Source organism: Prionailurus bengalensis, chromosome D1 (genome assembly GCF_016509475.1).
Source record: "Prionailurus bengalensis isolate Pbe53 chromosome D1, Fcat_Pben_1.1_paternal_pri, whole genome shotgun sequence".
Classification (NCBI taxonomy): domain Eukaryota; kingdom Metazoa; phylum Chordata; class Mammalia; order Carnivora; family Felidae; genus Prionailurus; species Prionailurus bengalensis.
The window spans coordinates 114509641-114645461 of record NC_057346.1 but is presented as its reverse complement, the minus strand read 5'-3'; the positions used below and the strand labels follow the sequence as shown (position 1 = coordinate 114645461).

Below are 135821 nucleotides of genomic sequence, written 5' to 3'. Positions count from 1 at the left end.
TGAATGGTTACGTCGTGTTTCCGTTTTCATTCTGTTTGAAATGCTTTCTGGTTTTCCTTCTTTGACGCATGTGTTATACTCGAGTGTGTTGCTTGCTTTCTATATTGTATCAGTTTCCTGCCGCTGAATGACCGGTTACGCAAATAGAGGCTTCAAACAACACCCCCTTATTTTCACCCGGTCCCGGAGGCCAGGATGTGGCGGGACAGCGTGGGTCCTCTCCTGCACGGACACCCCCCTGGCAGAACTCAGGCCCTTGCCGTCGGAGGACTGAAGTCTGGGCCTCCTGGTGGCCACCTGACTGCTGTTCGCAGCTCCCAGAGGCCCCTCTCAGGTCCTCCTCATGCCCCTCCACCTACCGAAATGACAATGAACCTCTTCTCCCTCAAGCTTCAGATCTCGGACTTAGAACTCTCTGACTAGGTTGGGCCCATCCAGACAATCTCCCCGTCTTAAAGTCAACTGAATAGTGCCTTAATTACATATGCAAAAATCCCTTTGTTTAACAGAAAATTCACAGGAGTAACACCAACACCAGAGGGCACAGGTCACAAGTCCACCTTAGAATTCTGCCCACCCCACTCACGCCACCCCCCCCCCCGGGATTTGGGGGTTTCCCACATACTGCCCTCTTTTACATTTAGAATTCGATTCTACGGAGCCGCACTTGGTCTGATTTGAATCCTTTTAAGTTTATTTAAGAATTGTTTTACGGCCTGAGGTATGGTTTACCTTGGTAAATGTTTCATGGGTACCTGAAGAGAATGTGAATTCTGCTGTTTTCAGGGTGGAGTGTTTTATGAATGTCAATGATGTCCATTGGGTTGGCAGCGGGGACCGAGTTCACTTCCTTCCTGACTTTCTGCTTACTTGTTGCCGCAATTATTGACAGAGTTGTTGAACTCTCCTACTGTTGTTGTGGGTTTGCCTACTTCTCCTTTCAATGCCATTAATTTTTGTCTTATGTATTTTAAAGCACTGTTATCAGGTGCGTTAACATGTAGGATTGTTACACCTCTCGATGAATTGACCCACTTACCACTATGAAATGACTTTTTATGCCTGGTAATATTCTTTGCACAAAACGTGCTTTGTCTTGTTGGGAAAATAAGTAAAGTTCTGTACCGTAAGATGGCTGATGGGACTAACATAACTCTAGTCCCTAGCTTAGAAACTCCTTCCAGGTTCTTCCTCCTGCCCTGCTTGCCGTGTGAGCCAGATTAGTACCAGCGCGGGACGCAGAAGTAACGCATTATGATAAATTGTCCCCCTTGCTTGTGCGCAAGACTCAGACATCTGGAGAAGGATCTCCTCTGAGCCCGCCAGTGTAAAACAAAACTCCGATCCACCAAGATCTCCGAGTGCTGCTTGGTTTTTCCGCCAGTGATCCGGCCTGGTTCCGTAAGAGTCTGAAGTTAATATATGCCATGCTCTTCTCTGTTGGCGAGGGTTACCGTGGTGTATCTGTTTCTGTCCATTTACTTTAACCTATTGGTGTTTTGTGTCTTCACGTTTATTTTTATTTTTATCATATGTCTTTTAAAGATATTTATTTATTTTTGAGAGAGAAGAGAGTGTGAGCATGGCAGGGGCAGAGAGGGTGACAGAGGATCTGAGGCAGGCTCTGTGATAACAGCAGTGAGCCCGATGTGGGGCTCAGACTCATGAGCCGTGAGATCATGACCTGAGCTGATGTGGGACGCTCAACCGACTGAGCAGACCTAACCTCGTCACAGTGACCCTCCTGTCTCTGGAACGTCATTCTGTATGGACATTAGGCTTACAGACAAAATGGAACAAGGGCACCAACGTGACCTGCCACGAGCTGGTGACCCCAATGTCTACCTAGACCCCGCTGAGCGGTCTGGAGGGAAATAACAGAACGCACAGCTCCCAATAGCTGTTTCGATGTATTTTGTGTGTTTTGAGCGAGAACTTGGCCGATGGATGTGGAGTGGGGTATGAGGGAAGGAGGCTGCACGGCCTCCTTGTGGATGTGGAGTGGGGTATGAGGGAAGAGAGCCTCCCTTTGCAGAGCTGGGGACATGAGAGGAAGGAGAAGGCTTGGAGGGGACATGCTTGCGGTGCAGCCATGGGTCGGATTCGGGAGTCGAGTTCAGGCAAGAGGTCTGGGCTGAGGGTCAGTGGATACGTGGAGCTGAAGGCCGCAGGCATCACTGACCGAGCTCCCTGGGGACGGGGCACACCCAAAGCAGCGACAGGGCGGAGGCTGAGGTCATGAGGCGTTTCAAACGGGAGGAAGATGGAGGGTTGGAAAAGGTGGCGATGCGATCATTATTTCACGGCCGGGAGGACATGCCTGCCCCTCCGTGGAAACCAGTCCCAGGTGTACAGATGATCTAACAGTAAAAGGTGGAACTGTCGAAGGAACGCGGCAAGCAATGGGCAGCGGAGGAGCGGACATGACAAGACTCTGGAGGTGGCGGGTCCGGGTTCCAATCCCGGCGGGGTCAGGCGTGACCTCAGTGAGCTTGTGAAGGTCACCAGCCCCCGGGCCTCTCATTCCTCATCTGTACCATGTGATAATGGCGGAGTTCCCTCTTGGAACAGACGGCCTGGCCCAGATGACCCGCTAGACGTGGGTTAGCCCTCATCATCATCGTTGGTGGTTTTTCTTCTGGTTTTTACTTGCGTCGCTTTAGTGCCTCAGAGCCGGGATGGCCTTTCCAAGTGTGACACCGAACCCAGAGGCCAAACACCTGAAAGACGGATGAATTTGGTTACGTACACTTTTTTCTTTTACGTTGAATTAAGTTGAAAATTTTTTAAGCGTTTAATTAGGTAAAACCCTAAGTAGGCCAGGTCAAAAGGCCACGGACCAACTCGGAATGGACGGCAATCACAGAAGGGGTTGCGTTTCCCTAATATATGGGGAGCTCCTGTAAATAATCTTCTTAACAAGGACCAGTGGAAACACTGACAACCGAGATAAGCAAGCATTCAGAGGAAAGGAAATATAATCGGCCTAACTGTACGAAGACGTGTTCAAACCCCCTCGTAATAAAAGAAATGTGGATGAGAACAGAGATACCATCGGTTTCTCATCAGATGAGAAAAACAGAACAAAACAAAGCCTTTAACATGCACACAGGTTTGTGAAACAAGAGAATGGGGCAACAAGTCTCGCGTGCCTTGCTGGAGGAAATATAAATCAGACCGACTTCTGGGAAAGGGAATTTGATAAAATGCATTGAGTTTCAAGTGTACGTAACCTTTGACCCACCGGTTCTCATTCCGGGATTTGTCGTGCAGACACCCTCGTGCGTGTGCAGACGGAACGTGTGTGGTGCCGTCACCACAGCCCCGCGCACGCTAGCGGGGGTCTGCCAGACCTAGACGTCTGCCCCGAGAGGGCTGGCCAGGTACATGTGGAACACTAGGTACAATGGAGCACTGGAGGGCTACACTAGAAATGAGAATAAGGAGGGTCCCTGTATACACTCCGGGGAATGATCTCGGAGACGTTTGTTAAGCCAAAACAAAAACAACAGAAAAAAACATGGCCCAGAATAATTAGTATGATATAATAGGAAAGAGGAATTCAAATAATGTATTTTAATCTCCCTTTTTTCTACGGGATATGTCAAGATGGACACAAATGAACCTGGGGACCCAGGAGTCTTCTGGGAGGAAGGGGGGTGGGGAATGGAGAGGGAAAACCGTCCATCGAGAGCTTTGACTGCACACCCCTTTTCGTTTAGAGCCATGTGAACATATTAGTCAAAAACAATAGATCGAATTCTAAGTTGTTTTGGATGTTTATTTTTGAGACAGAGAGAGACAGAGAGCAAGCGAGGTAGGGCCAGAGAGAGGGAGGGAGACACAGAATCCGAAGCAGGTTCCAGGCTCTGAGCAGTCGGCACAGAGCCTGATGCGGGGCTCCAACTCACCAACTGAGAGATCGTGACCTGAGCCGAAGTTGGACACTCAACCGACTGAGCCACCCAGGCACCCCAACAATAAATTGAATTCTAAACATGTTTCAAGAAAATCTATTAAGACAAAAAAGAAGAAAAACCGTATGTTCGTCTTATAAGCTGTGGAAATTTTCCTCATGAAATTCAACGTCTATTCATTATTTTTTTATAATGAGTATCATAACCAATTAGAAACCGAAGGGAAGTTCTTTAGCTTGATAACAGTTAGCTACCAGAAATCTATGGCAAAGACTATATTGGATGGTAAAACATTAAAAGCATCCCTCCCGGATCAAGAATATAACAAGAATGCCTACTGTCACCATTTTTTCTTAGACATTGGCAGGAAGCCTCGCCAGTCTACAGACCAACCAGATCGATAGGGGAGGGAGAAAAAGGACCAGGATACGAAAGGAAGAAAGTTCTTAGCATTCTCAGGCGATGTCACTGCGAAAACCTAGAGAATCTCCAGAAAAAACTTGCTACGAGAATGTAGCAAGGCTCCTGGATAAAAGATTAATATACAACAACCACAAAAATGAAATGCCTTTCTCCAAACTAGGAGCAACAGACAATATGCTTCAGAATTACATGTATCAATTACAACAGTAACAAAAAAGGTAACTAACGAACATGTTTATGACCAACAGTAACAAAAAAGGTAACTAACAAACATGTTTATGGTTTGTGGAGTTCAGAATTACATGTATCAATTACAACAGTAACAAAAAAGGTAACTAACGAACATGTTTATGACCAACAGTAACAAAAAAGGTAACTAACAAACATGTTTATGACCTTTGTGGAGTTCAGAATTACATGTATCAAATACAACAGTAACAAAAAAGGTAACTAACTAACATATTTATGACCAACAGTAACAAAAAAGGTAACTAACAAACATGTTTATGACCAACAGTAACAAAAAAGGTAACTAACAAACATGTTTATGACCTTTGTGGAGACAGAGAATTACAAAAAAGTGTCAAAGGATTTAAAGGAAACTAAATTAATAGAGAGACAGACAGGACAGAGTTTCCCAGGGGACTAGGCAAGCTGATTCTACTTAATATAAAAGAGCAGTGTTGTCAAGAATGTCCTTGTATTTATTAACTGGAAAGAGAGGAAGAGAGACACAGAGAGACAGAGACGGAGAGAGAACAGGCTTCCGTCCCGTCACTAGCAAGCATCACTCTGAAACAGTGGCTGTTAAGACGCAAGGGCCCTGGCAAAGGTAGGGGCCGTGTAACAAGTGTAGTGGGTTTTACTTGTACTCAAAGCAGGTGTCTTTGTCCTTGCTCATTCCATTCCTGTTGTCCCCCCCCCCCCGCCCCCACCCTGCCCCGGAACGGAAGCTCCCTGGCTTTGCTCGCTGCTGATTCCAGGGGCCTCTGACCGGCCGGCCAAAAGATGCTCCCGTCACCCCGAATGAGGCATCATCCTGAACTCCCCCTCAGACGTGGCCTTACATGAATGCAGTTTTCAACGTTAAGCCATTTTACGCTCCTGGAACAAACCCACATTGGTTTGGGAGGGTTTGTTACACGCTTCGGGACGTGACCTGCTGACATTTCGTTTAGGATTTTTGCATTTAAAATAGGCTCACTTTGGACCTCTTCTTTCTTGACTGTTCTTGTCTGCTTCTGGTATTGAAGTCATACCAGCCTCGTAAAAGGGATAGTAAAACCCACTTATGTTTATATTCAGCAGACGACCTGTGTGAGATCGGAACTCCTGTTCTTTGATTTTCTTTCCTCCTTGTGGAGTGTTCTACCTCTGATTTCGTGTCTTCCAAGGGGCAGATACATTTGGGTTTTACTGTTCTTGAGTCGGTTCAATGTTATCTTTTTCTGTGAGGTCGTTTATCCCAAAAACAATTCAAATTGCTTTGCATAAAGCTGTTTATAGCATTCTCTTGTTATTGTGTAAAGTTTCGGATGCATCTGCATTTGTCTCCTTTTCGTTGTTGGTGTTGTGGGTGGTTTCCCCCCACACCCCCTTGGGTCTTGTGAACACTTCTGATACATCTTTGTTTTCAATGTCATCAATTCCTATTGCATTTAAAAACCTGTTTCCCTCAAGTTCTGGAGGGCGGTTATTTGCCCTGTCTTCTTCGTACGCAAGGTGACCGCCCCGCTGACCTCAGCCCGGCTTCCTTTCCAGCGGAGAGCTTCCGGTTTTCCCAAGCACGGCGTCAGCCGCATTCCCGAGACTCTGCTCCACAGTATTTCCTGTTTTCATCATCGCCTTGTGCCAAGCTCTATCTGACCCCCATTATGAGTTATTCTTTGCCCTCCGGCTCGTTTAGAACGTCTTTTTTTTTTTTTTTCAGGCTCAGGATGCATTTTACAGGTTCTTGTTATTTTGTTTTCCTAACTCTCTTGTATGATCAGAGATGGGGGGTCTGTATGGCGCACATTCACGAAAGTACACGAGACTCAGGCGGCAGGCTTAGGTCATCGGTTAGCGCAAATGTGAGCCTGAGGAGAACGGTGACTCTGTCGGGGACAGAGAACTGCATGGGTCCTGCTAGATGGGGCTTGTGAACCGTGCGGTTAAATCCTCCGTGCAGGCTGCGTTCCAGAAATTGCAGGCAGCTTGTGTCAGACTAGCCCTCCGAAGACAAAATATACACATTCTCGACTCCTTAAAAGGACTTGGCAGAAGCTTGATGAGCTTCAATGTGAGGGCGAGCCCCGGGGGCTCTGGTCCCGAGGGTCTCCGGTCCGCGCAGCAGGGAGGCCCCAGCGCGAGCAGCAATCTCAACCTTGGTGAACTCGGAGGGCAGAGGGCAGGGCCTGGGGTGAGAGAAGGCATCCCAGGTAGGAGGGAGCCACAGAGAGGGGACCCTCCATTTGCACGGAAGTCCCTCCAAATCCAGGGCCCCCGACCCCTGAGCCAAGCACGTGCAGGGGGAGATCCAGGGGCCTGGCTGAAAGCGACAGCGAGGGCACTGAAAGACCTCAGAGTTTCCGAGTGCTCAGCAAGGCGACAGCAGCAAAGCGGGGAACCTGGGACACACCTAGGGGGTCCGTCCAAACCCCAGGAGGGCCACGGCCTCGGAGCGCACCGTGCCCCAACAGTAAGCCTGGGGACAAGACAACTGTTCTCACCAGGGGCGAGACGAGGTCTTTGCAAGGTCCCCATGCTTGGGGAGGAGGTAAGCGGTCTGCAGCGACAAAAAAAAACAACAAAAAAACGCTGGAACACTAGAGCGGCTCTGCGCTGGGCCAGTCTGACAGATTGGCAGAAGCGAAGTCCCTAAAAACTCACAGACTACTTGTATTCAACTGAGACAAAACAGATCATCTGAATGGCCCTCAACCGCCTAGAGAAATTGAACGTGCCGTTTAAAGGCTCCTGAGAGGGGCGCCTGGTGGCTCAGTCGGTTGAGCGTCCGACTCAGGCTCAGGTCATGATCTCACTGCTCATGAGTCCGAGCCCCGAGTCGGGCGGGCTCTGTGCTGGCAGCTCGGAGCCTGGAGCCTGCTTCCGATTCTGTGTCTCCCTCTCTCTGTCCCTTCCCCGCTCATGCTCTGTCTCTGTCTCTCAAAAATGAATAAATGTTTTTTTTAAAAAGTTAAAAAAAAAATAAAGATGCCTAGAAAAGTCCCGAAATATTTGATATTCTCCTCCCCACCCTCCCCCCCCAAAAAAAGGAATTCCAAGGGAAATTCGAGCATTTGAGCCAAATAAAAATGAAAAGAAAGACACAGCATCGTGGGACACAGTTATTGCTTAGAAGGAAGTGAAGAGTTTAACATGGTCATCTTAGTAAAGAACAGAGGTTTAAAATGAGTGATCTAAATTTCCGTCCAGCCAACGTTAGTAGAACCAGTAAAACTGAGAGCAGGTGTGGGAACAACGTGGGTAATGTCTCCCTCCGGGTGCAAGGCGGTGGGTTTGCTAGGGGCCCTTATACAATATGGGGGTTCCCTAAACTGGGGGTGCACCATGGGGGGGCGCAGACCCACCGCACTTCTGAGGCTGTGTCAGCCAGAGAGGAGGGCAAAATTCAACGAAAATAAACACTCACAGAAGCGGGGAGGACGGAGCCGCGTTGGGGGTCCCTTTCCTGCACCCCGAGCGCTGGGAGGACACGGGTGTGGCGTGTGGGGCACTCACAGGACCGTGCATCGAGACGGGAAGTTTGCCGTACGTCCGATTAAATGCGCATTAGAGGTTAAACAGGCATTATTCACTGTGTTTCCTGTTAATCTCTGCGTCGCCCTCACCCCCAGTCTTTCTCCCCTGTACCTGCTACCGGCTAATATTTCGTTTCTACCGCTTTTTATCCCTAAAATTCACTCACTTTATTGTTTTCGGTTCATTTTTGCTTGGTTTTACCTGAGCGTTTGCTCCCCAGGCCGACATTGCTAAGCACGAAGTCGGCAGACAGTCCCGTGCTGGGCCCTTTCCAGGCGTGATGTTTCTCGAGCCTTCTGTTTCTGCCAAGAGACCTGCTTTCTGTGGAGTCTCCCGGTCCGACACCCGACACCCCCTACGTTTCGAGCAAAGAGCTCTCTTGCCTTCCCTTATCGTGACCCCTTAGGACGGGTTCCTAAACGTAGCGCAACCCCCCCCCCCCCCCGGTTTCTCAGGGCTGCACGAACGGGGCCACGCTGCATGCACACCCTTTTCTTACCTTCCTCAGCCGCGCAAATGGTCCGCGTGCTTCAGGGCGAGCGCAGCCTCCTGGAAATTAGCCATTGTGAGTTCACGTGGCTTCGCCGTCCCTCTCGGGCGGGCATCTGCTCCACGGCGAATCTGGGGCCGCTGTGACCGTTCGCGGACGTGTGTGTCGTGACATTTACGTGCCTTCACCTTTCCCGGGTAATGCCCAGCTGCTTCTCAAAGCGCCGCACCTGTTCCCGTTCTGGTGGCAGACCTCCTGATCGCCGGCATCGTCCGCAGAGCTCGGCTCCGTCGGGCACTTAACCGTTAGCCCGTCTGGATGCTGTAATGGTAATCGGTGTGATTTTTTTACCCAGCCGTGTTGAGATACCATCCGCACGCGACGCACAATTCGGGGCTGGTACATCCACAGGGCTGTGCAGCCGCGAACATTTCTGGACCCCCGTAGAGACCCCGTTCCTCTTAGCTGCTACCCCCAAGATGCCCGCAGCCCCTGCAACCGCTCAGCTCCTTTCAGCGTCGACATACTGGCCTATTCGGGGCGCTTCGTACAACAGGGAGGGAGCGGAATCCCACCACGATGGGAATCCCATCCCAGTCTTCTGTGACTGGCTTCTCTCACGGAGCACGTGTTCAAGATTCCTCCACGTTGTGGGGCGCGTCAGGGCTTTGTCTCCTTTGGCGGCCACGTGACAGGCCGTCACGGGGATCCCAGACATCTCGTTTCCCTTCCACCAGTTGGCGGGCACGCGGTGGTCTCCTCTCCGTGGTTTTGACGCAGCTGTGAACGCTCGCGTGCACGTTTTTCGCGTGGAGGTACGTTTTCATTTCGGTTGGGCGGATACCCAGGACTGGAATTGCCGGGTCACACGGTAACTCGACGTTTGGCTTTTTGCAGAACCGCGAGACCGTTTCCCAGGGCGCCGCGGTGCCCGCACACTCTCGCCAGCACTGTTCGCTGCTGCCTTCCTTCCGGAACGTACCGTCCCAGCGGGTGCGATGTGTTTCTGTTGACCGTCTTTCCACGTGCTTGTTGGCCACGTGTGTGTCTTCTGTGGAGAAAAGTCTACCGATCGGTGCCGGTTGATTCTGCGCTCCCTGATTACACGTCAGGGAGATGATCTGCTTTGAGCGTTTACCGCCATTTCCATCTCACGATTGCAGAATGGCTGTTTAAGTAGTTTGCCCACTTTCTATTGTTGCCTGTTCTGTTTTTCTTAATTTTTTAAAAATGTTTTTTATTTATTTTTGCGACAGAGAGAGAGACAGAGCAGAGGAGGGGCAGAGAGAGAGGGAGACACAGAATCCGAAGCGGGCTCCAGGCTCTGAGCCGTCAGCCCAGAGCCCGACGCGGGGCTCGAACTCACGAACCAAGAGATCATGACTGACCTGAGCCGAAGTCGGAGGCTCAGCTGACGGAGCCACCCAGGCGCCCCGATTGTTACCTGTTCCATCCTCTTACTGACTTGCGGGACTTGGCCGTTTCTTCTGTGCACTTACAGCTTTGCTGTTTACGCACGTTCCAAACACATCCTCCAATTTGTGACTTTTCCTTGAACCTTTTTTATGGTGTCTTTTGATGAACGGAACTTAGTTAACTAGACCTAAATGCAGTAAAATACATCGATTCTATTTTCCGTTCAACTATCGTTTAAGAAATCTTCTCCTGCCTTAGGTCATGAGGAGACTTAGGTGTCCTGTAGTGTCTTTTAAATGTGTTAGGACATTGATCCAAAGCTGGGACATGTCCTGCGGCCCCTGTCTCCACGAGTCACGTGGTCACGCTCCACGCCCTCGCCTGGGCGCGGTCTGGTCAGCGGGCTGGGGCAAAGATGAGGGATTCTGCAGAGGGAGTTAAGGCCCCTGACCAGTGCCTTTGAGGTAATCAGGGAGGTCTTCCTGCTGGACTTGAGCCCATTGGGGGAGCCCTTGAACACAGGTTCCAGAGGCGGGGGGCCTCTCTGGGGGAGACTCTCTCTCTCTCTGCTGCGGGCTCACTTGGAGGACGCAGGTCTGCCCTGAGTTCTACAGCATGGCCAGGAGCTCCGCCCGCAGCCACACGGGGTCCTTGCCCTGTGGGGCCTTCAGATGAGAACACAGCCCCGGCCGGCTGCCCGCCTGCGGAGAAGCCAGCGAGGTGTGCCCAGACTGCCCACCCACACAGGCCATGGGAGGGTGCCGTCTCCAGTCACCGGGTCTGCGGTAAAGCCTCACACCGCACAGGAAGTGCCAGTAAAGCCAAGGTCGAGGAACCCTGATCTCCGGCATGTTTGCTCTATAAAGGGCCAGAGAGTAAATATTTTGGGATCCGCAGGCCCTGGCCGCCCAGTGCCAGCACTGTATTCATTTCCTGTGCCTGCGTAGTGAATACCAGCCCCATTCGGACGGACGGACGTCTGGGTGGTTCTGCAGGGATCTCTGCTTCGGGGCCTCACGGGTTGGAAACAAGGTGGGCCGCTCCCTGCAGAATCCGGTGAGAACCCCCGCTGGGCCCCGCCAGGCTGTTGGTGGCATTCAGCCCCTTGTAGGTGCAGGACCGAGGGTGCCGCCTGCCGGCTGGCTGTGAGTGAGGGCCTCGCTCGGCCCCAGAAAAGCCCCCCCACCCACGTGAAGTCTCTCACCGTGAACTGCTCTGATGTCCTCTTCTGACACCAGCCGCTTTGGAAGACCTTGTGTGATTAGGTTGAGCCCACCCGGGGAATCTATTTTAAAGTCAAACCGACGGGTGGCCTGAATTAGGTCTACAAAATCCTCTTGCCGAGAAACAGAACACAGACACAGGAGCGATATCGTTGGGTATTTACGCACCGTTCTGGGAATTAGGGCAGGAAAACTGGGCAGTGGGGCGGCAGGGGGCGGGGGGAGATCTGAGAACTCAGCCCACCGCTGCCACTGTACCACGAAAGAAGCCACAGATGGTGTGGGAAGGAATGCAGGGGGCCGTGTTCTAATAAAACTTTATTTGCAAAAACAGCGGTGAGCAGGATTTGGCCCGTGGCTGCTATGGTTTGCTGACCCCCATTCCAGGAAGTGTCACCAGCAGCTGCAAAAACCATGACGACTGAAGATGGGGAGCCTGACGGCAGGTGGCTCTAGCTGGCCGCGCCCCACCTGCTACCCGCCGGCCAGTCTCATAGGAGGGGACCCATCAGCGCTCAGGTGCCTTCACCTCTGAAGCTGTCTTGCCGACAAACTTGACCTCAAACCAATCAGGTCCAACGAGGGATAGAGTGTAGAAGACAGGATGCGGCATGATCCATAAAATCCGGAATGTGGGAACCTTGTTCTCGCAACTGACTGATTCCAGGGGGGTGCTTCCTGATGAACGGGGAGCTTCGGGGATGTAGCCCGCAGGGCCGTGTGAGTTCTGTGGGGGTCTGGATGTGAAGAAACCACCCCAAACCCGTCCGTGAGGCGGTCGGGAAAATGTGACGATACACGAGCATTGCCGGTGCGCTTTCCGGATGGGGTGATGGTAGGAGGTCGACGGAGAGTCACCTGTCTGCGGGGGTGCGTGTCCGGGGCTTGCCCGAGAGTCGTCTGGACAGTGAGTGGAGGGGCACGGCTGGGACCAGACTGGCCACTTGGTGATGGCGGCTGGATGTGGGTGAGAATCCTGGCGTTCTCCGTGCTGTGGTCCGTGTGCGAGATCCCCCCAGCACAGGGATAGCGAATACCCACGTTCCGACTGCAGCATAAGGTCCCCAACGGGCCGGCGGGGGACTGGTGGAGGCTCTGGGAGTATGTGGGGAGTCTGGCCCATCCGTTAGAGGACCCAGGGAAACAGGGGCTCGCGAGGGGGGCCGCGCCTGGACAGGACGGCCGCGAGCTCCCTCGGACCACCAAGTGTTTGTGAGTGGGAGCCAGTGTGTGCCTCAGGGGCCCTTCTCTCCACATGGCCCCAGGGGACGCTGCTCCCATCCCCAGGGATGCCCACGGGGGGTCCTGGAGCTCACCGCAGACACCCTGGACACGGGGCCCCAGGGCAAGAGGTGGGAGCGGGTCCCACAACGGCAGCAGCAGACCCACCAGCAGGGGCGTGTCAGTGACCATCACTGGGGGCCCGTGTGGTTGGCCCCCCAGGCTCCTGGGGCAGGCGCTGCTCCGTCCGGCGCTGGGGGCAGAAGCAGGCTCAGCCCCGGGGCTCTGGCCTCCGGCGTCCTCTGCTCTTCCAGGGACTGGCCTGGACCCTTGTGGGGTCTTGTCACATCCCACCAGGGTCACCAGGTGTGGACGTTAGAGCCTGGCCTGTGGGTGGAGCTGCTGTGGCCCCTGGGCACCAGCTTCCACGGCCCCATCCCCGCGCGTCCCCCAGGCTTCATACTTCTTCTGCTTTGTCTCTCGCCGGGCGGCCCGGAGTCTCTGGCTGGTCAGTGGTGCTCCCGGGTCACCTGCCTGGCCCTCGGGCCCACACCCCATTCTGCCCTGCAGCCGGGCTGGCCTGAGGGGGCCCCGGTGTCCGGTCCCTTCAGCACACAAGGTCCCGCCACCCAGTAAGGCCGTGGGGGAGCGGGGGCTTCAGGGACCCCCGCTCCCCGTGGCCAAAGTCTCCCGGGAGAACTGCTGGGCCGTGGACCACGGAGCTCCCGGACCGGCACCCACACGCCACCCCCGAGCTGGCCTCGGGCATGTCCACCCTGGCTGGTCCTCCGGGCCTCATGTCTCCAAGACTTCTCCGACCTCAGGAGTCGGGCCCTCCTGCACCGGGTCAGGGCCGCAGGGAGTCAGACACGGGGCTGAGGGCGGAGGGGGGGCCAGACTGGGGAAGCAAGTGGAGGGGGCCGCAGCAGGTGGGGTCTGAGGTCAGCCCCTCGAGGCCGGTGCCCGTTCTCTGAGGTCCCCGTCCTGGGACACACGGCCTCCGCAGGAACCGGCCCCCGGCGGGGAAAGGGCTGTGCGGGTGGAACCCTGCCCCCGCCCCCAGCACCACCCCCACAACAGACGCAGCCCCCCTGGGTGTGCACGGGTGCCCTGAGCCCCTGATCTGCCGTCGTGTGGGCCTGGTTCGGTGCCCCTGAGTCCCAGCTCTGGGAGTTGACAAGCTGCAGTGTGGAGTGGGCCTGCTTGGACCTGGGGAGTCCCTTTCCCCAAGGTCAGGAAGAGGGCCGGCGTGGCGGTCTCTTGCTCCTGGCTGGGTCCAGTTCAGGGGAGGGCAGAGACGAAAGAGAGGCCGAGGGGCTGCTAGAGGCCGGGGGTGGGGCCGGGAGGCCAGCTTAGGAGCTAGAAGTGCCCCCCACCCCGGACCAGCGAAGGCTCCGGGCCTGTAGACATGGCCTGGACATGTGGAGTTGGCCGCTGGCCACATGAGACCCCACGTGCTGTGGAGGCAGCCCGGCCCGTGCCCGATCGCACCCCGGCGGGAGAGCCATCTGCTCCCGGGCCAGGGCAGCACCTGCAGAGGTCCGTGTGTGACCGTCCAGCGGGCAGGAGCTGGTGGGCTTTGTGGGACCGGGACTCCATCCCCCCACCCCCAGAGCAGGCTCATGTGCCGGGACGGCGCGAGGGCAGGGAGACGAGCCTTCTGTGGGGATGCCGGGGCACTGGCACGGCCTCCTGCGGGTCAGCTCCTGCCGAGAGCAAGCGTGCCTGAGGGCATGTGCACCCCTGCGCACAGGTGAGGGGAGTCACCTGTGTGTCCTGGGAGGGGTCCGCGGGCTCCGAGGCCCCTGTCTGGGCACATCCTGCGTGTGGGCTGGAGCTCCTTCCCTCTGTCCCCGCGGCTGAGACCACCACCCTCCCCAGGCGGCCCGCCCCTGCCCTGTCCCCTCTGGCCACCTCACCACTGTCCTCTGCCATCTTCGGGCCCCACCTGCACCCCCCCCGCACCCCCGCCCAGGAGCTGCTCCTCTGTCTGTGAGCTGATGGCCTGGCCTGGCCTGCCCCAGGGCCTGGGTGCCGGGCGAGGTCCCTGTGTCTCCCTGTTTCCTTGCTCTTTCTCTGCCAACCACACAGCGACTCTATCCGTGGCCTTTGACGCCTCCATAGCCAGGACTTCAGGTGGCCCTCTGGCTGGGGCGGGAAGTGGGGGTGCTGGGCAGAAGGCCTGAGGTCAGGAAATCAAACCCCATTTCGAGATGACCCAGCTTTCCCGTGTCCTGCCTCGAGCTCGTCTGGGGGCAGGAGGGGTCGCAGGGTGAAGGCCGGTTGGGCAGGCCTCTGGTCAGACCGGACCCCAGGACGGGGCTGCGATCCAGGAAGAGGGTCCCCGAACGGTGATTCCGTGGGGAGGGGCCCTGGGACGGGCCTCTGGGAGGGTCAGGCAGCGGCCTGTGCTGCAGGGGCCAGCGAGAGGCGTGTGCACGGAAGGGGGCGCCCAAACGCCTGCCAGGGCGGCTGGGCCCGGGCCGGGCGGCAGGCGGAGCCAGGCTGGGCGGGCAGGGAGGGTCGGGCGGGAGCCGGAGGTCAGGCCGCCTCCAGGAGCGGCCAGCGGACAGCAGGGGGAGCTTGGAACCTGACTGATCCGGCCCTGCCCCGGCCACCCCGCCACCTCGGCCCTGGCCCGACCTCCCAGGCAGGGCACGCTGAGGGGGCCTGCGTTATCCAGGGGCCCCCCGGCTGCCCTGGGGGTGACAGCTGGGAGGCTGGCAAAGGCCCAGGAGAGGGTACCTGCGGGGAGGGTCCTGGGCCGGCCAGCACTTCTGGCGGCCACCTGCAGACCGCCAGCTGCACGCCGCGAGGGAGGCCAGGGAGCCCCGGACACGCCTCACGGACGCCCCAACCTGAGCGTCGGCCGGGGCTGCACAGGGACCACGGCGGGGGTGGGGACCTGCGGGCGGCCCCGCCCGCTCCTGAGTGTGTTATGAGGCATCACAACCCTCGCCCGGGGTCTACACCTGGTGGACTTTCTGCGGGGTGTGTGGTCGTTGTCCCCACCCGACACGTGTCCGGACCCCGAGAGGCGGCCAGGACCTGGCCACATACCCTCCCGGGCCCCCCCCCCTCGCTCAGGGCAGCATGGCCCAAAGTTCCCCACCCCCGCCACCTCCCACGCCTGTTTGCGAGTGGTCTCCTGTGCATCTTGCCAGAAACCTGGGTCGGCCTGCCACACACCTGGGGGAGGCTAGGGGGCCGCAGTGGCGGTGGGAGCAGGGCCGGTGGTCAGGCCTCGTGCTCCAAGGCAGCGGGAAGGGGCAGGCCCAGGGTCCAGGCGATTCCAGGGCCCCAGAGACTGAACGAGGCAGGCGAGGACAGCAAGGCGGGGACACTCCAACCTGGGTGGGGGGAGCACTGGGCCTGTGGGGTGCTAAGAGAGGGGACCCCACTGGGCAGGCCCACCCAGAGATACCCCGGAGAATACAAGCCACCCCGGGAACCCAGACCAGAACGTCTGGACAGACCCCCTCGCACCCCTCGCTGACACCCAGGGAGCCTGCGTGCCCCGGAAAAGGGGCACGTCTGGGTCCCGGCTCACCGGGGAACCGCTGGGAAGCCGGACAGCTTTGTGACACCCAGGACCCCCCCGGGCAAGACGGGTCACATGCACAACCCCCTCATTCTCCTGACACAGGCAGGGAGACAATGGGGGCAGAGCGAGGCCAGCCCCAAAAGGGGCCGATGGGGAGGGGGCGTGAGCAAAGGGCCCATCCTCCCGTGGGCCCCCCGGCACCCAGGGGACAGGGGTCTGCGGTGCCCCCCGAGCAGCCTCCGCCCCTCCCCCTGGCCTGCGACCCCGGACGCTGCCCCAAGCCGAGGCGAACAAATCCCTGCAGACGGGCTGCCCCCCGCCCCCTTCCCGGCGGGAAACGGCAGACGCGGTGGAGGGGTCTAGAACGTGTGCCCAGCCACTCCTGCTGGCAGCCTGTCCAGGACATGCGCCGTGTACGGAAGGCTTTGATCGCGTGCTCCCCAACCGTGGGGTCCCCGCTCTCCCCTCCGCACGGTCACTCCCCACCCCTGCCCCCGCTCGCCGCCCGGCCAGCGATGCCAGGGTTTGCATTGGCATCCAGCCAAAGCCCGGAATGTGCCTGCTGGCTGCAGGACAGCTGTTCCTGGAACAGAGGCGACAAAGCACAGCCTGTCTTTGAGACGTGGGCGGACGGGGTGCAGTCTGCCCAGAGCCACGCATGAATAGAGCACACAGGCGCTGGGACAAGATGAATGGGCTCACACAGGCCGGACAGCCGTGAATGGGCCCCAGGCGTCCAAAGACGCGGTGGAACTTGGAACCGGCTGGCAGGGCCTCTGGGAGGTGTGGGGTGCCGCCGCTGAGAGCACACGCTGCGAAAAGCCCTGGCGAAAGGGGACCGGGGCAAGAGCGCGTGGGGTGCGGGCCCTCGGGAGGGGGGTGCGAACCTGCAGTCAGCACACCCCGGTGAGCAAGCAGGCGCTCACCATCAGGGCGTCTCCAGGCTCCTGGATGTGTCTGTGCACCGTCACGGGGTGCAGGTCCCAGACCCTCCGTGATGCGGGGTCACATCCCTCAGACGTTCCGGGCAGTGTGGGGGCTTCAGACCCCCAAGGGAGGGGCACTGGCGTTTAGATGGCAGGGAGCAGCCCGTGTGGACCGAGCACCAGCCCGGCACAGAGACGCCGGGACAGGCCTGGACGGGCTCCCCCGGGCCAGACGCCCCTGACCGGGCATCAGACGTCCAGAGACACCTCAGGCCTACGTGAGCGGCGGGTGCTGGGGGCTAGGCCGCCCGAGATCCTGACGACTTCAGTCGTGCCGGGCGGGAGCCGGCTCGCCGATGCCCAGGGCTGGGGGTGGGCGGCCCAGGGGCCCTGGAAACTGGGGGCACAGTACTTTCAGGTCACTGACAGGTCACTGAGATGTTTGGGGGAGTGGGGCACAGGCTGTGCGGACACTCAGAGACTCAGAGCCGTGGGTCCCCGGGGCCCAAGCCTTCACGTGAACGGTGTGGCCACACTAGGAAGAAGGGGGAATAGAGGGCCGGACCCTAATTCAGAGGAGGGTGGTGGAATCCGGAGATTCGGGGCGGTAGGACCCCGGCCCCCATCCGTTCAGGTGAACGAGGGAGGATCTCTCAGCCCTCAGGTGAGCTGACGGCAGGACAAACCAGTCGCTCAGAGCCACGCAGAAGCGGGGCGGGGAGGCGCCAGCTGCGGGAACCCAGAGGGGGCCGTCAGACTCGCAGGCAGGGGCAGGGGGCCGCCACCTCCCGGGACCCGGCTCTCAAGAGCAGGTGTTACGGGCCTGGGGCCCGAGGCGCCCAGGTGAGGCACGAGTGGGGCTCCGGGTCCTTAGTTTTCCGGGCTGAGGGGTGTACCCCCTCGGGCTACAGAGAGGCCCAGAGGGCGGGCAGGTATAGGAGTCACCCCGAGGCCCCAGGGAACGGGCTACGGCCCACAGAGCCTCCAGAGCAGAATCCACGAGTTTTCCGTGACCGGCCACCAGGCTGTAGACGTGGGGTGGGCAGTTCGGCTCTTGGGCAGAGGAGGGTACGGGAGCCCAGGCGCCCCGACCAACAGGGTTCCGGACCCACTCAGGCTCATGGGGCACAGGACCCGTACACTGCAGTGAACGGGGTTCAGAACCCAGACACTCAGAATGATGGGGTTCAGCTTCCACATGCTCTGTAATGGGGTTCAAGACCCCAGGCATGACCCCAGCATTCTGAGCTCGCGGGAGGCCTAGGACAGGTGTCCCAGACACCTGGACGGGCCCAGCACACAGATGAATGGCGCACACGACCACAGACGAGGGTGATATGCGCAGGTAGGGGTGGACCGAGCACAGGGCGTCCGAGCCACAGGAACGAGGCCACCGGGGGGGCCTGGCCCAGCACTCAGGCCCACGGGAGACATGTCAGTGCAGGACTCAGGTGCCCACGGGGCCAACCGGTGAGCAGGAGAAGGGGGCCCACCGGACCTTGGCCGCCAGGGTCCCAGGAGGGGCCCCCAGGGCCCGGGTCACGGAGAATCCCGGTTTTTGGACCTGGGAGCTGGATTACAAGCCGTGCTCGCAGTCAGCCGCGGAAGTGGGTGTCCCCTGAGCGTCCAGGCGAACGGGGAATATCCACCCAGACCGTCCAGAGTGGGAGTCACACCCCCAGAAATCCAGGCAGCCCACAGACTCCCAGAGGAAGGGGGCAGAGGCGGCGTGGGTCACAGGGCTGGGGCAAGGTGAGCGCGCGGGGCCCGCGGGAACGGGGGGCGGCGGCCGGGGTCAGCGCGGGCAGGGTGCACGCGTGCTGTCCTGGCACGTCTCACGCTTCTGTGCCAGCAGCTCCCGGCCACCCCGAGCCAGCGTTCGCCCTGAGTTCCAACCTCAAACATTCCCCAGGCAACCTCAAAGGAAGCACCCCCGTCCAGGAGCCCCGCCAGGGTCTCCGTGCGGCTGTCGGCTGCCAAGCCGCCGTCTCGGGGGCCGCAGGGCCGGCCGGGGGCTGCCAGCTCTGTTTGGTTTTCCCCTTCCTGCCCTGGACGCTCAGACGCCCGTCTCGCCGTGGAGGCGCCCGTGTCCTGGGACAGGCACAAAGGCCCTACAGTGGGGCTGGGGGGGGAGCCGCGCACGGGGCACATGTGCGCACTCCACACCGGGGCCCCACGGCACGTGCGGCCGGCCTTGCTTTTTCCCCCGGAGCACGGGCGCCTGCCTGCCCCCCAACGGCCTGCTCCCGTGGCCCCGAGGTGTCAGCCGCTTCTCCCAAATCCCCATCGCTGGGTAGGACCAGGAGAAAGCGCCGAGCCCCTGGACGGGGGGGGGGGGGGAGACGCGTTCCCAGAGCCGCGCGTGACCGGCAGGTCCACACACACACACGCGAGCCCGCCCCCCACCTGCAGTGTCTCCCGAGCGACCTCGGAGCCGGGGGCCGAGCCTCCCGGAAGTCCGGCCTGACCAGTCCTGCCGGCGGCCCCCGTGCCACCGGCTCTCCTGTTAAGCATTAACCAGCTCTATGTCTGGCCGTGGGCAGGAGTGGGTTCAGAGAGTCACCCTGGCCTGGAAGGGCCACTCAGGGCCGGGCCCGGGGAGGGACCTGAGCTGGCCAGAGCAGAGAGGGCGCTGAGGTCACAGGCCCCGCTGGCCCTGTCAAAGCAGGAGCTGGGGGTGGCGGCGGGGGCGGGGGGCTGGTCCAACAGAAACCCAGAGCTCTGGGGACAGGCCAGCCTCGCCAGGGGCACAGGCATGGATGGAGTGACGTCCAGAAGCCCAGGCGTCAGCACGGCAAGGCAGACCCAGATAGTCGCCTGGTGACGGCTTGCCCACCTGACAGTGCATCCGGGCCAGCCCTGCCCAGCACGAGCCGCGCGGTTCTGGCCGGGTTGTGGCCTTGTGCCTTTTCCGGCACCACCAGAAAGCTGTGCTCCTCCAGACCCAGACGTTCCTGGGGCTCAGGACACCCTCCTCGGGGTGCAGAACCTTCTCAGACCGGGTCCGGCCGTCCCTCCCTCCCGCTGCCCGGTGTTCAGCCCAGGTGGGCGGTCAACCCCTTATTGCCAGGCCTCCAGAGGACCAGAAATGCCCCCGCGTCCCCTGGAGGGACCCCTGGAGGTGGCCCGGAGCCTGGACGCCTGGTACCTGGGTCTCAGGGGGGACCCTCCTCCCAAGGGAGTTCCCTGATTCCTAAGGGCCAGCAGTTCCGGCCTTGAGGTGGGGCTCCCCGGAGCCCTGCCTCTCCCATCCCTCCCCCACCCGGCAGACTCTCTCATTCACTGGAGGCCTGGCCACGGCTCCGAGCTCACAGTCCTTGCGTGTGCTAGGTAGAGAGGAGGCCTGGAGGCCGGGCCGGCCGCAGGAAGTTCAGGCAGCAGGTGAGAATTTTCTACACCGGGGCGGAGGGGGCGGGTGGTGACTGTCACCCCAACAACATCTGGGGGAGCCCTGCTCTTCCCGAGGGGGAGACTTGCTCCCTCCCACAGTACAAACAATGCCAGCTGGGCTGTTGGTGGGGGGCAGCGGTTGGCCTGACTTCCATGGGTGCCCAGCCCCAGGCTGACGTGGGTCCCTCCGCCCGGCAGAGTCGGGGCTCCCGAGCGGGAGAGGCAACGTGGACCCAGCACAAACGGCCTGGCGGGTCAGGTGGTCGGAGGGTGGGGAGTCACGGGGAGGGCTTCCTGGAGGAGGTGGGGCTCACACAGGCCTGGAAGGGCGAGTAGGGTGGGGTGGCATGGAAGGAACGTCGAGCGTCAGCACAGAGCAGTGGGAGCCAAGCTGGGTCCGCACACGCAGGTGGCCACGAGGCTGGATCTGCGCAGCGGCGGGAGGGCGTGTCCCACAGCGGGTGGCCGGGACAGGGACTCCACTTAGGAAGGATGCCCAGCCCCCTTCCTGGGGAAAAAGAGCCTTAGCACTAGAGAGGCTTTTCCCCGCCGGGTCCCAGAAGAGAGAGCAGGGCCGGAACCCGGGAGGGACCTTGGGCCTCCTGGGCTGTAGGCGGGAAGGCCCCTCCCGGAGGTGGCTCCGGGCCTGGAGGGCGGCGGAGGGCGCTGGGGTAGGAGAGCCGGACAGCCCTCCCATGGCCCCCAAGAGTCGCCCTCGGGTATCTGCCCCCCCTGGGGTTCCCGGGCACTTTCCCAGAAGCCAGACCTGCCGGCTGGGTCCAGCGGAGCGGCCGGCGCCACCTGGTGGCAGCGCGCCTGCCTGAACCTGCACCACCACGGGGGCCTGGCGGTCCTGAGGGACCCTGTGCGGTCCTGAGGGACCCTGTGCCTCTCCCAGGCCTTGGGGTCCTGCAGCCCTTGTGGCCAGCCTGCCCAGGGTCCTGGGACCCTCTAGGACCCTGGGCATCTCCTGCGGTCCTGGGGTCAACCTTCCCCAGGCCGGCCCAGGAATCCTGCCAGGCGAGCAGTACTTGTGCGTCGGTGCCCACCCCCGCCCCCGTGCAGGGGTGGGGGGAGGGGCACACGCACACACCTACACCCGCAGGTGTGCGCACACACGGGCACGCACGCGCCGGGATTCTCCACCATAAACACCTCCAGTGGAGCTGTTCCAATCCCAGAACACCCACAGGCCCTGGCGTTTCCGGAAGGTTGGCTCCCGGGGAGCTGGGGGCTCCGACCCCCCGGAAGCCCTCAGGCCATCGAGCAGACCTGGGAGTGTCCTTCAGGGGACATGGGGCCCGGACACCTGTGAGCTTCCACGGCAGGGGCTCACCCGAGGGGCCCCCGGCCACACCCGTCTCCATGCTCGGTGGGGCCCGTGCAGAAAACTTGCAGCCCCTTGTTCAAAACGGTTACAATTTCCAGAGCGCGACGGCGGGCGTTGGACCAGGCCCGGGGCCCTTCCCTGTGCGTGCGGGACCTGCCTCCACGTCCCTTCTTGGTGCCGTGGCTCCACGGGCCTGGGCCCCTGCTCCTCTCCCTTCGCCTACGGGTCTGTGAGAGGCCTCGCGGGGACAGCATGCACACAGCCCCTGCAGGGGTGACAGAGCCGGGCCTGGGGGCCGGGCCACCTGGGGTCTGGGTGCTTCCCCGCCTCTTCGAGCAGAGGCTCTGTCCACAGCACACGGAAGGGTGGTTCTGGGAGTGAGGCCTGGGTGCCGTGCAGGAGCGAGGAGATCCAGGCCGGGTGCCTGGTGATTCCTGGAGGGGGTGGCCCCGCCTGGCTCTTGTGCACAAACAGGAGGAGGTCCCTGGTGGCCAGAACCGTGACTTTGGCCACCAGCGCTCCCCGGGGGGGTGGGGGGGGGGAGGAGCTGAGCCAGAGAGAGACTTCCGTGGGTCTGGGGTCCCAGGACACCCCGTCGTGGCACCGGCCCCCAGCTCAGAGCCCCACGTCCCTGACGTGGGCGTGCTCCCACCCCAGGCCCCTGGCAGGGAGGCTACACCAGGCCCACCCCCCTCCCACCAGCAAGAAGGGTGGCAGGTCGGCAGGTGGGCAGGTCCGGGCAGCGGCTGCTGAGTCAGTTTGCAAGGAATGTTCTGGCCTCTCCCAGCTTCACCCTGTCCCTGCCTGCCCCCACCTCACCCTTCTCCCCAGGCGTGGCTGGCGTGGCGCCCAGGCCAGGAACGCATCTCCAGCCCGGGCTTGCTCGGACCAGCTCCCCCCAGCAGTCGACCCCCACCGCTCCCCCTGCTTGCCCCCATGACCTCAACAGAGCCCCGGTCCCTCAGAGCCCCCACCCCCACGCTCCCAGGTCACTTCCCGGGCCGGAGGCCCCCCCCCACCCCGCCGCCCCGCATGTGTGAACAGGCTCCACCTGTGTGCCACGGAGAACCGTGGCAGGCCTGAGGTCAGGGCGGGGGTGAACCGGGACCCCAGCGACAGCCCCCAGGCAGATCCCAGGGCCCAGGGGAGAGAGGCCTGGAGGGAGGGGGCTTCCTGGAGGAAGAGGCTCTGCAATGAGGAAGGCCTGGCCTGCTGGGCTGGGGGCTGGGGGCTGGGGAGGCGGCCAGGAGGCTGGGCCTGTGTCTGCTGAGCCGGCCGTCTGGCCGGGGCCTCCCTCCCTTGGCTCCACTCAGAGCCCTTGCCCCCGGCCACCCCAGGCTGCCTCCTTGCCCAGGCAAACCCTGGGCTGATGCTGCTGGGCAGATGGGGCAGTGGGGCTGGGGGCCGCAGGGCCGTCCCCGGGCGTGACCCGGCCACCCGGGCGCTCTGCTCCAGGCCAGCAGGAAGGGGAGATGGGGCGCCCCCCAGACGCCCACAGCACCCTGGCCCCGGCGGGCACCACAACTGTACCCGGGCTCATTCCGGACCTCGTCGCCAGGCTCCCCTGTGAGCTGCGGGATGCCCAGCAGGGGAGTGGGGATGGCGGGCCCGGTGGGGGCAGCTGCTGTCCACGGATGCACCTCAGGCCCCTTTCTGCGCCCTCCCCCAGGGCCCAGCTGGGCGCTCACGGCCGTCGCGGTGGCTGCCGGCGTCCTCGCCGTGTCCTGCCTCCTCTGTGTCGCCTGTTGCTGCTGCTGCCAGGGCTGCAGGAAGAAGCCCAGGGGCCAGGAGGCTGTGGGCCTGGGCGGCCCTCAGGGCACCACCAGCATCCACCTGGTGAGGAGCACCAGCTGCGGGCTGCTCAGTCCCAGAGGGCGGCTCAAGGCCCAGGCAGGGAGGACCCTCCCGGCCGGGGGAAGTGATGAGCAGAGGCGAGAGGAAGGCAGTGTAGGAGGGAGGCCCCGAGCGCCGGCCCCAGGGGTCGGGCCATGGGGAGCCACGGAAGGTCCTTGAGGAGGGCAGTGCTGCAAGAACGGATGTGGGGGAGGCACATCAGTTAAGGCCTGTGCCACAGAACCGAGGATATGAGCCCTTCTGTGGCCTGGTCTGGAGGTAGGTGCGTGGACCGCAGCCCTGGGGCTGGGGCCCGGGAGGCCCGGTCCCAGCAGCCCCCGCCTCCTATCCCCACCCGCCCCAGGTGCAGCCGGACGTGGAGAGCTCGGAGTCTGCCCCCGGGGGCCCCCGGCACTGGGGACGCCTGCTGCTCTCCCTGGGGTATGACTTTGGAAGCCAGGAGGTGAGGGGCCCCCTTTGCAGACCCAGAGGGTCCGCGGGGTGTGTGGAGGGGAGAAGGGTGCCAGGTGGGCGCTGGGCGCGGGGCCGCCCGGGGACGGCCCCCGGCTGAGCAGCCCCTGGCTCCCAGATCCAGGTGGGCCTCAAGCAGGCCGCAGACCTGAGGGCCGGGGGCCCGGGCGGCACGGCAGACCCCTACGCCCGCGTCAGCCTCTCCACGGGGGCGGGACACACGCACGAGACCAGGGTGCACCGTGGCACGCTGTGCCCCACGTTCCACGAGACCTGCTGCTTCCACGTGCGTCTGGGCCGGGGTGGAGGAGGCGCGGGGGGCCGGGGCCGGGGCGAGGGGGCCCGCTCACACGCTCTCCTGCAGGTGCCGCAGCGCGAGCTGGCTCGGACCGCCCTGCGGGTGCAGGTGCTAAGCTTCAGGCGGTTCTCTGCCCACGAGCCGCTGGCTGAGCTCAGCCTGCCGCTGGGCACCGTGGACCCGCAGCACGTCCTAGAGCAGTGGTACCAGCTGGGCCCGCCGGGCACCACCGAGGTGAGCCCAGGGACTGCCGGACTCTGGCCTGGCCCTGCCCGGGGTGCCCCGGGGGTCGGGGGGCGGTGGAGACCGAGGCCCCCTATCTCGCTGCCCGCAGCCCGAGCGTTCGGGTGAGCTGTGCCTCTCGCTCCGGTACGTGCCCGGCTCGGGCCGGCTGACCGTCGTCGTGCTGGAGGCCCGAGGCCTGAGCCCGGGACTGGCAGGTGAGAGCCCTCCCTGCCCCTTCCACATGGAGAGAGAGGGAGCCCTGTGCTTGGCCCTGGGACCCCGGAGGGCTTCTGACCCCTTCTGCCTGCCCAGACCCCTACGTGAAGGTCCAGCTCATGCTGAACCAGAGGAAGTGGAAGAAGAGAAAGACCTCGGCTCGGAAGGGCACGGCCGCCCCCTCCTTCAACGAGGCCTTCACCTTCCTCGTGCCTTTCAGCCAGGTCCAGGTGGGCTGCCTGGAGAAAGGGGCGGGCGGGGCGGGCGGGGGCGGGCCCACCCTTGGGGCCAAGCTGACCCCTGTCTTTCTCTCCCTCCCTGCCCTTCTGCCCGCCTCGCCCAGAGCGTGGATCTGGTGCTGGCCGTCTGGGCCCGGGGCCCACACTTCCGGGCCGAGCCCGTGGGCAAGGTGCTGCTGGGCGCGCGGGCCTCGGGTCAGGCCCTGCAGCACTGGGCCGACATGCTGGCCCACGCCCGGCGGCCTGTTGCCCAGTGGCACCGCCTGCGGCCCGCCGGGGAGGTGGACGGAGCCCTGGCCCTGAAGCCCCGCCTGCACCTGCCCTTGCCTGGCTCCTGAAAGCGCCCTCGGGCCTCGGCCTCCCAGGCTGCGGTGTGGGCGCCTGTCCAGGCCGCCCCGCGGGACCACTAATAAACGCCTCCTCCCGTTGCCCTGCTGTGTCTTTCCTGAGCCCTCGGGGACACGGTCGGGGCAGGGGTTCCGCCGTCACCGCTGTGGGGAAAGGACCCGAGGCCTCGGGGGGTGAAGGGGTCCCCTCCAGGCCCCACGGGGACGGTGTGGAAAGGTAGGGAGCCCTCTCTGTCAGTGGGGCTGCAGGGACAGCGTGGTGGGAGGTAGGCTGGAGCCGGCCCCGTGGGGACAGTGTGGGTGATGAGGAGGCATGTGGGGGGTGGTGATGGTGGAGGGAAAGGACTCCAACCTGGGGGGGGCCTGCTTCGCGCCCCCCCCCCCCCCCCCCGCCACCGCACAGGGCCCCAAACCTTCCAAAGGCCGCTGTAGGGCCGCCTCTTCCAGACGGCAGGGGGCAGTAGATACCTTCGGAAGCCTCCTCCGGCCTTCGGGGGCTCAGCCCCGGCCAGGAGTGCAGCACTAACCCCCACGCATCTGGATGGCTTTAGCTCCCTGACCCTCCCTGTGGCCCGTGAGGCCGGCAGGCCTGGGGCCACGCACCCCCAGCGCAGAGGATGCCAAGTCATGCTCCTCCGGATGTCTCTGCTGGGTGGGGGGCCCGGGCAGTGTGGGGCGGGGGGAGGGGGCTCAGTCCCGGGCAGCCGGCGGGGGGCCCCAGGCCCCCTCGGGTCAGGGAGAGGTTCCCAGGCGGTGGTGTCACCATCCACGGGTTGAAGGACGCGTTCGAATGAGCCAGGAACCACCCCAGGGCAGGGTGTTCCGGCCGGCCGGCTGCACGTCCAGGCGCCCTCCCTTCTTCTCCCAGGAGGGAGGGTGGGATCCCACCTAGGGGAGGGCAGCCCCCACCCAGAGGGCCCTGGCCACTGCCGCAAGGCCGTGTTTGGGGGTCTGGGCCTTGGGGAAAGGGAGGGATGTGGCCAGCTCGGGCCTGAGATGCCCGGCCCGGCCGGGAGGCAGCAGTGAGATGCAGGGCACTGCTCCCTCCAGGAAACCTGCCGCCCGGGGGAAACCGTGGGGAAACCGCAGTGTGGACCCTGACTTAGGACCAGAGTGACCCCTCAGCTGACCTCGAGCCGTGTGCCCCGAGGTGGCCCGGCGAGGCCAAGTACAGCTGACCACAGGCTCCTTGCAAGAACAAGGGAGGCTTCTCGAACTCGTCACTGAGCTCTAAATAGAGCAACCCAACCTCGGTGCACAACCCCCCCGCCCCCCCCACCACCGCCAAGACTTCTTGGACTGGATGACAGCACGCGGCTGGGCCGGGCCAGGCGGCCTGGGCAGGTGGGGAGGCCCCTGTGCCCCCATTGGTCTGAGGAGGGCTCCATGCCCTTTCTGAGCAGGGGCCCAGCCTGGGGGAGGCCATTTATACCCCTCCCCCTGGGCCCACCAGCCCAACTTGCCGCTGCGGCCTGACCTCGCTCCTCACGCTGCTGCTCAGACACTAGGTGAGGCCAGCCCGGCCGGCAGAGGCCAGGACAGTCACTTCTGGAGCTTGTTTGCAGGATGAGGTCCCTGCGTGGGGGCCTGGGGGCTGGGGGCCGCCTCCAGCAGCCCTCTCTCTCGGGGGCTTGCATGGTGTGGGGCGTGAGCCGGAGATGCGTCGGGGGACGGCCTGGGGGCGGCAGGGGTCGCAGACGCCCGCCCCCCCCCCCCCCCCATCAGCAGGCCTCACTCTTGGGTGGGGCACCAGGAGATCTGACGGGTCGAGGGACCCCAGGCCAAAGCGGGGAGTGGTTTCTCGCATGCACTTGGGCCCAAAGCCGAAGGAGCAGAGCTAAAATTAGCTGTATGGCTCTGGTGGCCACCTGCGCTGGCCCGTCCCACCCCTCCCTCAGGGACAGCTGCGGCCACTCCGGGCCCTGCCTGCCTGGGACATTCTGGGAACACTTTCTCCTCTTCTCACCCTGGCAATTCCAAGACAGAGCCTCAAGGAGGTCGGAGTGGGGGCAGGGCAACGGGCAGGCTTGGTGTGAGGCCTGCCCCCACCCCCACCCCCCCACCCCCAACCTGGGCAGCCGGTGTCCACGGCAGGACAGGAGCCACCGCCCTCACACCTCGGCCTTTTCTCTCCCACAGGCTCTAAGCCCAGGACTTCAGGATGGGGGAGTAAGTGCCATCCAAGCCCAGGGCCCCTGCCACCCCTGCCCTCCCCCACCACGGGGTGGGGGGGTCTCCACAGAGCCCCAGCCCCCATCCTGGCCCCCTCCCATCCCACCTGCCCCCACGCTGCCTCATCCACGCCCTGACCTCTGTCTTCTCTCTCCCCATCCCACCTGCACTCTCGGGACAGTGAGGAGGTGAGTACCTACTTGGGGGGGGGCATGAGACACAGAGGGGATGGGACCCCCTACTTGGGATAGGTCAAAGGTCAGAGCTCGAGGGAAGCTGCCCAGCCCTCCCCCCACGAACGAGCCCCACCCAGCCACCAGGACAGGGGCGAAAACAGGAAGTGGCTGCCAGTGCCTCGTGGGGCAGGGGAAGTGAGGCTGTGGCCAGGTCACCAGAATCGCTTCTTATTCCCGATTGCCACCCCCCCCGCCCCACCCCCCCCACCACAGCCTTGGCCCTGTAGGGATGCCCCGCACCTCCCACTTCTCCCCTCCCCTTAACCTTTGAACCCGGCCTGCCACCTGGGTACAGGTGTCCTGGGCCCGGCCCCCCCCACCGGGAGCCCCGGTGTCCAGCTGCCTCCTAGACAGGGCCCACCGGCCTGGGGCGGGCTGAGCGGGAGGGGATATGGCGGTGCTGGGGCCTGGGCTGGCCCTGACTCTGCCCCCTCCCCCTTGCCCCACAGAAACGCAACAGGGCCATCACGGCCCGGAGACAGCACCTGAAGGTAGGCGCTGGCCCAGAGAGGGCCGTCCCGGGGTCTGCGCGGGGCGAGGCCCCCACAGCCCCTCACTGGCCTGCCCCCCACCCCGCCCCCTGCAGAGTGTGATGCTCCAGATCGCGGCCACCGAGCTGGAGAAGGAGGAGAGTCGCCGTGAGACTGAGAAGCAGAACTACCTGTCTGAGCACTGCCCCCCACTGCACGTCCCCGGCTCCATGTCTGAAGTGCAGGTACCCTGCCCTGGCGGCGCCCCTGCCTGCTGCCTCGGTCTCCCCACCGGTCAAGAGAGGGGGCAGGGCAGGCGGAGGTCGGGGGTGGGGGGGCAGCGGCCCGCCCACCCGCTGCCCCCGCCCCCAGGAGCTCTGCAAGCAGCTGCACGCCAAGATCGACGCGGCCGAGGAGGAGAAGTATGACATGGAAATAAGGGTCCAGAAGAGCAGCAAGGAGGTGAGCGGCCGGTGCGGGGGGGGGGGGGGGGGGGGGGGGGACGCGGCGAGGGGCACCCTGGCCGGGAGGGGGCGGGGGGCCTGGCCAGCACGGGCGCCCACCCAGCCCTTCCCCGCCGCCGCCGGCAGCTGGAGGACATGAACCAGAAGCTGTTCGACCTGAGAGGCAAGTTCAAGAGGCCCCCGCTGAGACGGGTGCGCATGTCGGCTGACGCCATGCTCAAGGCGCTGCTGGGCTCCAAGCACAAGGTGTGCATGGACCTTCGGGCCAACCTGAAGCAGGTCAAGAAGGAGGACACCGAGAAGGTACGTGGCAGCCCGGCCCCAGGCCCCCGGGGTGTCTGCGGGGGGGCTCGACCGGTGGGGGGGGGGGCGACAGGGAGGCTAAGGGGTGACGCACAGCCTCCTCCTGAGCCCTGTCCTGGCCCGTCCCCAGGAGCGGGACCTGCGCGACGTGGGCGACTGGCGGAAGAACATCGAGGAGAAGTCTGGCATGGAGGGCAGGAAGAAGATGTTCGAGTCCGAGTCCTAGGCCGCTGGTGCCCCACCAGGGCCCGGAGCTCCCGGCGCAGTGAGGGAGGATGGGGCTCGTCTAAGTGCTCAATAAAGGATTCCAATCCCCATGGCTGGTCTGGTCTGGTCCTGCGCAGCCTCACTGCCCACCGACCGCCTCGGGCGCCCAGCAGACTGTTGTGTGCGGGGGGTGCTGGCCCAGGGTGGGTTGGTGTGGTCAGTGGTGAGCGGTCCGTCCCCGCTGTTCCCCAAGAGCTGCCCTGGACTCGCCCGCCCCGGGAGGGCTTGGGGGCAGATGGCCTGGGCCACGTCGGAGCCACGGTGGCGGAGGAGAGATCATGTGTCCGTTTGCATGGCATCATCAGGGGGCCTGCCAGGCCCAGGGACCCTCTGTGTGGCATGATTCCACGCGACGTGGGCGGCCCCCCATCCCTCCCACGGGGGGCTCGTGGGCACAGTCCCGGCTCAGACAGCCCTCCCGGGGTGGCTCGTGCCCGTCCAGCAGGGACGCACTGGGGCTGGGGTCCATGCTCCCACCTGGGGGCTGATGGCAGGCCCACCTGGCTCCACGGCAGGCCCGGCGACAGGACTCACTCTGCATCTGCCCCCCCCCCAACAAAGGCCTTAGCCCACCTCACAACGTCAAAGGAGGCCGTCCCTGACAGGCCCTGAATAGGACGGTCACGGCAAGGCCACCGCTGTCCCACCTCCTCTGTGGGGAGTGACACGGTGACCCGCCAAGGTCTGAACACCCGAATATTTGGAGGGGTACCCAGGAGAGATGCCCGGGGAGGCCAGGCCACCCACTCTGCCCTTGGGGGAGCTCCCTGAAGGCCCTCCCAGCTCGGACACCCGTGCACGGCCCCCAGCTCCAGCTCCGGCAGGATGTTGGGGGCCAAGGCACTCCCCACGCAGAGCTGAGAGTGGGCAAGGCAGGCAGTGAATTCAAAGAACAGTTTCGGTGGCCGGATAGAGCGATAGGGGCAGCGCCCCACCGCACACCTGACAGAGTGACCTGGGCAGCTGTCCGGGGGCCCTGCCTACCAGGAGGCCTGTCGGGAGGCAGGGACACCCGGCTCCCCCGAGACTCAACATCCTGGTTTGGGAAGACTCACCATGTGGAGAAATGATGGGTTTTTTTAGGTTTTTTTTAGTCAAGGAAATGTCAAACACACAGTCCCAGGTAGTGATCCCCTGGGTGGGAGGGTGATGGGAGGGGCCACGCAGGGACAGATGCCGTGACTCGGGCTCAGAAGAAGATTCGTGGGTGTTCGTTACAACAGGCAAACGGGACAAGGAGCAAACATCACAGCTAGCCCCACGCGCCCTCTCCGCACGCGGCCGGGCTGTCCTGGTGTCCCCCAAAAGACACACAGCCTCGGACGGGGATGTCCGTGAAGCCTGTGGCCGGCCCAGCACCCGGCACACAGAGGGGGCTCTGCATTCTAGAAAGAGCTCCACGGGTGGAGAACAGGCAGTCCAGGAGTGAGGCTGGAGTGGGGGAGGGCACAGGAACCACTGCCATCCCCCCGGGAGGGAGGGAGGGGAGAGGGGTGGGAGATACTTAAGAGACAGAGTCCCCGAGGGGGATGGGAACAGGCGGGGTGGGGGGGCTGCTCCCCAGGGAGGAGGCTCTGAGCAAATGAGGGGCCGGCTCTCAGCTGTGGGTTTGCTGGACGCAGGGGTCTGGGCTGGGGATGGGGGTCCGGGCATCCTCAGAAATGAGTGTTGGGGGATCCCCAACAATGGGCAGGCAGGGGAGGGGAAGAGAACGCTGCTCCTGGAGGCCCGGGCCGGATGCTGCCCGGGAAGGACCCCGGAAGCGAGGAGCAGGGCGCCAAAGGTACGGCGGCCGTGGCCTGCCATGTCGGTGATGCTGGAGGTCGGGGTGTGGATGAAGCCCCAGGAAGCCCCAGAGGACCTCAGCCGGGAGAGGTGAGGAGGGGGAGCATGGCAGGCAGCCCAGGAGGTCAAGGGCAGGAGGGCGTGGGGCGGGGGCAAGGCTGGTGCGCGTGCAGGTGGGCTTGTGTGCGCCTGTGTGAGGCAGGTTCGTGCCCACAGCTCTCTCCCCATCCTCGACACCATCCTCCACAGAGGGCTTCCTGGAGGAGGCGCTGAGCCAGGGATGGGAGAGCAGCCCCACAGATGAGCCGGGAAGCAAAGAGGTGGGCCAGACAAATCCACATACAGCAAAATAACTCAGGGAGCAGGTCGCAAGGATGCAGACCGGCAGGTGTGCGGTGGGGGGGGGGGGTCTCCAGGAAGCAGGCCCCCTTGGTCTTTCGGGGCCGAGGAGCTGAGGGGGGGCGGATGTGCCCGTGTTCTGTGTATCGTCACCCTTGAAACCTTTCTGTAAGTTTGAAATAATTTCTCCAAAGTTAAACTTTTCCTTGACCATCAAAACAATAAAATTCCGAGCAACCATGAAAACAGATGAGGTGGAATCCACCAAGATGCGTGGACCAGGTGTTGGATGTGGAGACATGGGCGTGGACAGGTGGGGTGAGCACTGGGGGCACAGGGCGGGCCTGGGGGACCCCGCACCCCTCCCGGGGCCGGCCAGGGACTGCTGGGCGGGCCCGGGGGACCCCCACACCCCTCCCGGGGCTGGGCAGGGACCACAGGGCGGGCCTGGGGGACCCCGCACCCCTCCCGGGGCTGGGCAGGGACCGCAGGGTGGGCCTGGGGGGACACTGCCCCCCCACCCCAGGATGAGGTGGTGGGAGGGTGCGTGAGGGCGAGCCGCCTTGGCCCGAGGAGGCAGGGAAGAGTGGGCGGTGCCACGTTGGGGAACCTGGAAGTGGGTGGAGCCGGAAGGGCTGGGACGGGTGTGGTCCAGGGGCTTCCCAGTTGATGCGACTGGCCCAGACTCAGAGGGACCTCCCCTCCACCCCTGCCCTGCTGGCCAAGGGGAAGCCCGAGTGGGGCCCTGGGCCCAGAGTTCCTCTGTGAGCAAGCATCCCCTGCTGAGGCCCACCCCTCTCCCCGGCCAGCCTTGCCCCTGTGACCTGTCTCCTCTTTGGTCCCTGAGCACCAGCTCTCTGGGTCCAGACCTGCCTTTGTCCTTTGTGAGGCCTCCGGGTCCTCTGCTGTTCTGTTTCTGCCTCCCTGACACCTCCTGGCCGGCTGCTGGGACTCAGTTTCCCCGACTATAATGGGAGAAGAGAATGCCCACCTCACTGGATGGCTGGATGGGGAGAGACCAGCACGTGTCCCCCAGCCTCACATATGTCACACCTGCCTCAGTACTGGGCTGGAAGCATGTCTGGGCTGTCCCTCGGCTGCCCGCGCCCCCCACCCCCCGACCTTCAGTTTCCCTCAAGTCACTTCCTCCAGGAAGACCTCCATGATCCGTCAGGCCCCAGGGCCCGGCACGTCTGGGCCTAGACGGCCATCACTAGAGGGGAGGGAGGCCGTCGGGTGGGGACGGGACTTTGGGCACCCCCTGCCCCCCCATCTCCTAGCCACGCCCATCACCAACGTCCTTGCTGGGAGGGGGCCCGGCCCACGGGAGACCCTCCATCCAGATAGCTTCTCCCCGCAGTGCCCACCTCGGTCCCCCGGGACCCTCCACCTCTGAGCCCCTCCAGACCGGCCTCGGGGAGGGGGCCCTCCTGCCCCGCACCACCCCCCCTCGCTCTGGAGGGGGTTGCTGGCAACTCCAGGTGCAGACCGGTACCGGCCCACCTCCCAGCCGCCCCACCAGGCCCTTCCAGGACCCCCAGTGACCTGGGCCCACGTCACCCAAACCAGAGGCCCCAGCACCAGGCTCTCACCTTCCTCCCCGGGGCCTTTCCCGACTATGAAATGGAATAAGGGAACCCCCCGGATGGCCAGTGGCCCCTCCTCACCCGCCTGTCTACCCATCTTCCCCTGGGGTCCCTCCAGCCTGTCCGCCCCCGGCTGCCTTTCAGACTCCCTGTCCCCTCCTGCCCCCAGGCCGCACCTGCGCCTACCTCTTCCTCACGATCCTCATGCCGGGACTCCAGGACCCAGCTCCTTGCGATGGGGGGAGGCGGACAGAGCTGCCCCCGCACCCCCCACGGCACACCCCCCAAACGTCTGTGGACGCCCCCGGGACGCTGGGGCGGAGGGACATCGACCCGCCCCCACCCGTGGGCGCTCAGCGCGTCTACACCACCACCCCCGGACACCTTTGCTTGGCTTTCCCGCCCGGCCTCCAGCCCGGGGACTCCACATCCGGAATCCTCTCCCGTTCCGACCCTCCCTGCTCCCTGCCTGAGCGTGTTGACCACACCATCTGGACCCCCAGCGCATCCTGGGCACCCCAGCTTCTCACTGTCTCACCCCAGGGCTCATAGGGGGCTGACGCAAGACCTGCCGGCTGCCAGGACACTGCTGCCTCTCCCTCCCGGGCGTGCAGCTTGAGGACCGGTGACGCCCTGACGCTGAGCTCTCGGTGGCGCGTGTGCATCCAGCCGGGCCCCTGGCCCCCCAGCCCTCCTCACGGTCTCCCGGCCCCTCCCCTGCCGCTGGGCATGGAGCGCCAGCCGGGGACTCTGAGGCCCTCAGGGAGGAGAAGCCTGGCGTCCTGGGACAGCTGCGGAGACCCCTCCCCAACACCGCGGCCCCAGAGTTGGGCGGAGCGAGGGCGGAGCCCCCGGGGCTGTTTGTTACAGCAGCTGCCCCGCTTTCCTGAGCAACAGGTCCCTGCGTCAGTGTCCTGGGGCCGCACGAGGGAGGCCCACACCCGGGGCTCACACCGCAGACGGTCACCGTCCCCCATCCTGGCGGCCGGAGCCCGAGGTCCAGGCGTGGGCGGGGCCGGGTCCCCCCGAGGCCCCTCTCCTGTGTGTGGCCGGCCGTCCTCCCCCTGTGTCCTCGCGGGGTCGTCCCTCTGTGCGTGTCTGCGTCCCGATCCCCTCTTCTTGCAAGGACCCCGGTCACACGGGACCAGGGCCCACCCCCGTGGCCCCGTGTTACCTTGATCACCTACAAGGCCCCGTCTCCTGTGCGGCCCTGCTCCCAGGCCCGAGCTCATAGGGATACGGCTGAGCCCACGACCCTCTCCAGCCCACCCTGTCCTCTCATGCTCAGTGTCCCCTCCTGAACTCTCAGAGCACCCTTCCCACTGCCCCACACGGCTCGCCCCCAATCCTCTGCCCACACTGCTCCGGCCCTGGGCGCTGGCACGTGCTGGCACTCCCTCCCCCTGAGCTCAGGCCTCCGCGGGCCTCCTCACACACCCCTGCGCTCCGCCAGCTCCCCGATTCTGACCAACCAGCTGTCCTTTCTGGCCTGCCCTGCCCTGCGTGTAGACGGCTTCTCCATTCCTGACCTCTCCTGCTCACTCACTCCGTCCGTCCTCCCAGCCCCTCTCCAGCATCCTGTCACTCCATGTCACTTGAGCGTGTGGTCCTGACACTGTCTTCCCTGGGGAACCCGTCCCACCTGGGCCTTTGAGGTCACTTTGCCCGCGGCCCCAGCTGCCCCTGGACGGTTCGCCTGGGTGGCCCGCAGACCCCGCGGAGTCAGTGCACCTCCCCCCCACCGTGTCCCTCTGCACTGCCCGCCCTGCACAGACCTCCCCCTGGCCCCGGCCTCAGGGCTCTGTGTGCCGCTCGGCTCAGTGCCCGAGCCAGGAGCCCGCCTGGAGCCCACCGCCCGCCAGCAGCACTCACTCAGGCCCAGCCTCGGGTCGGCTTATGGCCTCACTCGACCACCCGCTGTGCCACTGGCCCGCGCACATGTGTGCAGGCGCCAGGATGGACGAGGCAAGGTGTCCACCTCTCAAGTTCCGTTGCCGAATGACACCAAGGGACCCGAAGAGGGAGCGTCCGTTTCTCAGCAGACCCCTCTCGTCAGAGCAGGGCGCGGGCGGCACTGCGGGTCCCCGGGAGGCCTCGCCCCATCCTCGCCCCCCTGTCCCTGCCGAGCGGCGAGGAGGGCCCCTCGAGGAGCTGCCGGTGAAGGGAGGTGTGGGAGCCCCGGCGGCCAGGGCTGGACGGTCCAGGGCATTTTCAGCTTTATCTGTTTAAAGCCTGGAGAGGTTTGGGTGCAAGCACGTAGAGGGTGCTGGCCCGGGAGGGAGTCTGACCCGAGGTCCTGGGAGAGGAGCTAAGGGGCAGGGTTGGGGCAGAGCAGGGGGGCTGAGCGGGGGGCAGAAGAAGGGACTGAGCAGGGGAGCAGAGAAGGGGGCAGAGCAGGGAGGCAGAGCAGGGGGACAGACTGGGAGGCAAAGGAGGGGGCAGAGGAGGGGTGCAGAGCAGGGAGCAGAGGAGGGGGCTGAGCAGGGGGCAGACAGGGGGCAGAGGAGGGGGCTGAGCAGGGGGCAGAGCAGGGGGCAGAGGAGGGGGCAGAGGAGGGGGCAGAACAGGGGGAAGAGGAGGGGTGCAGAGCAGGGAGCAGAGGAGGGGGCTGAGCAGGGGGCAGACAGGGGGCAGAGGAGGGGGCTGAGCAGGGGGCAGAGCAGGGGGCAGAGGAGGGGGCAGAACAGGGGGAAGAGGAGGGGTGCAGAGCAGGGAGCAGAGGAGGGGGCTGAGCAGGGGGCAGACAGGGGGCAGAGGAGGGGGCTGAGCAGGGGGCAGAGCAGGGGGCAGAGGAGGGGGCAGAACAGGGGGAAGAGGAGGGGTGCAGAGCAGGGAGCAGAGGAGGGGGCTGAGCAGGGGGCAGACAGGGGGCAGAGGAGGGGGCTGAGCAGGGGGCAGAGCAGGGGGCAGAGGAGGGGGCAGAGGAGGGGGCAGAACAGGGGGCAGAGGAGGGGGCAGAGCAGGGAGCAGAGGAGGGGGCTGAGCAGGGGGCAGACAGGGGGCAGAGGAGGGGGCTGAGCAGGGGGCAGAGCAGGGGGCAGAGGAGGGGGCTGAGCAGGGGGCAGAGCAGGGGGCAGAGGAGGGGGCTGAGCAGGGGGCAGAGAGGGGGCTGAGCAGGGGGGCTGAGCAAGGGGCAGAGCAGGGGGCAGAGGAGGGCAGCAGAGAAGGGGGCAGAGGAGGGGGCAGAGCAGGGGGCTGAGCAGGGGGGGTGAGCAGGGGGACAGAGCTCAGGACTGCAGGTGGTTCCAGACGAGAGTCCCGCCTGTGCTGGCTTCTGTGTCTTCCTTGGAGTGTGGGGCGATGAGGAGGGAGGCCTGGGGTGACCCTGGGAGGGGCGACCGCATCTGGGCTCCTTCAGCACCCTGTGGCCTGCAGCCCCCCCCCCCCCGCCCCTGGAGGATGCGCCTGCCTCCCAGCCCCCGGGCCCATCGGGGCTCGACGGCAGGGGGCGGACGGCTGGCACAGAGACCCGCAGCCAGGGCGGCTTAAACAGCAGGAACTGGTGTCCCCCAGTCCCCACTCCAGGCGTGGGCAGGTGGGTTCCCTCCGAGGCGGTGAGGGAGAGTCTGTTCCGGGTCCGTCTCCCCCCCCCCCCATCCTGCGGTTTCCTGCCTTGTTTGAAGCTCCCCGGCTGGTAGACGCACCCCCACCTCTGCCTCCGCGTCCTCACGTGGCCTCGCCCTGCGTGCGAGTCTCACTCAAATTTCCTCTTTTTATAAGAACACAGTCTCATGGGACGAGGGGCCCACCCTGACGACCTCATCCTCACTCATTACATCTGCAAGGACCCTTTCTCCACATCAGGTCCCACTGTGAGGTCCGGGGTGTGGGGGGCACAGTTTCCCCCCCCGCAGGAGGGAGCGGTTGCCTCTGGGCCTTTGAGGACGGGCATGGGCAGGGGAGGCCAGCAGCCCGCGAGGGCCCTGGGGTCCGGCGAGCGTCCAGAGGGTCACAAGGGCCAGGGCCTGAGAGGGGGTGAATGCGCGGGTGCGGCAGGTCAGGGCGGCGCCCCCCTCGGCCCTGCTTTCAAGCCCCACGCTCTCCCTTTTGACATTCTTAATAGCGTTTGACCCAGAGGCCCCGCCTTTTCACGCCGCACCAGGCCCTTGAATCAGGGGACAGCGGTGGCGGCCGGAAGCCATGTCTTGGGAGGGGCGCCCGGCCTCTATCTGCCCTCACCATTCCTGGCAAGGCCCCTAAATTTCCCAGCTGTGATGTTGGGGCCGACCTCACCACAGGGGCAGAGGAAGGACCAAATGGCGGGCCGATCCGGGGTGGCCCGTGGCCCTGGGGATGCTGGCCGCGATGCTGAGGCCCAGCCCCCACTCGGACGGACGTCCAGCCACTGCATCCTGGTCCGTGGCAGGGCAGCGAGAGTGACCCTGGGAACCACAGGGGGGACGGGGGAGGCAGCAGGCTGAGAGCTCCCGGTGGCCCTGCGCAGTCCTGGTGCGGGACCCCCTTCACAGTGTTGAATGGGGAGGCTCCTCGGTGCGTGTGGGTGGGGACGAGGGCGCCTCACCGCCTCCCAGTCGGCTTGTCCCTTGGCCAGGCCCCACCCCGAAGCATGAACACTCTGGGGGCGCCACTGCCCTCCCCGCCTCCCTGGGGAGCCCCTACGCCCCCACCTCCAGGGCCTGGTGACGCTGCTGGTGCCAAGTCAGCTCCAAGCTCCCTGAGTATGGGGGCGAGGAGACCCGGGAGGGGCAGCAGGAGACCGGGGAACCCAGCAGCTCAGGGAAGTAAAGGAAGCAGGGGTGTGCGGCGCGGGGCATTTCTGCAGGGCCCCAGCGGTCAGTGGCCTGAAGAGCTCAGACCAGTCGGGGGGCCCGAGGTGTGGCCTCGAGAGGCTCGGAGAACAGGTGCATCTGTGCTTTGCTCCCGGGAGGCTTCCGTCCAGAGAGATGATGCTTATCGTGGAGGCTTGGGGGCCGGACCCGTGTCCTGGTGCTTATGCACGGCCTGCCGCACCCAGACTTCCATCCAGGACTGTGGGGGATTCAGGAGCCCACGGGGGCTCCCCGACAGGCGTCCCGACACTGTCTGGCCCGTGCACGCACTGCTGCCTTCCCGGGGCCCCTCTCTGTCACCGCTGGCCCTTGCAACTTGCTTAACACTTCCTGATGACTGGTTGGTTTTTTTTTTTCCCTCTTCTCTTGCATCAACAGATTAAAAAACAACACCCCAACCCCAGCCCCAGTGCCCTTCAAACCTCAACCTGCAGCCGGAAGGGGGAAGTGAAACCCAGCTGGGGGAGGGGGACTCTGGGACCAGCCGTCTGAGGGAGCAGCCGGAGTCACAGGCACACGCACAGCCCCAAGCGGCCCGGACCCCGACCCGATGGCAGAGGCTCCGAGCCACCCTGGCTCCGAGGAGCAGGAGGCGCTACTGGTGGACAAAGACGCCGGGTAAGAGTCCGTTCTGAGCGCACGGGAGAGTTCGCATTCACACTGGGGGATGCTTAATCTGGGGGTGGATGGGGCCACCGGGACTTGGGGCAGCAGGCGGCTGCAGGGTACTTCCCGGGGTCCCCGTCTCACCCCGCAGTGGATGCGTGTCTCTCCAGTCAGCCTCTGTAGCCAGGCCTCGGCGGGAGAGGCCGGCTTCGCGCCCCAGCCGCTGGGATGCTGACCCAGGACACGGAGGCCCGGACCCCCGAGGCAGGGACTCAGGGCCTCACCCTGGCAGGAGGTGGGTGTGGGAGGGCCTGGCCGGGAAGGGCTGCTTGGCCCCAGGACCCTCGAAGCCCTTGCTGGAGGCCGGGCCGGGTCCCCCGCCCGCCCCCCGCCCAGGTGATGGAGGTGACGATGCTGGCCGCTGCCTGCTCCCAGTGCTGCAGCCGCTGTTGCTTAGAGATGGCGCGGGAGGCGGACGCGGGCAGAAGGGGAGTGCCAGCACACCCAGAGCTGGGCAGGGAGCCCCGCGGAGCCACTGGGTGCCAGCCTGTGCAGGGACAGGACACCCAGAGCCACCAGCATGGAGAGGAGGGCGCTGCTGGTCAGCTCCGTCTGCTCCCCCCCCCCCCGCCCCCCGCAGCACCTGCTGGGCAGGGCGGAGCCGCCGGCCAGGTCCCCACAGCCTCAGGGCTGACTTGTTCAGTGGATTCTAACCACTGAGGTTGTTGTCGCCTCCCTGATCCTGTGGCGACGTATTCGTAACGAGGGAACCGATCTGGAAGTCTCTGCCATGAGTGTGCATGTGTGCGTGAGGCAGGTGGAAGGGTGCCTTCCCCTCGCCCAGGCCCACAGGGCGCCCTGCTTCGGGGGTTCAGGGGCCCGAGCGCTGGGGGGAGGGGGCGACCGGCAGACAGCTGTGCCCCACTCAGGAATGTCTCCTCCCATCAGCCTGTCTCGTGTTCCTCCGGCCACCGTGTGCCCATAGAAGGGCACGGCTTGAGCAGCCTGGCCGGGGCATCCCCGCCTCCCTCCTTGACCCCCCCACCCCAGCTGTCCCGTGGGCGGAGGACACAGAGGACGGCGTGGACCGCGGCCGAGGCCCAGGCAGGCGGGGAGGCACCTGTGCCTGCTCGGTCAGGAGCTCGGCCTGAGAGCTGGCTGAATGCCCCTGGCCCCTTAGGGCCTGGGACCCCCCCCCCCCAAGCACCCCTCCCCCCCAATGTGGTGTCAGAACGAAACTGAGACCCAGGGTGAGGCACGGTTGTCATTTCACAAGGTGACTAAGGGAACTGGGATTTTCCTGTCCAGCGTGGGTGAGAAGTCGTTGCCCAGGATGGGGATGTGTGACCTGGGAAGCCCCCATGGGAGACCCCAGGAGAGCCAAGGCTGGACAGGTTGGGGCTGGAGCATTCCAGATAAGACCTGCCCCCAGACCCCCTCTATTGCCTGCATCCAAGACATCGCCCCTCCTATCCAGCCAGGTCAGGCCTCCTCCCTGCAACTGGGCAATGGGCTGTCCCCTCAGACTGTCCCCTCAGACTGTTCCAAGATGGGGCCACCCCCCTCAGACTAACCCCTGCCAGACTGCCCTAAGATGGGGCCACCTCCCTCAGACTGCCCAGGATGGGGTCACCCCCCTCAGACTGCCCTGGGATGGGGCCACCCTGCTCAGACTGCCCCAGGATGGGGCCATCCCCCTCAGACTGCTCCCAGGATGAGGTCTCCCCTCTCAGACTACCTCGGGATGGGGCCACCTCCCTCAGACTGCTACAGGATGGGACCACCCCCCTCAGACTGCCCCAGGATTAGGCCTCCCTTTCTTGACTGCCTCAGGATGGGGCCACCCCCCTCAGACTACTCTAAGATGGTTTCAGCTCCCTCAGACTGCCCCAAGATGGGGCCTCCCCTCTTAGACTACCCTAGCATGGGTCCACCTCCCTCAGACTGCCCTAGGATGGGGCCACCCCCCCTCAGACTGCCCCAGGATGGGGCCATCCCCCTCAGACTGCTACAGGATGAGGCCTTCCCTCTCAGACTGCCCTAGCATGGGCCCACCTCCCTCAGACTGCCCTAGGATGGGGCCATCCCCCTCAGACTGCCCCAGGATGGGGCCACTTCCTCAGACTACCCCAGGAGAGGGCTTTCCCTCTCAGACTGCCCCAGGATGGGCCATCCTCTTCAGACTGCCCCAGGATTGGGCCACCTCCCTCAGACTGCCCCAGGATGAGGCTTCCCCTCTCAGACTGCCCCAGGATGGGACCACCTCCCTCAGACAGCCCCAGGATGGGGCCTCTCCTCTCAGAACCTCACATTAGGGCCTAGGACTGGGGCGTACCCCAACAACGTGCCCTGGGCAGGGTGCTTGCCCCTCCTCTGTCCCACTTGTGGGCCAGGTCAAGACACCCTCTCCTTGCTCTGGCTGCCCAGCTGTGGGGTCCCACAGGGCTGGCCAGGACCACGGGTCTCTGTGGGGTCCCCCGGTGGAGCTGAGGTGTGGCCCTGCACCCCTCCCTGTGGGGAGCCATGGACCTGAGACCCTGAGGAGAGCGGGGACAGGGCCTCCACACAGTGCATGGAAGGGAGTCTCAGGATGTTCCAGGGTCCTGGGCTTGGCAAGTCTGGATCCCGGAATCCTAACCCCTTGGAGGCCCCATGTGCACCCCCAGTGTGCACTCCGAACTTCACCAGGGCCAGACCAGGCTGTGCTGGGCCCTCCCCATGTCCACGTGACAGGAGAGCTGCCCCACACTGCAGATGGGCCTCCCCCCTGCCCCAGCCCGGCCTGCTCCCCAGCTTGGCAAGGATGCCCTCTCCCAGGGGTCTCCGTACCCCTGTCCCCAGCATGCTCTTTCTCCACGAGGCCACTGGACCCCACATGCGGAACCATTCACCACGGGGCAGCAAAAGCCATACCCCCGGAGGCCCCTGCAGGCCGGTCCTGGGTCCTCAGCCCTCACTTCCCCTCCAGGATTTGCTAAAAGCACCTCCCAGTTCTGACAGGTGCCAGAGTCACTGCAGACTTTCCTTCCAAGCCCTGCCTGGCTGTCCTGCCCCATTGCCAGGTTTCCAAAGGCCCACCAGGCCCACCTGCAGTGACCACTGCCCTCGGCTTCCTTTGCATCTGCCACTGCCTGTTGTTAGACCCCAGCCTGGGAGCCCTAGTCCTGTCCTGGGATCCCTGGTCCTGTCCTGGAGTCCTGGTCAGTCCTGGAGTCCTGGTCCTATCCTGGAGGCCTGTTTCTGTCCTGGGAGCCCTGATCCTACCTTGGGAACCCTGGTCCTGTCCTGGGGCCCTGGTCCTGTCCTGGGGCCCTGGCCCTGTCCTGGGAGCCTTGGTCCTGTCCTGGAGCCCTGGTCCTGTCCTGGGACCCTTGGTCCTGTCCTGGAGCCCTGATCCTGTCCTGGAGCCCTGGTCCTGTCCTGGGGCCCTGGCCCTGTCCTGGAGCCCTGGTCCTGTCCTGGGACCCTTGGTCCTGTCCTGGAGCCCTGGTTCTGTCCTGGGAGACTTGGTCCTGTCCTGGAACCCTGGTCAGTCCTGGAGTCCTGGTCCTATCCTGGAGGCCTGTTTCTGTCCTGGGAGCCCTGATCCTACCTTGGGAACCCCGGTCCTGTCCTGGAGCCCTGTTTCTGTCCTGGGAGCCCTGATCCTACCTTGGGAACCCCGGTCCTGTCCTGGAGCCCTGTTTCTGTCCTGGGAGACTTGGTCCTGTCCTGGAGCCCTGGTCAGTCCTGGAGTCGTGGTCCTATCCTGGAGCCCTGGTCCTGTCCTGGGGCCCTGGTCCTGTCCTGGGGCCCTGGCCCTGTCCAGGAGTCCTGGTCCTGTCCTGGAGCCCTGGTCCTGTCCTGGAGCCCTGGTCTTGTCCTGGAGCCCTGGTCCTGTCCTGGGAACCATGATTCTATCCTGGAAAGCCTGGTTCTATCCTGGAGCCCTGGTCCTATTCTGGGACCCTGGTCCTATCCTGGGGCCTTAGTCCTGACTGGGAACCCTGGTCCTAAGCACCAACCCCCCCCCCCCCAACTGCCTCAGGGCAGCTCTGGCCCTGAGGACACTGATCGGGGCCAGGTTTGGGTAAGCTGCTGTTTCCCTGCCCCCTGGGCTCCTGACCCCCACTGCCCCTCAGGCAGGGCATGGCTCCTGGTCCCACGTGATTCAGGAATGCTGGCCCAGCACTTCTCCATGTGTGGAGCTAAGAAGCAGGGCAGAGACCTAAGAGAGGGCAGGGACCACCTTCGGGGCCACCCTGGGCAGAGTCCCCTTCTGGGCTATCTGTCCCTGCAGAACCCCTTGGCCTTGCTCTTTGGACCCCAGGGTCTTCAGGAAAGAGGTCACAAGTCCCCTCGGGCTATGGGTGTCTGGCGGCTGAAGGAGGGAGCTCAGCTAGCCTGGGGGCTGTGGACACCCTGGACTTCATCCTCCTGACTCCCTCAGGGAGCCAGGGTGGGAGGGGTCTGTGGCCTTGGAGGGGCAGCACCCCACGGGTCGGGACCCCCACACACCGCCAGACCCCCTGGTGGTCCTTCACCCCTTGCCCTCCCAGTGAGGCTGGACACCACCTGGCAGAGCCGGGGTGCACGGCTCTGGGGCAGCAGGCAGCGCCCCAGGCCATGAAGGAGGGAGAGTGGAAGCAGGTGCTGGCCTTGGCGGTGGGCTGCGGGTGGGTGCACTGGGCGTGGCTCCCCAGGGCTCCTTCCCAGCCCTGCCCAGGCTCCAGACCTGAGGACTGCAGTCAGAGCTGGGTCAGGCCTTAGACTCCCAGGTGGGCCCCCTCTCCTCCTCCCTCCGGGTCAGGGGTCTCTGGCGCCCGGAAATTTCCCAGGGAGGGGGAGGCTGAGCTCAGCCCAGATGATGGATGCCTTCTCCCGTGCCTGGGCTGGCGGAGGTCACTGGCTTCCTCTTGCCTTCCCTCTGGGCCCTGTCACATTCTTGCCCTAGGTGGGGGACAGGGAGAGGACACCACACCATACTTGGGGACATTGCAGCCCCCCCCCCCCCCCGCTGCTGATTCAGGAAGCCGGAAATTCTCTCCTGCATCCTGGCCCCCTCCCTGGTCCCCATCTGCCTCCTCATACAAACAATGCTGGAGGCACACAGGGGCAGCACCAGGAGGGTCTCAGGGACCAGAATAAGGCAGGCCCCAGACAGGGTGACACTGTAGATCCGTGCGGTGGCTGGCCTGCACGACCCCACTAGCCCACCTCTGCCTCAGTCTCCCTCAGAGGTTGTCAGAGTGGTGGGCGGGCCCTCAGTTGGGAAGATGAGGGTCCCAGCAGTGAGGCTGAGGGCTTGAGCTTTGCTCTCCCGGGATCTGAGCCCCCAGTGCAGGGGGAGGAGCAGGAGGAGGGGCACAGGGTCCCAGAGGCATGGCTCTTTCTGGAACAAGTAAGCCCCACCCCTGAGGCCTCAGTTTCCCCCATGTGCCAGCCTTCACCAAGCTCTTCAAACAGAGGTTCCCGTTAGCCAGTGAGGCACTTGACGGGGAGAAACCAAGGCTTTAAGGGCCGAATGAACTGCCAAGAGACACTGTCCCAAACCTGGAGGGACACTGGCTGACCCCAGCTTGGAGGTGTGTGTCCTAACAACCCGCTCTGGGACTCGCTCTGGCTCAAGGTTGGGGTGTAGGCCCAGGGCATCCGGGCTGCCTCTCAGAGGTGCTCAATAACCCCACACAGGGCTGCCTGATGGCTCTGCTCCCAGCGGGTTCCCGTAGGGGTGAGGCCGGTGCTCCCTGAGGCCCATCCAGAATAAGGCATAGCTGAGAAGTCACCTCCAGAGACCTCCCCAAAGGCAGAAATGGGACGTGGCCCTATCAGAACAAGCTGATTTTTTCGAGAGGCGTCGCTCCCAGGGCTCACAGCCAGTTCATCTCAGGGAAGCCTCTTTCCAGGGGCTCCTAACATCTTCTCGGATATTGGGGATCCAGGGCAACCAGCGAAGGGAGTTCTCAAACCTTCCTAGGGGTAGGAGTACATAGTCACAGGCCAGCCCCGCCCCACCCCTGCCCCCACCCCATGAGCCTGGACAGGGGGGCTGGGGGTCTATGTGGGGTGTGAGGCGGATAGGAGCTGAGGGAATATTGGAAATCAGGCCTCCTAACCCTGTTGGCCAGCAGAGCCTTGTGGTGCCGGACACAGGCCATTAAGAAGTGGGGGGCAGGAGGTGGGGAAGAAAGCCCCTCACCCTTTCCTGGGGGGGGGCGGGCAGCCCTGTCCAAACTCCATCAGCTAACTGCCTCCAAGCTGCCAAGTTGGGAGCTGGTGGGGTGGTGGAGGGACCACTGTCTAGTCCTACTGGCTGGCAGGGAGGGACTGTCTGGGAACCCAGAGCCTGCCTGTGGCCCCCTCCGAGGCACCCACCTCCCCCCGGCAAGAGTGGGAGGGACTCGGACCCTGGAGCCTGCCACAGGGGCAGCTGTATGGTTGTGCAGAAGGCAGCAGGGACAGCCAGCAGAGGTGGGGTGTGACAGTAGCAGTGTGTGTGTGGGGGGGAGGGGGTGGCAGGTTCTGCACCAGTTCCCCCACCCCCCAGAGCCTCGGCTTCCTCAGCTGCCACATGGACTGTGTGGGAGGAGAGGGGGACAGTCACTGCCCTGCTTTGTGCTTGGCAGATGGGACCTCAGATGCTGCTCCTTCCTGCTCCCAGGGAGGAGCACAGCCCCACACTCCATAGGCGTCTGTCCCCCTTCCTGGGCATAACTCGTTATTTTTATAGTTTTGCTGCCAAGGTCACCCAAGGCTGCCTTCTCGTCCTCCCCCAGGTACCACCTCTCAGGAGAGAAGTGGGGCTCAGGACAGATGGATCTAGCCAGTTGTTTCCGGAGGAACCTAGAAAGAAACCTTCAGTCTTTCCCTTGGTCTCGCTCCCAACCCAGTCCCAGCTTTCTCACTACACCCACCACCCTGGCTCTTCTCTCTCTGCTGGGCTGAGGCCCCCATAAGACATATGAGGGCTCAGGGCATTTGGAGGCTGCCTCCAGTGTAAACCAGAGACATTTCTCTATCCAGGGTCACTAGGAGCCATGAGGTCACCCTCTTACCCCTTCTCCCCACCCCCACCTGGGTGCCTTTTGCATCTTTCATTGGGATACCACTCTGTGAGCGTGTGTGTGTTGAGGATGTTTGAACAAGAGGACAGATTCCTACTTCTCTGGTCCTTATTTAAGCTCTATTTTGGCACTCAGCCTACTGGGCCATGAGAGTCTTCTCTTTTATCTTCTTGGGCTACAAGCCTATGAGCCGTGTCTTAGTCACAGAAAAAAGAAAAAAAGAAACTAAAAGACTTAATGATGGAGAAAAGTCTGAATGAAAGGAAAAGTGGGTGAAGAAAGGTAGGAATTAGGAACAGTTGAATGGATGGATGGATGATGGATAATGGAGGAATGGATGGATGAAGGGGTAGATGGATGGGTGGATGGATAGATGGTGGGAGGATGAATGGATAGATGAATGATGGATAGATGGATAAGGGACGGATGGATGGAGGGTGGATAGGTGGATGGGTGGGTGAGTGGATGGGTGGATAATGAATAGATGGATGACGAATGGATGGATGGACAGATAGATGTTTGTGTAGACAGATTATGGATGGGTGGATAGATGGACAGGTGGATGGATGTGTAGGTAGATGATGGGTGGGTGGATGGATGATGAATAATGAGTGGGTGGGTGGGTGGGTGATGAATGATGGATGAATGGACAGAGGGATAGCTGTGTGAATGGATGATGGATGAGTGGATAGATGATGGATGGGTAGATGGATGTGTGGATAGATGTATGTAGGTATGGAAGATGGATGGATGGATAGGTGGGTGGGTGGGTGGGTAAATGGATGGATGGATGGATGGATGGATTGGTGAATGGACACATGGAATGGAAGTATGGATAAGCTCATGGGTAATTGGATGGCATGTTGACAGATAGCTTATTGGTAGACTAATAGAAGGTTATGAAGACATATGGATGAAAGGGAAACCAACCACAAAAGGCTTTTAATGATAGAGAACAAACTGAGGACTGATGGAGGCAGGTGGGTGGGAGGTAGGTTAGAGGGATAATGTGTATTAAGAAGGAACTTGTGGGGCACCTGGGGGGCTCAGTCGGTTGAGTGTCCAACTTGGGCTCAGGTTATGATCTCACAGTTCATGAGTTCGAGCCCCGCCTAAGGCTCTGTGCTGACGGCTCAGAGTCTGGAGCCTGCTTCAGATTCTGTGTCTCCCTCTCTCTCTGCTCCTCCCCCCCTCACATGCTGTCTCTCTCTCTCAAAAATAAAGATTTTAAAAAATTAAAAAAAAAGAAGGAACTTGTTGCGATGAGCACTCGGAATTGTATATAAATGATGAATCACTGAATTCTACTTCTAAAATCAATATTGCATTGTATATTAACTAAAAATAAATAATAAAATAATAATGATAAAAAAATAATAAAAGACATATGGATGGATAATGGATAGAGTTTTAGATGGGCAGATCTAAAATCAATGGACAAAATTGATCCATTGATCTAAAATCAATCTAATGGAGGGGCGCCTGGGTGGCTCAGTTGGTTGAGCATCCGACTTTGGCTTAGGTCATGATCTCATGGTTTTTTGGGTTCAAGCCCTGCGTTGGGCTCTGTGCTGACAGCTCAGAGCCTGGAGCCTCCTTCAGATCCTGTATCTCCCTCTCTCTCTGTCCCTCTTCCACTCGTGCCCTGTCTTTCTCTCTCTCTCAAAAACAAAGAAACATTCAAAAACATTCTAATTAAAAAAATAAGTAGAATCAATCCAATGGACAGATTGGCAAAAATAGGAAATAGTAGATGAATGGAAAGACAGACAGTGAGTAAATAGACGTATGGTTGGGTGGATAAGCTAGATAAACTATTGAAGAGGTAGACTGATGAACAGATGCACCTGAATCAGGAGTTTTTCACTCACTGTTCTCTCTTTCTAGGCCACTTTCTCCCACCAATGCATATATCTGTCGCTAATATTTCTCAAGTCTCTTTTCAAATAAGGAAAAGCTTATTCCTTCCTAAGGGGTTTTCTTTGACTATCATATATCCTCCAGATCTCCATATCCTCCCACCCTGGAGAGGATATTTTCTATAGCATTTACCATCATTTGATATATTTCAATATATACTTACTTGTTTGTTTTTGTTGTTGTTGTTCTAGCTAAAATGTCACCCTGTGAGAACAGGGACTTTGTTAATGCTAAATCCCCAGTACCTAAAAAGTGAATACAGTAAGTGTTGAAAATGATATGAATAGATTGAACAAATCTTTGAGGATAATTGGAGGTATGAATACACGGATGCTTGCTTAGATGAACTATGGATGAGTGATAGTATGGCTGAAAGTAACTTTTTTTGGAGGTTTACCAGGTTGCAGCAACTATTTTAAGTATTAACTCATTTGGATGGCTCAATGGTCAAAGTAATTGGCAAACACATATATGGAAAGATAAACAGATATGTGTTTATGCACATATACATGACTTGCTATATGGGAAGATGGATGGACATATATATGAGTGAGTGTATGAATGAGATTGATTAATAGTAAATACTTTGGAGATATGAATGAAAGTGAGGACGGAAACATATTTGGAGCGATAGAGGATATATTAAAGAATGAACAGATAGTTCACTGGTTGGGTAGCTAAGCAAATAGATATAGAATTGACAGTTGAACACATAGGTAACTATATGAGTGGTTATCATGCTCCAAGTGGATGGATGCTTCTAAGTGTTTTATATGTATTATGACATTTAGATAAATAGATGGATGGATGTGTGTGTGTAGAGGGAGTGGATGGATGAATGGAGGGGTGGATGAGTGGGTGGATGGTTAGATGGATAGATACTTGCTCAGTGGAGAAAATTAAAGAAAGATGAATAGACACAGATATATATGTATTGATAAATGATTGAATGGATTGATGGAAGGATATCTTGTTCTTATGTGGGTAAATGAATATATAGATACCCTGAGAAGTTGATGTGCTAATAATGATCTATGGGGAAAAAATCACTCTATAGAGAGGATGGGTGGATGATGGATGGATGAATAGTGGATGGATGGAGGGTAAATGTATGGATGAATGGATGAGTGGATGGATGGATGAGTGGTGGGTAGATGAGTGGATGGGTGGATGGACAGATGGAGGGTGGACAGATGGATGGATAATGGTTGGAGGATGGATGGTGGGATGGATGGGTAGGGTGGGTGAATGGATGGAGGATGGATGGGTGGATGGATAGATGGATGGATAATGGATGGATAATGGATGATGGATGGATGGGTGAATGAGTGAATGGATGATGGATGGATGGCGGGATGGACGGATGGGTAGGCGGGTGGATGGATGATAGATGGATGATTGGTAAATGGGTAAATGAATGGAAGGAGGATGGGTAGATGATGAATGGGCGAATGGATGAATGGAGGGTGGATGGGTGGGTGGGTGGATGACAGATGAGTGGTGGATGACTGGATGGTTAGATGCATGGGGAAACCACAGGAAGGTTGACGTCAAATACTCTGCCCTGTTGTTCCTATTAGGACATGCTCCAGTTATAAAGCTACGAATGCCGGCTGCTGCATTTAAAGAGCTATTTTTGCCACCTCCCACCCACCGGCATTTCTGATAGATAATCAAGTAATTCTATTTTAAGTTCTTAGTGACAGAGAACTCCTGACATCCGAGGCAGCCTTCTCCCCATGGGAATATTTTTCCTTCTTTTGAACCAAACTATACCTTGGCACATTCCCTTCCTGGCTGTCTGTGACTGGGATTCCAGAAGCGAGAACAGGAGGCGGGGGTGGGAGGTGGGGGAATGCGCAGGTTGAGATGGAAAAGAGGCTCGGGCTCACTCTCCCTGGGTGATCTGGCTCAGCCTGAGGACCGACCCTGCGGCCCTGCTCCCCATCCCTTTTCCGTGCTCTGCTAGAAGCTTGAGGAGTGGACAGCTCTGGCAGGATGCTGGGGATGGGTCGTGGGCACGACACCCGCGTTCTCTGGCTTCCCCGGGGTTGCGGGAGGGGAGAGCTGCGGGTGCCCCTCCAGGACTGGCCACAGGACTGGCCTGTGGAGGGCGGAAGGAGCCAGACTTCATGACCCCCACGAAGTCTGCGCCGGCCAGCCGCCCCCTGAGTCACTGCGGACCTGAGCTGTGGGCCCACGGGGCTGCCCCTCCAACACTCACTGCCTTCACAGTGACTCGCTCACGTGCGTGCCGCTCGCCCATCTGATCGTAGCCTCGCCTCTGTCCGGTCACACATCCCCCGGGTGGTCTCAGTCCTGGCCACCCGCGCCAGCACGAGGTCAGGCTAGCTGGGCACCCGGGCCGGCACGAGGTCAGGCTAGCTGGGGAGGTGAGAGCGGCCATGCCACTGTGCTGCGGGGACGGAGGGCGGCAGGGACAGGCGGTCAGCAGACCGGGTCGTGGTTCTGGCTCTCCGGTCCCAGTTCGGAGACCTCGAACACCGGTCTGTGCCTCGGTTTCCCCACGCGGGACCTGGGTGCGTTGGCGTCTGCCTCTCAGAGCGGCCGTGAGGGCTGGCGAGCCGGGCGAGCCGCTGGATGTAAGACCGCTGGGCACTGAGCTGGGCTCAGCGACGCCCCGCCGACATGAGTCCAGTTCCCGCCTTGTCCGGTCACTCGCCCGCGAGCATTCTCTAGTGAGTCACGGCGACTAAGCCCAACCAGAGGAACAGTGGGCTGGGCTGCACCTCCCGGGCCTTGGCCAGCGCACGGGGGCAGGGGGCCCGCTGGCCAGGGCACCGCACTGACCTTGTGCCCACCGGCCACCCTGGGAGCGTGCTCTCTGGTACCGCACGGGGCTGGCCGTGTTTGTCTCTGCCTCTGGGGTCTCCCTGCTCTGAGCTCCCAGGGTAGTCGGGCAGGGGCCGGGGCGGGCAGGGGCTCCCCATTCGGGGAGCCGAGAGGATTCCCCCCTCGAGGTGATCAGTGGAGCAGAGAGCTGGGCATAAACAAGGGGAAAACTGGAGAACCAGGAGGGAGGGGAGGGAGGGAGGGGGAGGGAGGGAGGGGAGAGAGGGAGAAGAGGAAGGGAGGGGAGAGGAAGGGAGGGGGAGGGAGGGAGGGGGAGGGAGGGAAACAGAGATAGGGGCAGAGAGAGCCACAGAGGGAGAGGAGAGGAGACAGGGGCTGAGTGTGGGAGCAGGGAGGGATGGGGGGGGGGCTGGCGAGGAAGGAGCCGAGAGCCCAGGCCAGCTGGGGCAGGGCAGGGGGGCTTGATCCAAGACGTCCATAAAGGAGAGGACCAGTGGGCTGGCCAGGCCAGGCCCAGGACGAGGAGAGAGGCAGGGAGGGATGGAGAGGCAGATGTGGGGGTGGGGGAGGGGGGAGGGGGGAGATACCCTGCTAGTAGCAGGGATGAGCTGCAGGGGGCTGGAGAGTGAGTGAGGCCAGCGGCCGCCAAGGTGGCTGAGGGGACAGGATGCCCATCACAGGCCGCTGAGGTCCCGCTAAGCCCCAGAGCTGCTGGGCTGGAGGGTTTTCTCTGACATTTTTACTAGTCTCGGAAGGAGGGGGAGGGGGAGGGGGAGGAGGCCGAGGGGGGAGAAGGGGGCTGGGGGGAACAAAAGGGAAACGGCTGCTAGGCGTCCTGAAGGGGAGACCCACAGAGCGCGTGAGGCCGCACAGACGGGGGGGGGGGGCGGGGGGGGGACAGGGGCACCCGGCCCCCCGGGGGCAGCCAGCAGGGAGCCAGCCCCGGAGACCCCCCCCCCCCCGGTGGAGAGACACAGGTCACAGACAGGCAGAGGGGGAGAGCAGACGTGGGAGGGGGCGTCAGAGGCAGAGAGACCAGACAGCCAGACAGAAGGAGCGACAGCTCGGATCCAGGGACAGGGACAGGGGACGAGGGAGCAAAGGAGGGGACGGGAGAGAGAAAGAAGAGAGGAAGGGGGGAGAGGGGTCCCAGTGGAGGAGGAGGAGCAGGGGGAGGGCAGCAGACAGAGGCCGGCAGCCTTTGAAGAAGGAGCAGCCGCGTCCCCAGGGCTGGGGTCAGGCCAGGTCGCCGGGCCGGCGGCGTGAGTGGCTCTGCCCTCCTGAGGAGAAGTTCCAGCAAACGGGGCCTGGAGAACCTCGTGAGGTAGGTGCCCCCCGGCCCGGGCTGGGGCAGGGCGGGCAGGACCGGGGCGCCGTGGGCAGGGTGTGGGCCGTGCGCACGTGCGCCGGCCGCTGTTAGTTCGGCTCCGCCGGCCGCGCGCCCTCTGCTCTCCCACCTGCACACCCGCCTGGCCTCGGCCGGGCCGTGGTCTCCCCGGAGACCTTCTCCTGGCCCTGGGGCCTCCGCCCCGGCCCGCCGCTCCCAGGGCAAGAAGTGGGCCTCCAGCACCGCTTCCGAGGCCTTGATGTGCTCCCGCCGGCCCCTGGGGACCACCCTGTGACCCCCTTGCTTTACAGACGAGGGAGCCGGACCCTGCGGCCACACTCGCCACCCCCCGTAGCGCACCGGCCCTGCGTGGGAGGTGCCACAGGGCCGTGGTGAGCGCTTGGGCCTCAGAGGCAGATTTTCCCCAGCTGAAATCCTGCCTCCTGCATCGTAGGGCTTTGGTCCGGGACCCTGTCCTCCCTGGACCTCAGTTTCCCCCTTTGTAAAGTAGTGGTCTGCTGGTACCTACCCCGAAGAGGACGAGAGGGGGAGCAGAGGCAAAGGGCCAGAGGTGGGCTCAGAGCCCCTGCTCCATGCCACGGGCCTCTCGTGGCCTCACTCTGAGCCACCTGCAATGCCCTTCCTCCTCCTCTACCCTTCCAGGCGTCTAAGGCCTAGCTGAAATGCCGCCTCCTCCATGCAGCCTGCCTTGGCTTCTCCTTTGACGGCATGGAGCGCGCTGGGCAGACTGCAAGCTCCTGGAGGGAGAGACAGGCATCTCAGCACTCCCGCTCCACCCAAGCCCTGACTCCGGGAAGGAGGAGGGACAAGGTGTGCGGGTCGGCCGAGAGCAGCCGGGACCCCTCCCGCTCGGGACAGTCGGGTCCCTCAGACCCCGAGTGATGGCTCTCTCCCGGCCCCACGCAGGCATGGCTCCAGGGCCCCCTGCTCCAGGGTCAGGACACGCTCCCTTACAGCCACCCGCCCCCCACCCCCCCACTCATTAGGTGGACCCCCACGAGTCAGCTGCCGGGCTTCACGTGTGTTCTTTTCTGGCTCTGCCAGGCCCGCCCCTGAGCGGCTGACCAGGGGACCCTCATGCAGGACCGTGCGTCTCAGGTGGGCCTCTTCCTCCCTGCCCGGCTGGGATGTGGCCGCCCAGGGGTCACTGCCGCTGTCCCCATCCAGAAACTTCTGTGGCCAGAGGACCAAGGGGCACCGGGGGTCAAGCCCCGGGGCTCGCCAGCGCTGCTTAACAAGTGGGGAAACTGAGGCCCAAGAGGGCAGTTGTACCGTACATCAGGGATGACAGAAGGAGCCCCGACGCGGGCTGGGCACACGTCCCTCGTCGCAGGAGGACGTGGGCCACAAACACCTGTCCGGGGGTAACCACGGCTCCGTTCCGAAACCCAGCGTCAAGCTGCTGTCCTGGGTGAGCAGGGGACGCCCTGGAGGCACCGATGGGGCACGGCAGGTGTGGCACCAGCTCAGCCGAGAGTGGGGGCCAGGCCGGTGCGCGGGCCCGGAGCCCCCAGAGGACCTGGACCGGGGAAGGTGGGCCTGCAGAGGCCAGTGGGGCAGAGACAGAAGGAAGCGGCCCTTTGGGCCCCCTCGTGGGGGGCGGGGGGGCGGGGTGGAGGGCAGGCGAGAGCGTCTCCCAAAGAATAACGTGGGGGCGTCTGTCGCACCCCGGCGAGCCAGTCGCACACCGCACACGGGGACGCTCACGGACGCACACGGACCGCACGGCTTCCAGGCCCAGCCACGGCCGGGCTTACACCCCCACGCGTGGACCCGAGAGGCCGGGCGGCTGGCGGCATCCCCGCTGCCCTCACTGAGATTAGTGTCTCCCGTGTCTCGGCCGTGACTCCCCGAAGCCTGGGCAGACGACCGTTGTCCTCGTTTGACCGACAGAAAACCAGGCGCAGAGAGGCTAGTGACTCCCCCCAGGCCACCCCGGGCGTGGGGGAGCCTGCCCCCCCCCCCCGGGCCCCGTGCTTCACCGAAATCCTTCGCCACGGACCTCCTGGGTGCAGGGTGGGAAGGGGGGCGTCGGAGGCGGTGCCCCTCGCGGTGACAAGCTCCAGAGGCACATGCGGGGAGCCGGCTGGGGTGGGTGTAAATTGAATCCAGTTTAAGCAGGCTAAAAACGGGCCCAGGCAGGGGGCCTCGTCCCCGTGCCCCTCCCGTACCCTTGGCACGGCTTGGCACAGTCCTTGCGGCCGTGGGGGTCCTCCTCAGCTGTCCAAGATTCAGGGGGGCAGGGCCAGCCGGGGACCACTCCCTCCTCCTGCAGCCCCCAGCCCAGCTCTACCCCCCTTACAGGTGGCTCCCTCCTGTTGCCCCCGGGGTGACGGGGGATCTAAAGCTCTGCCCGGGCCCACCTTGGGCCAGGCCCTCATTAGCCATGACCGGGGGGCAGCAAGGGGACCCTGGGCGCCCTCACTTCCACAGGCCGCCTGAATTCTGGGCTGCCTTCCCGGGTTAACAGTCTTTGGGAGCCTGGCTTTCTGAGGCGGCGGCCTGGCTGGCACAGCCCAACGGGGCTGGCTGGGTCACCCTGCTGGCGTCCTTATCGGCGTTTGGGCTCCCAGTCTCCCAGGGGAGGCTCTCCGGGCTGGAGGAACCTGGCACAAGTCCCTGTGCCCACGCCTGCCCCCCACCCCTGACAGCCTTCAGGCCTGGCCCCCGCCCTGGGGACGCCAGGCCCGGGAGGCCTCTGGGGACCCCTGTGTGGCCAGCAGGGCAAGGGATGGGGCTGGCCCCAGGAGGCGATGGGTGGGGGGAGGCCAGGCCTCCAAACCAGGTTCCAAAGAGGCGTGGCTGCCTCAGGCCCACCCAGGGCCCCAGATGGGAGGGGGCTGCCCTTGGCCTGGCAGAGCCCCGGTGTCTGGTGGGTGGTGCTGCCCTGGGACCAAGCGGTCTGTCAGCCAGAGCCGCCCCAGGAACCCCAGCGAGCTGGCATCGCGGGGGTGTGGGGACTGAGCGGCCCAGCCCCCTGGGCAGGACGTCAGGGCCAGAACCCAGAGCACTGAGGTTCGGGCCAGGCTCCAGTCCCGTCCTTCGAACCAGAGCGGGACAGGGCGGCGAGCAAGCAGCAGCCTGGGCGCCTCGGGCACCTGTGGGCTCGCCACCCACCCCCCCACGCCCCTGCTGCAGCATCGAGAAGGCACCCGTGGCTCATGGGCCCCGAGGGGTGGCTGGAGAGGCCACGGCTCCCAGGAGCGCCTCGTCTAGCTCGGACTGGCTCTGCACAGGTTGGTGGCCAGGGGCCGACCCACACAGGTGTCCAGGGGCAAGTGGGAGCTGGTGGGGGGGTAGCCCTGGGCGGCCCCCGGGGGCAGGGAGAGTGCGGGATCTGGCGGTGGCCCGCCCTGGAAGGTGAGAGTGTGGCTGTGAGGGGCGTTGCCCACCCAGGAAGGGAGAGGTCCAGACGCGGGTTTGACATGAGGCTGGGGCCGGGGCGTCGTGTGCCCGTGGGCTGTGAGGCTCTTCTAGAGAGTGTCCCTGCAGGCGTGGGGACAAGGCCATGGAAAGAGAAAGGAGGTGAGAGACAGGGAAGGGGATAAGGAGGAGGGGGCGAGGGGCAGGAGGTCTCCACGAAGGCATAAAGAGGGCGTGCAGGGATGGAGACGTGATGGGGACAGGGACAGGATGGGGACAGGAGGGGACAGGATAGGGAAGCAAAGAGGACAGGGACAGGAGGGGACAGGACAGGCATAGGAGAGGGACAGAGGGGGACAAGACAAGAGAGGACAGAGACAGGACAGAGTAAGGACAGGACAGGATGGGACAGGGGACGGGATGGGGACAGGAGGGCGGGCAAGAGGAGGGAGAGGTCGAATGAAAGCAAAAAAGAGGCAAAAAAGAGGATGAACGAGGCAGGGGACGGGGTGAAGGCGTCGTGGAGGCTCATCAGCCCCTCCCATGTGTCCCCTCCCAAGTGTCTCCTCCTATGTGTCTCCTCCCACTTTGTCTCTCCTACGTGTCCCTTCCCACGTGTCCCCTCCTGCGCTGCCCCTCCCATGTGTCCCCTCCCATGCTGTGCACCCCCGCTATCTGCCCCACATTGTCCCATGCTGTCCGTTCCACACTGTCCACACCGTCCCCTCCAACACTATCCACCCACACTGTCCCACCCTGTCTCCTCCCACGCTGTCTCTCCTCTATTGTCCCTTTCCATGCTGTCTGCCCCATGCTGTCCCCTCCACACTGTCCCCGCTCACATTGTCTCTCCCATGCTATCTCCTCCCATGCTCTCTGCCCCATGCTGTTCCCTCCCATATGTCCCCTCCCACACTGTCCACCTCCTGCTATCCCTTACCAGGCTGTCCCCCACCTGCTGTCCCCTCCCACACTGTCCGCCCCACACTGTCCGCCCCACGCCGTCCCCTCCCATGCCGGCCTCGTGAAGCGGCAGAGGGCAGGAGGCCCCAAGAGCCAGAAGGTCTGGGAGGAGGTCTGGGGCGGCCAGTCTAGCACCTGCGGCTGTTCACCGGGGAGATGGGAGGGGCCGGAACGGGCAAGAAGGAAGGAGGGAAGGCCAGTGAGGCCAAGAGAGGGGGACAGGAGAGGAGAGGGGCTGCGGGCGGGGCTGCGTCTCCCCTGAGCGGGGCAGACTCCCTCTCGACCCTCCGGGTGCCCTGCACCAGCCGGCAGCACCTGTGCGCTTGGAGCCCCAGGTCAGACGCCACGCTGATCAGCCTCAGTTTCCCCTCCTGCAACAGCCCCCGGATCCCGCCCGTGTCCTCAGGGACAGACACCAGGACAGGTCTCGCCCAACTCAGCCAGCGGGCCACCCCAAGCCCGGCCCCGCGTGCCCCTCCGTGTGGATAAGGAAGCTGAGGCTCGGGGAGGGTTCGAGGCCCGGTGGGCGGGCAGCGAGGGTCTGCAGGATTGAGGGGCACACGGCCAGGAGATGTCACAGCAAGACTGAATGGGAGCCAGTCCAGGGGCACAGCCCCGGCTCCTGTTCTGCCATGCCCCCCTGGGCCCCCAGGATACTCAGTCCCAGGGGCTGGAGCACCTCAGAGGAGGAGCTGGGGGCGGGGGCAGGTGGCAGAAATGGCCCTGGCAGTGTCCAGCACAGGGTCAGGCCGCTCCGTGCACTTGGGGGCTCTCCGGGGAGGCAGGGCCGGGAGCCGACGGCAGGCGGCTGAGCCAGGCTGCGTCCGGGGACGGGGGCGGGCAGCCGGGCTTTGAGACCCCGGGATGACAGCCATTTGGGCACTGACTGGGCCCTCGGGGTGTGCGGAAGACCGCGGTACGACCCGGCAGGGGGATGGGGACAGGGCGGCAGAGGCCCCAGCCGGTGCCAGCCACCAGTCGCGTGTCATGGAACGTGCCAAAGCCCAGCCTCGTGAGCGCTCTGAGCCCTGTGCCAGGCGGTCCCAGCCCGGCTCGGGAGCGCCTGGCTTCCCTGGAGGGCCGTCCAGCGCCAGGAGGAGCCAGGGCCGGGACTGGAGGTGAGGCCGGGGCCACCAGGCAGCCGGGGGGGGGTGTGTGTGTGGGGACCGTGGGGTCGGTCCCACACACGGCCCGGAGGCGTGGGCAGGGGCAACTCGCTGACGCAAAGGATGCGGAGGGGCGGGGAGGGGGGGTGCCTGGGTGTCTCCGGGACACTTGGCCCGGACCTGGCAGCACTGTGGTCAGAGACTCGGAGAAGAGTCACAGCAAGTGCAGGGTGCTGGGCAGAGGGAGGGACGGTGAGCCCAGGGCCAGTGCCCGTCTTGGCCACGCCAGCATCCCACAGGCAGGGCGAGCCGGGGGGAGGGGGCGGCCTCGCTCTCTGACCCCAGGCCCGGAGGGGCAGGCCAGCCAGAGCGGACGGGGGCAGAGATGCGGAAGAGCCGCGGTGCCGGGGCAAGGAGGCTGACGGTGGAGCACATCACAGGAGGTAGGGCGCCCAGCAAGAGGGAGGTGACGGCCAGCCAGAGGGACATCAAGCTTGGTTCTGGACCTCACTGTGGGGCAGAAGGGGACAGTCCCCGATCCAGACTCTGGGAACCAAGGGAAACCTGGGATAGAAGGACTTGGAGGCAAAGCCCCCACGAGGAAGGTTTCCGGGACACAGACTCTGTCTCCGTCGAGCCGGAACCCTCTGCCAGCGAGCAGACGCCTGGGCGACAGAGACTCCCCAGCACAGCCGCTTTCCGGTCGGGCCATTTGGGCACATGATGAGGGTCCACCCAGCTGGCCCGGATGCCCTGGGGACTGCTGGTGGGACTGCCCTGCCCTGGGCTGGGTCGCCCTGACTGGCATTGAGGGTCTGGGGCGAAGCCGGGCCCTGCACGGGGCTGTCGGGGGAGAGGCCCGTCCGCCCCAGGGAGCCTGGGCGGCTCACGTGCTGGAGGGCGGCAGTGGGCAAGGCAGGGACCAGGAGAGCAGCTTAGTGGGGGGGCGTGTGAGCAGGGAGGGAGGAAGGGAACCCCAAGGAACGGGTGCTCTCCCCACACCGCTTTCTCCCGGAGGGGCGCCCGAGCGGGATGTGCTGGGACTGGGGGTCACCCAGGAGGGGCGTGGCTCTCCATCTGGACTGGGGGGATGGGAGCAGAAAGGAGGGCCGGCCTGCACACTGCTTTGCTGCCCCTTCCTCTCTGACGGGCCTCTGCCCGCCATGTCAACCACCACCGGGCATGGGCACCAGGGACCTTGTCCCGAGAGGACTTCCTGCCGGCCAGTCCCCAATGGCTTGGAATAGGGGCCCTCGCCTGTGGTCCCTGAGCCACACCTTGGGCACAGCGCTGGCTTTCTTGGAAGCTCTAAGGTCCACGGGTGCAGGGACCTCACTGTGGGCCCTGTCACCTGATGGGATAGAGAGCTGGTTGAAGAGGGGGGTGGGGACAAACAGGGGACAGGCCACTCCAGACCCACGAGCAGGGGAGGGGGGTGGGGACAGCGGTGGCAGTGGCTGCAGTCTCTTGCCTCCTTTTCCCAGGAGGAGACCTCTCAGCTCCCCTCTTCGGCTGTGAACTGGGGTGGCCGTGCCCCCTAAGTAGGGTGAGAACCGGGTGGCATCTTGAGGCCCGAGGTGGGAGGGCATCCCGGGCCAGGCAGAGTCTGGAGCTGGTGCTCCTCAGGGGACCCCGGTGACCTGAGGGCCAGGGCAGAGGCGACCCTCCCTGATCTGCCCCCGGGGCTGGCAAAGAAAGATGGGCAGAAAGGGGATACCTTGGCTTTGGGGGCTCTGTGGGGCAGCTAGGGGGTTTCCCCAAACAAGAGCCCCCCCGAGTGCCACCCCACTGGGGGAAGATGAGGGCTGTTGGGCAAGGAGGCCCAGCGAGGGCCCTGCAGAGGTGACACGTGGTTAAGGGGGTGCTGGCCTCGACGGCGAGAAGGGGATGCCCAGGCAGAAGGTGGGCCCGGCTGGGGGCTCGGGGCTGATGAGGGTGTAAAGGATCCCGGTGGAGAAGCCGCTCTGGCCTCCCTCCCCTCCCCTCCTGCCCCGGGCAGGGCTCCGAAGGCCCAGAGCCCCCCCCCCCCGCCGGGCCGGCCGGTGGCTGGGAAGGAGCGAAGGTCCCTCCTCTCAGCCCTGGCCTAGGCCCCAGGGCAGGTGGAGCAGGGCCCCCAGAGGCCGCGGCTGTGCCCCACATCCCCCAGCACTAGGCCGGTGTCCTGGAGGAGGCCCCAGCCCGGGGGCCTCTGTCCCTCCCCGCTCGCCAGGGCGGCCTGTGCCCCCAGCCTGTGCCTTTCTCTCTGTGAGCAGGTCGGTGTCCCCTCCTCTGGGGAGACTTCTTACATGGGACCTGCCCACCAGGACCAAGAGGGAGGTGGTGTGGGGGCAGGCCAGGTCGGCCGACGGTGCTATCCGAGGGGAAGCGGGAGCTGGGGTGGCCTGGGGAGGGGTCTTGGTTCACACGGTGCCACACCCCTTTTTACAGCTGGAGAGCTGAGGCTGGGCCTGGGGTCTCACCCTGGGCAGGGGGCGGTCAGAGAGACCAAAGCCACAGCCCTGCCCTGGTCCCAGCCCCTCCACCTGGGCTGGCGGGCTGCGTGGTTGCCTCCCTTTGGCCTTCACCCCGTCCCCTCCCTCACCCCTTCAGCCTTCACCCCATCACCCCAGCGAGGTCAACAGCCTCCCCACCCCCCCCACCTGTGTCCCCTGCAGCTGCCTTCCACTGAGCTCCTCCCTGCTCAGAACCTCCTGGGACCCCCCAGAGTCCCTAGCTGCTCTGCCTTGGGTCTTCCAGAGACCTAACAGGACCCTCAGGCCCCTGGGCCCTGCCTTGTTAATGCTGCCCCCTCTGGGAGCAACCACAAAGGGGAGGGGCAAGAAGGATTGAACTCCTGCACAGCTGGGCGGAGCTGCTTGAGGTGCCGGCCTGTGAGGGGGGAAACGGGGGGGGGGGGGGGAGGAGGAGAGGAAGAGGAGGAGGGGAGGAGGGGAGGAGGGGAGGAGGGGAGGAGGAGGGGAGGAGAAGGGGGAAAGAGGAGGAGGGGAGGTGAGGAGGAGGAGGGGAGGGGAGAGGAGGAGAGGAGGGAGGGAGGGGGAGGAGGAGGGGAGGGGAGAGGAGGAGGAGGAGGGGAGGAGAGGAGGAGGAGAGAAGAGGAGAAGTAGGGAGGAGGGGAGGAGGAGTGAGGGAGGGGGAGGAGGAGAGGAGAGGAGGAGGGGAGGGGAGGAGGGGAGAGGAGGAGGGGAAGTAGGGAGGAAGAGGAGGAGGAAAGGAGGAGGGGAGGGGGAGGAGGGGGGAGGGAGGGGGAGGAGGAGGAGGAGGGGAGGAGAGGAGAAGGGGAGGAGGAGAAGTAGGGAGGAGGGGAGGAGGAGGGAGGGAGGGGAGGAGGAGGGGAGGAGAAGGGGGAAAGAGGAGGAGGGGAGGTGAGGAGGAGGAGTGGAGGGGGAGAGGAGGAGAGGAGAGGAGGGAGGGAGGGGGAGGAGGAGGAAGGGTGGGGGAGGAGGGGAGGAGGAGAGGAGGAGGAAGAGGGGAGGAGGGGAGGAGAGGAGGAGGAGGGAGAGGAGGAGGGGAGGGGAGGAGGGGAGAGGAGGAGGGGAGGTAGGGAGGAAGAGGAGGAGGAAAGGAGGAGGGGAGGGGGAGGAGGGGGGAGGGAGGGGGAGGAGGAGGAGGAGGGGAGGAGAGGAGAAGGGGAGGAGGAGAAGTAGGGAGGAGGGGAGGAGGAGGGAGGGAGGGGAGGAGGAGGGGAGGAGAAGGGGGAAAGAGGAGGAGGGGAGGTGAGGAGGAGGAGGGGAGGGGAGAGGGGGAGGAGGAGGGGAGGAGGGGAGGTAGGGAGGAAGAGGAGGAGGAGAAGGGAGGCGGGCAGGAAGGAGGCCTAAGGCCTCAGTGCTCCAGGCCTCTCCCTGTGCCCAGGCCTCTGCTCCCTGGTCACGTGAGACCCTGCTACCCCACTGCTGTCCTGGGCTCCCTGAGCCACCGCGTCCCCAGTTAGCCTGGTTACTCTCCCCGGGTCAGCGGGGTCTCGCCTCGCCTCACCCGTAGTCCCTCTGTCTCCCCAGGGACTCTGGAGATCTGGAGGCTCCTGTCCCCTCCCGGCCGGGAGCCCTCCCTGCCAGTCTAACTGCATCTCCCCTCCTCCACGCCCACTGGGCCTCCTTCCAGAAAGGACCTGAAGGCTGGCACAGGGCTTCCCGGGGCCGCCTCACGGGGGGCTCAGAGACTCTCCCGTCCGCCTCCCCGCAGCCGCCCCTCCGGGGCCACCTGAGCGCTCTGGCCGCTGGCCTTGGCTCGGCTCTTGTACCCTCTCCCTGGCCCACACACTCCGGTTCATCTTTCGGACCCAAGTTCAAGGTCGCCTCCTGGGCTCCCCTGGGCAGCGGGACTGGGCTCCTTGCGGGGGGTGGGGGTGGGGGTTGTCTACCTGGGGCAGTGACTTTGAGGAAGCCCGGAGACGCGCCCGGAGACGTGCTGCCGGAGGGGGCACGGCTGGGAGGGCGGTCTGGACCCGTGACAGGGCCCTCGGGTGGGGTGTGGGGGGGAGCCGGGTCCCCCCAGCCGCAGCTCCGTGCGCCCACCCCTGGCCCCGGGCAGCAGCGTGCCCCTCCCGCCGCCCCACCCCCCGCCCACCTGCTCATTTGGGGCCGCCTTCGAGCTCCCCGCTCACCCCCGCTGCCGCCTCTCTGCAAGGACAAGTGACCTCTGGGGCCCTGGCGGTGCCACACCCAGTGCCGTGCCCACAGACCCCTCCCCGTGCTGCTGGGGGCAGCCCCCCGCCCGCCTCGCATAACCAGTGAGGGGCACCCTCGGAGCTGTGGGGCGTGGGGCTGCCCTCCCCTGAGCTCCCTGACGGGGCCCCCGACCTCTGCCCTCGGGGGCCCGCTCTCTGGGAGTCGGGGACGCTTGCCGTCCTGCTGTCCCCGGAAGCCAAGGCGGAGGAGGAGGAGGCCTCTCCCGGGGCTGGCTCCCCCCCACTGCCACTTCACTCACGGGCTCTACGGCCGCCGGAGGGACCAGTGGCTCTGCAAGTGTCCACCCCCGTCGACAGCGTAGAACCCCCTGGGGAGGTGGGGCGCGGAGGGGACCAGAGACCCCAGGGGTGGTCGGTCTGCGGTGGGGCTGACCAGGGCTGCTCCCCCGGCCTCTCTGGCAGCTTCCTCTGGCCGTGTCCGGGACACCTGTGCCCCAGAGGGTCCCCCGCAGACCTGAAGAAAGAGTTCGACGACAGGACTGGCCCTGCCTGGCTGTCCTCCCTTTGGGCGCCCGAGCTCTCCCCTCGACCTTTAGGCACCAGAGACGGGTGGCCTTTAGGCCTTTAGGCACCGGACAAGCGGCCTGCAGGGGGCAGAGTCAAGCTGGGACCAAACCCACGCAGGCAGACAGGGGAGGAAGGAGGTGGGGGCAGCTGCCAGGGCCGGGGCCGGCTCAGGAGCCTATCACGGGACCCTGGTGGGGGGACCGGGGGGCCGCAGAGGGAGGAGTGGGGGGCCGGCACCCCGAGTCGGGGCCGGTAGGCGGTGGACGTGGCCAACGGGGCAGCCCCCGAACGTGGGGACCCCCACTCAGGACGGGGAGCTGGGAGGCGGCCCGGGGCCCGCTGGGCTGTGCGCGCCCCGGTGCACCTGGGTGGGGGCGAGGCCCCGCGGCGGAGCCCGATGCTGGGGGAGCAGAGCCCCACTCGGCAGCCCCCGGGGCTGAACCCCGGGCTGCAAAGAGCCAGAGCAGACACAGGAAATAGCCTAATTGCGTTCGCTAAGGAACACCAAATCCCTTACAGCTGCACGCGGGCTGAGCCAGGGGCCACGGGTGGGGCGGCCATCGCCGGTGTCCTGACAGCTCCGTGGAGCCTGCCAAGGGGTCTGGGCTGCTGGCCGGGGAAGGGGGGCGCCTTTCCCAGGCCAGAGGCCCCCACCCCACCCCAGGAGAGCCGCCCCCTCTCAGTTCCCAGAACGGAGCCCAGCTGTGGAACAGTGAGGGGTGAGGTCACGGGAGGGGCCAGAGGGGCCGCATTACTCACATCCTGGGGCTGGTGGGAGGGGGGAGGCGAGGGGGAGGGCCCCTTGTCCTTGGGCCGCTGGGGCTCCCGGCCCAGGGCTTTGGGGAGACACCAGGAGACCCCTACCCTGTATCCCTTGTCTGCCTGCCCCCCCGCCCCCGCCCCCGGGCCCCTGCCTGTCAGGGCTCCCGGGGCCACGTGCAGATGGCGGGTCACAGAGGGTGGCCCTCGGAGGGGCCGGCTCACAAGGCCGCTGTCGGGGCGATGGCAAGGACAGCAGAAAACGGGGTCTGGAGCGGGGACCCCGGACCTGCCATTTTGGCCCCTGCCTTGTTCCCGCTCGTGAATCCGTGTGCGTGCTGTGGGGTGTTTGGAACCGTGGGTGGAGGGTGGGTGCGCGTGCCACGCTGGCCTGGGTGTCGGGCTCACGGAGGACGTGTGTATGTGTGCACGCGCATTATTGCCTCGTGTGCACCTGGGCGTGCAAGGGGGGCCGGGCCCGCGTGGGGCTCTTGTGGCCTGGACATACCGCCCGACAGGTGGACCCCAGAGGATCTGCTCATGTCTGTGTGTGGGGTGACAGGCAACTTGCGGGCTCTGCACTCAGATCTCGGGGCAAGGGTCTGGGGAGCGGGAACCATGACCCTGGGCCCCGGGGCAACACTTCCCCAGATAACGTGGCCCTGCAGCCTCTGAGCCGAGGGCCCAGGGCAGGATGGGAGCAGGCGTGGGGAAGGAAGGGCTCCCTAGGCCCCCGGGGGTGGGAGCCGAAGGCACTTCTGAGCATCGAGGGTGGGAGACCAGGGGTGCTGCGGGCTGAGCAGGTCTGGAGTCCCAGGTGGCCACGGTGGGGGGCGGTAGGGGGGGAGCGGGCCTGGAGCCCGGGGCTGAGGAGGGCCTGGCTTTTGTCTGGGAGGCTCTGGGAAGACCTGGGACAGATTAGATCATGGCTGGCAGGGCTGCTGAGACCATGGAGCCGGCCGTCCCGGCCAAGGGACGGAGTCCCAGAAGGAGCGGGCCGCGGGGTCAGGCGGCGGGCAGCAGCGGGAAGGGACCGAGACCCCAGGCTAGGGCAGTGAGCCCTGCAGAGGCAGAGACCGGGACTCCCCTCTCTGGGTCCAGTGGAGCCTGGGTGGTGGGGGAGGCAGGGCTGTGTCGGCGACCCAGGCCCGGGGTGCCCCCGGATGCCGACAGTGTGAGATCTGCTAGGCCAGGGCCAGGGAGACCAGGCTGTGAACCCCTCGTCCCAGGCTGACCTTGCGTCGCCCTTAGTGAGGGACCCCGAGAAGCCACGGGGTCAGCGTGCACCGAGGGAGCAAGGTCTCTGTCTCTGCGGTGGCCTCGGGTCCGTCCTCTGTGAACGGGCCCAGAGAGGTCAGGTTCAGGGTGCAGGCAGCCTCTTCTTGGGGCCCTTGAGGGGGCAGGAGGGAGTGCCCCAGCCGGGGTACCCGGGCAGGGAGGTGGCTGCCCGGCTGGGTCTGCCCCTGGCCTGACAGTGCCTGATCGGCGAGGCTGCTGCCACCGGATGCCAGTGGGGACACGTGGCACCTGTCTGGTACCTGCAGCAGCCGCTTCCCAGGGCCTTGGGGGCCACAGAGCCAGCCCCGCCCGTGTCCCGGCTCTGATTAGGTCCAGGAGGCCTGGCTGCTGGGCGGGGGGGTGGGGCAGAGGACAGAGGGTCTCAGTCCTGCCTGGACACCGGAGCCCCCTCCACCACCAGGAGGACAGGAGCAGCGGGGTGCAGGCTGAGGCCCGACTGACGCTCCGTGTCCCCCAGGCTCACAACTCAACGGAGCGCGGAAGATGAGGAGGAGGCCGCCCGCGAGCGTCGCCGCCGGGCGAGGGACAGGGAGCTTCGGGCCCAGGACGAGGACGGCGGCCAGTCCCCCGAGCCGCCGGAGCAGGAGAGCCTGTAAGCCGCCCCCCAGCAGTCCGCCTGGCCCCGCTCCCCAGGGCAGAGGGGAGGCTGGTGGTGGGGCCCTGGGCTAGGGCTCCCGGAGGAGGCAAGTGAGGAGGGGCTCAGCAGGGGTGCGGAGACAGCTTAGGGTGAGGGTCCCTGAAGCCCGAGGCGCCAGTGGAGCCCGCCGGCCGGCCGCAGGGACTCACGTGCGGCCACCCCTCCCAGCCAGCCTCCCAGAGCGCTGACTCAGGCTCTGGCCGCCCTGCGCGGCCCTGGCCCCTGCTTGGACCGACACTGACCCCAGCTGCGTGGCCCTGGCCCCGGAGCCCCCCGCCCAAGCTCCCTGCTGCCGGTGACTCATGGAGGCCACGTCCAACTTGGCGGGCCGCAGGCCGGCTCGTTTCCTCCCTGGGCCCAGGAGGCCTCCGCGGCCGGGCTGGGCTGTTTTTACAATAATGCCCCCCTTCCTCCCGCCCCTGTTTTGTTCCATTTTCTCCGAGTCAGCAGCTCTGGGCGGGGTGGGGTGCTGCAGCGGTCACGGCCCCTCAGGCCAGGTCCTCAGTTTAGATAGCAGGGGCTGGGGGCACATGGGGAGCCCACCAGCACCAGATCCCAGGCCTACCCTGACGGGGGGGCGGGGGACAGGGGCTCACCCTGCTGCCCGCGGAGGGAGCAGTCACCAGAGCCCTGGAGGGAGACGTGTCACCCACACACGGGGACCCCAGGGTGACAGGGGAGGCACAGCCCAGCAGTCAGGGGGCCCTAGACGAGTGGAGGAGGCACAGCCCAGCTCTTGGGGAGCCTTGGACTGATGAGGGAGGCATAGTTCAGTTCTCAGGAGCCCTAGACTGAGGGGGAGGCATAATTCAGCTCTCAGAGGCCCTAGACTGATGGGGGGGGCACAGCCCAACTCTTTGGGAGCACTGAACTGATGGGGGAGGCATAGCCCAGCTCTCAGGGGACTCTAGACCAAGGGAGGAAGCACAGTCCAATTCTCAGGAGGCCCTAGACTGATGGGGGAGCACATCCCAGCTCTCAGGAGGCCCTAGACTGATAGGGGAGGCATAGCCCAATTCTCAGGGGGCCCTAGACTGATAACGGGAGGCCTAACCTAGCTCTCAAGATATCCTAGACTGATGGGGAAGCACAACCCAACTCTTAGGGAGCCCTGAACTTATGGGGGAGGCATAGCCCAGCTCTCAGGGGACTCTAGACTAATGGGAGGGACAGAGCTTAATTCTCAGGAGGCTCTAGATTGATGGGGGGACATAGCCCAGCTCTCAGGAGGCCCTAGACTGATGGGAGAGGCATAGCCCAGATCTCAAGGGGTCCTAGAGTGATGGGGGAGGCACAGCCCAGCTCTTAGAGAGCCCTAGACTGATGAAGAAGGTATAGCCCAGCTCTCAGGAAGCCCTAGACTGATGGGGGAGTCACAGCCCAGCTCTCATGGGACTCTAGACTGATGAAGGAGGCATAACCCAGCTCTCAGGGTACCAAGACTGATGGAAAAGGCACAGCCCAGCTCCTGGGGAACCCTAGACTGATGGGGGAGGCATAACCCAGCTCTCAAGGGATAGACTGATGGGGGAGGCATAGCCCAGCTCTCATGGGACTCTAGACTGATGAAGGAGGCATAGCCCAGATCTCAAGAGGTCCTAGAGTGATGGAGGAGGCACAGCCTAGCTCTTAGAGAGCCCTAGACTGATGAAGGAGGCATAGCCCAGCTCTCAGGGTACCAAGACTGATGGAAAAGGCACAGCTCAGCTCCTGGGGAACCCTAGACTGATGGGGAGGTATAACCCAGCTCTCAAGGGATAGACTGATGGGGGAGGCATAGCCCTGCTTTCAGGGGAGCCTAGACTGATGGAAGAAGCATAGCTCAGCTCTCAAGGGACCCTAGACTGATGAAGGAGGCATAGCCCAGCTCTTGGGGAGTCTGAGACTGATGGGGAGGCCCAGCCCAGCCCTTAAGGAGCCCTAGACTTATGGAGGAGGCATAGCCAGAAATCAGGAGGCTCTAGACTGATGGGGGAGGCACAGCCCAGCTCTCAAGGGACCCTAGACTGATGAAGGAGGCATAGCCCAGCTCCTGGGGAACCCTAGACTGATGGGGGAGGCACAACCCAGCTCTCAAGGGACCCTAGACTGATGGGGAAGGCATCGCCCTGCTTTCAGGGGAGGCTAGACTGATGGAGGAAGCGTAGCTCGGCTCTCAGGAGGCCCTAGACTAGTGAGAGAGGCACAGCCCAGTTCTCAGGGGACCCTAGACTGATGGGGGAGGCACAGCCCAGGTCTTAGCAGGCCCTACACTGATGGAAGAAGCACAGCCTAGCTCTGTGGGAACTTTAGTCTCATGAGGGAGATATAGCCCTGTTCTTGGGGAGCCCTAGCTTAATAGGGTCGGACACAACCTCGGCCTCAGGCAGCTCCAGACTACGAGGAGACACAGTCCTGCCCTCAGGGATTCTCTAACAGCGGGGAGGCTCGGCCCAGCCATGGGTGCTGCCCCTGGCAGACAGGGTCTCCCACCCCTGGAGCCCAGGGTCTGAGGAAGGAAGGAGATGTGGCCAGTGTGTATAGCGTGCCCCCTGCCCCTCATGGCCCCGTCCGGCTCTGAGCACCCGGCACTGCTCTTTTAGCCTCAGCCTGAAGCCCTCGGAGGCCCCTGAACTGGATGAGGATGAGGGTTTCAGCGACTGGTCCCAGAAGCCAGAGCCACAGCGGCAGCCCTGGGAGGCCGGGGGGGCCTCCAACAGCGGGGAGCCCCCTCGGAGCGAGAGTCCGGAGGGGCAGCAGGAGGAGAACAGGCAAGTGGGGGTCAGAGGCCGGAGGCAGGGTTACCAGGCAGGGGCGCTCTCCAAGCCTCCAGCCTGCACCTGAGCAAAGGCCACCGGCCCCGCAAAATGCCCCCCGGGCTGGGAGCAGGGGGAAGGGAGGAAGAGAGCTAGACGGCGGCGGGGCGGCGGGCCGAGGGGCTGCGGGGAGGGGTGGGGAGGAAATCTCATTCCTGGGCTCCCCAGGGCCCCTGGGCCCCATCCAGACCAGCTGCGGCCCGGCCAGGGTGTTGCCACATCAGCACACATCTGCAGCCCACTTACGTAATGGAGGCTCTGCGCCCCTGCCGCCCGCCCGCCCCTTCCTCCCTCGGGGCTGGCTGATCTCCATTCCCACGGAGGGGAGCAGGTATTTCCAGATGTGTGGGCCTGTGAGTTGGCCTGGAGGGACAAGCTTTCCAGATGTGCAGACGTGTTTGCTGGGCTGAACAGGGCAGGAGGGGGTGGGGGCCCAGGGATGGGGGGCTGCTCCGGGAGCTTCACCCCCACCCCAGTTCTGGGGTCTGAGGCACCCTGCAGGCGTGCTCAAGGGCCCCCCACCGTGGGCAGGGTCCAAGCTCTACCCAGGAGCTTCGAGCTTGGGGGACACCACCTCCTGGCCCTTTGAGGCCCCTCTAGTCTCCATCTCTAGCTAGGACCGTCTCCGTCTCCAGTCTTCCAACCACCCTACCAGTAGGCTCCTGCACCCCAGGAGCCAGCTGCCTGGCTGGGGCCCTGGTCCTGGCCACCCCCTGGTCACCGGTGCCCCTGCAGGCCTCATTTTCCCCCATCTGCCTTTGAGACAGTGCACCTTCCGAGGTGGGTCTGGGGTCTGCAAGGATGGCCTGTCCCCTCGTGTCGGGTGGCCGCAGCCCTGCCGGCTGCCTCCTCTTTCCCGCAGGCCCCAGGCCGCAGCTGTTCCCAACAGCAGGGGGCACTTTGGCTCTTCTGTTGAACCCTCCTGCTCTGCTCACAGGCAAGCCTCCTCCCCGCCCCACACCTGCCTGGCCCCGGGACCCGCTGGAGCTGAATGGGCCCTCTGTGTGCCCGGCCGGCTCGCACTGACCCACCTTGGGCGGTGGGCCCGGGTCTGGGCTGGCACCAACACCAAGGGGCGTGAAATCATGGAAAATGCGAGAATTTCTTGCTGGTTCAGTCCTGCTCAAATGCAGAGCCCCGCTGGCTGCCGGAAGGCATGGCCAGTGCAGGCAGCCCCTCTTCTCAAGGGTGCCGTCCTAGCTGTGACCTCGGCCCTTGCCTTGTCCCTTAGCTTCCCCCAAACCACCCACAGATCCTGCCCCACTCCTATGCGAAACCCTTCTTCCTCAGGCCCACCTGCCTCCCTCATGGAGCAGGGCCTGGCAGGCTAGGCCAGCAGGGTGGACACAGACGAAGACGAGCACGGCCCAGGGGCTGGGGCCCATCCAGAGAGTCTGGAGACCGGGTCCGGCCTCCGAGTGTGAGGCGAGAGGGGGCTGAGGCAGCGGGCCCTGTCCACAAAGGCGCCCCAGGGCTGGAGGGCTGCCTCCAAGGTCCTTGGGCCCACTTCCCCCGATGAGGCTGGGGTCTCAAGATTCCTTGGCACTCAACTGGTCAGACCGCCCCCACCTTTCGGACGGAGAAGCTGAGGTTTGGAAACCCAGAGGGACTCAAACCCAGCAACTGAACGACCTTCACCGGGATTGCATCCCTCCCCTGCCCCCAGGCCCCATCAGCATGCCTACGGAAGCCAGGGTGGTGATGAGCAGAGTCCAGCCAGAGTCAGCCTGGAGGAGTTGCATCTGAGCCCCAGCTCAGAGCTCCAGGACGGGCCAGGAACAGAGGAGACAGAGCCCAAGAGCCCAGAGGGGACCGTCCAGGGCAGCCTGGGGCCGGCAGAAGCCCAAGAGTCAGACGAGCAGGTGATGGTGGCTCCCTTTGGGGTCCGGGTGCACCCCGCCCCTTGGGCTGGGTCTGTGTCTGCTGACTATCTGCTCAGCAGGCTGCCCTAGAGGGAGACGCCCCCCCCCCACACCCCAGACTCTGTGGCCCCCGCATTCCCAGAGGGAGGAGGGTCTTCGTGACCCTGGGATCAAGCGACTCTCCTCCGGACTCACCAGACCCCACTGCAGAGAATTTGAGAAACAGAGCATGTCAGGGCTGGAAAGGGCCTGAGGCCCAGGGAGGGGAAGAGGTTTGCTCCAACAAGTCCCGAATGGGGCAGGAGGGGTGCAAGGGGTGCTCATCGTATAAACTCTGATGTTCTATTCCTAGCACCAGAAACGCCAGCAGCCCAGGACGCCCAGCCCCCTGGTCTTGGAGGGTGCTACCGAACAGGGCTCACCTCCCCTGAGCCCCAGCACCAAAGTAGGTCGAGCCCCAGAGCCTGCTGCCTTTTCCTCTTTCCCAGAATCACAGCACCAACCCCACGACAGCCCCAGAGAGGAAGCCACACGGCAGTGCCGGGAACACGAGCACACCCTGCTCTTTCTCTGGCATCCCCCCAGCCTGGCACTCAGCACATCCCTGAGAAACGAATCGGCGGATGGCTCGATTGGTGGATGGGAGCCACTGGGGCAACGGGGGGGTGGGGGGGCTCTGGCTGGAGACTCACATCTCCGCTTGCCTTCCACAGCTCATCGACAGAACCGAGTCCCTGAACCGCTCCATCAGGAAGAGGTGAACCTGCTGCTTTCCAGACTAGGACTTGGGGTTCCCCAGACGGTGTTGAAGAGAGGGGCCTGGGGGCTAGAGATGCAGAGCCCCGAGGGAGCTCTGGTAGGGGTCGGGGTGGGTGGGGAAGCCCAGTGAGGGAGCATGGGGCGTGACCCTTCTCCTACCCTCCAGTAACAGTGTGAAGAAGTCCCAACCACCCTTGCCCATCTCCAAGATTGATGAGCGACTGGAGCAGTACACACAGGCCATTGAGGTATGCTTAGGCCTCCCTTCTTCTGCTGGGTCCCTCCTCTATTCACATACCCATTGTCTCATCCCAACCACACCCCTCCATCCAACCAAGACCACTCTATCCAACCAAGACCCCTCCATCCAACCAAGACCCCTCCATCCAACCAAGACCACTCCATCCAACCAAGACCACTCTATCCAACCAATACCCTTCCATCCAACCAAGACCACTCCATCCAAACAATATCTCTCCATGCAACAAAGACCACTCCATCAAACCAACTCCCCTCCATCCAACCAATACCTTTCTATCTAACCGATGCTCCTTCATCCAACCAATGTCTTTCCATACAAACAACACTCCTCCATTCAGCGAACACCCCTCCATCCAACCACCACTCGTCCAGACCTACACCTCTCTATCCTACCAATGCCCCTCTCTCCAACAACCCCCCCCCATTCAATCCATGCTCCTCCAGCCCTATGTCCTGAGCAGCATGATAGCACCACATCTGTCTCTTACCCCACCATATCACCTGTGCTCCTCAGATCAAGAAGGTGTTTCACAAGTACACCCAATGGAGGCACATGCATTTTTTTTTTTCCAGAGTGCCCCGCCCTAGCCCCTTACTGGGAAAGCACTCCTCTGGAAATAAAAAGATGTAGAAGAAGTCATGTATTGGAGACCCTCACCCTGGCTTCTCTGACATGTCCCATGTGGCTGTCCACTAAAGTGGTCCTGGGTTTTTCCTCCTCTGCAGACTGCTGGCCGGACCCCCAAGCTAACCCGCCAGCCCTCCATTGAGCTGCCCAGCATGGCCGTGGCGAGCACCAAGAGCCGGTGGGAGACAGGAGAAGTGCAGGCTCAGTCCACTGCCAAGACCCCCTCTTGCAAGGTAACACCCATCCCAGGGTGAGGCGGGGTCCCCTTGGTAAGGCAATTAGGAGGCTGTCTAGGCTGCAGTGTGGGCAGACAGAGCACTGGGATGTTTGGGGGCTGCTCACCGGGCTGGCCCCCAGAGTGGAGGGCCATGTGGGGGAACTGGTGGCCCAGTGCATGTAGGTGGTGCCATTTTCCCTTTCTTACTTCCTCCCCTGGGCTCTCGTACAAGGAAGTGGGTGGGCGGGCCCGGGACCCTGCCGGGCAAGGCTGCACAGGAGAGAAAGGACCACGGCTTTGAGTTCCCTGGTCGAGGGTCTGCACCTGTGACATGTCCTTCCTCTGAACGCAGGACATCGTAGCTGGAGACATGAGCAAGAAGAGCCTCTGGGAGCAAAAAGGAGGCTCCAAGACGTCATCGACAATTAAGGTAGGGTCTAAATGTGGCTGATGTAGGGAGGGCAGGTCTAGCAGTTGGAAGCAAGGAGGGGCTATCCTCAGTGTATCTGGGAGGGCTTCCCAGAGGCAGCAGCATCTCCGTTCTGCCGCTCTCAGCTTTGCTCTTGGTCACCTCTCCCAGCAGAGCACTCCGTCTGGAAAGAGGTACAAGTTTGTGGCCACCGGACATGGGAAGTATGAGAAAATGCTTGTGGACGAGGGCTCGGTGCCCTAGGCTGCCCTTCTTGGTGAGTCCGGGGCAGCAGCCCGAGCGTGAGGTGTCGTGTGTGTGGAATGTGTCCTTCTGGGAATGTGGGGCCATGGACGAGGGCTGCTTTGTTACAGCTGCAAGGGCGGCCTGTGGGGACTGTGTGCCCGGCCTTGGAGCTGGTCGGAACCCACACTTGGCTCGCTCTCCTACGCCAGCTGGGGGCCCCTCCGGGGTCCACCACCCTGCCCATCACCTGGTGAAGAAACATGGCCCACTGCCGTGGTTAGACACACTTTATTAGTGGCCTGGGTCCCAGGATCCGTTTACAGCACCCATTATGCCCTGCGTGATGCAGCTGGCCGCCTGCTGGCTTCCTCTTCCCCTCCTGAGTCCTGCACCCAGGCACCTCCGTGTCCCTCTGCCATCACTGCTGGCCCCATCAGAGCCCTGGCCCCTGTCTCGAGCCAGTGGGGACTGCAGACGCGGGGGCCCCGAAGCCGCATGAGGCCTGGGGTCCCCTCTGCTGCCTCCCCTGCCCCGGGACCAAGGACACCCGTCCTTACCCAGCCATCGAGGCTGGGCCCCGCCCCCATCTCCGGCCAGCGAGCCCCCCTCCCACCTTGCCCCCCAGGCGGGGGAATCAGAGGCGGGCAACCAAAGGAGCTGAGCGTGGGGTCTGGGCTCCCCCCACCCCCGACATGGGTCAGGAACGACAGTCAAACCGCTGCTGCAGCCTCTGGTGCCCACGCACAACTAGGCCGCCCTGGCCAGCCCCGCTCTGCACAGCAAACAAAAGTCTGTCCCCCATCTTTCCCGGAGGGGCGGGGGGACCACAGAACCCAGCCCCAGCATCCTCCCTGCCCTGCCGGCCCGCAGCCCCTCAGGAGCCCAGGCACCCCCCTGCGCCTCCTTACCCCGAGTCCCGAACCATGGGCCCCGCCGTGCGGGGCCGACTCATCTACCCGCTGCCTCATCACTGAGCCGTGTTCCTTCCTTCTTGCGCGTGGTTTTACCCCGTTAGCCCCCATAGATATTCTAACCCAGTGCAGACCCCTTCTCTGCCCCAGTCCGTGCCGTGGAGACCGGCCTCCTCCCCGACCCCACCTGCCCCTGCCGCACCCCGCCACAGTCCTTCCTGCCGCAGCCTGTCCGTCCCGCACCTCCCGGCTGCCCGGTGTCCGTCCGGCCCTGGCGCCCCTCTGCAGTGGCCGTGGCTCCCCAGCTGGACCCCCTGTCCCTCTTCTGTCCACACCACGGTCCTGGGCCCCGGTGCCGCCCTGACCGGTCACTGGAGCCTCCAGCCAGCTGCCGTCCGGTTGAAGTTCTTGGGCTTGGGGTTTAGGTCCACGACGGAGCGGACTGTAGGAGGCGGCCGGGCGGCTGCCTCCTGCAGCTTCCGGGCGTTGAATCGCGGCCTGCACAGGAAGGGCAGGCGGCCCAGGCCAGCCAGGGTACAAGCCCCATCCCTGGGCCCAGCCGGGCTGCCTTGGGACTTGGCCACTGACATGCGATACAGCACCGCGTCCCACATCCTGGAGGCCCGGGAGGCTGGGGGCCGGGACACTGGGAGGGCGGGGGCTGTCACCTCTTGCCCCCCGCCCTCTGGGCTCCGCTCTGGCCCCGGGCACGGGGATGTTTCCGCCTCCTCCATCAGCTGCCTCTTGAGGCGCGTCCAGCCGCTGAGCCGGGGCCTCGGTGCAACTTTGGGGACAGGGTATGGGTGCGGGCCTGAGGGCGGGGCCGGGGACGAGGCCCCCCGGGGACTGGAGACCGCCTCGGCCTCAGCAGCAGGGCCAGCCACAGGGGGCTCCTCCACGGGCTCAGCTGAGGCCGGCCTGTGAGGCGAGGGTCCCGGTGAGCGGTAGGTGGGGACTATGGGCACCACAAGCCGAGGGCCACCCTCTCTGGGCACCAAGGCCTCAGGGCCAGGGCACTGAGGAGGGGGGGCCTCAGGGCAAGGACCGGCAGTCTGGGCCTCGGTGGGCAGAGGGCGGATGTGGGCCGCGGGGGCCAGGGGCTGGGCCCCAGGAGGGTACGGGACCGTGTCCTTGTCCTGCCCACCAGGCCCCCCATCTGGGGCCGTCTGGCAGGGCTCCGGGGTCCTGGCCTGTGGGGACGGCACGAGCCGGATGTGTACCTGACTGACGTGGGTGGCCCCTGCTGTGGGGGCCGAGACCTGCGTGAAGCCGCTGGGGGACCGGGTGGGGTGCAGGGCCGGTGTCGTGAGCCGGAGCCCCGTGGCCTTGAAGTGGGCAGCCAGGCTCCTGTGCTGAGTGAAGCTGAAGGGGGCTGTGGACTTCTGCAGAGGCGATGCCACGTGCTGGATGACGGAGGGGTGGGGGGAGCGGGGCAGGGCGGGCACGGAGCGCGGGCCCTCCACGGGGCGCGGGGCCGTTGGCTCCTGGTCGTGGCTGGCCTCACTCACGGGGGACAGGGAAGTGCGGAAAGCCCCCAGTGGCACGGGGGCCCCGCCCCCGGTCATCTTCTTCCGGGCAGCCTTCCTCAGAAGTTTCTGCAGACGAAGGTTGTCCTTGCCTGGCTTGGGCAGCAGGGGCGGCGGGGGTCCCGAGGGCCCCGGGGGGCACAGGCCGGCCACGATGAGCATCGTCGCACCCTGGGGTGGAGAGGGACAGCCGTCACAGGCCAGCCGTCCTCTCTGCCGGTGCCCCACACCCCCCCCCCCACCACCCTGTGGTGAGGTAGGAGCTCCTGAGGCCCAGAGGGGTCACGGCCCGACCCTGACCATCAGAATCTCTGCTTCCCGAGCGCCCGGCACCTGCCAGGTGCGTCCCTAGCAAGTCTGTCCGCGTCCGCAGCTCTGTGGGGCGGCTCTGCCTCCAGCCGCTTCGGAGAGGAGCCCACGGAGGCCCGAGCGACTCGGTGGGTGACGGCCGAGGGCGCCGCCCGGGGGCACAGCCTAGACCGTGAGACCCGTGGACGGGCTCCAAGGGGGAGGCACGTGCTGGGCCGGCCGCCCGCCAGGGCAGGAAGAGCGCCCGCCCGCAGACGCGTGAGGGGCGCCACACCGTCGCCAGTCTGACCACAGGCTCGTCCACTGTGAGCCAGCGGTGAGGGTGGCGGCCAGAGGCTCAGGAAAGCTGAGGCTGCATCATCAGAGGTCGATTGGCCGGGAGGTGGGAGCAATTTTCGCTGAGCTACGCTAAATGGGATATTCCCGCAGACATCCTGGCTGGGGTGGTCCTGGCCAAGCCGCCCGCCCTGGTTTCTGGGCGCCACGTGCTCGCAAGGACGTTGACAAATGGCGTCTGGGCCAAGCCGGAGGCCGGCCGGTTTGTGGGAGGAAGGAGGCCCGGAGCTGCCGGCCTGTGGGGGCCGGCTCTGTCAGGCGGGAGCGGGTCTGCCCGGGGAGGGGCCTCAGGGGTCTGCCCGGGGTTCCCGCTCGGCTGTGCCTGCTTCAGGGGGCCCAGGACCCCAGGGACCGCGGGAGCTCGGGGGCAGCCAGGCTAGCGGGAGAGCAGGCGACGGGCACAGCTCCCTTCACCTTGAATCCCAAGTAGGCCCGCGGCCCCGGGGGGGCCCCGGTGTCAGGAAGCCAGCTTCCAAGGTGGAAGCGGACGTGGGGTTCCGGTGGCTGGAGCAGGGCGGCTGCTCCCGGGGGAGGGGGTGCCGTAGGCAGGGCCAGCGTGGCCACCAGAGACGGGCTGGAGACGCGGAGGGCAGGGGGTAGCCCCCTCCCCGGACCGAAGCCTGACACCCCCACCCATGCCGGTGTTTCAGCTTTCCTGAGACTGCAGATGGCTCGGGCAGCACCCTCTGCCCTCGCAGGGGCGAGTCCAGCCAGACGCCCACCCCGGCCCTGCCATGGGAGCCGCTGCCGTTGCCTGCCTGGCCTGCCCGCGCCCGGCCAACACCCACCACCATCGCCGTCTCTCTACTCCTCGACCCCCCGACCGCTCTCCCCTCCCGCTCTCTGACCCCCACTCTACCTCGCACAGCAGGGGCAGGAAAGGGACTCTCACTGGTGATTGACCAAAGGGGCCGCCCCCGCATAGACCAAGAGTCCCCGAGGAAGGCCCAGCCTGGGCAGAGAGAGGACACGTGTTGGGGGACCTCCAGGTCGAGAGACACCAGCGCCTGCACTGCATTCTCAGGCCCTGCCCCCTCCCTGCTCCCGGCTTGCAGCCTTGTCCTCCGTGTGCAATAAAGCTCCTTGTGTGTTCCAAGTGCTGGCTCTGTGTCCATAACTGGGGGGGGGGAGCGACAAAGAAGAGGGCCAGCCCGGTGGGAAGTCCTCCCCAGCCCCTGGACAGTGGTAGGATCCAGAATCAGACACTCTGTCCTGTCCCATGGCCTTCTGCAGTATTAGACTCCGAGATCTGATGTGTGTGGTGGCTTAAGTTGGGGCGCATATGATGGGGGGTGTTCAGTCTTCCTCTTACAGAATATCTATGACACTTCCCTCCTTGACTGGCCAGATTAAATTTTACTGCACCCGAAACAGTGTTCATTTCTGATCTGTACCCCTAGACTGTGAACTCCCTGAAAACAAGCCCCACCTTGGGGTCGTCCCCCATTCCAGCACCTGGGAGGTGCTCAGTGAAGATTTGGTGGGTGGACAGATGTGGATGGTGTATGGACGGATGGATGGATGGATGGATGAGTGCATGGATGGATGGATGAGTGGATGGATGGATGGATGGATAAGTGGATGGATGGATAAGTGGATGGATGGATAAGTGGATGGATGGACGAATGGATGGGTGGAGGGATGGATGGATGGATGGATGGATGGATGGATGAGTGCATGGATGGATGGATGAGTGGATGGATGGACAAATGGATGGATGGATGAGTGGATGGATGGATGGATGGATGAGTGGATGGATGGACAAATGGATGGATGGATGAGTGGATGGATGGATGGATGGATAAGTGGATGGATGGATAAGTGGATGGATGGACGAATGGATGGGTGGAGGGATGGATGGATGGATGAGTGGATTGATGGATGGATGGATAGATGGATGAGTGGATGGATGGACGAATGGATGGACAGACGGGTGGATGGATGGATGGATGAGTGTATGGATGGACAAATGGATGGATGGATGAGTGGATGGATGGATGGATGGATGGATGGATAAGTGGATGGATGGATGAATGGATGGGTGGAGGGATGGATGGATGGATGAGTGGATTGATGGATGGATGGATGGATGGATGGATGGATAGATGGATGAGTGGATGGATGGACGAATGGATGGACAGACGGGTGGATGGATGGATGGATGAATGGACGAATGGGCCAGTGGAGGGATGATAGATGGAAGGGTGGTTGGACAGATATGGATGATGGATGATGGGTGAAGGAGTGGAGGGATGGATAGGTGGGTGGACTGATGTATAAATAGCAAGATGGGTGGATGAATCTTGGCTAATGGATAGATGGATTGATAGAGGATAGACGGGTACATGGGTGGATGTACAGAAGGTAGTTGGACAGAAAAACCATTGTATGGACAGGAGATGGAAGAAGTGATGGAGAGGCAGTCAGATCAATGCGTGCTGCATGGGTAGTAGGTGGCTGGCTGGCTGGCTGGGTGTATTGGTGGGCAGATGGATGATGGCTGGATGGACAGTGGAAGGGAGGAAAGAGGGTAGTCAATGTGAGAACGGATGGGAACAAACAGGCGGGTGGGTGAACGGACCAGTGTGTGAAGGCGGAGACAGGGCGGAGGGTGTGCTCCCCAGCCCTGGGCCCGCACCCAGATCTGACACTGGGTTCTGCTGCCCTTGTTGTCTGGGGAACCCATTGAAGAGCAGGACCACTGGACCTTTGGCGTTCTAGGTCTGGCTCTGCTGGGAACCTCCATTTTCAGAAGTCTCTGTGATTACAATCGGCCTGCCTCCTGGAGGATGGAGTAAATATGGACCAGTCAGGAGCATTAACGCTCTACCAAGCCATCTTTTCTCACCACGGCCCACCTTGGAGACTGCGTCCAGGGCCGTGCTCTGCCAGCCGGGGCGCATCTCCCAGCGGGCACACCACGTTCTCCCTCCCCACCCAGCAGGATGGCACATCAGCCAAGGGGAGCGGCAGAGGCGGCCGCAAAGCCCATGGCGGTACAGTGAGCCGGGGTCAGAGCGGATGACGCCATGGGATGAGAGGCGGCGGGTGGGGCGGACGGTGCCAGGAAGCCAGACGGCCACGCTGCCCTGACCCACCCCAGCCCTCTCAGGAGCCTCGCACCCCAGCCCGGCCTCGGGGACAGGGACCCAGGGCTTGTCTCCTCTGAGTATCTCCAAGCCCGCTACCGCCATGATGTAAGACCCTGCGTCTCAGAGACTCGGGGCCTGCGCGCCATAAGGGTCCAGAGGTTCAGAAGGGCTCCTGCCCGAGGGGAACCTGGACTGGGATACCCAGGCACTGCCCCTCTGCCATCGGTCCCGCCTGCCCGAGAGCCCCACCCCAGCGCAGAACTCCAGCCCCGCATGCGGGAGGCGGAACAGACCAGTGATCTGGTAAAGAGGCACCCAGGCTAGTGGGGCCGCAGACCCACGGGGCTGTGGCAGGACTGTCTCTGAAGTGCTGCGTCAGCCGCTTCTATCTGGGGCCTGGCAGAGCCCAAGCCCGTGGGGCTGGCACCAGTGTGGGTGCCTAGGACCTGTTCAAGGTCCCTCGGGCCCCGCCACCCCACCCGTGCAAACCGGGGCCCGGACCAGACTGAGGGGCCCCGCTCTCCCCCGCCACCCTAGGGTCCCCCCTAAAGGTAGCTGGAGCCAAAACTGCTCTGGGGCCGCCTCTCCCTGTCCCGGCTTCCTCCCTGCTCTGTGGCCTCGCTCAGCACCTCTGGCTTTGGAAGCCGCCCCCCACCATCCCTGGGCCCAGGGCCTGCGTGGTCAGTTCTCAAACCCTCTCTGGGGTTGAGACCCATCCTGCACCCCGACCAGGGCTGGGCCACCCTTCTCCCTTGCCCCCACCCCGGGACCCCAGACCCCCTCCAGCCCTCCGGGGAGGCCCCTGCCCTGCCCCTCTCCTCCCACCCCTGCCCGGCCAGGCCAGGTGGACCGGGGTGTGGATTACCTGTCGAAGGTTCTCGGAGGCCTGCGGCCTGTCCAGCAGAGCCTGCTCAATGCTGTCCGGCCGCACCACGGGCCTGGTGCCCTGAGGGGGAGGTCACGGATACCCAAAATAAAACCTGTGCTGTTCCTCCTCTGACCTCAGCGCCCGTTCTCTGGCTCGGCCCGTTCACGGGAGAGCACCTGCCAGGGGCCGAGGCCACTGAGCGGGCGGCCACCCTCCTCTGCTGGCCGAGGAGGGCCACTGCAGGGCCTGGGCGTGCCCGTCGGCAGGTGCCACTCCTAAGAGCGGCAAGGGGCGGTGGGAGGCTCCCTGGAGCAAGGTGGTCTGAGCGGGGCTGGGTGTGCACGGGGTTTCCTCGACCAAGCTCCAGCACAGCCTACAGACAAGGCCGAATGGTCCCGAACGTGCTGTCCCCACGAGTGTGCCCACGTCTGGGGGGGCAGGGGGTGGTGAGGACCCAGAGGAGCCAGCCTGAGAAGGGAAACCTTACCACAGGAAAGAGGCCACGGCGGCCCCCGGGAGCCTCGTGGGGCCCTCCCTAGAAGTGAGTCTTCAGGTGGCCCCGCTGGGCAGAGTTGGCCAAGGGTCAGCTGTATGTGGCCCCCCGAAACCCTGGCCCATCCGAGGATCTGGGCAGCTTGGGAGACAGCATCAGACGGGAGGAACAAATTCAGACGGGAACGGGGGGCAGGGGGCAGGGGTGTCCCCAGTAACTCCAGCCTCCGCGAGGCAGGAGGGAGAGGGTCCCTGCCTCCCCCTGCTGCGTGACAGTGGGCATGCCTCTCCTGTCGTGGGTCCCTGTGGCCTTATCTCCGACTTGCAGGGATTGAATGAGGTGCCAGCGGAAGCCTTCCGGAAGCTTCTGAGGCCCCAGAGCAGGCAGAGAGCTGGGTGGAGCTGGGGCTGGGGCGTGCGAGCCCCCCGACGTCCTTGACCGGAAGCCTCCTCTGGGTCTCCCCAGGGCTCACCCCGGTCCTGCGCACCGAGCAGACCCCACCGTCGGTGCTCCTCCCTTGCCTGGAGCCCTCGGGTCTGGAAGGAGGTGCCAGCCTGCTCTGACCCCTCTTCGTGTCTCGGTTTCCCTAATCCGAGGGTCAGGCCCGTCGGAGCTCGTGGCCTTGCCAGCTAGTGAGGGGACCATCAGGGGCCCGGGAAAGGTGTCTGCCGGGCGGATGGTGCCATCTGGAGTTCTGTGGACAGAACGGCCAGGCTCCACGGGCACGTGGCGGGGCCCGCCCTGAGCAGCACGCTGAGTCTGGCCTCGGGGAGAGAGGACCTCAGGGTCTGGACCCCCAGACGGCGGCTCCCAGGCTGAAGGAAGGGGTACGGCCCCGGTCGCTGGGGGAGACCCAGCAGGACCGTCAGCAGTCGAGATCCTGTTTGGGCTGTTTCTTCTCTCACCCGTCTGTCCTGTGCCCCAACAGCACCCACGCGAGAGCTAGGCCTGGTCACTAAGTGGGGCGCAGACAGGACAGAGGCCTGGCTGAGGACGCCCAGAGCCCTGCTCTCCACGGCGGTCTCTGGGACGCCCGGCCGCGTGCTCTGATGGAGGACGCGGGTGGGCCTGGGGCAAAGTGCCCACGCCCCAGACACCGTGGGGGGCGGGGGGCAGCTGGACTGGGGGAGTCGGGGCCCCCGTCTGGGACCCCACAGCAGCCTGGCCCAGAGAGGGCCTTGGCTGCATCCCTGGGACCACCCCGTCCCTCCTGCCACCCCTCCTCAGCCCATCAAGAATGTGCCCGCTGTCGGGGGAATAAAAATAGAAGCTGACACTTCCCGGGGAGGAGGGTGGACCTTGCCTCCGTCTCCAGACACGTCCCCCACATCCGCGCCTCCTCAGGCCTCCTCCTCTGCTGTTCCTATACTTGGTAAGGGGCCTGCGTGGGCACGGCCCCTTCCCGCCTGCCCCACATGCCCGGCCACCCAGCCCCTGGCCAATGGGCTGCTGGGAAAGATCGAGTGTCACTATAACATGAGGGCGTGAGCTGAGCGGGCAGTGCCTGAGCCGGTCCTGTCCACAGGGAGCTCTAACCCTTCTCTCCAGACTCAGCCACAGGTCGGTATGGCCCAGGGCTGGGCGGGGCCGGCCCGGCATTTGAGGCCCGTCTTGGGTCCCGGGGTGCTGAGAGGGGCCAGGCCGTCGTGTTCGCACATGTCTCAGCTCCGAGCGTGGCGGCCTGGAGAGCCCACGAAGACAGCCCAGGGTCCCAAGGGTGCTGGCGCAGAGGGCGATGCTCTCTGGACGTGGGGGAAGCCACTCTGAACGGGAACGCGACAGCCGGGGTGGCCCGAGGAGGAAGGTGGGGGCTCCCTGGAAGGAACGGGGCAGAGGGCTGGACAGAGGTGCCCAGGAAGGGTGCTGCCCACAGCCCCGAGGGCCCCCGGGCGCCTGGTCCTGCCCCTCCCCCCCCCCAGCCCCGGCCCATCTGGGCCTTTCCCCGGGGACTCCAATAAGCTGAGGGCACCAAGGCCAGCCCCTCGCACAAGCCAGGGGTTCTTGGCCTCAAGCAGTCATTGCCTCCAATCCTGGCATTTGTAGAGACGAACACGTCGGGGGGCTTGTGTAATTCATCCCCAGGGGCAGCTCTGTGAGGAGGGGAGGCCGGGACCCTCGCAGCCCCAGGGGCACCTCCCAGAGGTCAAGGACAGGGGCGGACGGGCCCAGGCAGGGGGCGCAGTGGGGACCTGGGCCTCTGTCCTCGCAGGGTGGAGGGCATGCTCCCCAGGGCCCTGCCCCTGCTCCTTGCCCTCCCGCCTCCCCCTGCCCCATGCCGTGGGCTCAGCTGCCCTCCTGACTTCGCCCAGACCGGGCGCCCGCACCTGCTGGTGTCCTCAGCCAGCGGGGGAGGCCGGGCCAAGAGCCACTGCAGGATACGGTGGGGGCCCAGCCGGGGAGTGGTGACGCGGCCGGGGGCCCACAGCCAGTGAGGACAGGGCCTCCCACCTTTCCCACCCCATCTCGTCACCTGGGAAGGAGGGAAGGGGGTATGCGTCTCCAAGGAGGGCTGACCTCAGGGGCTATTTTCACTGTCGCCCCCGCTGAGGGATGGGCTTCCTTCCCAGCTGTCGAAATGCTGTCCCTGCCCTCTGGCACCCCCCACCTTGGCCCCTCCCCGACAGACAGCGAGGTGAGGGGACAGAGCAGCCCTGTGATGTGTCCTTCAGGGCTCCCCTGGCCAGAGGGGCAGAATGCAGGAGAAGCGTCTGCTTCCCCCGGGGGAGTGAGACTTTGCCAGGGGCTTGCGGGCACCCTGCCTGGGGGTACGGGGGTCCTCCGGGGCACCCCCTTGGACACCAGCCCAGAAGCCAGGAAGGCAAGATGCAGGAGGTCAGGCGGGCCTGGGACACCTGCGGGGGCTGGTGGGGAGCTGGCCAGAAGGAGACCTGAGCTCCGCGTCTGCCCTCTCAGCCCCCCTCCCAGCGTCTTGGGTTTCTGGGCAGAGGTGTCTTGGCTAATTTGGGTGCCTATTTCTGGACCCCTCAGCTGCCACTGGCTCCTTAAAAATAACCGGCCCCTGGGCTCAGGCCACACCAGCCCCCACTTGAGGCTGCCGACAGGTGTAGGGCCCTGGCCGGGTCGAGGGGGGGCCAGTAGGGCGAGGCCCCGGGCTCCCATGGAGCCTCCCATCCTAGAGAGTGGCCCCCGGCGGGCTGGGGTGCTGAGGACAGGGCCCACGGGGAGAGACGGGGCCCGGGAACAGGGGGAGACCCCAGCCGTACACGAGGCGGGAGGCTGTAGCCGGAGGGGGCGGCCGAGCCCTCTTCCAGGGAAGAGCCACGCGCTTCCCCGGGCTGGGGTGGGGGGAGCAGCGATCTGTGGGTTAATTCTGCACGGAGCTTAAATTGCTCTGGGAAAATTAACATTCTTGACAGAGGCTTCGGAAAACTGTTCCCACCTTAGCGCTGTGATGCTCAGGCCTCCTCGGATGATGAGCTTGTGTTTTCTTATACGCAGCTCCCTGGGGGGGCACGGCTATTGTCTTCCACTAAGCTGTGATATGTTGTCATGAACTTTGTGTTTTAAAACCCCGGGCCAACAGTGTGATACAGCTGCTCAGAGCGTTCCCAGGCCCCGGGCCGCCTCAGGCGTGTGCGGCGGCCAGCTCACGGAAAGAGGGTCCCTGAGCGCACTGGCCTGGCGCGGGCCGCACCTGCACACGTGAGCTTCCCTGCAGACATTGACAAATTCAAGAGCGTCCGAGGGGCCTGGGAAAGCAGGCCGGGGAGGGCCAGCCAGATGGGGCCTCCACTCCGTTCGCGCTCGGGCCCCGGGCTGGGGGCACGCGGCCGCGGCCAGATCCCGTCCCCGTGAGCTCGGGGAGGGGGAGGTGGGGAGACGAGGAGACGGAACGGCTCGTATGTTCTTGTGATTTGGAGAGAGGGGGCTGCACAGGGCCCTGGGGGTGCCCAGGGCACCCCAGAAGGAAGACGTGGGGCCCCTGCAGGAAAGCATCAGTGGGGGAAGGGAGCTTGGAGCTCACACCAGGAGAGGCTGTCACAGGGATGGCGGGGGCCGGGCACACACACTGGGGGAGCTGGGCTCTGTAATCTAGGGGGTCCTGGGGAGCCCCCCGACCTCGGCCCAAAGGCACAGCCCATCACGAAGCGGGTTTTGAGTCCGCGTCAGCAGGGTTTCCCTGCTGTCCAAAGCAGCCTAGACGCCCCTCCTCGGGGAGTGCTCTACAGAGGATGTCGGCCCTGGGTGGGGGTGGACGCCACGACCTTCAGCATCCCGTCCAACTCTGCGATTCCAAGCTCCAGGCTGGAGCCGGGGCAGGAAGGGGGGCAGGGTGGGAGCAGAGTCCGGCGAGGAGGGCTGTGGGGGCCTGGGGAGGAGGCCCGCCCAAGGCCGGACACTTGGCCTCCACCCTGTCCTTGGACGTCCCCTCACACCCCCAGCCCTAAGAGCCCAGCGCGCGCCCACGCCAGCACTCCTAGACCAAGGCCTTCCTGACTCTCGTCTTGGTCCCCCCCCACCCACAGAAACAACCCTCCCACCATGTCGGACGAGGAAGTGTGAGTACCAGTCTGAGTAGCTGCCCGCCCCGTGTGGGCCCCTGGACCTGAGCTGTGTTCAGAGGCCAGAGGACCTGCTGGTGTTTGTTACGAGCCGCTGAGCGAAAGCCCACCTCACCCGTTCTCTCTCTCTCTCCCCCTCCCCTCTCTCTTTCTTACCCTCTACCCCCAACAGTGAGCAGGTGGAGGGTAAGTGTCAAACGGTCTCCTCTCTGCGTCCACCCCAGACGGAAAGCTCACACTTAAGGCAGGCCCGTCCAACTGTTGACAACGTGGCTGTCCTTGGGGACCCCTGGCGGGGAACCCCAAGAAGCGTCACGGTCCGCAGCGGGTGCTAGACCGACCCCCCTCTGAACATGGGCTCCCCACTCCCGCCCCTGCGGCTGGGACCCCCTCTTTCTCCAAGGTCATGTCCCCGAGATGTGGTCACATGAAAACCCTGCCCCGTATGCCCAACCTGTCCCGCTGGCTTCCCGGCACGGCGTCCGGGAGGGGGTCCCGGGCCCTGGCCGCCCCTTCAAGCTCACCCAGCAGGACCTGGGTGCCCCAGCACCAGACCCCCCAGCCCTGCGGGCTTTTCTCCCCTGGAGCTGGCAGCCTCCTCGGGACCCAGGGACCCCCGGTCCCCATCCTCAGGGTTCCGGGGCTGGGGCAGCTGGCTCCGGGCCCCCCGCCCCCTGCTGACACGGCCCCTGTGTTCTACCCCATTGCAGAGCAGTACGAGGAAGAAGGTAACTCTGGGAGCCCCGCACGCCCCCCACCCCGACCCAGCGGCCCCGCCGCCCCTTAGCTCAGAACCTCTGCTTGCGGCTCGGCCTCATCCGCACTGGACTTCGGCTCCCGGAGCCTGTCCGTCGGTTAACTGTGTGTCTCATCATTAACTACTCTCCGACGTCCCTGCTGACCTCCCGTCTCTTAATCCACTACTAGAAAATCCTTCGTTCCTGCACATCCCCGTGGTGCTGCAGGGACTGAGCTGACACATGCCGGTTAAGACTCACCCTCACCGACATCAAGGGCCGGGTGGTGTGGACCCTGCTTGTCCCTCTCTCTGTCTCCATCTCTGTCTCTCGCTCTCTCTGTCTGACTCTTTCTCTCTGTCTGTCTCTGTCTCTCCCTCTCTCTGCCTCTGTCTCTCTCTCCGTCTCTGTGTCCCTGTCTCTCTCAGCATCCCCGCCTTGGGGCATAAGCTTCGGGCCGATCTGGAGCCCCCTCCCTCGCTTGGGCTGGCGTCTGGGGGGGAGGCCCGCGGTGGTGCCTGGGCGGGTGCGGAACAAAGGGGTGCCGCGGCACCCGGGAACCGTGCGGGAGGCATCCCCGCACCCTCACCAGGCTGGGCCGTGAGGCGCTCTGGGTGCTATGTTCTATGTTTTGAACATGTTTTGAAAACACTTCGCTACCCTAACAACGTAAGCAAAACGTTTCTTTTTGTGCCAAAAAGGTGGAAAGACTCCTCTCTGAGTGGGACGCGTGGTCCTGGGGAACTGTCCCTTCCCCAGCGGAGGCCCCCCTGCCCCCATTTCCGCCAAAACCCTCCCACACAGACACCCCCGTGTCGGGGCAGGCGGGTGGCCGCGGTCCCACGACCCCAAGGAGGCAGCAAAGGGCCCGAGGGTGCTCATGGGACAGAGGCAGAGTCCAGGCCCGGGCCTCCTGGGCTCACCACCTCCAGCCTGGAGCACCCACCGCCCCTTGTCCCCGAGGGCCCCCTCCCGCCACTGCGCATGCTCCCCCCTAATGACTGTCCTTGTTCCCTCTCTCCCTCCTGTCCCGCGGCTCCCACCTCAGAAGAGGCCCAGGAGGAAGGTAAGTGGGGTCCAGGAGCCCGGCCCCCACGACACCCTCAGCCCTTCTGCCCCCCGCGTGTCCCCACCCCCTAAGGACATGCCGTGTGCTCTTGGCCTAACCTCTCCTCTCTCCTCCCGCCGCCCGCACGCCCGGCGCCCCTCCGCCCGCAGAAGTCCATAAAGAAGGTACGAAGACACAGGACTTCTGGTCCCCATGTGGGGCCCGGGTCTGGCTGGAGCCCACGCAGGGCGGGGGAGAGGGCGGGGAGGCAGCGAGGTGCCAGCCAGCAAAGGACTCCCACATGTGGCCCTAACATCACCCACTAACCTTGGCCAACGCTTAACCAGAGAGGGGGGTCCCCGGGGCCACGCACCCTGTGAGAGGCAGGGCTGCGGATGGGCCTCAGGCCCCGGCACAGGGAGACCGGGTCAGTGGAGGCCTGGCCTCACCGTCCCTGGAAATATCCCTCCCCTGAGGGTGGGTAACCGAGAGCCCACGGCTGAATGTGACCCCTTGACCGGGTCGGGGCCCAAGCCAGAGGGCGGGTGAGTGCAGGATGATGGAGGAACAGCCCATCATCCCCCAGCAGGGACACTGTCACTCCCTGGCCACCCCTCCGCCATGCCCCATGGGCCCCTCTTCAGGATCCAGGTGCACAGCAGCAGGGTAGGGGACCCTGTGCCCGGATGGGCGGGCTGAGCAAACCGAGCGTGTCCCTCGGAGGCTAGACAACGGGGCGGTGGGTGCCCTGCTCTGGGGCCGGCGGGAGGGGTACCCCTGGGCTATAGGCCTTGCCCTCAGGACTCACGCTGCTACCTTACCAGGCCGCAGCCAGAGGCTGCCAGCCCCCGTCAGCCCTTCCCGGGGGGCAGAGGACAGGCGGGGACCCCAGGGTCCCCCACAACCAGGGGTCTGCCGCTCCACCCTGAGCCCTGCTCCCGGCAGATCAGCGAGGCAGGGACAGGATCGGGGAGGTGGGGGGCGGCAGTGCCCATGAACGCTGACAGTGCCTCGCTGGCTTCCTGCACGCTCCCCGCCCCTTGGCCTCGGCCGCTGACCCCCCGCCCCCCGAGTGGCGACCGGTGTTTCCATTAACCTGGGATCCTTCCTCCTTTGACCTCTGACCCACGCGTGGTGTTGCCTCTTGCTCCGTGGCCCTCCCTAACCTAGAAGTTCATGAACCAGGTATGTGCCATGACTTCAGTCCCGTGTGGGTGCCTGTGCACACGCGTGACCACGTGCGGGTGTGGCCAGGCGCCCAGGGGCCGAGTAACCTACTCACAGTGTGGTTCTGCTGGGCCCCGCCAACCCTCACCCCTGTCCCCCTCAGCCTTTGCCGAGGCTCACAGCTGATTTTCTCTCTCCCCCACCCCCACGGTGCCGTTCTGCTGCTCCCGCAGAGGAAGTCCAAGAAGGTATGTCCTGCCCCTGCCCCCCCATCCCCACCCTCCCCCACTTGCGGCCCGACTCCCGCCTCCTTCCCATGGGCTGAGGACAAGGTGGGAAAGGTTAGGTCCTGGGTGCTGGCTCCGGTAAGACTGACTGGTGGCCTGCAGGCTTCCTCCTGGCCCCCTGGCGGACAGCATTCCGGGGTTGTGGGGATGAGGCCCTTCCCGGGCCCCCGGCAGGCAGGTGGGGGTGGCCAGCCGGAGCCTGAGGGCAGAGCCCACGGCAGGGCGCTGGCCCCCAGAAGAGGATGCCGAGGTCCACTAGGACCCTCTGGACCCGACAGGTTCTGGTGGAGAAGAGCAGAGGGGGAGAGACAGGACAGCGCCTCGCCCTGCCCCAGAGAGCACATCAGAGAGGGGGCGTCAGGAGGGGTGAGGTCGAGGGGAGGGTGGGCGGCCACATGGGGTGAAGCGGAAAGTCAGGCTGGGGCCCCAGGCAGGATGGCGGTGACCTAGAACAGCCGGGGGCCTCGCGTGCAATCAGGTCCCACATCCCACCCAGCACCTGGGTCGGGGCCAGACACACCCTTGGCGGGAGAAGGCCCCCGGGGCGGGGGGGGGCCGTGCCGGGGTGGAGGCCAGGGAGACGCAGGTTCGAGTCAGGGGCCCGAGCTGTCTGCAGTCCCTCCCCTCGGCGGGGCTGCGGGGGCCTCCTGGCTGGGCCTGAACCCTGAGCACAACCCTGAGTGCGTCTTCCCTTCTCCGGCCTCAGAGAGGCTGCCCGGGGTGGGGGGCGGTGAGGGGTGCTGACCCCGGGCTTGGTGGGCAGATGCTGGGCTGCCCAGGTACAGGGGCTAAAGGTCACCAGGTCACCCCGGGACCCACCTTGAGACGGAGAGTCAAACAGGCAAGTGGGAGCTGGGTGGGGGTGGGGGGGCTCCACCTGGGGGAGCTTTGCAGCACAGCCCCCCTAGCTCTGGGGGGCAGCCCCGGGACCTCTCCAGCTGGGCCCCCAGAGAAGGCAGACAGCTTTCCTTTTGCCCCTTGGTCAGTTTCCTGCTCCCAAAGCACCCCCTCCTCCCACCCAGTTTCCCCCACGCTCTCAGCCCCCCACCGGGGTGCTGGTTGTGGGTGTGTGGCAGGCTCCTAAGTACCCCGGGTGAGCCCAAGCCGAGGGGGACACGTGGGAGTACGCCAAGTGCACGTGCAGCCAGACCCCCCACCCCCACCCCTGGTCGGCCAAGGGCACAGGCAGGGGAGCAGGTGGTCAAAGCCGAGTTCTCAGCCCGGCCTCCCTGGGTCGTGTAGGCTGAAGGCAGTACGGTGGACCTTTCATCTCTCTGAAGGGCCCAGAGCGGACAGCGAGGCACAAGGGTCAGGCAACTGTTAGACATCTGCAGACCCCAGGCTGTGTCCCCGCCAGCCAGGACCTCCCCAAGGCCGGAGGCGGGGGACGGGGTGGCCAAAGGAAGCAGCCCCCGCGGGAGGGCAGCCAGGCCCAGGCAGGCAGGTCGGGGAGGGGGGTAGCGTGGGGACTGGAGATCTCAGCGTGGATGGCCCCACGGCAGGCCCCCCGAAGCACCCACCCTCGGCTGCAAGGCTCCCAAGTTAGGGAGGGTCTCAGCTTTCCCAGATGGGCTCTGCCGGCCCCGGTGGGCAGACTCAGAGAAGCCAGGGGCTCAGCCTGCCGGGGACGTCCGCTCACCACCAGGCCTCCCCATCACGGCCGCCCTCAGCTCCTGCGTCGGGTCCCCAGACAGCCAGGGCACTGGTGGGGTCCGGGTGCTGTCCCTGGCTGGCGTCGGCCCCCACGGCCCCCGTACCCTCGGCCCCCGCCTCCCCAGAGGAGCAGAGGGAGGGTGAGGGAGGCAAGGGCCCCTGGCCGGACCCTTAGAGAGGACACACTGGGCCTGTACCCCTCTCCTTCGCCCGCCTGTCTGTCTTCCTCCCGACGGCCAGGCCGGCTGCTCGCATGGCGTCCACCGTGGGGCACGGCTGCCCGAGCCTCGCACACGCTGTCCAGTTCCTATTTCTGCCCGGCACAGAGGTGGGGTGGCCAGAGGGGACCGGGCGCCTGGACAGGGGGTGCCTCCTCTCTTCCTCCTCGATCCCCCGAGGACGCCGTGCCCCTGGAGTCCGTTCCCTCCTTCCTCCCTCATTCCCCCTCCTGTGCCACATCCTGGTCCACACGCCTGAGCTCTCCTCCTGGGACCCCACAGGGACTTTTTCTTGCTGCTGGCCTGCAGGCATATGGGTGGTAGGCTCGGCTGGAGGGGGAGAGGCAGGCGGGCGTCCAGGCAGGAGCCCCCAGCCCCCAGCCGGGTGGCCCCAAGGGGCCTGTGGGCAGGAGCAGGCCACCGGGCTCATCCGGTCTCTCTCCCCTCTCCCCATGCCGGCGCCGCGGTGTCCAGAGGAGAAACCGAGACCCAGGTGAGTGTGGGGCCCGGGCAGGGCTGGACACCAGGGTGGGCCGGAGGCAGGGGGCAAACTGGGAAACTGGGGTCCCGTGGAGGACAACGCCTTTGGGCTCTGTGGGGGACGAAACCCCAAACCCCTTCGAGAAGGTGGCTGCTTCTTTGCTCCCTGGTTGGGTGTTTAAAGCTCTAGCCATCTGGTGAAGCTCCTTGATGAAAATGGGGTGATTTGGTGCCTTCCCCCCAGGCGGGGAGCAGAGACGATCGCTGGGGGTACGGTGGGGCGTCCCCACCCAATCGTCCAGTGTGGGCAAGGAGGGCTTTCTGTAAGAGGAGGCTGGGGGGCCAAGGGAGGACGGGGAACAGGGGGTCGGGGGAGACAGGGCAGAGAGAGGGAGGCACAGCGGAGCTCCCCTCTTGCTCCCCGGCCCCCACTGCGCGCGGCCTGCGGTGGGGTTCTCCCGGCCCTAGACGCGAGGCACCCTTGAGAGGGGCTGGAGGGAGGGTCTTGCCCCGTGGCCCCTTCAGAAGAAAACCGTGAGTGGACCCACCGCCCCCACTGGGGCCTCTGGGGAGCCGTCGTCCTGGTCTGGATGGTCTTTCCCTCTTTGACCTGCTTGTGAGTATTTCAGGGGTTTGTTTCTTTAACCCAAGTCTTCACCAGCACGTGCCCGGGGTTCGCGCCCACCTGGGGAGCGCTCCGGGGTCCGGGGGGCTGCGGCGCGCTCCGGGTACAGCCAGCATATTTCCACCCACTGCACTTTATTTTTCTGCTATTTTAAATAAAGCTGCCGGGTCACAAGATATTTTCTAGCTTTAAAAAAATGTTTGTGTTTTCATTATGAAAATAAAACACCTCATTAAAGAAAATTTGGAAAATACGTAAAAGTCCAATGAAGAAAGAAAATCATCTATAACTCTCCCCGCCCGCCAGCCAGACTGCGGGAAAAGGCAGAAAAGAATAAAAGCCTTACTTCTTCCTACTCTTTCCATGCGTAGGGCTCGGAAAAAAAGATTTAAACTCTGAGCCGTTTTTCAAACATCGTACTGTCTATACAAACTTCAATTCTGCTTTTTTAAATTTTAGCACTATTCATAAGTATTTTTCCATGTTTTTACATAGCCTTCTTAAATATTTTGAATGGCCACATAATATTCCATCAATTGGACAAACCATAATTTCTGGAACCGTTCGCCTTCTGCGGGACATTAAGGCTTCCCCCCAATATTTTACTATCATAAATAACGCTGGGCGGAAAGCGTTTTCTGTCTTTCGGGTTATTTCCCTAGGCCACATTCCCAGAACTAGAATTACTGGGTCAAAGAGTATGAACGTCTTTCAGGCTTTTGACGTCCGTTGCCAAATTGCTTTCCACGGGGGCCGTGCCAGCGCGGGCTCCGACGTGGACGTGAGCGGGTCTGTGCCCCACGCTGCCGCGCCCGGGGACACTGATGGATGAGGAGGGCCTCTCGGGGCCGCTTCTGCTCCCATGCCTCCGATTACTCCGGGAGAGCCTCTCCCGCGCACTGCCTCACTGGCCGTCTTTCTTACCGAGACCTGGCATCGTGCACCCTCTGCCCATTTATCTAACGGCAAAGGCGTCTGCACGTTTTCTCAGCCATCGGTTTGCACAAGGATATAAGTCTTCTCTGTACTCGCTGCAAATATTTTTCTAGTCTGGGTTGGGCTGCCCCCACCCTTCCAATTTTTGCTTTTTTTTTTTTTCACATACATAAGTTTTTCATTTGCATGGAGTCGTCTGGCCATCTTTCCCTTAGCGGGACCTTCTGGTGCTGCCGAGCTTAGAAAACCCTCTCCTGTTCCAGCATTTGGGTCCATATTCAGACCCACTTTCTTCTGTGGCTTGTTTTAAACAACTGTTGTTGTTGTCGTAACTCTTTGCTCCATCTGGAAAGCACTGGGGGCAGGGCCCGGGATCCGGGGGCCTCGTTTCTTCCTCAAACTGCTTTCTGTCCAGCCCCCTTTCTTTGGGTCCCCAGGAAGACAGTTTAAAGAGGGGCCGGAGACACATAAAGGGTCAGGATGGCCATTCCCGACCACAGAGGCCAACGCCCCTCAGGGGTCTGCAGTGGCCAGCCTGTGTCTGGTCTGGCCTGCCTGCACTTCTTTGTTTGAGAAAGAAGGAGAGAGTGCCCTTCCTGGACAGACGGGGGTGAAACAGCCCTTTCGATGTCCAGATGTTGGCAAAACAGAGGGACGCAAAGAGGCTGAACTCTTCTCAAAGGGGTCAGGCTGCTCTGGGGACAGTGGGTTACACGCCTGACCAGGACACACACACTTGTCCTCAGCTGTCACCCAGGGGGAAGGGTGGGAGGGCCAGACCCCTGGTAGGTCTCTACCTACCCCTGCTCACAAGCCTCTCTCTTCTTCAGACTCACTGCTCCTAAGATCCCGGAAGGGGAGAAAGTAGACTTCGATGTAAGTTTATGGGACCCGGATCAACATGGCCTCCATTCTCAGACCCCCCAGCTTTCAGCCTACAGACAAGGCCTGGGAAGGTCATCTGCTCTCAAGCAGCCAGAGCCAGAACCTCCTGGTTCCAGGAAACTCTGCCTTAATTTATTTCTGGACCAAAGGAAACTCCCACAGTGTCAAGCATCTCTCTTCCCTCCTCTCCCATCCACCCACCCATCCATCCACCCATCTGTCCATCCATCTGTCCACCATCCATCTACCCATCCATCCATCCATTCACTCATCCATCCACCCATCCATCCAACCATCTGTCCAGCATCCGTCTACCCATCCATCCAACTATATATTCACCCATCATCCATCCATTCACTCATCCATCCACCCATCCATCCAACCATCTGTCCAGCATCCGTCTACCCATCCATCCAACTATATATTCACCCATCATCCATCCATTCACTCATCCATCCACCCATCCAACCACCCATCTGTCCATCCATCTGTCCACCATCCATCTACCCATCCATCCATCCATTCACTCATCCATCCACCCATCCCTCCAACCATACATTCACCCATCATTCATCCATTCACTCATCCATCCACCCATCCATCCAACCATCTGTCCAGCATCCGTCTACCCATCCATCCAACTATATATTCACCCATCATCTATCCATTCACTCATCCATCCACCCATCCAACCACCCATCTGTCCACCATCCATCTACCCATCCAACCATCCATTCACTCATCCATCCACCCATCCATCCACCCATCCATCCTTTCACCCACCCATCCATCTGTCTATTCGATAAACTACCTCACTCACCAGTTTCCTCTCTGTCTGGCCCATGTGGAACATCTCTGAGGATGATCCCGGGGCCAAGTCAGAGCCAGTCCATCCCAGGAGTGCTGATGACCTCAGGGCTTTGCGGGGCCCCGATTTACCCACAGGGAGGGCAGAATTCCTACCCTGGGGCTAAGGGATCAGGTCGCCTTTGGGCCTCGGGAGGGCAATGGCCATGGGAACACGGTGAGGGCAAAACGTCCCTGGCCACCCTCGTGCTGGCCAGAGGAGGCAGGGCGCCCCTGCCGGAGCACGGGAAGGGGCCGCCTGCCGCGCGGGGGGGTCAGGCGGGAGGAGCTGGAGACGAGGGGCCTCTTCCACCCACAGGACATCCAGAAGAAGCGCCAGAACAAGGACCTCATGGAGCTGCAGGCTCTCATCGACAGCCACTTTGAGGCTCGGAAGAAGGAGGAGGAGGAGCTGATCGCTCTCAAGGAGAGAATCGTGAGTCGGGGCCCTTCTGGGGGGAGGCGGGGGCGGGCGGTCGCCCCGGGGAGGGGGCGCTGGGGCTGGCGAGGCGAGGTTGACCCGCTCCTCCCGCCACAGGAGAAGCGCCGTGCGGAGCGAGCCGAGCAGCAGAGGATCCGGGCCGAGAAGGAGCGGGAGCGCCAGAACCGGCTGGCGGTGAGCCGGGGGCCCCTTCCCCGCCCCGGACCCCGCGCCCGCCGGTGACCGGGGCCCCCGGCCGGGCTCCCCCTGTCCTGCGCGGCTGCTCCGGGCGGGTCCTCGAAGCCCGGCACTGAGGCCTCGGGGACGGGGTCTCTGCAGGAAGAGAAAGCCCGGAGGGAGGAGGAGGATGCCAAGAGGAGAGCGGAGGACGACCTGAAGAAGAAGAAGGCCCTGTCCTCCATGGGCGCCAACTACAGCAGCTACCTGGCCAAGGTGAGCGCGGGCCCTCGGAGCCGCGGCGCGGACCGGCCTCCTGTCGGGGTGCGGCGCGCCCCTCCTGAGGCCGGGCCCCTCTGCCATGTCCCCTCAGGCCGACCAGAAGAGAGGCAAGAAGCAGACGGCCCGGGAGATGAAGAAGAAGGTTCTGGCAGAGAGGCGCAAGCCGCTCAACATCGACCATCTCAGCGAAGATAAGCTGAGGTGGGGCCGGGAAGGGGCGGGGCGCTGGCTCTCCCTGGCGACCCGAGGGGGACAGCTGGTGGCCTGCGTCCCGCCTTCCGGCGCTTACCGGCCCCGCCGCGCCTTTGCCGCCTTCCCAGGGACAAGGCCAAGGAACTCTGGGACACCCTGTACCAACTGGAGATCGACAAGTTTGAGTTTGGCGAGAAGCTGAAGCGCCAGAAATATGACGTGAGTGCGGACACCTTGGCCCTCGGGTCCCGGGGCGGCCACCTCCCTGCACCCCCACGGCCTCGGCGCCCAGGAGGGCCGTCCTCACGGGGCCTGGCCACAGGCACCCTCTGGGGCCGCCTCCATGTCCCAAGCGGTCAGCCTCGCTCTGAGGGCCACGAGAGGAGCGGAGGGCAGAGGGGCCTCGGGGTCCAGGCTCCGAATCGCCCAGAGCCGGTGGACAGCTCGCCCCAGTATAGCACAATTTCCTCTAGCACCAGGGTGGCCTCCTTGGATCCCCTGGGGAGGCCCAGACTCAGGTCCCCAAGCTGTCACCTCCTCGGGTCAGTGCAGGCAGGAGGGCACGCACCCCCCTCCAGCAGCTGGGAAAGGGGTCTGGGACTGAGTCCCCGGCAGGGTGGCTGCCTACAGCCGCCCGGGCGGGGTTCACAACTTGGAACAGCGGCCCTGTGCAGATTCTGTCTCCCTGGCGCCCCTCCAGCCGTGGGGAGGGGGCACCGTCCTGGTGGCTGGGAGCTAACCTGCCCTGTGCACACGCGACCCCGCCAGCTTCACCATCAGGGGCATGGTCCCCGCCGTCCGCTGTCCTCCAGGGTCCCTGGCGGGAGACGGCGCACACCCCAGGGGCATCTCCCGCGGCTGTCGGCACAGGCCGCCAGGAAAGCGGGCGTCCGGTGACTGGGAATGCGGCTCCTTCTCGGGAGCCGCGCCGTAGGGCAATTCGCCTGGTCCGTCTCAGTTTCCTCACCTCTCCTAGAAGGAGGAGGGGCACCGGGGCCGCCCGCGGAGCACGCGTGTCCCTTCCACGCCCAGGGTCGGGGACACCGCCGTCCTCTCCTGACGTTCCTCCGGGAGGCCCGGCGTGAAGGACGGGGCTTCACCCGCACACGGCCCCCCTCGGGGTCCAGGGAGTCGAGTCGGGCACCCAGTGCCTCCCGACACACCTGTGAGCGACCCGCAGTGGGTCCCCAGGGGCCGGAAGAGCCACGAGGGCCCCCGCCTGGGCTAGCCCAGCACGCGGCAGGGCCCCGAAGCCTCAGCCACCCACCCAGCCCGCTAACCATCTCGGTCTTTCTAGATCATGAACATGCGGGCCAGAGTGGAGATGCTGGCCAAGTTGTAAGTAGCCAGGGTCCACCCTGGACCGGGCTCGTGGTGTGCGGTGCACGGTGAGCCTCTCGCATGGCAAGCCTGGTTCGTGGAGGATGGCAGCGGAGGGCACGGGGACGGAGGCCGGCCTCCCGACCCCACCTCCTCCCCACCACCTGCAGCCCGCGGCTTCCGAGGTCGCCCTGCCGCCCTTTGCCGGCAGGCGGGGAAGGGCCTTGCCCGCCCCAGCCAAGCCTCTCCGGGCGGTCAGGAGGAGGGAGCGAGAGGGCCGGCTCCGACCGACCGGAGTCGGGGACTCCGCGAGGCTCGCCTCCCTCCCCACGCCCCCGCCCCGCATCCTGCCACAGACCCGCAGGTAAGTGGCCGGCTCCAGAGCGGCTGCGTGTGTCTCAGCCCAGGTCTCCAGCTCAGGCCGCCCAAAGTAAGTCAGAGGCACGAGCCCCGGGGCCGAGGGCCGCTGCCTTCCGAGCAGAGGAGCCAGGGCGCAGTAAGGCAGCAAGGCCTCAGGTGAAGAGGGCCACCGGCCCGGCCCTGCTCGAACTGCCAGGTAAGCCACCCGTATTCTTCACAGATCACCAACCTCAGGAGCCGCATCGATCAGGCCCAGAAGCAGTGAGTAACCCCCCTGCCCGTCGCTCTGTGCCGGGCACACGGTGCCAGGGGGCTGGCCGGCTGCCGCCCCCCTGACCGGGGCCCGGCGCTTTCAGCCGGTCCCGGGGGCCGCCGCCCTCGACGTTAACAACACTAACTGGTGGGCCACTGGCGCCCGCGTGTCTGGAACCCGCACCCCCGGGCCTGCAGCCTCCTCTGGCCCCTCCTCACCCCAGAGCCCCGGGAGGAGGCCGCCTGGGGATTTGGGCCGTCTTGGGCCGCCACCCCGACTCCCCAGCCGAGCGTTGCTCCAGATGCGACCTGCTTGGCTGCGGGCCTCCCTGGCCCCCGTTTCTTCAGACGGTGAGCCCTCCGTCTGCGAAATCACCCGAGGTCCGTGGGACCCACGACCACAGACGCCAGGAAAGGCCTGGAGGAGCCCGCCGCCCCCAGGGTGGGCGCTCCAGTGCCCCCTGTGCTGGGGTTTTGCCTCCCAGTCTGATCACTGAGCCCGTTCACACCCCCACGGAGTGCAGTGTCCCCAGGACCGCTTGCCGTTGGGTTTCTCTCCCTCCTCCACCGTCCCCTGACTCCTTGCTGCTCCCAGGGCTGGGCTCCTCTGCCCCAGGGGACTGGCCAAGGGGACACCCTCCTCCCTGGGCTCTGTCATGGGGGTTGTGGCAAGCCTCGTGAGAGCCCTTCCGTGTGTGCCTGTGTGTGTGCGTGCATGTGCGTGAGGGTTCTCAGGCTGGCCCCTGCAGGACGTGGGCCACGGGCATGCCACCAGCACCAGGGTCTCCCCTGAAGCCACAGCCAGAAGTTGTCCCCGGAGCGTCAGCTTCTGGGACCTTGACCCAGCACCCAGCTCCCTGCTGGCTGCCTGATGTGCAAAGTCAGTCAGACACAGCAGGCTCCTAAGGACCGCCATCCGGCAGGGTGCTGACCTTCCAGGCCCCGAGTCCACGAGGCCTGGCCTGCTGGCCCGGGGTCAGGGAACAAGGGACTGTCCTCAGCCTGTCCCGCCTCAGGAAGGCTGTGATCTGGGACGCACGGCACAGGCTCTTTCCAGGCCAAAGTAGCTGGGACAGTGAGAGCCATCTGTCCAGACAGCTTCCCTGGCAGGCTCTGGTCTGCCTGAGGGTGGCCCCCCGGAGCCCGAGCCCCTGGCAGGGGTTGGGGGGGGGGTGCCCTGGGCTTGCTGTTCCCTCCACTAACCACACTAACCGTCCTGGCACAAGGCGCCCAGGCCCAGCCGGGCCAAGTGCAGGTGAGTCACCACTGCTTGAAATGTGTGCCCGGGGCTTGGGTGGGTGGGCTGAGCTGTCGGGGCCGGGGGGCTGCCGGGGGCGGGGGGGGGGCGCTGAGGAGGATCCAGGCCAGGGCCCCAACCCCCCCCAGCCGCTCAAGACCAGCTTGCTTCCGTTTGCAGTAGCAAGAAGGCCGGAGCCCAGCCCAAGGGCAAGGTCGGCGGGCGCTGGAAGTGAAGCAGCCAGGGAAGCTTCCGGAGGCAGAGACCCTCGGCACGTGCAGCCCACGCAGCAGCGCCCGGCCCCCAGACCCACCCCCGGGCAGCCCCCACGTCTCTGTCCTCGCTGCCCCCACCTCCTGGGGCCTGTGAATAAAGCTAGCAGGCTCCCCTCCACCAAGTGTGTGCTGACTCCTGGACGGGGGGGGGGGGGCCTGGGGGGCCTGGAGGAGGGGGCCGGGGGGGTGGCTTGGGAGGACAGGAGCGTGGGGGTGGTCACCCCGCGGGCCGGGGGCCTGCGAGACACTGGGCGCTCACCTTCGGGGTCGGCCCGGGAGACGACCGGGCCCTGGGCCCAGGTCTGGGGCGCCCCACCCCGGCTCTGCCGGCGGCTTCCACATCTGTCCCCCACCCTGCGGCCCACGTGCCCCTCGGTTCCCCGCCTCAGCTGGGGTCTTTGCCCCCCGCCCCCGCCGTGAGCGGTACCCCACCGCCTGGGTCGGCTCTGAAGCCAGGTTGGGGTGGGAGAGCTTGGCTTTGGGAGAGTGTGGGAGGAGGGGGGCCGGAGCACACTGGGAGAGCTCACAGGCGTCCCCCGGAAACGTGGGGGGCAGACGCAAGGTCCAGAACAAGGGGGTGCACTCAGCCTGAGGGGCCTCTCGCCCGCGGAGGAACGGAGCAGGAAAACACATTTCAGCGAGGGCAGACACAGCACACACAGACCCTTCTTTCTATATTATCAGACGGCACAGTGCACAACTGTGTAATAAATTTGAAAATCCTGACCAAACAGAATTATGGAAAATATAAATCACGAAAATTGGACGGAGACGTAGAGCCTCGCACAGCGAAGCATTCACGGAGGCGGCTTCAGAGCCCGGAGCCGCCCCCCAGGAGGGCTGCGCGGAGCCGAAGAACCCGAGAAGCGCGCCTTCCAGAGACCCGCGGGGGACAAGGTCGAACCCCCAGGCGGCACGTGCCCGCCCCAGACACAGGGCCGCGCCCCAGACGGATGCCCCGTGGCGCGTGTGGGCGCCCCCCCCACCCCGCACACGCTCACAGATACACAGGCACGCACGGGCCCCCCCAGCCCCGCCGGCACACCCGTGGGGAGCAGGTGAGATACACCAAGCGTGGGCCCTGAGCCGTACTGCAGAAACTCCAAGGTGAAGGCCTTCGCGGCACAGACGGCGGGATCCGCCCAGCCCACGCCACCGTCCCACCGCACGGCTTTCTTCCGAGAGGCGACAGCTGCCTGGGGAGATGGTCAGCCCGGGGCCAGGAGGGTCGGCTCACCCCAAGTTGTGCAGACACGGGCTGCCGGGAGCTGACCAGAATGCGGGCAACCACAGGCAACACGGACAGGTCCGGGATCTGAGCGGGAGGTTTGAAAGCACATCCCAAGTCACCCACGGGTCAGGAGGATCAGAGTAGCGGGGGACAGACTTGAACCAGACAGTCAGGCGTGGAAGACGGGCGTTGGCAGAAGCCTGTTCCTCCACCGGGGCACCCGGGGGGGGGGGGGGGTCAGCAGGTTAAGCATCTGCCTCTTGGTTTCCGCTCAGGGCATGATCTCACGGTTCTTGAGTTCAAGCCCCACGTGGGGCTCTGCACCGACAGCTCGGAGCCCGCTTGGAATTCTCCCTCTCTCCCTTCTCTCTGCTTCTTCCCTCCTCTCTCTCTCTCTCACTCTCTCCCAAAATAAATAAACTTGAAAATCTAAAAAAAAAAAAAGAAAAAGAAGAAGGTTGTTTCTCTAAACCAGAGTACACGTGAAGCAATTTAGAAGCTGCCTGGGACCAGCACTTGGAGCCAGCAGTCAGCCCCCTGCGGCCAAGTGGACCCAGGCAGGGAACTTATTAACGTGTGTTTAGAAATGTCAACACATCTGGGGCCGAGCCTGGAGGCCGGGCTTTGCCGAGCAGCGGGCCGCGCTGCGAAAGCAGGGGAGAGACCCCCCCCCCCCCCCCACCAAACGCTCGTGTTAAACATCTAATTCAAGAAATCAGAAGATGGGGCGCCTCGGTGGCTCAGTCGGTTGAGCACCTGACTTCGGCTCAGGTCACGATCTCAGGGTCTGTGGGTTCGAGCCCCGCGTCGGGCTCTGTGCTGGCAGCTCAGGGCCTGGACCTGCTTCAGATTCTGGGTCTCCCTCTCTCTCTGACCCTCCCCCGGTCACGCTCTGTCTCTCTCTCAAAAATAAATAAACATTTAAAAATTTAAAAAAAAAAAAGAAAGAAAAAAATCAGAAGAGTCAAAGATCGGTTTTGCAGAACTGGTGAAGTGATCCTACCTGAATCACCAAAAATACTAAGAACTTTTTTAAACGACGTCACGACCGAGGGGGTCTCCTCTGATGCGAAGGTAGTTTTATATTGGCAAGCAAGCCGTCCGGGGGACTCTTGAGACAGTCACCGAGCAGAGGCTTGGGGGAGACTTGGGGGAAACAGAACACAGTCAGTGAAGGCGATTCTCAGCCAATTAAGAGTTGAAGACGGTTTCCTTGGAGCGAGGAAAGCATCTTCCAAACGCCTACAGCAAACATCGCCCTCAACGAGGAAATGTTTCAAGACTCAGGCAGGAATGCCACCTGCCTCCTCACAGTCCGGGTGTCTCAGCCAGAGCTTCGGGGCAAGAAAAATAAACTGCCAGAAAAGGGGGTCAAGAGGCCAAGAAAAATTGTATCTTGTCCTACCTACTTGTGCCTTAAAAAATTGCCACTATTTGGGGCACCCGACTGGCTCGGTCAATGGAATGTGTGACTCTTGATCGGGTTGTGAGTTCGAACCCCACGTTGGGTATAGAGAGTCCTTAAAAAGAAAATCTTAAAAAAAAGTTCCCACCATTCACAACCAAATAGTTGTCTACCAAAAAAAAAAAAAAAAAACCCAAGAAAATAAAATCTGCAACTCTAAATCAGAACGAAGAGTTCTGTATAGGTGTGCGCGAGCATAAGATAGAAAGATCGAGAGTTAGGCGACAGTGTTTAAAAATCCCATTTACAACAGAAATGTAGAAACATACAATAATAAGTACAAATCTAGGAAAACATGTGCAAGGCAAGCAGACAGATGATAAAATCGCATTAGTGGAAAGTATCTAAACAGCATGAATACCTACAGGCTATTATATGTTCCCTAAGATGAGGAGTAATGTATCAAAACTATTTGCTCTCTCTAAATTAATCCATGAATTCAGGGCAACTCAACCATGTGCCCGCAGGGATTCATGTAAATTCATGCTGAGTCTAAATGTGTGCAGAAGGAAAGGGAACTGTGGACAGACCAGACCACATGAGGGGCAGCGCCGGCTCCGAGACGGACACAGACACGGACAGGGATGTGAACTTGGGAACAGACACAGAGAAGGACGTGGTCACGGTCACAAGCACAGACACAGGCACAGACACGGAGGACAGGCACATGTGCGGGGCCATGGGCGCGCCTGGTGTTGGGAGCGTGGGGGGCCGACACCAACACCACGAATAGTAAAACAGTGCGCCCGCCTCTTCACACCGACCACCGAAAATCAGCCCCCCTGCCAAGTGAAGACCTAAATCTGAGAAGGAAAACATTCCAAGTTTCAGGAAGCAGCTATAGGAGAGCATAGCTCCCACTAAGGGAATTTCTTGAACCAGGCGTAAAACCTTCGCACCATGAAACGGGAGTTCAGTGAAGTCCAGAGGCGTAAAGAAAGTCTTAAGAAGGTGAACCTCTCCAGGTTAGGAAGCAGAGCGCAGGTGAGCCAGCTCTCAAGGCCTTGGTGGGTTCAGGGGCTCTGGACACAGGCAGGGCCACGGAGCCAGGGTGGGGTCCGGCAGGCAGAGGGGCCCGGCTTCCCGGGAGGACTCGGGCCTCTGTCCTGCTCCCTTCGCCCCGCCCTCCCGAGCTCCAGGAACAGGCAGAAGGTCACCATGAAAGCTCATTTTGGTGACGTGGGCTCCAGACAAGGGACTCCGCGTGGGTCCTGCTGTCTCTTCTCACATTTGCACCAAATGACGCCATCAGCCCAGGGGAGCCGCCAGCCACGTCTTGGGAGCACATCCCCGATGAAGGCCAGTGTTCAATATACAGAAGGAGCTTCGGGGCGCGTTAGGAGACGCAGCAGCCTTGACTACATGCCACATCCAAACCCAAAGTGACAGAGAACGTTTGTGACACTTGTATCAATGGGGCAGTAGTGGAGATGTGGTCATGGAGGAGAAGGTCCTTGCTCCGAGACTTGTCTGGGAGTGTCCTTCAAGGCTCGGGAAGGGAGAGAGGTAGGGGCTAGATGTAGCAAAATCGAGTCTGCAGATGGAAAGCTCTAGCACAGTGGTGCACACCTGTGCTCAGGTGCAGGCGCGGAGACGACCGGGCGCTGTGCTAGGGAGCAGATACCGGGACGCCTGGTCGACTCCAGGAAGCCTGCCAGTTCTGGTTCCTCTCCCCGCACAGATTACTGTTGGCAATTGCAGAACGCTGGAACCTTCATCCAGGGGACAGCAGACAGGTAAACTGTGGGAGATTCACAAATGGACTGTGCAGTTAAAACACAGGACCTGCAGTTAAATGCAACCACTGGCAAATCGTGAAAACACAACATTGGGGGCGATGAGTCAGTTGCAAAAGGAAAAAAATACTTACATAACATTTATAAAAATATGAAAACAAGGGCTGCCTGGGTGGCTCGGTCCATTAAGCGTCCGACTCTTGATTTCGGCTCAGGTCATGATCTCATGGTTTGGGAGTTCGAGCCCCGCGTTGGGCTCTGTGCTGTCTCTCTCTCTCTCTCTCTCTCTCTCTCTCTCTCTCTCAATGGATAAGCTTTAAAAAATATGAAAACAAATTATATATGCCTAGATGTGAGGAACACACATCTCAGATGAACAGTTCCCCTCCAGGGGATTTTATTGTGAAGGGGCGACCCAGAACACCAAGACAGGGTTCATCATGTTTTATTTCTTAAGCCAAATGGTGGGTGCATAGATGCAGGTCCTTCCTATTTTTATTTCTACCTCCTGGTGTATCTGAAATAGTTCCTAATTGTTAAACATCGGGGGGAGGGCACTTGCCAAAAATCAATCCTTATTTCTGAGAACAAAACAAAGGCTCAAGAAACTATAGAAAACTATAAATAAGCACTTCCTTTATCTACACTCGGTGGTGGAACACGAAGTGTTTCAGTCCAAGACAGGAACCAAACGAGAACGCCTGCTTTTACCATTACTCTTCGGCCCTGGACTGGAAACTGAAGACAATGAGAAAGATGTTAAACGGAAATAAGATGTATAACTTCTGGAAAGGAGGAAACCAACTACCACATTCCTAGGAGCCCCGAGAGAGTCAGCGGAAGAACCTTCAGGATAAATGAGAGAACTCAGGAAAGTGGCCAGATGCAAAATACATATTTGAAATCAACATTTTTTATTATTTTCTAGCAACGACCAGAGAGAAGATAAAGTGGAATAAAAATATTATTCTCAAACAAAACAAAACAAGACAAAGAGCGTAAAATACTTAGGAATAACTCTCTTAGGAATGTTCAAGGGTCTGTAGGAAGAGAAGGACAAAGTTTAATGAGAAACATAAAAATGAACTTTGAAAAAAGAGAGAGTGAGAGAGAGAGAGAGAGAGAGAGAAAACATAACTTGTTCTTGAGTGGGAAGTTTACCAAAAAAAATCAGCTCTTACCAAATTAATGTATAGGTTTGCCAGATCTTCAACCAAAATTCAAATAGGATTTATTTGGGGAAGAGGGTGAGCCAGGGGTGGGGAGGTGGTTGGCAAGATGAATCTCAGATTCATAGAGAAGGAAAAATATGCAGGGATAGCTAAGAAATGTTTGAAAATTAAGAGCAGATTTCCAAAGTGAAGGTATTATAGCTGATATGTGTTGAGTACTCCCTGCAGACCCCGGGTCCAGCAAAGTTCCTCTTAGTTTCCTCATGCAATGTTCGCAGTAGACCAAAGAGGCAAATATTCCCATCATTTGTGTTTTCCAGAAGAGCAAACTGACGCTCAGAATGGGTGACGCCAGCTCCTGAGGTTACATAGCCCCTAAACAGTGGACTTAACCGTAGACCATGGATTACGACTTCACACCCTCTGCTCTCTAAGGTTGTAAAATTTCGCCCAATTCTACAGTACTTATCAGCACCCTATCACATATACATGAGCATCTGGAAGCCTCTCAGTCAATGAAAGGGAGGTGGTGAGATGTTTAATAAAAGAGGTTGGGAAAATCAGACGTGCATGTGGAGAAGAAAAGGCAATGAGATTTTCACTGCATGCCAAATACCAAAATATGTGCCGGGAGAATTAGAGAGTTCAGCATGAAAAAAAAAAAATTGTTAAAACTAAACCTAGAGAGAAATGTAGGTACGTGTCTGTCTGCTTTCATGCTGGGGAGAAATTTCTAAGCTCACAAGCAGTGGAAGCATCAGGGAAGAAAGGTAAAGCTCAGTGGATTTCATTACTTGGAAATTTTGTGTTTCTATATCAAAGATGTTCATCAAAAGGCAGACTTCTTTTCCAGCCAAGACAGAGCAAGAGGGGTCAGATTTATCCTCCTGCCTCAAACAACCTAAAACAGTGGGGGCGGGGGGGGGGGGTAGGAACCGAACAGAAATACACAAAACAATGGTTTTCAAGAGAGTGGGCATCAGGCAGTGAACACCTGAGGTCCCAGGGAGATGGGAAACAGTCAGGTTGAGTCCCACAATTGCCTAGTTTGCTTTTTTTGAGAGAGTTTCCAGGCCTCAGGGAAGGAAGGGGGACCTGCGGAGAGGTCTCTGAGTGGACAATATAGAGCTGAGGGTCTGGGGAGACTGAGGCATAGGACTGAGGACCACAAAGGAGAGAGTGCCCAGGAATAGAACCCTGGAGGCCTGCAGAGAGGCCCCTCCAGCATTCACACTGGACAGAAACTGTCCAAGGCTGGGAAGAGAGCCACTGGAAAGGATTGGAGAGACCAGTGCCTGATGTTCACACAAGGCCGGGAAGAGGGTCTGCTCCCAGCAACCAGACTAGAAAAGTGGATAATTCACGGGGCATTGGGTATCAGAAATGTCTTGCCTCGGTAGCGGGAATAATTAACCCTGGATAAATAATGGAGCATTGCTCCAAACCTGCCTTGCAAATCAGAAAAAGACTGGAAAGGATCAAAATGTGTCCAGATAACTTAACTACACCTCAAAACAAAGCTCTGGAATATATATAGAAATATAAAAATATTCCGCACCCACTGAAAGGAAATTCATAATATCTGGCATCTCATAAAAATGATCAGACAGGCAAAGAAATAGGAGAATGTGACCCATAAGGAGGAGAAAAACCAATCAAAACCAACTGTGATAAGTTAACACTGTAAACAAAAAACCAGCCAAGGTTGGGCCACAGCTAAAATGCCAACAGAGGAGATAAAAGGGAATAAATAAGACTCTTGAGAATTCAAAAGAAGGCAGAAGAAGGGGCAATGAGTAGAAAGAACAGGTGAGATGAATAGAAAGCAAGTAACAAGATGATTAACTCACACTCGGCCACACCGATAATCACATTAAATGTAAATGGTCTAAACACCCCAATTAAGAGGCTGAGCTGGTCATATTGGGTTTAAAAAGCAAGACTTCGTTATATGCTGCCTACAAGAAACACGTATTTTTAAAATTTTTTAAATGTTTGATTTACTTTTGAGAGACAGAGAGAAAAACAGAGTGCGATTGGGGGAGGGGCAGAGAGAGAGGCAGACACAGAATCCGAAGCAGGCTCCAGGCTCAGAGCTGTCAGCACAGAGCCCGATGTGGGGCTCGAACCCACAAACCATGAGATCATGACCTGAGCTAAAGTTGGACGCTTAACCAACTGAACCACCAACACACCCCAAGAAACACATTTTAACAAACAAACACACGAACTGGTTAAAAGGAATGACAGTTACATGAAGCAACAACCGATAGAACTGAAAGGAGACAGACAAATCCATGGTCCTGGTCAAAGATTTCAACACCTTCTCTCAACAATTAATCCAACAAGTGGGCACAAAATCAGCAAGGACATAGGAGACTTGAACAATACTGCCAACCAACTTGACTTGCTTGGCAGGTATAGAATACTCCACTCAAATATACATCATTTACCCATACAGACCATGTTCTGGGCCATAAGACAAAACTTAGTAAGTTGAGAAGGATTCAAGTCACATAAATTATATTCTTTGACCATAGTGAAATTAAGCTAGAAATTAATAACAGAAAGATCCTTGGAAAATTCTCAAATGTTTGGAATCTAAATAACACACTTCTAAATAATTCACGAGTCAAAGAAAAGTCAAAAAGGCAATTGATGCTTAGGAAGCATCGTCAACGGAATGAAAATGAAAGCACAGCACAAGGGAACTTGTGGAATGCCGCTAACGTGGTCCCGAGGGCGAAATTTACACCACCAAATATCCATCGTAGAAAATAAGAAAGGTCTCAAGTCAATAACCTCAGCTCCCACCTTAAGGAAAATCTAAAAATAAATGCAAATTAAACCCAAGTGAGCACAAGAAAGGAACTAAAAGAGATCAAGTGGAAGTCAATGAAATAGAAAACAGAAAAATAATAGAAAAAAAAATTTAAATCAAATGAGAGGCACCTGGGTGTCTCAATTGGTTAAGCGGCCACTCTTGGTTTTGGCTCAGGTCATGATCTCTAGGTTCATGAGTTCAAGCCCCTGCTTGGGATTCTCTCTCCCTCTCTCTTTGGCCCTCCCCTGCTTGCTCTCTCTCTCAAATAGATAAACAAACGTTAAACAATAAATAAATAAAAATAAAATAAAAACTTGTTTTTTGAGAACATCAATAAAAATTGACAAAACTCTAGTCAATTTAATCAGGAAAAGAGAAAGAGAGAGAGAAAAAAAACCAGCAGGAATTACCAAAATCAGGACTGAGGAAGGTGACATCACTACAGACTGTACAGATGTCAAAAGATAAAAGAATAATAAGGAAACTTATGAACAACCTCATGCCCACAAATTTGACAGGCTAGATGAAAATGGACACATTTCTTGAAATCAGAACTCACTCAAGAAGAAACAGACAACACAAGCAATCTCACATTGATTAAAGGACTCAGAGTGTAGTTAAAGGCTTTCCCACAAAGGAAGCTCTAGGCCTATCTGGGTCCAAACTCTGGGATCCACTATTGGATCTACCAAACATTCAAAGGAAGAAATAATAGCAATAACATACAAATTCTTTTAAAGTTTATTTATTTGGGGGGGGGAGGGGCAGAGAAAGAGGGAGAAAAAGAATCCCAAGCAGCCCCTGTGCCAAGCCTGACTTGGGGCTCGACCCCACCAACCTTGCTGAAGTCATGACCTGAACTGAAATCAAGCGTCAGATGCTTAATTGACTGAGCCACCCAGGTGCCCCATACATACAAATTCTTCTAAAAAAAAAAAATTGAAAAGGATGGAATACTTTCTAACTCATTTTATGAGGCCAGCATTCTCCTGATACCAAAACCAAAGACAATACAAGAAAATTATAGACCACTATCCTGCATAAACATTGATGCAAAAATTCTAAGTAAAATTTTAGCAGGTAGAATTCAACAGTGTATAAAGTGGATTACATGCCACGGCCAAGTGTGGTTTATCCCAGCAACATGGGTTTGTATAACCCCCATGATTGATTCAAAACTCAATCAGAGTACTTCACCATTTTAACACACTAAGAAAGAAAAGCCATAGGATCATCTCGATAGAAGCAGAAAAAGCATTTTGACAAAATTCAACATCTATTTCTGACTTAAAAAAAAAAAAAGAAAAGTTCCCAGCAAACCAGGAATAGAGGGGACTCCCTCAACCAAATGACGGGTGTCCAATGGTGAAAGAGAAAGGTTTCGCGTCAGAGACAGGAACGAGACAAGGATGTCTGCTCACCACTTGCAGCCGCATCGTACTGGAATTTCTCACTGGTGCAATTATGCCAGACAGAGTCACACTAATTGTAGGGGGAAAGGAACGCTGCTTTCCTCACAGACAACTGGATCCTCTAATCCAATGGAACCTATAGGAAAAGCCACAAGAACTGACAAGTGAGTTTACCCAGGTTTCCGGACACAGGGCCGCCATACAAAGTCAGTTGTACTTCCGTCGAATAGCAATGAACGATCAGATATTGACACTTAGAGACACCACTTCCTAATAGTATCAAAAAATAGGGATACATCTGAAAAAGGGCGTGCAAGAGCTACATGTTGAAAATACGAAACACTGCCAGGAGAAGTCAAAGGCTTGGGTAACAGAGAGGCGTAGAGTATTCAGGGATCGGAAGGCTTACTCAACACTGTTAAGATGCCAGCTCTCCCCAAGTTTGGCCTATGCATTTAATGCAGTCCCAGTGAAAGTCCCAGCATTTTTTTAATGTAGAAATTCATAAGCCTATTCATATGGAAATGCAAAGGACCAAGAGTAGCCAAAATAACCCTGAAAAAGAATAAAGTCAGGCTAACATTCTGAGAATTAGGATAAGTCTAGAGTAACCAAAACAGGGCGATATTGGTATAAAGATATTCAAATAGATCAACAGAGCGAAGTATTCTAGAAATAAACCCACACATATGCAGAAATGATAGCTTTCCTAATAAATCATGTTGAAGCAAGTGGATATCCACACACAAGACAAAAGAGGAGGAAGAGGAGGAGGAAGGAGGATTATTTGAATTCACATATCATACTATATACAAAACTAACTCAAAATGGATCATAGACTAAATGTAAAACCAGGAATATAAAAACATAGGGGAAAATGGTTGTGAATATGGATCAGCGAAGATTTCCTAGATATAATACCAAAAGCACAATCCCTGAAAAACAAAAATATTGGTGAATTGAAATGCACCCAAAATCTTCAAAATTTGCTCTTCAAATTTCAATGTTTCATTGTAAAGAGAATGAAAACATAAGATGCCAGCTGGGAGAAAACTTTTTCAAAACGTGTATTTCACGAGGGGCTGATCCAGAATATAGAAATAACTCTTACAGCTCGGTAATAAGAAAGCAAACCACCCAATTTTTTAAAATGGGCTGACGAACAGGCACCTCAGTAAACGAGATGTCGGAATAGCAAGTAAGCCACGGTCATCGGCGAGACGCCACATCAAATCACAGGAACCAGCAATAAGAGTGGCTAATATTGAGAAGCCCAGCCATACCAAACGCTGGGCAGAATGCAGGGGAACCTCACGTCGCTGGTGGAAATGTGAAATGATATGGTTCGGCAGTATCCTTTTTCTCGAGAAGTTAAACGTACACCTGCCATGTGATGTGGTCCTTATGTCCAGGCATTTCCCCACGAGAAAATTAAATGTTTGTCCTCACAAAGACTTTCACATGAATGTAAATAGCAGCTTTATTTTTAATCGTCAGAAAAACTGGAAACAACCCAAATGTCCATCAACAGACGAAAGCATAAACAAATTTTGGCCTGTCCATACCACGGCAATCTGGAGGAATGTAGGATCGAGGCAGCACGGATGAATCCCAAAATAGTTATGCTGGGAGAAAGAAACCAGACAGAGAAGAGGAGAAACTATATGCTTCCATTTATAGAAAACTCCAGAAAATGCAAGCTAACCAGGTCATTGGTTGCTTGATGGCGATGGGGAGGGGCACAGGAAGGGAGGAAAGAAGGGATTGCCACAGTCCAAAGATGCTTTCGGGGGTGATGGGCTGGGTCCTCCTTGTGTGTGGACGGCCATCCTCTCCCTATGTCCTCACGGGGCCGTCCCTCTGTGCGCGTCTGTGCCCTGATCCCTCTTCTTACCAGGACACTGGACACACGGAATCAGGACCCACCCCGGTGACCCCATGTTACCTTAATCACCTCCGTACAGTCCCCGTCTCCAGATATGGTCACATCCTGGGGTGCTGGGGGTCAGAACTCCAACACACAGCCTTGGGAGGGACGGGGTTCAGCCCATAGCACACCTTCATGGCAAAAATGAGCAAAAGACATAAACAGACAAGTCACAGACTCAGGAATACGAATGACCAATGAGTGGCCAATGCACAGGAGAGGCAGATACCGGTGAAGACAGACATGTGACACGCCGTCCTATGCCCAGGTTTGCAAAGGCTTCAACGTTTCTTATTATACGCCAGACCCTGGCAGAGACGCGCCTCCAGGAACAAGGGCCAGGGAAAGGCAGACACAGGTTCGGCACAGGTGCCAGGGACTCCTGGGGAGGGAACCTCGGGGCTCACGGGGCAGAGTCTCGGAGCCCGGCCGTGAAGGCAGGCATGCCACACGGTGCCATCGTGTGACCAGCCATCCTGACCCGTTGTGCTGGACGGCTGGCCTCGGCTCCGGGGAGTGCAGCCTGCTTGGGGCCCCAAAGCCAGGACTGATGCCCGGTGAGGTGCAGGGGAGGGTCCAGAAGACCCTGCGGCCCCGGCCTGGGCTGTCCTGCCTGTGCGGGTACCAGCCTGACCAGCCTGACCATCGGCCAGCAGGGCCACCTCATACTTATGGAGCCTTCAAACCAGGAGGGAACCCTCTCAACCACACGGGAGGCCCCGAGGCAGGACTGCTCCTGGCGAAGCTCAGGGACGCCGGGCCCTGCTGGATGGCTGACTGCCTGAGACCCCCAGGGACCGGAAACCCAGGGGGCCCCCCATAAGGAGGGCACGCCCGACGGAGGCGGTGAGAGGCATAGGGCCGCTGGAGGCCGCCGGGCGGTGTAGTCAGGAGGAGACGCTGGGGCTGTGGGCTTCAAACAGGGGAGGGGGGCACCAGCCTGGAGAAGGGGTGAGGCCTGGGGGCCCATGGGAGCAGGGAGGCCCCAGCCAGGAGCGGGACAGAGGCACCTGCCGGGAGGACACAGTTGGTGCCTCCCCCGGCACGGAGCCGGGCTGCGATATGGTGGTTGACGGCAAATCGATGTTGGGTCGTTGAGATGACCAAAGGCTAATCCTCACAGATACTTGGTCTTCGTCCACGGTGCCTGGCTCGCAGCTCCCGAACCCTTGGGGCGCCCAAGAACAACAGAAGCTTCTTTTGTTACGGGAGCTGGTCCCTGTCTCCAGTCCCACAAGGGTGAAGAGGGTGTCTTGTTCTGTGTAGCAGCTGGGTGACGCGCTAGAGGGAGGCTCCAGCAAGGCCCTAAGGGTGGGGGCTGGGTGCCCGGGAGGACCGTTGGAAGGTTCAGTCCTGCCCCCTGACCTCCGGGGAGGGGAGGGGGCTGGAGATGGGCTCAATCGCCAAAGGCCGATGATTTCATCAGTCAGGCTGGTGCAATGAAGCCTCCGTTAAGAGGAGGGGTTCCGAGAGCCTCCGGGCCGGCGAACACGTGGAGATTTGGGCACCGGGGGGACCCTCAGAGAGTGTGGAGGCTCCATGCCGCGCCCCCACGCCAGACCCTGTGCACCTCTTCCGCCTGGCCGTTCCCGATTATATTCTTTTATAATTAACTGACGATCCAGCGACGGATCCCCAAGGAGGGGGGCGTGGGAGCTTCCAGTTTATAGCCCATCGGTCAGAAGCACAGGTGATAACCTGGTTGGGAGACTGGCCGCTGAAGGGGGGGTGTCTTCTGGGAGTGGGCCGACTCCAGGTGGACAGGGCGGGATTTGCATTGAGTCATAGGACACCCAGCTGGTGCCCGAGACTGACACACGCCCGGGAATTTGATGATCTTGGCCCTTATGCGGGCCAAGAAACGCCTTGTCCCCTTCCGGAACGTTCTCCATTTCCTGTGGTTCCTCATGGGCTTCAGGGGAGGAGGCAGGCTTGCAAGCAAGCAAGCAAGCAAGCAAGCCTCCTCCGGTGTCACTGTGCCACCTCGGGCCTGCATACAGGGCGTGTCCGCGGTAGGTGGTAGGCACACGGCTCGTAGTTCTGGGCTTTGGAGGTCAGCGCAGGCTAGAGCCGAGCCAGGTAGTGGGGTGACCGCCGTGCCTGCTTCTACAAAGCAGCTCAAAAGCAACAGAATATAAAGAAAAAGTCGAAAGGTCGATGGCTTCTCAGTGCCCCCAACCAGCCCCTCTACATCCTCTTCTCCACTCTGTCCTTCCCCACCTGGCTCTCTTGCTCCCCAGGGTCACCTAGGGCTGGTTCATGGGTATCTCTCTGCCCAGAACCCTGCTTCTGGGGACCCAGGGTGAGAGCCGGTCCCCTCCTCCCACCAGAAGCCTTCTGAACCCCATCCCCCACCCCCACCGCTCCTGCCCTTGGGGGAGCCCTCCTGTGCAGATGGGGTGACAGAGGGTCAGGCTCCCTTCATGCAGGTGATGAGGGGCTTCTGAGGGCCAGCGGCTTAGCCAGGCCACCACCAGACCTTTTCGCTTGAAATGCCCCTCGCACTTGAAATGCCTCTCAGGGAGGCTCTCTGACCCCTCCTTCCAAACTGCAGTCCCCTCCCACCTCCTGCTACCTCCCCACACGCGCCTCCAAGAGCATCTGATGTTCCTCACTTGTTGACTTGGGGGACAATAACCACGGAGGCAAAGGATTTGTCGGTTTAGTGCTTTTGTCTGTGTCCTCAACCCCTGGAAAGATGCTGGACGCATGGTCGTTCCCGGCAAATATGGGTGGAACAAATGAATGAACAGCCTCTCTCCTGCCTCCTACCCAGCCCGAAGTCACCTCCAAGCGCACCCCATCCTTCCCCCATAGCCCGGGGTGTCCACGGCTCTCTGAAAAAAGCCCCATCGCCCCCGCCCAGCCTGGAAAACTCAGCACGTGAGTGGACACACGTGTGAAACTAGAAGACGCATGTTCCCACACACCGATCAGAACGGCCCAAGTCCGGAATACCGACAACACCAAATGTCGCCCGAGATGCGGAGTGGCAGGAACCCTCTCGCTGCCGCTGGGAAATGCAGGAGGACGGGGCGGCCGCCCTGGAAGCCAGGCTGTGGTTTCTCTTCACGGTGATGGAGCCATGAAAAGACAGAGAGGACCCTTAAGTGGATCTTAAGGGCAAGCGGCCAACCTGAAAGGACAGCGTGCTGTAGGGTTCCAACACTGTGACGCTCTGAAAAAGGCGAAACGCTGGAAAGTGTAAACAAAGATCAGTGGTTGCCAGGGGGTTGCAGAGCACAGAGGATTCGGGCCATGAAACTACTCCGTATGACCCTGTCCTGGTGGATGCTTGTCCTTATATATTCGTCCAAACCCACAGAACGTACAACATCAGGAAGGAATCCTAATGGCAATGGCGGGCTTCAGTTAACAATAAGGTATCAGTATGGCTCTGTCACTTGTAACAAGTGTCCCAGCTCACGCAGCGTGTTAACGAAAAGGGGCAATCCGTGGGGGAGCGGAGGGGCACATACTAGAATTTCTGGGTATTTTCTGCAAACCTGCAGTTGCTCTAAAAAATAGTGTCTATTAAAAACAAAACACGACAAAGTTATCAGCGTTTCAAATTTAACCGGGCATCTTCCACTTTATGTGGCAGCCCCACCCCAGGGAAGGCACGTGGCCAGTGATGGGGTAGGTCTGATGACACCAGGGAGGGAGGAAGGGGGAAGGTGCACGCAGGTGCCCCAGGCTGCAAGACCAGCTTCTGCGCCCAGAAATCCCAGGCCTGATGGGGACGAATCCCACTGGCAGATAATCGGAGAGACGGGACGGAGTGTTGAGGGCTCTGCACCATGGAGACCGCAGCCCTGCCCCCACCCTCCTCCACGACCCTCAGCGACCTGCTCAGATGTGATCCCTCTCCTTGGAGCAGCAGGTGGCCCCCTCCAACCCATCAGAGTCGGCCAACTGCCTTCCCCCGTCAGCCACACACACCGTGGGCCCGCCTTCCAGCCACATCTCTGAGGGCACGTCCCACCCGACATCACGCCTTGAAGTTCAAACAGGACCAGAGGCGGCGCTGACCAGAAGCCTCCTGGCCCCGAGATCCCCATTCTCCAGCTCCATCCCCCTCCCTGCCACCCAGCATGCCCCCTCCCCACTGACTTCTTCCTACAGAGGGCCTGGAGCCCTGTCCTTCTCTGTGCCTCCCCAGAAGGCGGGACTGTCTCGGCTAATGTCCCTAGCGGCCACTCGCCGTTAGTACCTTCCTCCTAGGTGAACCCACTTAGGCCAAACACACGGACAAGGGGGGCACCCCAGCCGCTCTCCGTGACCCAGGCCCTCCTCTCCGAAGCCTGGGACCGCCAGCAGGGCCAGCCTCCTTGCTGCCTGAACCGCGGTCACCCTGGAGGCAAGGCTCTTCTGCTACTTCCTGGGGGTCCCTTCTCTCCCCCCCAGATTGCTGACACTTCCCTCTTGCCCTCCCGGCTCTGAGGCTCTGAGGAGTATTGAAGTTGCTGTTGGTGCAAAGAGAACAGGCCGCTCAGGTGGGGGAGAGGCGGCTAAGGGGATTGACGAATGGCCAAAAGCCGTGGGGCATAGGAAACCGGGGAAGAGTGGGGCCTGGGGGCTGGAGGAGGGAGGCTGTAGCCTGGTCCCCCTCCCATGGGTCTGCGGGCTGTTGGTGGGGAGGGGGCAGTGGGTCCCACATGTGCCCTACGGAGTCGGGGATCCCCTGGATGAGGGCTGTGTGGGAAGCTGTAAGGGGGGAGGGGTCACAGGAGATGGGGAGAGCAGCCTGGTGCTGGCCAGAAGGGCTGTGAGGGGCCTTGGAGGTTCAGATCTGGGAGGGGACAAAGCCACCGCAGCCAGATGGAGATAGGGGCCTTAGACAAGGGCCACCCGCCCGGCCCTTCCCCCATCTCCGACTTTAGCTGGCTGGCCATGGCCTACAGTTGCATGTGGGGTAGTGCGGGGTGCAGAGGGGTGTGGAGGGGGGGACTCGTGGGACTAAGGGCGTGCGGTAGGCCATGGGTAGGGTGAGAGAGGATTGGGGCGAGATGCGTTCTGGGCTCTTACAGGGTGTGCAGGACTAGGAGTTCAGGCCGAGTAGGGTCCAGGCGAATGGGTCAGGAGCAGTGGGGTAGGGACGTGGGTCCGGGCTGGTGAGACAGGAAGCTGGGGCAGAGCGAGTCAGGTGCCGTGAGTGGTGCGGATGCGGTGGGGTAGGGGTACAGGTGACGGGCGGTGGGCCACACAGTGGGCAGGACAGTGGGCGTGGTGAGACAGTGGGCGGAGCGATGGGGCAGGTGAATGGGGATGGGCGACGGGTGTACGGGGCTGGGTGTTGGGGGCAGGTGTGAAGGGCGGGGCGGTGGGCGGGACCGCCGGGGGCGGGGCAGTGGGTGTGGCTGTGGGCGGGGTGTGCTCGGGGGGCGGGGCGGCGGGCAGGTGGGTGGGGCGGGGCGGGGCGAGGGGCGGGGCGCCGCGCGCCCTCCCGGAAGCCAGGGGGCGCTGTGGCGGGTCCACGCGGGCGGTGCGTGCTCCTCCTTCCGCCCGCGGCCCGGAAGCCGGCGATGGCGCGGAATGTGCTGTGAGCGGCCGGGGGCCGGGGGCCCGAGGCGCGGGCCTTGGCGGGGTGGGGGGCGGGGTGCAGGACAGGGGGCTGCGGACGCGGCGCGGACCACGGGCGCCCGCCCGGGAGGGTCACCGCCGCCCGCGCCGCCGGGGCGAGGACACTGTGCGGGTGTCCGCCGGGACCCCCGCGGCCCGCCCCCCACGCTAGAGGCTGACGCCCCGTGTCCCCTGCGAGCGGCGCCGGCCCCGGGATGAACGGGTGGCGCACGCACTCGCGCGTGGCCGCCCCGGGTGGACCTGCGGGCCTGTGGCGGGGCCGGGGCGCCCCGGCAGGTGCAGCGGGGCCGAGGGGCCGGCGCGGACGTGGGGAGCAGCCAGGGCCGCGGGTCGGGAGGAGAGCCGGCGGGACCTGCGGGGAGGGTGGGGTCACGGGTGAGTCACCCTCGGGGCCACGGGGAGGTAGGGCAGGTGGCAGCGAGCCAGAGCGCTGTGCTGGGAGCAGAAGTTGGGAGTTCCGCTGGAGACGTGCTTGTGGGATCCGCGCTTGTGGGATCCGCGGGAGGGCCGGGCAGGGGGCGGGGCGGGCGCGCAGGGGTGCCGTCCCCTCCCACCAGGCCGGGAGAGCCCCGTTCTGGAGCCCCGAGGGAGGGTGTTCAGCAGTGCTGGTTGTTCCGGGGCCGGAAGGTTCCAGCGTCAGGCAGGCCCTTGGGACTCATCCTGACGCTCAGCGTCGGGGAGGACAGGGGGGTTCTGAGGCCGTGCCCCCCCGGGGGAGACTCGCTCCCTGCCCGGCTCAGGCCTCTAACCTCCGACCCTCACACTGGGCCTCCCCCCACCCCCCAAACCCAGGGACCCGGAGAGGTGGAGGGTCTGTTGACAGTTACCCAGAGGGCCTGACTTTGCCCCCGCCTGCAGTGCCGCCGTTGGTCACCAGGGGGAATAAGTGAGCCCCTTGGGTAGCCAGCCGTTGGCCCAAACTCCGGTGGAGGGTAAAACAAGGCAGGCCTCTTGTTCCCTGAGGCCTTGCAGCCTCCAGAACCTGCCCTTACCCCCCTCTCACCACGGAGGTTCTGCCCGGCAGCTGCCACGCTGACTTGGTCACCGGCAGCTCTCAGGTAGATGGCGCTCAGCTCTGGGGCTCACCAGGGCCTCCGAACCCCTGGCTGTCTTCATTCTGCCCGCTCTAGCATTGGCCTCGACCGGCCTCCCTTCACACTGCAGGTGGTGCCCCAAGATCGGGGGCCGTGTGCAGCGCCGCAGCTTGGTCACCGGGGGTCCCCGTGAGGCCCTTGATGGCACCCCGTGTCCCTGTGTGCCCACCCTCCCCCAGGCCTGGCCTCCGGCCTCCCTGCAGACTGGACCTCAGACACCCTCCTCACCCGGCTGCGCTGCCGTGCGCAGGCCCAGAGCACATGTGGGGTTGGCAGTGTCAGTGGGCCGGGGCTGTGGGTGGTGGCATCGCCTGTCCGGCTGTGCCCACCTGCTTTGGGAGTCCTCAGGGTGGGGACTGTGATGCTCTCCCACCCATACGGTGTGCGGGTGCCCACGCCCCTGCTGCGGGGAAAGCCAGGGTTCGTAGGGAGCACCGCCAGGCTGGGCTGCGCGCTGGTGGGACCGTCACCTTGAACAGGCGTGTCTCCAAGCCCGGCCACCAGCGTGTGGGGGGGGGGGGCCGCGGTGGGCGTGCTCTCTGCTGGCCGGTTCCTTGAGTCTCCCATGGGCCCTTTCCAGGGGCCGGCCCTGAGGGTCTGCAGCCCACGCTACTCTGAGTGGATGGGCACCAGGGGTCTCGGGGCCCACACTGGGCAGAGCCATGCCATCAGCACAGGGGGCCGTGGGGTGCCGGCCTATGGAGAGCTGCCCCCCTTTGCTTCCCACTCCTGCGGCTATGGGTGAACAGATGGGGGTGTGCCGGGGCAGCCCTGGGGTCGCGCATTCTGAGTGTTTGATGCAGACGAATGTCTCCCTCTCAGGTACCCTCTGTACCAGCTGGGCAACCCCCAGCTCCGTGTCTTCCGAACAAACTTCTTCATTCGGCTGGTGCGGCCCGGCACGGCCCAGCCCGAGGACACTGTGCAGTTCCGGATCCCCATGGAGTAAGCCCCCGAGTTCGGGCTGGGGAGTACCCCCGAGGGGCTGGCCGACCTGCTGGTGTCACAGAGCCCGGCTCATAGGTGTGGCTTCCCCTTGCTCTCTCCGAGCTGCTCTGCAAATGTGGCCCAGGTCCTGGTGTTTGCAGAGCCTTCCTGCTGTTTGCAGAGCCTGGGGCGAGGCCGGGCTGCCCCCCCACAGGGAAGCCTAGTTGAGGGCCTGACACTTCTTTTCCTGCATTGAGCTCAGTGCTTTTCCCAGCAGGCGGGCCCATCCTCTTGGAGCTCCTTACCATGGCTTCCCAAAACCTAGTTCTCAAGGTGGTTCCTTCACAGAGGCCCTGGCCACTGGAGGGACGCAGCGTCCTGTCACCCGAGCTGCAGGGCACTCTCTGGAGTCTCAGGACGTGACTGTCCCCGCGCATGGGCCTGGGCTTGGCCTGAGCGTCAGCTCTTAGAGGCCAGGTGTGGCCAAGGATGAGGTTTATGATGCCGCGTCAGGTGCAAAGGTTGGGGGCCTAAGCTACCGACGCCTTGGCTGCCGTTTCCAGGAAAGGACCTTGCAGTGGGGAGGCAGCTGTGCAAGGGACTGGCCATGGTGGGCCGGGCTCCTGGCCGCCCGGGGGTGCCCCCAGATCGGCCCTTCCCTCCGGAGAGCTCTGCTTGGGGGTCTGGCCCCTAGTGAGCGCAAATGGTGGCTGCAGCTGCCCAGTCCCCCCGTGTCCCCCCACCAATGTGTGGAGGGCAGGACAGCACCAGCGGGGCTGGTGGCCACATCGACCGTGGCTCACGCCCCACCGGCCAGCTGCCGTTTATCTCGGCCCGGCTGAGTCTCCCTTTTCTCCTCTGCCCAGGATGACCAGGGTGGACGTCAGGAATTACCTCGAGCGCATCTACAACGTGCCCGTGGCCGCCGTGCGGACGAGGGTGCAGCACGGTGCGTGCCGGGCCCCTGCCGCCCTGCCGGGGGGTGGGCTCCCCTCATCTGCTTCCTGGCACGTGAGGGAACTGAGGCACTCAGGGTGAAGCAGCCTCCCAGGCCCTCGCTGCCCACAGGGCAGAGCTGGGACGGAACCCGGGCGGGCCGGCCCCGCTCCTGCTCCCGCCCTGCCCAGGCCGCGCAGCCCGCTTCCCCTCTGCCTCGGGAGCCGGTCAGCAAAGTGCTTTCCTCTTTGTTCCCTTAACCTCCGTCCCCCCACCCGGCAGCCTCCTGCGTGAGGGGAGGCAGCCCACGGGGGTCGCAGTGCTGACGCGCGGGAAATAGGGGTTTCTCGAGTTGCTCAGACATGTTTGCGTTTTCACCAGCAGAGCCTGGCGGTGCTCACCGCCCCGAGCGTACTTGGTAAATGTGCACCGGTCACCTTTCGGGCGTGACCTGCTGTAACCTGTGGGAGACCGACCAATTCTTCCACGTTTGCCTCTTTCTAGAAAGTGGGTTCCTGGGTTAGTTGCACTGGAAATCTCGTGCTTGGAGTAAAGTGTTCCCCCCTCCCCCCCGACAGGTTCCAACAGGAAGAGGGATTACAGAAACGTCAGGATGAAGAAACCAGACTACAAGGTGGCCTATGTGCAGCTGGTGAGTGGGCTTCGGGCAGAGTCCCAAGTCATGGGCGTGACTTATCACGACCGTGACCTTGGTGCGGGGGACATGTTTGTGCAGCAGCCCCCGCCTGGGGCCCTGCGAGGCAGGATTTCCAGGCCCGCGGCGCGCGGGGCCGAGCCTGCGATTAGTTCTAACCCCCGGCGAATCCCCAGGCTGAGCTGGCGTTCCGAGCACATTCAGCTGATGGGAGGGGACCGCGCAGGGCATTTAGGAACTTCTCAGGGGCCAGCTGTGTCGCGCCCTTGGACTTTGAACGTGCTGTGGCCACAGGCGGGTCCACTCAGGTCCAGGGGGTTCGGGCTCAGGCAGAAACCAGGGCTCTCCGAGCACCGAAGGGGCTCCTGCCGCGGATGGACGGCCTGGCCTGGCCTCTGACAGGCCTCAGGCTGGGAGGCAGTTACTGCCCTGGGCGGGGGGTGGGGGGCAGCCGCCTCCGAGCCTGGGTGGGTTCGCCGCGCCCCGGGGCCCTGGCTGAGCCCCCTCCCCTCTGGACTGGGTTGTGGGGCACCGGTACTTTCTGCCCCGTCCTGTGGATCGTGTGCTGCCTGGCCGGGGGCTCGGGAAGAGGGTCCAGGACCCCGTCACAGCTTTGGCCGGCCAGAGACCAGAGCCGTGGCGAGTGAAAGCCGGCTTCCCAGCCCCCTGCTCAGGCCTTTCCGTCCAGCGTGAGGTGACCCCGCTGGAGCCTCCTCGGACGAGCTCTCCAGGACCCCCAGCAGGGCCTCCCCTTGGTCTCTGTGAGGACCTGCCAGCGAGGGCCCTCCTTGCAGGGTCGGTTGGCTGCCCCCCACCCCCCGCTGTTGGAAACACGCGGCGGGGAGCCGGGGGCAGGGGCTTCCTCCTTGTCCGGAGCTCACGGCGGGAGGCGGCCGGCCGTGGCCGCTAGATGGCAGTAGCGCTATTGCAAACCCCCTGGGCCCGCGGCCCCGTTTTAGGCGCTAGGAGGCCGTTGCTTGCAGGACGGGGTGAGCACGGCAGCTTTTCTGACTGCAGTTGCTGTTTCAAGCAGGGGCCCCCGTAATTATTTGGCCTAATGTTTGCCGTGCACAAAACCAGCCTATCCAGGTGGAGAGAGCGGCCGTTGGCCTTATAAAGGCGCCTGTGTCCCGTGTGTGAAATCGGGCCATCTGTCTCTGTCACGGCGTGCGGGCCGACACCCGTGTGCCGGCATTCGCCACCAGGGTTCCAGCAGGCCAGCTACGGTTACAAGCGGCTCCTGAGTCACCCGAGCCCCCGCATTCTTCCCCGGGCCCCACCTCGCTCAGCGGAGCCTGCTTAGATCTGGTGCGCGCAGCTGCCGCTGGACGTGCCTTTCTTCCTCTGTGAAATCGGGCAGCACAACTGGGGACAGAGTCCCTGCTGGGCATGGTTCCTGCCGGCCCAGAGTGGCATTTGTGACGGACCCCCGCCCCCCAGCCTGGAAACCGGCAGGAAGCTCGGGCCCTTCCCCTCCGAAAGGGTCCCTTCTCTGCCCCCACCCCCGTGCCGAGCCCGACCGCTCCCCCGTGTGTCCCCGTGGGCCCCGCGCTGGGGCTTTCAAAAACAGAGCGAATTGCAAAGCGCACGAGGGTCAATCACGAACACAAATTAAGTTTCCGAGTCTATTTTGAGTTGACTGCTGCGGAAAAGCCCGTCCGGCGGGGTGGGGGCCCCACGTTTCCCCCGACGCCCTGATAAACATCTCTGTGGCCCTGTGGCCCACGCAGCCAGGGGAACGTCACCCTGCACGCGGAAGCCTGCCGTTCCCACCGCAGTCGCTGGCCGGCGGGAGCCCGTGGGGGACGGCCGATGGCCCGAGGGGCGCTTGGGACCGACAGTCTCCTGTCCCGGTCCTTTCTGCCGCCGAGCAGCTCACACTCTCCCCTTCGCAGGCAGCGAGGGCTTACTTTTGGAAGTACAAGGCGAATTTCCCTCCAGAGGGGCGCCCCGGGGGGCCCAGTCGGCACCCACAAGTGGCTGTTGTCTCGGATAAGAGAGGGAGAATTTCTCGCGGCAGCTCCCTCCGTTTTTTCCCGAGCTGTTGCAAATTGCCATCTCTGTATTTATATTTTAAAATGTCATTTTGGGTTTTCCCCCACCTCAGAAAGCTAGCAAAATCACCTCGATATATTACACATAAACCCCCGTTCTGGGCAGTCAGCCCTGCATGTAAACTATTGCCCTTTGGTATTTTAAAAAAGAAAAAAGAGCAGTTTTGAGCTGTGTAAGCTAATCCTGCAGCAGGCTGGCTACCGCGTGCACACAGCCCTGCTTTCTTACTGGGGCCTGCGCCCCACGCCGTGTGATCAGAATTCATAAACCTCCTCTTCTCGGGGTGGGGGTGGGCTGTTTCAGATCATACTTGGCCGCCTGCCCAAAGCCAAATTTCTTTACAAAACAAGGGTCTCCAACAACCAGCGCGCTTTACCGATTTTACTTATTAAAATTTTCCAGATACGGAGGCCGCCCTGCATCCTTCTTCGCCCGTCTGGAAGCAGACGGCGCTGCCCTGGCGCGTCCCCTCCCGCGCCCCCGATCTGGGGAGCTGCTCCGGGGTATTTAGCAAATTGAAACAGCACCTCACGGTTGCCTGGGTCCCCGGGGAGCGGGCAGAGCGCCCGCCTCCGCACCAGCGGGCCCGGCCAGTGCCCCCGCACACATGCTCGGGGGTCTGGGTTGGGGCTTGGCCGACACTGGCACAGTCTGAACTTTTAGTGAAAGACGTAAAACCAGTTAATTTGCAAAGCCGGTCTTGATTTATAGACTGCTGCATATGTACATTTCTTTGTACGTTACACGCGTCTCATTTGCCAAGCTCCGAGCCGGGAGGAGGGGTAGTCTTTAATGTGGGTAAAGGCCTTTAGGTATTTTGGATGGAAAAAGTTTCAGTGTGGCACCAGACGCTGTTTGTGCCGGGTTTTCCTGCCCCGCGCTCCTGCCCCCCAGTCCGGCCGGGCTGCCCCCGCGCCCGGTGAATGGGCGCTTTGCTGGGCTGCTTTTAATGAGGCTCCAGCCAATGCAGACACCAGGCCTCGGAGAGATAATGTCGATGAAAAGGGGCATTGTCCGGGGTAATGGCTTCCCGCTGTTAGATAAAAGCCAGCAGCAGGCCGAGATGTTTATTTTCCAGGCGAGGACCTTCGCCCCGAGACGCTGGCCGCGTGTCCGAGCCGCGGGCTCCGCGCCGGAGGGCCCCGGTGTCCCTGTCCTCGGCGCGGTGCTGGAGGCCTTGCCTTTTCTCCGTAGGCGCACGGACAGACCTTCACGTTCCCCGATCTGTTTCCCGAGAACAAGCAGAGCCCTGACGGCAGCCCTAGCGACGAAGACATCCAGGACAGGCTCCTGGATGAGCAGCGGCGGAGGCAGAGCCGGGACCCGCGGCGTGGTGGTGTCCCCGGCTGGTTCGGCCTGTGACGGCCCCAATAAAGTCCTGCGTGTGGAGTAAAGACCCCCGACTCTGTTCTCCTCTGTACCCGGTGTCCCCGTGCAGGGCTGCACCCCACGGGCACACACGGGCCGCCTGGCTGCACGGATGGAGCAGGGCCTGGGTGATGGCGTGACCCGTTCTGGTCCCCCGAGTTAAGGGGGGGGACCCCATTGCAGCCGGGGGGTGGGGGCGGGGAGCCCTCCTGCTGAGGGTCCCGGGCGAACCCAGCTGGGGCCATCGGCATGAGCGTGTCTGCGTGGGTTTCGTGCAGACAGGTTGGGCCTGGGGATTTGGGAGCAAGCCAGAAATCATTGGGGGGGTCACATCACCCCCTGGGTCCCCGTCCTCGAGTGCTGCCCTCCTGCGCTCCCCTCTTCTGGGGGCCTCGCGAGGGCAGGTAGAAGTGAGGACTGGCTCAGCAACCCACCCCCCTGCCCAGAGGGACACCCAGACGGGGGACGGCTGCACCACGTGGGCCTCACAGCTCCCTCCACTTGGAGGGTGAAGGTCCGGGCAAACGCCGCCCTTCAGCATTGATTTAAAGTGATGGGGAAGGTCCGGAAGGCGACCGGAGAGCAGAGTCGATGGTATTCTCCTTAGAGAAATAATTCATGGGGCCCCATGGCCCTGAGGACCCCAACTCAAGGCTGGGAGAGGAATCCCATCCTTCATCCAAGCAGGTCCAGCGCCGGCCGCCCTGCATAACCCGGCACGGCCCCCCGTCACCGCCCCGCTCTTCGGCCTCGCCGAGACCCCAGGGTCCCCTACCCCCCCTGCAGCCTGAGCGTCTTTCCGCGGGGAGGCGGAAGGGGCTGGCGAGCAGAGCAGCAGCGTCCCCGGTCTCCCCGGCACCCCTGGGGCCGGCAGAGTCTGCTCCCTGCCGAGGGAGGAGGGAGGAGGGAAGGCTGGATGGGGGGGGCAGCAGTGGGGGCTGCCTTCAGATCCTCAGGAATCCAGGAAGCGGGCCTGCAGCTTGGGAGGGGCTGCTCCACCCCCACCCCCAGGCGGGCTTGAGGAGCTGGCTGGACACCCCTTCCGCTCTGTGGCTCCCGGCTGGGGGCTGGGGAGGGACAGCCCTTGCACGGTCGCCTCTGCCCCCAAGATAACCGCCCCACGGTCGTCTTCGCCGCGACACAGCGTCCTTCGTCCCTGCACAGCTGGGAGACACGGTCCAGGTTTCCGCGTGGGGACCAGAGGAGGGTCTCCCACACGGGGAACGACCCCAGTGGGCCCCCCAGCCTTGGCTGGACACCTCACGTGGGGCTGGGAAGCCGACCCAAAGGGCCTGGGTGCCCCTTCCCGTGTGGACGGTCCTTCTGGGAGCACCCAGGGCGCCAGCTCCCGGGGGAAGTAAATGGACAGAGGGAGAGAGTGACAGCCCCCAGTAACCACCCCCCCCCCCGCACCCAAGTCTCCCGTCTCCTGAGATGTCCATTTGTCGCCATGTGGGAGGTCTGTTTACTTTGTGAGAAGCAATGAGAGATCCCGGTGACGCCAGGTTACGGCAGGCCCAGGCCGCCGGGGAAGGGCTGAGGGGGCCGGGAAGGGCCCTTGGGACCGAGCGGGGGCTCTGCTTAATTCCCACAGCCCGCAGCAGGCGGGCCCCAGGCCCACAGGGACACATCCCAGGACCCCCCCCCTCCACCCCAGAAGTTCCAGGTGAGGCCCAGCCACCCAGGGCTGCTGGGAAGGAGCAGAAACCCATCTGGCCACGGTCTCTCCGGCAGCGGCTGGTTTTCCTCTTCGAGGGCCGGCCGAGCCCTCCCTGGGGGCTGCATCACGAAGGCAGGGCTTGAGTAACTGACTGCAGATGACAGCACGGACCCCCTCCTCACCCACCTGCCCGGCCAGACCCCGGTGCCGAGAAGGCACCCACACAGCCCTCCTGCAGCCTGGGGCCCCAGGTCACGTGGGCTCCCTGCTTCCCGGCCTGTGTGTGCGCCCCCTCCCCGGGAGCCCCCAGCCCCTCGCAGGGGACCCAGGCCCAGGGACACAGCACTGCCTCTCGTCCCCCACCCCCCCAGGCCTCCTGGAAGGTTCCTCTGGAGTGACTGTGATCTTAGCATCCCCCTCCCACCTCCCGGCTTTCGTGCGACCCTAAATTCTGCTAGTCTGTGCGTGCGGACGCGGGTACATGAGTGTAACTGGGGAACCGCCAAACCCAGAGAGTCCCCCGAGCCAGACGTGCCGGCCCTGCGTCCGGCCGTTGGAGTTCAGAGCTGGGTTAGGTCTGGGTGGGTCCCGGCGGGTGAGGTGCGGATGCTGAGCCGCGTGCCCCGGGGTCGCCGTCCCCACTTTCCCGGGGCCTCCCTCCCGGCGCTCGGGGCAGGACGAGCTGGGCACCACGTTCTGTCTCTTCAAACAGCTTTATTGAGACATAGTCCACATACCCTACAACCCGCCCGTCACAAGCACGTCGTGAGGTGTCCCAGTGCAGAGCTGTGCATCTATCTCTGGTCGCCAGGTTTAAATCATGCCTGTGCCGTCGCCCCCGCCAACCCCAAGTCCACCCTCCGTGTCCGTGGGTTTGCCTGTTGTGGGCATGTCACGGGAAGGAGGCCCGGGCACCGCCCTCCGGGCCCATCCGTGCTGTGACGCGGGTCGGGGGCTCCCGCGGAGGTCTGGGTGCCATTCTGCCGTGCGTGCACCGCGGAGTCTGCCCCGGGCCGCTCACGCCTCTGGGCCCATGGTTGTGTGCACATGTTTGTGTTGCTCCGGGCAGGACTGGGGACTTCTCCCGGGGTGTTTCACGGGAGGCGGGGGCGAGGGTGTCTCTCTGCCCCCGAAGGTCTGTGGCGGCTGCAGACTCCAGTGTCCGCACTGCTGAGGCCCGGACGGCCGGGGCCGGGGGCTCCCGGGGCTCCAGCAGGCCGGCAGCGGGAGGGGGTTGCAGCCCCGGGGACCCCAGGCCTTGCCTTACTCCTCCCCTCAAGGCCACTGCCGGGGCCTCCCTCCCCTCACACCCCTCCCAGGCCTCACCCTCACGAATCCGTGTCTGTCCAGGTGTGGCTGCCGCAGAGTGTGGGCTGCCCCTTCCACATCCGGGGGCCCCGGGCCGAGCCCCGCTCGTCGTGCGTGCGTGTGCCTGTCCCACCTTTGCAACTGACTCTGTGTCCCTTCGGGGCAGAGAGCGAACCCTCCCCTGCACACCTCCCCACCGCCCCTGAGCCGAGCCTGGGCCCCCTCCATGGCAGCCCCGTCGCCACTGCCGGTGGGGACACCAGGACTGCTCCCCGCGTGGCCCTGGGAGACCCGTTCGGCATCTGCGCTTACTCCTTCCCGGCTGAGGTCACCCCAGCACCAACGCCCCAGATCACTTCATTATTTCTTGGTAAATAGGGCTTTTCCTAGTCGAAATCATCAGCATTGTTTTGTTGCCCCCACATCTGGCTTTGATTGGCCCCGGCCTCCTCGGAAGGATGCTGGAGCCCTGACGTTACCATGAGGGAGGAGAGGCCGGCCTGCTTCCCTTCCCGCTCAAGGCCAGTCGGGGGAGGGGTGGGCGGGAGACCCCAGGCCTCTCCCTGCCTGGGCCTGGCTGTGCCCTCTCCGAGTGGGGTCCGCCTCCCTCCCACCATGGCTAGATGCTCACCCTCCCTGCACTGGGTCCCTGGCACAGGCCTTGGTGTCTCTCACACCCCAGGGACCAAGTGAGCATCCTTCCCTCCTTGAGGGACACAAGACAGGCAAGATCCCCAAGGCCCCCGGGGGCCCTTCTGCGGGAAACTCAGATGAAACTCAGAGGAGGGCCAGCCAGGAGGGGCTCCTGTCTGCCCGCCCCCGGCCAGGACAGGGGCCTACAGGTCAGAGGTGGGGCCAAGCCACCCTCACTCCTCAGGGCAACTTGAGGCTGGGAGATGGTTGCCCACGGGTTCCAGCAGGACACCCCCCCCCCCCATCCAAGCAGATCTTCCCTCCACAGAGTGCCACACTCAGCCCCTGCGAGCGTCCCCGAGGTGATGTTCCCTACGATGCTGGGGCAGCCCCCAAGCCGGTGACCTGGGCCTGGGTGATGCTCTGGCTGGCGACAGGCCTGGGGCAGCGGGGAGGGGAACCCCGGAAATCCTCCAGAGGGAGCTGGGGAGACCGCCGAGAGGGGCTGAGCCTCAGTGCCCCTGGGTGGGTGTTCCCGGGGCCCCCCGGCCCCCTCCCCTGGCCGCTGCAGGCCTCCACTCCCTGCCGTGGGGGAGGTGCCTCCCAGAAGCCTTTGCGGCGGGCCCGGGGCAGGGGTGACGCGCCCCCTTAAACAGAACAAGGTGCCGGCCTTTCATACCTTCCCTTTACGAAGTGTCGGGGGTTCCGGCGGCCCGAACAGCTGGATGTCCCTCCCAGGCTCTCCCTGGGACTTCACCGGCGGCCAGGGCCCTAAATAATTCTTATAAAAACCATGTCAGCCCCAAACTGTGTGATATCTGATTTGTAGCACTAATAAAACCCCACGTCTGCTGCCAGAGGGGGGGCCGTGTGAGCCCGGCGCTGCAGAGACCTTGTTTTCAGCCAGTGCGTGTGCACGTGTGTGCACGTGTGTGTGTGTGTGTGTGTGTGTGCACGTGCATGCACGCCTGTGTGAGTGAGTGAGGGGAGCCCTGGGGGAGGGCCCCAAGCTCCTGGGGCTCCTGCCTCGCTCCCGGGCTCCACTGAGCCCCAGGGCGTGCCGGATGGAGGTGCCTGCCTTATTCACCGCAGCTATGGCTGGTGTGGCCAGACATCCTGGCCAGACAGAGGCCGGCCCCTTCCCGCTGGACAGCCTTGGGGAGTGGGCCTGGGCGCTGGGTGGCCAGGAGCTGCTGGCCAGTTCAGAGAAGGCAAGGGTGCCCAGAGGAGCACGCAGCCCCCAGCCGTGCTCAGAGAGCATCCCGCTCCCCGGGCCGAGCCGGCAAGGTCAGGTGCAGCCCCCGGCCCTCAAAGTTGGGGCCACATCCTGGGCTTCTCTCTACCTGAGTGACGAGGACCGGGCTTCCTCTCTCCCACCAGGCCTGGGAGGTCCCAGGTGACCCTGCGCCCAGAGTACCACCAAGAACGACCTCTTGTCCCCTGACTGGAATGAGAGCTCGGAAGGAAGCACCCAGCTCAGGACCACAGTGCGGGAGTCTGGGTGATGAGGCCCCCACAGGGCACGACGGGGGACCGCTGTGGGGGGTGGTCGTTAAAGGCCAGATCGAAGGCCCCCAGAACACATGCCGGCTGGCTAGGGAAGCCAGCCAGGGCAGGGGAAGGGGGTGTGCTGGGGTCTGCCGTAAAGGCCCCGTGGGGCCCGGGGGGGGGTGGCCCAGGTGGCAGGGCAGCTGGGAACGTTCCTGCCCTTGTGGCCTTCCAAGAGCACCCTGCTTCCGAGGCCACAGCACCGACTGACGGCAGGCGATGGAGACCTTGGGTGCGAGGGGCCCATCGTGTTCAGGGGGTCACGTGGGGCGGCCCCGGGGGCGGGGGGGTTCCTGTCCTTGCCACCTAGCTCCCGACGGCAGGCAGACAGACAACAGCCGCTCCCAGGCACATGGACAGCGTGCCGGGGCCCAGAGCGGGCTTGGGGGCTTGCAGGAGGGAGGCCTGCTGCAGGGCTGCTGGGGCCGGGCTCCTGGTCTCCACCTCGAGCCTGTGAGGCCTTTGGCTGTGGCCTCCTCTCTCTTTGTCTGAAACACGGACCACCAAGGGGCCAGAGGGCTCTGCTCCCCGGGCCCCCGGCCCCTGGCGTCAGGCCCTCCTCTCCACCCGGGTGTGCCCTGGCCTGGAGTGCCAGCCGGGGGCTCCGTCCCCATGGCTGTCGGTCTCCACGCCCCGCCCACCGGGGTGGCTTGCCACATCCCGTGTCCCTGCTGGGCATGGCGTGCGGTCGGGGGTGAGCTCCCTCGCGCGGCCACGGTGTGGCAGAGCTCACAAGGCTGGGGCTCACCAATGGTCATATTGTGGGCAGGCTCGTGGGGTGTCTAACCCCGCGTGAGATTGTCCAGGCTCAGGAGGCGGTGCAAGAAGCGGGCGCCACATACCCTACAGCGAACCCGCAGTCACTGCCCCGTGAGGCCCCAAATCACGCCATGTCCTTGCAAATGCCATTGGTCCTGCTGGCCGAGGACAGAAACCTCCCTTCGTGCTGGCCCCTGACCCTGGGGGAGCACAGGAGGCCCTGAGGTCGACCCGCCCCGAGCTGCTTGTGACTCCGGAGCCAGCCGGTTCACGAAGAATTCCAATGATTCCGTGCTCGCAGGGCGTCAGGGTCTGGCTCGGGCCTTGAGCAATCTCACCCTTAAGGACGGTCCCCGTGCCCCTGCCCCCAGTGCTGCCGGGCCCTGGCATCCGCGGCGCCCCCTCCCTGCTCCGCTCCCCTGCTTCGGGGGACCACCCCGACCCCCTGCCCGATTTCAAGAGGCCGACGGACTAAATGAGGGCTTGATGCCGCTGCTGGGTTTTCTTCCATTTAAGGAAAACAAGCCGCAGTTACCTGATTCCTTTCCGTGCCCCCCTCAGCCCCCAGAGGGGGCACGTCCCTTGTCTCGGCCGGTGAACCTCCCCCTCCCACCCTTTCGTGCTCCTGGAGCCCCCACCGAGAGGTGTGTGAAGGAAGGGGTAGCCCAGCCACCTTGCCCAGCAGGGAAGGGACCCCGGCCCCCGCCAGGGTGCAGGCACGGCTGTGTCTTGTGGACACACATACACAGAACTGCAGCACTGAGGTTCTGGGTCCCATGTCCCCAGGGCCCTGACACCAGGACCTGGGACACCCCCCACACACACACACACACGCACACACAACCAGGTCTCCCCTGCAACCCTGAACGACCTGGCACGTGACCGTGCTAAGCTTGCTCCCGTGTGTCCCCAGGACTGGGACCGGGCACCACGCGTTCTAGAAGGTACCTCCTAAAAATAAAAAATACAAAAACAGGCAAGGGGCCCTGTGGGGCCGGTCCTGAAGGAGGCCCCCGTGGGATTAGGACCAGCTGCTGTTCCGGTCCTGCCTGTCTTCACCTCCCAGAACATCCCCTGCCTGCCCTGTCCCCCCCGCCTCACCCCCTCCTAAATCCGCCTTGGCCCCTTGGCTGGTCCGAAATGGGAAAACTGTGCTCCGAGTCTCCTGTGGGGCTTAGGGGGTTAGCAGAGCCGACAGCTGCCCGAGGAGAGTGATGAAGGGCGCCAGGAATGCCCTTTATCTGGAAAGATCGTATTGCCCGCCTGGATGCCGGCCCTCCCTGACTCCTGCTAAGACCGGAATAGCTTTGGGGTGGGGGGTGGGGGGGGGGGGGTGCGCAGCTGTCCACATCGGTCAAGATGGGTCCTGCCGAAGTGGCCATTTCTGAGCCCCCTGACCTCGGGCTTCCCCAGGGGCTGCCGAGCGGGGCTCTCCAGACCCCAGGCTGGGGAGGCTGCCAGGCCCCTGGAGTCCCTGGGAGGGGGCGGGCAGCAAGGGGACACTGTGGTCACTCAAAGACCCTGGCTGCACGCGAGCCAGCCCCGGTTCCTGACATAGGCTACTTTCTCCTGCACTCTCCTCCTTGCCCTGGGGACCCCCGCGGGCTGGCGTGCGGAGTGTGGGTCCCGGGCGGACGCCCGCGGTCAGTCACGCCCCCTGCCCCCTGAGCAGAGCCCACAGCGTGGCCCACGGAGTGTGGGGTGCAGTGCGGGGCTGCTGGGGTGCAGGGCAGGAAGAGGGTCCGGTTGTACACACCAGATAGAAACGCAGGAAACACAGGAAGCCTCTCACCCCAGGAAGCTGGGGCCTGACAGCAGTGAGGAAGACAGCACAGACGGCAGGCTCCGGGCCGGGCGGGTGACGCCCGGGCGGGAGGGGTGCAGGCGCCGGCCCGGCGCGCTTGGCCTGGCATGCCGGGCCACATGCTTGCCCACGGGGCTCATGGAACATTCTTGCTGGGGGCCGGGGGCCGGGGGCCGAGGTGTGAGAGGCCCGGGAGGGCGCCGGGCGCTATAACGGGCGGGCGGCATGGCACATTTAGTCACCTCTGAGGTATGGCTCCTGGCCGCGCCCCGTGTCGTCGCCACGGCAACGCCGGGAGGGGCCGGCAAACAGCCCACAACAGAGTGGCCCCCGGACTCCTGGTCGTCCCCTGGGGTGGGAGGGGGGCAGCCTCGAGACACCGCCAAGTTTGGGAGAAGAAGCTCTCAGGCTGGCGTTGCCCCAGCCCCACCTTGGGACATGTGTGCCCCTGTCCTGTCCCTGCCTGGGCGCCTCGCGGGGTCACGTGCCCCGGGGGTGGGGGGGCGGGGCGGGACGGGGGATGGGAGCTGGGGCGAGGTGGCCACGCACCCCCAGGGGTCAAGGTGCCCCGGGATGTGGGAGTTTGTCAAGAGTGGGGCTTGGGCCACTGGAAACCCAAGTTCTGGAGGCTCTGGGGCCATCGGCTCACAGGACAAATGACGCCCCCGTCCAGGTCTCCTTCCGTTAAGAGGAGGACCCAGAGACCCTGTCACAGCTCCCCCCACCCCCCCGCCCCGCCTTCGGATGTCATGCAGAAAAGGGCTGTGGAGGCTCACTAGGACAGAGTCCCAGGGGCAGCTGCCTGGCGAGGGCAGTCGTGTCACACACTGTGACCGAAGGCGGGCCGGTGGCGCTCTGCAGCCCAGGGAGCCCCTGCCCCCACACCAGGCGGCTCCTCTCACCACTCCCTCCCCTGGAATGCGGCCCAGAGCTCGGGGTCTGGCACCCGTGCACCCAAGGGGCACCCACCTTCCAGGGTTGCCTGCACAGCCCGTTCAGTGACCCTGGTCAGGGGAGGCCTGGGACCCAGGGCCTGGGCGTTCTCGAAGGGCTGAGGCGGAGGCTGTACTCCTGGTGGGGATTGCTGGGGACCACCTAGAAGTGTTTTATCTGCACCACTGGGGAAGCCGGGCCAGCCCGGATTGGGCCCTCTGCTCCTCCACGTCTCCCCTGCTGAGGCTGGCACTTCAGAGTCCCCGAGGCCCGGTTTGGCCCCTGGGGGCCGAGAGCTGATATGGAACCCGCAGCAGGGTCTCCCTCCAGCAGGAGACCGTGTCCCTCAAGGACGTGGCTGAAAGCACAAATGTGCGTGGGCTCCCCAAGGGCGGCGCTGCTGGCCCGGAGGGAGGCGGACGCTGCTTTGCAGAGGTCGTGTGTGTGGTGATGGCCAAGCTGTCCCTCCCGGATCAGCTGTCGGCAACCTGAGCCGTCCGCGTAGGCCGGGAGCCTCGAGGCCTAAGTTAGAGCCCGAGCGGGGAAGCCACGGGCATCACCGGGACACCTGAGCCTCCACGGCTGCAGAAATGTCCGGCGGTCCCAGCGTCGGAGAGGCCAGTCCACCCCAAGGGCGGGTAGGAGACAGGCACTTCCAGAAAGTTCTAGGATGCCCATCGTGCGGACACCCCTGCCGGAGCACCCCCGCCCGGCCCCTTAGTCAAGGCCAAGCCTTGCTGAGCCCACTGTCAGCCTGCCCCTCCCCCCGCCGGCGGCTGCTCTCTGGTTTAGAGGGATCTGGTCTGCCCCTCCTCGCGGGGCTGTGTCTTATCTCTGGGAAAGAGATTACGGGTTTCTGACATTAAATTTTCATGCTGAGGTCTTCAGCGTGTAGTTTGAAAAGTATTTTTTTTTTCCCCCCAAGCAACACCTGGAGGGACGGTTCGGGACGGCCTTCGGGTCTGCTCACACAAGGCTGAATGAGGGCCGGGGGGCCAGCTGTGAGACCCGCACCCCCTCCCGACGGTGCCGTGAATGCCTTCCCAACAGCCTCCTTGGGCTGCCCCGGCCCCTTGACCGCATGGCGGGTGCCCAGGGCTGGCACGGGCTCATGCCGTGTCTAGTGTTCTTTGTCTCGTGTGTGAGGCCGGCTCCGGGAGGCCCCGCTCACATCCACTGCAGTGAGGTGGGCCCCGTCCGAGGAGAGGTGAGCCTCAAGGAGCCTCGGGCTGGGCCCCCCACCCCCACTCTGGACCCCAGGTGGTCCCGGGGTCCCGCAGCCTGGCCATGTGGGGGAAGCAGGAATGGAAAGGGCCTGGGGGCCTGGCCACTCCTACTCCTGTCTCCGGGTAATTGAAGGAGCCCGCTTGGAAAATCCAGTCTCGAGCTTGTCTGTTGGGTCATTTTGATTTGGGGACTTCCAAACATCGGGGCCACGAGAGGTGACCCTGCTGACCCCGGCCTGCCTCATTATGTCACAGCCAGACTGCTGTGACATCTGATGCAATCCAGAAGGCCCCAAGCGGGCGGGCGGCGGGCCGGAGGTGGGGGTGGGGCGGCTAGCCGGGGGGGGGGGGGGGGGGGGGGGGGGGGGTGCTGCCTACGGCAGGCTCAACTCACCCTGGCCGCACCCACACCAGGAGAGCTGCCCGGGCAGGGACCCTACACCCCAAAGCCAGTCGGGCTCAGGGTCCTACTGGCTCTGTTCCTCAACGCCAGCCAGGCTATGTGTCCTCACCCACGCTGGACGCGCCCCCCCACGCATGGTGGCCACCCCCACCGTACGTCCCGCCACCTGCGGGCACAGCCCCCCAGCTCCACTCCACCCCCCAGCCCCGCGTGACTCTGCCCCCTCTTGGTCTGTCCCCATCCTGGCAGGAAAGAGCGGGACCCTGGTCGGCACCTCTGTGTGGCCGTGTCCTCCTCCTCCACAGCCCCGTCCTTCTAGGGCTCTCGGACTCCCATCCCACTTCCCTTGGGGGATCATTAGGCTTGGGTCCCCCCTCCAGGCCCACACGATGACGCAGTACCCCAAGGTCCAGCTCTCTGCCTCACGCCGAATCCTGGGACGACCCAGCCCGCCTCTGGCCCATGACCCCTCCCAAGCCCTTCCCCTCTCCTCTCTCAGGAGCCCCAGCACACCCTCCGGCCTAGCCCTGTGGCCCTTCACCTCACATCCCTGCTGCCCACTCACTTGCCTGTGACCCCCAGAGAGGGACCGGCCGGGGCCGGGGCCAGAGAGGGCAGCAGGGGCACTCCGAGCTCTGCCTGCCGCCCACCAACCCCCTCTTCCTGGACGTTATCTGTGTGGTTTGCTTCTGGACCACTCTCCTGGCCCCTCGGAGACCCCTCCCTGTAGCCTTGCGCCACCCAGGACTGCCCAGCGTGACCCTTGTTGTCCGGGGGGCTGGCGGGAGCTCGTGAGCCCTGAGGTCAAGCCTTCCTCCCTTAGGAGTGGGGCCCTGGAAACCGGGGGGCAGAGGCAATGCAGGGTGGGTGGGGGTGCCTGGGAAGGTGCCCCGGGGGCCGGCGGGTCAGGGGCGTCTCCTGTGCTTTCTACCTCCCCCTGGTCCCAAGGGAGGGGTGCTGCCGCTGGGCAGGGTTTCGGAGGAGGCGACGGGGAGGCGGCGGGAGGGATCGGGACGGGGAGACCAGACTAGGGTGACGTTCAACCCTCTCTCCGGTGACGGCCGACAGCCCGGCCTGAGTGACCGGCTTCCTGTCCCCTCTGAGCCTGGCCTCTGGGCTCGGCGGGTCAGCACTTTCTCCAGACTCCACACGCAGCAGCCTGGCAAGGCGGCGTGGGGCACGCCTCCGGAGCGACCACGGGCCGGGACCCGCCGCGTGCCAGGGGCACGGCCATTTTCCCTCGCGCTAGTGCTCCGCCACACCGCCTGCCCTCTTGAGAACCCTCCTCTCGGACCTTTCCCCCCTGCCGGCCCCTCCTGCCCTCCTCGAGATCCTCCCGCCTTCCAGCGGGGAAGCAAAGTCGCCAAGGTAGCCTCCCCACGCGGCCGCCCAGCCCCGGTCCCGCTGCAGAGAGAGGGCCCCCACGAGGGGGGTGTCCCAGAGCCTCCTGGAAACCGCTGGGCGGCCGCAGCCCCCCGGGGTTGGATCCGGAAGACTGGCCAGCATGTCTCTTGGGATGGGAAGCCCTGTTCAAGTAAGGCCTTGGCCATCCTGGCTCGGTGTCGGGTTGTTTCTGGATCCCCAGTCCCCCCACATTTCTCTGGGCCCCCAGTCCAGTCCCATTGGGCTTCCTTGAGGCCTGGGATGAGGCTCCAGGGCGGTCCTCAGGCCACAGCGGGGACCCCACGGTGATACCGTAACGGGGGAACGATGGACACGTGCCCGGCACCGCGACGTGGCGGACTCCAGGCCCACGCTGTGTGTGGGGCCTATGGCGCTCAGCTGTTCTGTGTCACACCAGGAAGCTGACGCCCAGATGGGGCAGCCGCTTCCTTGCCCCGGCCAGACAGAGCCCTGCCCGGTTCCAAAGGAGACGTCCCCCCCAGGGCCCAGGGCGGGCTCTGGCAGCCCCCGGGTGCGGGCCTTCCTGCCACTGTTTCCACAGGGAAACACCCTCCTCCCTTGGCCCCCCAGCCCGACCCACCCACCTACCTGCACGGCCACCCCCTCCTGGGACCTCTTCGGGAACTGGTCAGCAAGGTCCCCAGGCCACGACCTGCGTGGCCCAACATTCATCCGAGCCTGATCTCACCCGCCAACCCTCCGGCTGCGGTGGGAGATGGGACCAGGAAGGAGACACAGGGTTCCCAGAACGGAGAACACGCACGGGACAGAGAGAAGCTGTCGGTCGGATGAGGCGGGCAGGGCAGGTGGGAGAGCTGGGGAAGGAGGGAAGGTCCTCAGGGGGGCCACGTGTACATTTGGAAGAAGAGGAGGGTACGGGGGTGAGCACGGAGGACAGACGATTGGTCCTGGGGGGGTGGCTGTATCACCAGCGTGTCCCCGTGGCGGGGGGCCGGGAGCGAGGGCCCAGGAAGGAGGCCGGGGGCCAGTCTCTGGGGGAGAGAGCCACGGAAGCTGGGCAGGGGGCTGCAGACAGGTGGAGCGGCATCCGTTTGGCCAAACGGCGTGTCTCTCTTGCCCAGGGAAGCAAGACGGACCGCCATTTTGTAACCCCCGCGTGTGCCAGTGGGCACACTCCGGAACCCCGCAGCCCGGAGCAGGCGTGGGCCGTGCGGCGGGCAGGGGGGCAGGCAGGGGTTCCCTCCAGTGGCAGATGCGGACCTTGAACGCACAAATGTCCGTGTTTCGGAGGTTGGTGGGGTGGGAGGGCAAGCAGTGTGCAGGGCGTATGGACGGCCACTGGCCCCGGGGCCCCACGCTTCTCTTGTGGCTGTCCCCACCACAAGGCTGGGGCGTCTTCGGGCCATACGGGGAGCAGGGAGGGGAAGGGGTCTGCACAGACGGTTGTCCCCAGGACGGGCTGAGTGCCCTCCTCCCCGGAGTTGGGGACAGGTCAGGTACTCTGCTCGTGGCCAGAGGCGGGTGCCCCAGTGCAGGGGCCCCCATTTCACTTGGCCAAGGGGAAGCCCAGCCAGGCTAAGTGGCATTGACACTCAACCAGAAGAAATATGGAAGAACCTTCGTGAAAACCAGACCGGGACCGGCTCCATCCCCAGGACCCTCCACTTGACGGTGGTGTTGCCCATCACTCCCTTCGGGGTGAGGAGAGCAGGACCCCATCCAGGCCAGCGTGGACCCCAACCCGCTGGCCCCTCTCCTCTCTGGGCTTCTGCCCTCTTATGGGAGGGGACAGCAGCCCTGTCCACCTTCCCCTGGGTTGGAGAGGGATGGCATCTGGAGAAAGCCCCCCGGGACAATGCATCACGGAGTTCAAGACCAGGTTGGGGGGCAGGACATGGTGGAGAGGTGGGGACCAGGTTTCCCAGCTACTCAGCCCGTGCTGATTGTTCGCTCAAGTCGAATCTCGCAGCCCGCTGGGGCTCGGGGCCAGGGATCAGGGCGAGGGGCACGAGGGCTCTTTCCCGATGAGGTCTGCTTTTCCCAAGGCTGGCCAGGCTGTGAGCGGGACCCACAAACTTCCTCGTCCAGTGGGAGCTGGGGGTTTGTGCACTCGTCTGCTCGGAGGGCACCCTTCCTTCTCGGACTCCGGGAGCCCCCAGGAGGGGCAGGGCCCTGCTCTCTGCCTCCTGGGGAAGCCAGGATGGGAAGAAACGGGCCATTTCCTGCTTAAGGTCGGGGGTGAGCTCCTTCCCGGGCCGGGGCTCCAGAGCCTGCAGGGGCTGGAGGGAAGGGCAGCCGTGTCCAGGTAGGGCTGGGGTACCCTGCAGCCGGGAGCTGGGGTCTGGAACTCTCCACTGGTGACGGTTGCCGAGGGGAGGTGCCCCAGCCGGCCCCGGTGGCCTTCTCCGAGCGCACAGAGGGCCCTCACCTGGCCCTCCTGCGCCCCGGCT

At 62.9% G+C, this 135821-nt stretch overlaps 6 protein-coding genes across 19 annotated transcripts; 5 read left to right on the top strand and 1 right to left on the bottom strand.

The window, feature by feature from the left end:
• The first annotated feature begins 19722 nt into the window (after positions 1-19722).
• On the top strand, positions 19723-25336 carry SYT8 (synaptotagmin 8). The gene is made up of 9 exons (XM_043582040.1): positions 19723-20285; positions 23080-23190; positions 23294-23460; positions 23822-23920; positions 24047-24214; positions 24293-24460; positions 24561-24666; positions 24764-24897; positions 25011-25336. Exons 2-9 carry the CDS (start codon positions 23097-23099, stop codon positions 25242-25244), a joined length of 1170 nt encoding a protein of 389 aa, XP_043437975.1. The 5' UTR covers positions 19723-20285; positions 23080-23096; the 3' UTR covers positions 25245-25336.
• Positions 25337-26662: 1326 nt separating this feature from the next.
• Positions 26663-29215, top strand: TNNI2 (troponin I2, fast skeletal type). The gene is made up of 8 exons (XM_043582039.1): positions 26663-26761; positions 27393-27422; positions 27607-27613; positions 28111-28152; positions 28248-28376; positions 28504-28593; positions 28722-28898; positions 29029-29215. The coding sequence occupies exons 2-8, from the start codon at positions 27415-27417 to the stop codon at positions 29122-29124; spliced, it is 549 nt and encodes a 182-aa protein (XP_043437974.1). The 5' UTR covers positions 26663-26761; positions 27393-27414; the 3' UTR covers positions 29125-29215.
• An 8921-nt stretch (positions 29216-38136) lies between these two features.
• LSP1 (lymphocyte specific protein 1) lies at positions 38137-76069 on the top strand. Of its 6 annotated transcripts, none has more exons than XM_043582029.1 (11): positions 38137-38283; positions 64535-64669; positions 67297-67464; positions 69176-69371; positions 69724-69816; positions 70085-70128; positions 70297-70378; positions 71118-71252; positions 71589-71666; positions 71817-71922; positions 75624-76069. In XM_043582029.1, the coding sequence occupies exons 1-10, from the start codon at positions 38216-38218 to the stop codon at positions 71907-71909; spliced, it is 1092 nt and encodes a 363-aa protein (XP_043437964.1). In that variant the 5' UTR covers positions 38137-38215; the 3' UTR covers positions 71910-71922; positions 75624-76069. The 6 variants fall into 6 exon arrangements, with proteins under 6 accessions (XP_043437964.1, XP_043437961.1, XP_043437960.1 ...); XM_043582026.1 differs by lacking the exon at positions 38137-38283 and adding an exon at positions 54396-54670; XM_043582025.1 differs by lacking the exon at positions 38137-38283 and adding an exon at positions 56572-56840 and having other exon boundaries at positions 70303-70378.
• On the bottom strand, positions 72164-80665 carry LOC122484130 (proline-rich protein 33-like). The gene is made up of 2 exons (XM_043582022.1): positions 78931-80665; positions 72164-74499 (listed from the first exon to the last, which is right to left on the bottom strand). Exon 2 carries the CDS (start codon positions 74488-74490, stop codon positions 73171-73173), a length of 1320 nt encoding a protein of 439 aa, XP_043437957.1. The 5' UTR covers positions 74491-74499; positions 78931-80665; the 3' UTR covers positions 72164-73170.
• A 219-nt stretch (positions 80666-80884) lies between these two features.
• TNNT3 (troponin T3, fast skeletal type) lies at positions 80885-97465 on the top strand. Of its 9 annotated transcripts, none has more exons than XM_043582032.1 (17): positions 80885-80986; positions 83914-83946; positions 84122-84135; positions 84660-84677; positions 85735-85752; positions 85905-85919; positions 86908-86919; positions 87135-87149; positions 89534-89552; positions 91931-91976; positions 93151-93267; positions 93370-93447; positions 93592-93705; positions 93803-93912; positions 94032-94122; positions 95804-95844; positions 97253-97465. In XM_043582032.1, the coding sequence occupies exons 2-17, from the start codon at positions 83930-83932 to the stop codon at positions 97305-97307; spliced, it is 780 nt and encodes a 259-aa protein (XP_043437967.1). In that variant the 5' UTR covers positions 80885-80986; positions 83914-83929; the 3' UTR covers positions 97308-97465. The 9 variants fall into 9 exon arrangements, with proteins under 9 accessions (XP_043437967.1, XP_043437965.1, XP_043437966.1 ...); XM_043582030.1 differs by having other exon boundaries at positions 86905-86919; XM_043582031.1 differs by lacking the exon at positions 95804-95844 and adding an exon at positions 95201-95241 and having other exon boundaries at positions 86905-86919.
• Positions 97466-114571: 17106 nt separating this feature from the next.
• Positions 114572-121758, top strand: MRPL23 (mitochondrial ribosomal protein L23). Its single transcript, XM_043582021.1, has 5 exons — positions 114572-114656; positions 116614-116736; positions 117585-117667; positions 118233-118306; positions 121559-121758. Exons 1-5 carry the CDS (start codon positions 114640-114642, stop codon positions 121724-121726), a joined length of 465 nt encoding a protein of 154 aa, XP_043437956.1. The 5' UTR covers positions 114572-114639; the 3' UTR covers positions 121727-121758.
• The last annotated feature ends 14063 nt before the right edge of the window (positions 121759-135821 follow it).

Bases quoted from the DNA above. Each gene is read 5' to 3' on its own strand.
- SYT8 (XM_043582040.1), top strand. From the start codon at position 23,097: ATGGGGCGCCCCCCAGACGCCCACAGCACCCTGGCCCCGGCGGGCACC. The intron at 24,667-24,763 runs GTGAGAGCCCTC...CTGCCTGCCCAG, and splicing joins CCTGAGCCCGGGACTGGCAG to ACCCCTACGTGAAGGTCCAG. The intron at 24,898-25,010 runs GTGGGCTGCCTG...CGCCTCGCCCAG, and splicing joins TGCCTTTCAGCCAGGTCCAG to AGCGTGGATCTGGTGCTGGC.
- TNNI2 (XM_043582039.1), top strand. The intron at 28,153-28,247 runs GTAGGCGCTGGC...CGCCCCCTGCAG, and splicing joins CCCGGAGACAGCACCTGAAG to AGTGTGATGCTCCAGATCGC. The intron at 28,377-28,503 runs GTACCCTGCCCT...CCCCGCCCCCAG, and splicing joins GCTCCATGTCTGAAGTGCAG to GAGCTCTGCAAGCAGCTGCA.
- LSP1 (XM_043582023.1), top strand. From the start codon at position 56,587: ATGACAGCCATTTGGGCACTGACTGGGCCCTCGGGGTGTGCGGAAGAC. The intron at 71,253-71,588 runs GTAACACCCATC...CTCTGAACGCAG, and splicing joins CCAAGACCCCCTCTTGCAAG to GACATCGTAGCTGGAGACAT. The intron at 71,667-71,816 runs GTAGGGTCTAAA...CACCTCTCCCAG, and splicing joins AGACGTCATCGACAATTAAG to CAGAGCACTCCGTCTGGAAA.
- LOC122484130 (XM_043582022.1), bottom strand. From the start codon at position 74,490: ATGCTCATCGTGGCCGGCCTGTGCCCCCCGGGGCCCTCGGGACCCCCG.
- TNNT3 (XM_043582030.1), top strand. The intron at 93,448-93,591 runs GTGAGCCGGGGG...GGGTCTCTGCAG, and splicing joins AGCGCCAGAACCGGCTGGCG to GAAGAGAAAGCCCGGAGGGA. The intron at 95,845-97,252 runs GTGAGTAACCCC...TTCCGTTTGCAG, and splicing joins ATCGATCAGGCCCAGAAGCA to TAGCAAGAAGGCCGGAGCCC.
- MRPL23 (XM_043582021.1), top strand. The intron at 116,737-117,584 runs GTAAGCCCCCGA...TCCTCTGCCCAG, and splicing joins CAGTTCCGGATCCCCATGGA to GATGACCAGGGTGGACGTCA. The intron at 118,307-121,558 runs GTGAGTGGGCTT...TTTTCTCCGTAG, and splicing joins AGGTGGCCTATGTGCAGCTG to GCGCACGGACAGACCTTCAC.